The sequence below is a fragment of the Macrosteles quadrilineatus genome, unplaced genomic scaffold (genome assembly GCF_028750875.1).
Source record: "Macrosteles quadrilineatus isolate MER2022 unplaced genomic scaffold, UCM_ALF_1.0 Scaffold_6__1_contigs__length_79288215, whole genome shotgun sequence".
Taxonomy (NCBI): Eukaryota; Metazoa; Arthropoda; class Insecta; order Hemiptera; family Cicadellidae; genus Macrosteles; species Macrosteles quadrilineatus.
The window spans coordinates 65099034-65243212 of NW_026542599.1; the positions used below are offsets into that span (position 1 = coordinate 65099034).

Consider the following 144179-nt stretch of genomic DNA (forward strand, 5'->3'; position numbering starts at 1 on the left):
GGATCATCGTGAGAAAGCATGGTCTCAAGCAGCAAACACGCACACGTCATATGAGTATCTACAGGCTGCTCCTCTGGACTTGGCAGTATTGCTTGACTGCAATCTTCGTTCTTCACTACTAAGACACTGGCATGAGGAACTAGGACTTCCACTGTATCTAACAACCTTAAAAGAAGTCCCTGAAATACGCTATACAAAAGAAACTACAGATGCCTACTCACCTACACACAGAGAGGCACAATCTTCATTGTACGAGTTCGCAAACATTGTATCCAATAAATCATTTAAATACAGACTTACTAATTTACTTAGTGTTAAGTAGTATATTGAAAAAGTAAAATAAGGAAATGACTGTGGTTGGACGCTAGCTGGTCTTGCCATTATAGTCTGTATGATGGAAATTGTCTCTTGGCCGTATATCTGGGGACTTGCCAATGGTTTTAATGCCCGTGCCAGTCCCAGGTAGACGGAAGGTCAAGTGTCAGGCTCCATCATACAGACTGTAATAGGAGGGGTCAAATATTGTGAAGAGGAAGTGTTTGGCAATGTTGTGCGAGTAGGCTGGAAGTGTTGTTAAACAATTATTATTACTTGTGCTGACTACAGAAGGCTCTTGATCACAGGGTCAGTTTTGTTTGAGGTTAGTACGTGGTTCCGGAGGACAATTTTAACGGTTTCCAAATAGGGATTAGGATTAGAGTCTCTTTCCAAATTTTGGTTTCTGTTTCAAACTAAATAATGTAATACTGGTTCAGTCTTTTCTTACTGTTTTTTTATTAATCTTTATTTAGTTTCTATGTTTTGTGGCTAGTAATAAAATTGATTTATGTAAGGGAGTGCTGAGTTTTGTTGAATGAGCCTGACAGAGAAAATTCCCTGCTGTGAAATTCTGTGTTCTCTTTTAACTAAAAAATATTTGATGTGGCAGAAAATATTTGTGTACCCACATTATAACATAGTCATGCCTGTACGATGCCCTAAAATATCAAAATTAATGACGGGTACATTATTTATTTACTTTAAATGTGTAACGTTTGTGATTATTTATAATCCATGGGAATTGATGAAGGAAATAGTTATTTGTGTAACTAGTGAGCAAAGGCAGTTTCCACTCGCGTTACACATTACATTTGTCCTACAGTTGCTATAAATACGGATTAAGTGCTTAATAAAAGCACGCTATTTTGTGTTTGGTTGGAATACTGGTGTGCGGCAAAGTAAAAACTGTGCGCCAAAGTAAAAACTGTGTGCCTAAGTAAGGCTTTCTGTACTATGATCTATGCAAGGAATCCCACTTTGTCGGATGACTGTAGGAAAAATATTATTAACTTCTTTCTGCTACTCAGGAAGGGATGCAATTCTATTAAGATTTCATTTAATCAGTTCTAAATACAGAAAAACAACGTGTGTGTGTGCCTGTTTTCTTATGAGCTATATTGACTAAAAAACGATTGAACTTCGATAAAAACATAATTCATTAGCGTCAAATATTGACAAAAATAGTACATTAGTAATGTAGTTGACTTGAAAGGAATTATTATATTAATGTTGTCTCACACGTTACGATAAATCATAACGACTTGTCCGCACCAAAATCGCTACATTTTGTCGATGTTGGGTCACTCCGTTTAACCCAACGAAATGAAGGTTCATTGAATTGTAAATTAATAGAAATTTATTTTCGTATCCATAGAAACTAACACAAATTTATATTCAGAACTAATATGTTAACAGCGAACAAAGCAAGATTGCAGATGAATTGAAAAATAAATACAAATAGGTGCAAACGACAAAATCAAGAGTGGTTCGGTCAAGATGTTGAAGTAATTGATCATTCCAAACCCCGTGGACTCACTTACTGGAAAACAAATACCCACCCTGCTCGGTAAGTTATATCAATTGCCTGATATGTTGTAATGCTGATAACAATTCGTTTACGCTTTATCGTTCTTGTAGAACCATCGAGGAACAATACCTTTTATACCAGACTTCTCTAGATTTTAGTATCCTAAAAAAGCATCCATGAATCTCAATTGAGTATAGACTACATTATATGGAAATTCAGATATAAAATTATTGTAACAATTCTATATTTTTAGGAGGCTTATTGGATACAACTGAAGAGGACTAGAACGATTCCAAGGATAAAACGAAGAGGACCTCTGGATCTACTCTGAACCCCGTCGTTGGTCTTGAGGATCTCCAAACTCTTCTGGAACTTCACGCCGGGGAGAGCTACAACCAAAAGATAAGTACATTATGTGTTTCTTTATTTATAAATTACTTTAAAATCTCAACATAATTTCACGCAGTCTTCAAAATGGATAACTGACAGAAATGGATATATACCACACACACACACACACACACACACACACAATGGATATGTGGATGGACACACCAATTGGACACTTAAGTACCGGCGTCGTAGAAAAAATGTTAATTCGTCAGTTATCCAGATAGTTATAATATTTTTCGACTCTGGTCGCTGGCAATCTCAACAGCTTCCATCCAAGAGTTTGCTGCTTCAAATCAGGAAGTTGTGCAATTGTCAGTGGCCAGGTATCCAGCATCAAGATAGGGGCCTTGATAGTTTCATTTAGGAACACTACAGTACATAGTAAATATGCAACATGTCTTATGTTGATTGTAAGTGTACACATTACTAATCATTGTATGATTTTTCCAGCCCATGGCGAGGAGATCAACCAATTCCAGCGGATAAAGTCGACCAACTCCCAGGGACTCTGTGAACAAAGACACTGGATCATCTGGAAGATTGTGATGAAAGCTATGGTCTCAAGTAGCAAACACACACATCAGATGAGTATCTACAGGCTGATCATCTGGAAGAATGTGATGAAAGCATGGTCTCAAGTAGCAAACACACACATCAGATGAGTATCTACAGGCTGATCATCTGGAAGAATGTGATGAAAGCATGGTCTCAAGCAGCAAGCACGCACACGTCAGATGAGTGCCTACAGGCTGATCATCTGGAAGAATGTGATGAAAGCATGGTCTCAAGCAGCAAGCACGCACACGTCAGATGAGTGCCTACAGGCTGATCATCTGGAAGAATGTGATGAAAGCATGGTCTCAAGCAGCAAACACACATATCATATGAGTATCTGCAGGCTGCTCCTCTGGACTTGGCAGTATTGCTTGGCTACGATCTTCGATCTTTACTACTTGAGGATGGCACTTGACTTCTATTGTCACTTACAACCTGTAAAGAAGTCTCTGAAAAACGCTACAAGAGAAAAGCTAAAGATGCCTACTCACCTACAATCTTCATTCTGCGATTTTCTATACATTGTATCCAATAAACAATGTACAACACAACTTGGAGTTACAACTCATTAGCTAGAATACTTATGTACTGAATCTGTACCATGTTTACCTGATATAAGTAATTAATTAGTAGTACCTTGAAAATTTAAAAGGATGAAATGGCTTATTAGGTTACAAATACGGTACATTGGTTGGGCGCTGGCCGTTCCATCGATATATAAACTACAGTAGTTATTTATGGATTCGCGAGCTTGCAAATATAGTCTGTATGATGGAACCTGCCTGTTGACCATCTACTTGGGACTAGAACCATTGGCCAGTTCCCAGGTCGACCGAGGGCCAAGAGACAAGTTCGATCATACCCCAATAACCTCAATGACATAACAGGTTACTCTATGTAAAGCATTTTCACTCATTGCAAAATTCAAGCAACTTCAAAGACATGATGTTTTCTTCCGTGCACATGTTGGCATTTAAATTCTGCTTACGAATTACTAGTGAAATCCACCGTCTTGATCTCATTTGTTGAACGTCGTAACGGTTTTTGTAAAAACCCACAACATTTGTCACTCGGGTAAGAAGGACAACGAATGATTCAGCCACTTACTTTTCAACATAAGCATTATCGCGGCAAAAAGCGGGGTCGGCAAAAACCCCGCGAATTGTTAGGCAGGCGTAAAAACTGGTTATGAAAGGAGGGGACAGAACTAGCGCAGTGTATGATCTAATATACTCGAGAGTCTCAATCATAGCTGTCCTACTAGTCTGGGATTTAGGGAGAGGATGAGAATGTTCTTGGGTGCTAGTGGCAATCACAAAACACGTACCACATCTATATAGTTAAAAATACCCCAGCCGCAACCAACCTGCAGACTATAAGCGAATTTCCATTGACTGGTATTACAAAGGTATTACTTTTACTTTTTCCCTATTAAAAATATCGTATCTAACTAGAACGTCGCTTCTACTAGCTTCTTATGAAATGAAAAATTTTTCAAATTTTATCATCAATGGCATAAACAAGCAAACTATAACAGTTTTCTTTTCCCCCATTCTCAGAATAACAAGGGATTTTAAATGTATGTTTTTTGTAAATTTCTTTTCGTGTTAATATACATTTTCAAAGTATTTTTGCAGAGCGACTTTCAGTTCTCTTTCCTCATGAGACCCGCCTGTTTATGTTATAGGTCCACCTACTACATCTTAAAACGGGTTCCGATCCAAGGGCTGCATTATTGCATATCCAAAAGCTGGTTTTAATTAGCAGGATTTGAACCCGGATCCCAAGGCCCTTCGTTCTCTAACCACTAAACCAGCTCCAAGTAGGCTTATAACAGTGTAAGACCCTGGTTTAAACTGAATTGTCACCCGTGAACACATGATATGTATAATGCTTGTTTATGCAGTCGGTCGTATCCAATTGTTTTATTTGTTTCTGTTGTAGTTTACAGACGAACGTGTGTTGTGGTCTCTGGTAAAATCCCAACTCTGCTACAAAGAGAAAACAGAATGATCTCGCACAAGAAGTTTAGCGGTCGCAGTAAAAAATGAACTTGAAATATTTTCGATTTGTTGAAACAGTTGAAACACTTCTAAAAATGTATACTTTACTTGTTTTCTGCTTTGTGGAGGTATTGTATTCTAATTATGATTTCACAATGAGTGTAGAATGGAGTGAGATGTTCTGGGTAGCTTTAGAATTAGTATCAGAGTATTTGCTGGTTCTTTGGTTGTTCGGACCATTCATTTAAAACGTGAATTATCATAGACATCTGGTTACAGTTTCAAAACATCAAAAGGATGCTGAATTATTACAGGATCGAACTGGTGTCCTTCCAATGTGGTCAGATTGTTTCTCTATGGACTAGAAAAGAATATATCCAGCATAATATGAAGAATATTACGTACAGTATACATTCATCTTGGTAAAAACATAAGCACAATTAGTTCAATGTCATATTTTAGTATGCTTTGAAACCGTACTTAAAAGTACGAGTGGGCATAGTGATCACGTGCTAAATTTTCAACCTCAAAAAAAGGTTTGTATAACACGTTTACATATATTAAACAGATTGAAACGAATGCCTCCGTATCTAAGGTTATGTCAAAACATTTTTGGATCACAGTTATCACGAAGGATTCCCAAAAAATCACCACCCCATTTCAACTAAGGACAAGTTACACCACAAGTCTTTTCCACTAAATTACCCATTTTCTTCATGCAAATTTGCTTGGAATCGTCAAATTCCCACGAGTTGTTCCGAAAAGAAATTATGTTCTTCGGCGAAGAGTCCTTGACACAAAGTGGTCCTTGGTGGACCGCAACATGAAAGAGAAGGAAGTCCGGTGAACTGACGGCGCCACCAGGGGGTCGTCAACACCGGGGAGGGCCAGATATCGATAAATCGCAACGACATATCGATATTTTGCATATATAATGTCGATGAAACTTATCGGATACCATTGCGACAGTGAATTTCGCAAGGTTGAGTATTAAATAATGTTTTGGATTTTAAAAATAGGTGAGAAAAAACTGAGGGCAACGAACGAGTCGATAAAATTTATCTGATGACTTTGCAATAATAACGATGAACATCGTAAAGCAGTTGATTCGAATGAACAGGGAGAACTAAAAGGACAAATACCTCTGTGTTTTCAAAGGGCAACTTAAGATATCTATGTCGCATCAAAAAAAATTAAATATCGAGTGATATTGGTTTTTAATACCGCATTCACATTTCAAACAGAAGTCACTGAAAACAATGTATCTATGGGTCACCCATTCAGAAAACGTTGATTGGGAGCTGATAACTTTTAATATTGGTAGCTGAAAATATCAAAATTTGTGTTTAGAAACATAATTTTATAGTTAAAATCTATCCGATTGTTTTTCGAGAGTTCCTGACATACATCTCCACCATCTCCACAGACCTTCCTCGATGTATCGAAAGGAAATATCGATATTTCCTTATCGATTGTTACCATCCCTGAGTCGGCTGCGGCTCTCGGCATAGCAAAGGCTCTAGGTGTAAGCCGATTAGACCCTAATGAGTTGTAGTGGACCACCTGAGCAGTTCGTTGTTTCTTTTGTAAACTATACACTAAAGACATCCTTAGATGGGATAAGGAACTGTTTGTTTTGTTGTGTTCATTCACCATCAAAGGAGTTAATTGTTTTGTCTAACATGTTGAAATGTCTTCACATGATTTCCTTTTTGTGCAAAAGCTTCACTATTGTTCCATTTTCTCCTTAATTTCACCATTATCAATAATGTGCTGTATAAAAATTATTATTTCACATAAGCGCTGTTGAATGTTTCGACTAATGTACAAAAATCTATCATGAGCAGCTGATAGCCTGGTAGGGAAATATCTAAATGGAACATTGGTCGTATGAATAAAATAATACCAGATATTGTTTCCTATACCGGTATGACAATAATAAAGAGTTACAAGTGTAAAATTTACGTAAGCACAAAAAAGCTTCGCCACGTGAAGAAAATTGCTGAATTAGCACTTAAACATCTTAAATCACAATTCTCTACATATGGGTGATACTTCAAACTTTTTGGCAACCCAAAATCATGTAAAAGCAAGTATAATTTTGTTATTTTGAAACCAGACCACTTAAAATTTCATCGTTGCAACCAAAATCAAATTGGTATATGTTAGAACTAAACTCAATGCATTTTCATGTATACCGTTAAAGCTGTCATGGCCACATTACAATTCCAGGTAGATGAATCTACTGGGAATATTCTAAGCCAAAGAAAAACTGGGTATGAGTGTAGAATTAAGTTAGACGCTTTGTGCAGATTTGTTAATGATAAGCCGTAAGCCAATATAGCGATAATAGTGCTTTTCGTCATGACCCCGTCTGCAATGCCGTGGCGGGAGAAAAGTGGCAACGCCGCACCACCGGCCTATCAAAACAGCTGTTGCACTTCATGGATCATCGGCGCGTTTACTGTTACTACTATGGCATCAGGCCGGAGCGACGTTGCCACACCGCCTTATATCGTATGTAAGCATTCGTTGTTGCAAATCTTTTAGGACCACCTGTGAGTGCGGTCCACAAATGTTGTTCCTTTTGAAATGTATAGTCAACCTCTAATCCTGTCCCTTAAACGATGAATGGGAGGCTAATTTACTCCAGTGGATTAGGCAGACAAAGGGATCTAACGTCGCCGACGTTTCGTCTTCATCGCCGAGCATCTCCATATTGTGTAAGAACTGTGGTTATTTCATGACAGTATAACATTATTCCAAATTGAGAGACTTTAATTTTTCAGGTCTAATAAAAACTAATCGATAATTAGGTTTTTGTGTAACTATGATATTTGAAAATAATTAATTATCAAGGACAATTTAAAAGTTAACGAGTAAGGTTATCTAATAAGAGTACAAATTTCTAAACATCGAGTACAGCAATTTACCTTTAAATTAAACCGTAAGTAGGGTACAATTTGTAGATTGTAAAAATAACTGCGTTTTTGTTTAAATACATAGCAACGACCGCAGGAACAGTAACTAAAACTGGAAGAAATTAATTGTAAGAGATTATTTTCATGTTTAATCGTGATTTCCCCACAAAATAATGGAAAATAATATTTTGACAAAACGGATCGAATTATTTTGATTATTTTGTTAAGGTATGAACCTATAAACTCCAAATAAAATGGTACAACCCTCAATGCTGTGAAAATGAAAAATGACGGTTCAAAACGCTTGCAATTTCTTTGATTTTACCCATATTATAGTTACTCCTGTCACTTTTTTGACAAGTTAATGTGAAAATGTTTGTTTGTCAGTTTGCTAATACCTTTCGTTTTTATAACATTGGTACAATCGGTATCATTCCTTTTTTAACATTCTCGAGCTGCTATTCCACCCACAATTGCCAGTTTTTAAACCTCGTATTTTCCATTGCTTCATTTTCAATGTCTTAGGCGTGGGAAGGAAGCTAAATAACAATACTCTGAAAGTCTAAAGTGGCTCCTCTTGAATGCTTGAACCTCCAAGTTTCTTCTACACACTAGAGTGTTAGGGTCGGTGTGATTCCTGTCTATGCCATGTGATAGGCGAGGGGTGCTCTAGTCAGTACACTAGACACAAAAGCTAAAGATCTATGGCCTAAATATCAAGACTCCGAAATAGATTAAATCCGATGCAATCCCATACCAACTAACATGGATTTCCTTGGTCAATCCTTTCACAAAGTTTGTTTAGTCCATTTTTCTTTTACAACTGTTTTTTTTTTGCGTCAACAGAATTGAAAATCGGACGGATAAAAGAGAAAATTATCACTAAAATTAATACATGCCTATAATTTGATCAAACGATCTTGGACAACGCTGTCTAAAACATTCTTTTTGCCCTTATTAAGTGCCTTCACAGTATTATTCCAATAACTCTTAGGCGTGCATTCAATGTGACATATTTGTAACACACGTAATCTATAAAAAAGATTACATTTGTAAACAAATTGAGGTTACTTGAAATCTAAATTATAATGCAAGTGTTGTTCCCAGAACCAAAAACTGTTAGAATTAGTTTCGAGCCCCTTTGGTACCTTCTAGTTAAGTCTTGGCTTATTCTCTGTATACACTAACTTGGCGTCTGGACCCTTGACTACCTGCGACCGGGCCGGGACCGTCCCTTGCTCGCTCACTTCTTGAGCAGCTGTTTTCTTAATTAGTCACCTAGTCGCACCCCCACTGCACTTATTACTTTTTTTTGCGGGGCGGAATTTTACATTTTTATCTGTACGAGCAAAAAGTCCATGAATAAATAAGTAAAATGATACCAAACTTGACCATATTCTTATTATGTTTGTTGAACCTACAGGCACAGACAATGGAATAAACATTAAAGTATTATATTGTCTGTGCTACAGGCTCTATATGTACAGTAGCTACTGAGGAATAGAAAATTTATTAGGGATAGAAATAAAACTGCAGAAATAAAACAATATCGTTATGTATGAATTATTATTAATTGAATCAGACGTGCACCGCGAATCTGCAAACACAAAAAAGGAATAGTAATTTATATATTTAAATTTCCTAATATTGTTAGGGGAATAAAGTTTAACAAGTAAAAACATGTAAAACGTGTTGAGGTTATGTAGTTTGTCACAACCTAATTCATATGTTTCATTGAGTAGATCTAACCAATCACATTTAAGATTATTGTAAACGTGAAACACTTTTAAACCGTACGTTTCCCTCCGTAAGTTAGTATACGTAATGTTATGTGTTAAATGGTAAAAAAAATAATCGTAAATGCGAGCGAAAGTAGCATTTGGCTTGAAGTGTCAAAATTGCGTCATTTTCTACGGGTCAAATGAAACTTAAAATTAATCATTCAATCATTATGTTTCTAAGGATATGTCAATTGTCGATTAAAAATTACAGAATCAAGTGCATGTGTTGAGTAAATGTTTTTAAGCTAATTAAATGTCTGTATAAAGTGTAGGCCTACGATGGGCCTACCGTAGTTTTTCGGCAGATTATACATATTTCATCAATAGCATTTCAATACCCAATACGCGATTAATCTAATGGTGATATCCCACGTCAGAATCGTCGTGGCTCGTCAGAGGTCTTAGGACGTGAATCACTCATTTCCCGGAAGACATGGGGGTTGGTTTAAAGATATAACAATATCAACGGTATTCATAATATGAATAATTTAAAATAATTTAAACTTAAGGTTAACTTAACGGAATATGGTCAAGTTTAGTACCGCTTTTCTTAAAATTTCATGAACTTTTTGATTGTGCAGGAAAAAAATTAAAATTCCGTCCCGCACAAAAAAGTTCATAATTGCAGTGGAGGTGCTACTAGGTGACTAATTATAGAAACAGCTGCTCAACAGTGGACGAGCAAGGGACGGCCCCGGTCCGTCCGCAGGTAGTCAAGGGTTCAGACGCCAAGTTAGTGTATACAGAGAATAGTTAAGTTGATCTTAGCTCTAGATATTTGAGCAATATAAAATATTCATGTAACTGTGATAGTGGTTAAAAGGGTAAGTACCCTCCATTCCCCAACCTTCTAAGGTGTAAAATATACGCAAGATTAGGTCTAGTCTGATGATAGCTCTTTCCTCCCAAAGAGGAAAAAAATATATTAGAAGTGATTATTAAATAAAATATTAAAAATAACACTATTTTAATGGCAAGGTTTGTCCAACCATTTGATTCTTAACCTTGCCCATTTTCAAGTACAAAAAGAAGGATCATTAAACGCATAAATGATTGGATATAAATAGACACAAACATAGATTGCATGTAAATGTACACACCAAGGTGTCGCCGCGTGTAAGCAGAAGAAGAAGCACTACAAAACAATAACGACATCTCCATAACGCCCTCAGAATCCTTTGAAAATATTGAAGCCTTACGAGCGACAAGCAAACAAACCTAGGCCACTGTTGACTTTTATACGTATCTTAGATGCTTCGGGTTAAAATTAGTTCGTCTTGTAGCTTTTGAACCTGTTGTTGGTGCTATGTGAATTCATGGGGTGTAAAGAATTTGATTTTGAAATAACTGGGATATGATAATTGGTTACGTTGGTATTATATACCGAGCACAGCTAATAGTTGCTAACCTAACCCAACCTAAGGGTGGACTATGTTTTAGGTTAGGAAGATTTTGTTATTTAAACTAATTAAAATCTTATTTGGAAGTCGATTTATCGGTGTGGTCAGTATAATACTAAAGTGAATCTATTATCTTTCCCTGTTGATTTATTTTGAACCAAAACTCAAAGTGGATGATGAACTGTCGAAAGCTACTTGACGAGTTTCTCAAACAGTTTTTAGTATTAATGATCTGTGTTCTTCCCTTACAACCGAGACCAACCATGTTAACCAACGAGACATTGACAGATTAGTTGGTGACAGGTCACTTGTCTTGTCACTATAGACACACTCTCATGTCACCTTCTTCTCAACACTCAGAAATAGGTCGAAAGTGGTTTTTACTAGAGATATAAACAAATATTACATAGTTTTAAAAAAAATTATTTTTGAACCGGTACCGGTTGTTAAAAACATATTTAAAATAAAATACAAAAAATATATTTTTATAGCTGTTTCGTGTTATCTACAGAAACTCAATTTCAAGGGAAATCAGAGAAACTGTAGGATTTTATATATTTTTTGATGATTTTTAATAGAATAAGTTTTCGATTATATTTTACAATCTCAGTCTCAACAGTCCACTTGGACATAAATACAGTAGTTATTTGTGTAACTAGTGGTCAATGGCAGTTTGCACTCGAGTTACACCTTTGACTAGTGGTTACACATAATATTTTCCCTGCAGTTACTATAAATCATATAAATAATTAGTCTTTCAAACACTTTACAACACGTTTTTAGGTAAAAATCCAAACATTGAACGAAATGGGAAACGCTGCACCAGCTGATTGTAATCGTAGTTGCCAACTTATTTTCAAGCTTACACGGATTACGTGCATAATAAAAGCACGGTGTTTTGTGTTGTTTGGTTGGAATACTGATGTGCGCCAAAGTAAAAACTGCGTGTGCCAAAAAGTATGGCTTTCTGTACCTACTGTAATCAGTGCAAGGAAGCCCACTTTGTTTGGTGACAGTTGGCTGTAGGAAAAAGGATATACGTTAATTAGATGTGTTCTAGAAAATTACAAATTCATACTTCACTGTGGAATCCCAACGATTCTAGGTATTTGTTGGAAACAAATTCTAAATTTCCAATAGATAAAAAACAATTTTAATGCAGCTATGGTAATTCTCTCCAAACATTAACAAATATTTTCAAAAAAAAAACAACTTATTTTGTCTGTTATTCCCTAACTGTGGGGGTATATGGATGCCACCTGTCAAGAATGCTTCCTTTAGTAGTTTTAACACATTGTTTTTAACACTAACTTCGTCCCACCCTGTACAATTCCACCTCTCCTGCACAGCTGCTTCTCCCTTACATAATCTGTTATCAGAGAGGGGTACTTATGCAGGGGGAGGGGGTCAGCGCGGTTTACAGATCGGCTCAACGTTCATCAACAATCATTTCATTTTGATATCGGGGCTGCGAGTCTACCGCTCCTTTCAACCCGGATCCCTTTTGTTCTTTGATGGAACAGTTTGTAAATATCCTAGTGAGGATTATCCTTTGTTTCACGTCCGGCTGTGATCGCTGATCAGCTCTTTATTGCGGCTCCTTGGTGAAAAATATCTTCTCTCGCCACTCCCAAAGTCGATAAAGTTTATGGATTCTTGTTTTTATATAGAGCCGGGAAACATTATTTTAATTTATTGGTGCGTTTTTGTAGTACTGTTAGTTGATCGTGTTGGATTTTACATTTACAATGTGATAGGCTCAGTCGTCTGATGTGTGTTACTTTTGAGTAGAGATTCTATCTATCACACTTGTATGAAAACCAAGATGGGGCTTAACTATTCAATTACCTAAGTACTTCTTGATGTGAATAGTGGCTAAGAACAAAAACCTTTTATACAACTAAAGACTAACTTACCTGAATTCTGACTCGAAAATTGTGAGATTTGGAAAATTGACTGCCCACACCTATTGTATTTTTTAATTTAAAGAATGAATACTGAATACATTTTGGATTTTCACAAAAGTACATGATAGCAATACATAATTGTTTATTGGTATATTACCATTTCATCCAGGGAAAGTATGAGTTAAAAGTGTGTACATTAATTAGGGCTTCCAAACACTAAACTAAACTCTTAACAAATACCGTAGATATACAACAATTAATTTGTGTTGCAGTTTATAATAGAAACCAAAGCCAGAATCGCTCATCGCAATGATGGTTAATAATTGTCACTATCATTCGTTTTTGTTACACTAAACTAAATGTTCGTATTTAGGGAGTGACTGTGCGTGTCTTATTAAATTTATTATTTATTATCAATTGAGGACCTTCATGAAGCGATAAGACATCTTTGACTGGCCAGAGGATAGCTCCTATGTCAGTTGGAACCGGTTTCCATAGAGCAATGCACTGGATCGACGTATTTAGTATTTAATGCAGGTATTTTACACCAATTTATATCGATTCTTGTAGCAATTTAGCTGGAGACAATAGTTTTAACTAACCAACACAGAACACAATTAGCATTGTACAAATTCCCATTGTTATTGTAAATTTTAAAGCTCGTGTTTCGTGGATGGTTTCGTGTCTAGTTCATGTCCAGTGACACTGATCGCTAGTGTTGACGAAATTTTGTTCTATTATTTTAGTAAATGAGGTTTTAAATTGTTACTGAAATAGCAAGAAACAATTTGTAAACAAAACATGACCTCTACCTAGAGTGCACCAAACATAACAAACAATAAAACTGTCTTCAACTGATCCATAAGGATGAGAAATCTACTAAGGAAGTATGTTTTAACTATGTTAAAAGTGATCACAAGAATATTTGTTAGACATAACATTACATATTTATTTAATAATAGAAGAGTAGCTGACGGTTACATAGCTGATACAATTTAGCCTGCTAAAGTCAGTGCCAAAGGGGGCTTTTTTTGTTGTCCTTTGGTGTTCTTATTCTTTCTTGTGTCGTCGTAACGTAAAGCTAAGCAACAAGCCAGCTCAAGAAGCTGTCAAGTGTCAAACTGTCAAGTTTGTGTTTTGTTTCTGTTTGTGCTGGTTTTAAAAAACTTACTCACTAAATTACTGAAAGTCTAGGTAAGTGATGAAAGTACTCAAGTTGGACAGTATGAATATTATTGATTCTTGTTGAAGACTTGGCCTAGTAGAAATCTAGCCTAAATTAACTGATTAAGTTAGTTACAGGTCATAATCATAAGGCCTGTGTAAGCTTGGCTACCATAGTTTCGTAAGTTAAAATCCCAAAGTCATAAAATTCAAGGAAATCTCAGGCCAATGCCGTGCAAACATTGGGTGTGTTGCTTGTAGCGATGAGCATCGAAAAGTTGGCCATCCCTTGATGTAAGGTTACCTGTGATGATAACATTGATGTCAACCACCATTGTACCAAAAACATCAATGGTTTCCGGGCTATTTTTCAGTTTTTCGTCTGCTCTCTATAACGATACTGCCTCAGCTAAGATTAGCATAGGGTACTCAACTAGCATTGATTAAACACACTCCCATGTATCGGTTAATCTTTGCTGCTAGCTATACATTCTAGATTGGCAGTTTCTCTTTCATATGGGGGTTGTTCCCCTCCAGATGAACCACTTGTGGCAGAACTTCCGCCTCCCGTTGTGCAGTGCAGTCCGCCACAACTAAGACGTTCTGGAAGGACTTTGAGGAAGCCTGCGCGGCTTGATTTGTAGGCCTCAGCAGAAGCAAGGTGCTGAAATTTTTTGGTTTATTTAAAAAAAAATCTATGTGAGGTTTGACTTGCTAATAATTAAGTTAAGCCAAGTTAAGTAGGCTACTGTTGAGTTTTGGCCTGCTAAGTTAATAATTTTAATTTGGTCAAGTGAAGAATCACCAATTTTTAGTTGTGGCGAGTGTGGTATATTTTAAAGTTAGCCTATACACTAGTAGCAGCCATTCGTTTACAGAGGAAATTCAATGGTACTCTTAAGTGGCTGTCTAGCACTAGTCGTTGGTGTCTACGTTAAAGTCCAACACTGCCCGCCTCATGTAAGTTACTACAACACTTACGGTGGAAAGAGATCCTGTGCCCAGTGTGATGGGATTTTTTCACAGTGCTTGCCGCTCCTCAGGCTCTTCCATGCTGGTCACAAGTATATTTCCTGTACAATATTTTCTTGCAGATCTTTTTCGACTTTGGAACAACTGATTCTTGTACTCTTGCGATGTGTCCCTATTACAGACTTTGATCTCCCAGGAGGTTTATTCTTGAGAATAGATCCTCTGGCTTGAAACACTCACCTATAAGATAGTACTCCTACAGGGAACCGCACCACAACGACATAAATTGAAATGATTTCTAAGAAAACCGCTGGCCGATGGGTAACAATTATATAGGTACTGGGTTTTTTTTTTTAATAATAGGCTCCAAAGCAAAAGGCATGGGTCCAACGAACCATGATTAATGAAATGGCATAAAGTTGTTGTTAATTGCAACAATAAAAGCTGTACTATGCATAAAACCAGCTGTATAACAGCTGTTAGAAAACCATTCTAGTTTTTTATTGACCACCATATACATAACATTTTTCATAGGTAAGCGTCCCTTTAAAATATGAGGTTCACAATCCTCCATTAAGCCCTGAATAACAATATTGTAGGACCTACAATAATGCAGTGCTTAGGACCATTCTATTTATCTTAGTAAATAAAAATGTGAGCGTTTTATAACAAAGAGTAAGAATATAGGTTTTAACTTTCATCTATGTTTCCATAAAACCTACAATATTTTTTTATAAGAAATACTCATATATTTCTTAAGCATTGACCAGACTAATTTTACCGTTATTACAACTAAACTAGGCTATACTATTTTGTTGCAGAATATTCTATGGACCTGATCAGTACTCATTGCAACGACTGTTGTAAGAATACACAACAAGGGTTCACTGCGTATTCTGCTACACATTGAAGCAAAGAAGGCAGCTTTAATGTACCTCTATGTCTTGATTGCTTCAGAACAGGTTGGTGAACAGGCATATGCCAATTGTAAATAAAGCTAAGTGTTTGCCTGTGCAAACAATTGTGAGAGATTTCAGTCTGAAAAGTCAAAATTCAGACTGACTGCTCTCACACTCAATGTTGCAAGTAGGCTAAGAAATCAAGCCTGACATTTGACACTTTGACTATGCCTCGTCCGCTGGCTTCCCATCGAAGTTGTAAAACAAGGCAAACCTGACTAAGTTAGCTTTGCTCAACCTCATTTTATGAAAAAAATCGTGATATTGTAGTTATTTTTTATTAAATCTTTCTAACGAGGTGTCATTAGATAGTGCACTTTATAGGCTACTAAATAAAAGTGTTCTTGACATTTTTTCATCAAATCAACCATATCGAGTAATTTAATTTAAAAATGTAAAATGGCTGCCATTTTGACATTCTGAATTGGATCAATAATTTTTTTTTTTCTCACATGGGTCGCTTCTACCATAACATAGCCTAAATACCAATTTTCATAAATATCGATTGGATCAATCCAAAGATAAAAATATGTAAAAAATACAAAATGGTGATATTTGGTTAACCAAGCGATTTTGGAAATAGTTTTATTCTTTATTTTGACCCAAGACTTCGTAAATTATGTCTCTACCTTTTTTGAACACCCTGTATAACAAACATACTGAAGATTACATAGGCTACTAAAGGTTTTTCCAGATCCTTCAGGACCTCTAATAAAGTATGAAGCTTGAATTTTATTTCAAACTGAATGGAGTAGGCCCTACCTCATCTGTAGTGGCTTTCTGCTCCTTAACTAACTTCCGTTAGCTGTTCTTCCGTTGGCCTGTTCTTCTTTGATGTTGTAAAGGTGTTTTGTGATTTGTTTCTGAAAAACAACTGGCTAAAACGGGATGAAAAGCAACTACCAGTTGGAGTTTTTTTTCAGCTTCCTGAAAGGAGTAGCAAAGTGTCCCATCTACCGCCCGAGTGTTCTTTAGGGATTGGGCCTCTAACGTGACAGTACTAATGTAGTACTGGCAGATAATATCGTTTGATATCGGTGTGATTCACGGTGAATTTTTGTCCAATATGTTTATTTTTGCGGACGTCCCATCGACTGTTGGACCACACAAAGTGTTCAGAGACAAAGTAAATTGGTCGTCATAGATAAAGTAAAACTGATTGCAGAAAAAGATTTGGGGAAAGTATTTATAAATCAATGTTTTGGTTAATCTAATTCACCTTATAAATCAGCTGATTGAATAACTTGGTGAGTCATTACATATTTGAGACCATATGTGCTCGATAAATCTTGCACTTCGAACGAGAATATGTAAAGATATACTTTCACTCGTGCTTTAAACATTACTTTTTTACACTACAAAAATAATTATTTTCTGAATTTAAACAGACATTGGATATTTCTTAATTACAGTTAGGAATATTTCAAAACTCATTGTTTAGCTTATGCCTTCAGTTTAAAGTTACGGTATTATTTACATAGATTGTACAGTTTTGGTTGTTGCAAATTGAAACAGTTAACAAAACAATAACAAATCTTTGTTCATTTGCGTCGGCAAAATCCAAAAAAGATAGTAAACATTAATTTTGCATAGTAAACATTCTTTTTCCATTGTAAGCAATGATGAATTTTTGCAAGTGATTAACATGTAACTAAAACAGGTCGTTTCACAGTAACTTAGTGTAGCGAAATATTAATAATTAAATTCTTAAACTCACTAGTGGGGTTTGGCTTCAGAGAATCCTTGATCAACTTCTCGTTATTCAGGGGAGTAGCCATACTAGTGACGAGAGGGAGAGTTTTGCAGGTTTAGACCGAGTCCATCAAATGCTAAGAGCCGAATGATGAAGTACAAAGTCCTGCATGTAAGATGCAAGGTAGGAATAGATGGGAGGGGTAAACCTGGTGGGTGTATCCGTTAAAGTAAAAGGAAAACCATCCGTCCAACCAACTGCTTGCTAATGCTAATTTATTTCAGAGTACTGGTGAAGGCTGTTAACAATGATTTTTATCCAGCTTCTCCAATCCGCTTGGCTTGACATTTGCGATGGATGAGCATTGGTTTATTTAGGATGTTTTATTTTCAACAAAAAAGTGCTTGTTACATATGAACGTGTTATTGTACTTTTATATCAGGTAAAATGAATGATGATTGATTGTTCATTCAGTTATTGTCTGAAACCTTTTTGTTTTAGAAAAAAAAACCAAAAGTACTGCTAAGGGAGTTACTACAAGCCGAAGGGTTTTTGCCTGAAGAGGAGAAGCTCTATGTGACCGAGCAAGAGGTCATTGAAATTTCTTCTTCATCTCCATCGTCTTCGTCAGAGAAATGCAAAAATTAATAATTAATGATAGAAGGATGAATTTATGATCCTGCCCTGATACAGATCAAATTGGTATTTTTTAATGTAGTTTAAGCTTAGTTTTAAAAATTGTCAGAAATATGTAACTATTTTACTTGCATTATTATTACTCTTTGAAAGTTGTAATTAATTGTAATTAGTTTTATAATAATGAATATTGACAAAACTCCTTTCTATGTCTATTGTGCTACAAAAAATATTTTGTTCAAATTTTTAATTTGAAGGATGAAATTCACAACTCACCCTTTCTAAGTATCAAAATGTGTTCAAGAAGGGTGTTGACAAAGGAAAACGAAAAGTAAAGAAACTCCCAAACCAATCGGGGTAAGGAGAATGAAAAAAATGTACAAAGTATTTCTTTGTTAGATGATTATGGTTTAATTACATAATTATAAAATGTAATGATACTGGAGAGCAATATACCATTAGAAGAATAAACTAAGAATTTTCGTTCAGAAACTTTTGTGCCACTGTTACCCCTACTACCATCTCTCCCCACCTATTTGAACGCTTTATAAGCGAGACTCGAGATGGGGGTTTTTCATTTTCTGAAGACAATATGACATTATACTAAAGGAGGAAAGCAGTTCAAATGCATCTAAAAAAAATTAAATTTCTCATCCGTCCACAATCAGACTTTAATTTTAAGCCCAATCCATTATATTCTGACAAATAAATAAAACATTGTATGGATAGTAATTTTTTACAAAAGATGGATTGAAAATGTAGCAAAAGACAATGCAACGGATTTAATCTCATGGCCAATCTTTTGACTGATAAACAGATCATTAATGTTTATTAATCACTATTGTTAAAATGAAGTTAATATTTAGTTTACTTCTTTATAAGTGTTCACTGTTAGTTTACCTGTTGTGTGTTCAGACTGTGGTTACTGGTGCTGCTCAGCCTGCTCAAGTGCATAGAGGAGTATACACCTTCGATGAACTGGTAACAAAAGGGATATTTGTAGACAAAACAATGATGATGAAAGAATTTCTTGAGAGCAAATGCAGAGCGACAATCATAACTAGACCTCGCAAGTGGGGGAAGACCGTCAACATGGATATGATACAAAGGTTTTTTGAAGTAGAAACCAACAATATTGGTGTACAAACAAAAATAATGGATCGGAAATATCATAAGTTATTCCAAGGCGGTGAAGTTACGCTTCCAAAACAGTCTACAAAAGTGCTAACGGAAATTAAAGAGTTGAAACCATTAAAAATCGCTAATGACTCGAAGACAATGAAACGTCTAGGTATGATTCCTGTGTTGAGGTTTAACTTGTCAAGTATTGTTGGGGCAAATTACAAAAAAATTGAAGATAAGTTGAAACAAGAAATGAAAAATCTGTATGCACGACATAGATACTTGAGAGTTTACTTCACCAATGAAAGCCGTATGTTGAATGCTACTGATAAAAAACGCCTTGCGAGGTATTACGAAAACAATCAACTTGATACAACTAGTTTGATCGATGGGTTGTACTTTCTGAGCAGACTTCTGTTTGAGCATTATAGACGGAAAATTATTGTGTTAGTGGAGGAATTTGACACCCCTTTTAACCATGCGGAAGAAAACTTTCCGAAGGAGGAAAAAATCAAAGTAAAATCTTTGCTTGTAGATATGTTTAAGGAGTTGCCTGAGAATTGGTACATGAAAAGGACATTAATTACAGGGACGCTACCTTGGGTAGGAAGTGTTTTGTTTCCCAACAGTAGTATGTGTGTTAGATCAATCCATGATGAGGAATATTCTGATTATTTTGGCTTCACAGATTCAGAAGTTGATGATGTTCTTCACAACTTTGATATTCCAACAGATAAAAATTCAACAGGGAAAATGAGGTATTGGTACCGAGAGTTTACATATGGAGGTAAAAAGTTGTATAACCCGTTGGACATTATGGGCTTTGCATCAAATCAAGGCCGAATGTTGGATTACTGGGTGGACAGCGGAAGAATCAAGTCCTTAGAAAAGTTTTTAGTTAGTGATAGAGCTCAAGATGACCTTTTAAAATTATTAGAAGACCAAGGAATTAATAAAACAACATTTGCGTTCAATAGACATAACGAACACTATGACTCAATATTTTACAATCTTTTATTTCATAATGGATACTTAAACTGCTTCAATAACAATATGAACCATTATGTTTTAAAAATACCAAATCAGGCAATCAGAAACTACTTGGTAGACTTTAAAACACATTGGGTCTGCGAGAAATACGATATTTGGATCAACGACTTATACGATTTTGTCGGCTGTTTGATAACCAGCCAGTTAAAACTTCTTAAAGAAAATCTGGACAGTGTGTTTGACAGTTTCAAGAACTCTACCTTACGGAATGAGGAAGAATATCACACGATAATGGGAAATGTTCTTAGCCGCTTACTAAACCATAATTTCATCTTTTCAAACAAAGATTATAAGTTTAACAATTTGTTCCATTTGATTATTCCGAGAAGTGAGTACCAGGGTCACACTGCGTTTGTGTTGGAGTACGCAGTGCTCGGAGAGCCCAACCCTAAGATGGAAATGTTCCGTCAACTCCTGGGACTAGCGCAGTACACGCTGGAGAGGATAGACAGCAATCTTTACGGACCCGAGATTGTGAAATACAAGTACGTAGACCAGGTTGTGACTATCGCTATTGCATTTTATAAAGCTCAGTTGGAAATATCGTGTAAAGTCTTTAAACAGGAGCCAGAAAACTGATTTTATACGAGCTATGGGAATTTATGTGCATTATTGAATAGCATCCACTGTATATTGTGATTTCAGGCTGTGGTTTCCTAGACGCGTAGTAGATGCGCAGCAGTTTAGATGCGCAGCGTCTTTTATCCAGGTCCAAAAACGCAGCTGCCGTGAGTGGTTTCCTAGACTGCGTACAATACATACGGTTGGTGCGTAATATAAGTTCACGGGAGAGATTACTAGTGGCTACTATGATGTTATACGATGATTTAGATAATGAAATGAATATTTTGGCATTAAAAGCTTTGAAGAAGCGTAAGCAGTGGAAAGTACATGTTAGGAACTATACGTGGCCTTCACGCATCTTTTAACTGTAGTGTTAAAGCAAACATGTCAATTTAAAATGAAAACAATAATTCTTCATTTACCCTGTCAAACTTTGCTTTTACTGTTATTATATTTACCTATTCGGGATTTACCGAATCGATGAAAATACCTTTTACAAGTATAACTGCAATTATCATTTTGTACTTATACGCCAACCCTGTAAGAAGTTTGGGTACTATGCTAGTAATTAATATAGAGTTATTACTAAGATGTTCGGGAGTTCTTAAAATAATTATGGGGACACTTATATTTGGGAGTTGGTTGTGCTGACTTGAAAAGAATATTTAGGTTTATTTATTAATACAGTAACAACAATAAGAAAATATGTGAGGACAAATTAATTGTAGAGAACATGTAACAAGGGGATTAAATATTAAAATCACACATTATGGGAAAATTAACACTACATAACGAATGATATGAAATATAATACTATAAAATTTTAATTGTATGAAAAGTATTTCCATAATATGTCATTAGAAGAGACAAATTCAATCAATTTTTCGTCGCTGTTGGAGAATTTTGCCTTATGTACAACATTTACTTCCAAATCCATTGCACAAGACATGTCTAAAACGCAGCGTAACTCAGATTCGACTGCTCTGAGAGCAGTCGGTCAAATACGCAGCTATTGGTGCGCGCGTATTAGATGCGCGCGCATTAGATACGCAGCCTAGGAAACCGCTTACATGAAACTCCATAAGACAAGTGTGCTGCGTCTTAGATGCGCACACGCAGCGCATCTATTACGCGTCTAGGAAACCACAGCCTTAGGGTAATCTTTGTGATAAACGTTTGTACATATTAATTATATTTATTCGAGTTAAATTAGTCATAGATATTCAGTGGAACTTTCATAACATAAGAGGCCATCCTTAAAACTTGTGTGATTTTTAAAATTTACTAAAATTGATTTTACTTCAATAAAAGTTTCATTTAATAATACCCATGAGAGTTTTAATTATTGTTATTGAGGTTCTAAAATGTATATCATATTTAGTTTATTCATTCTTTGAATTCGATGAATAATACCAAATTCTTCCATATAAAAGGAGCTAAAAACTAATTGATTTATGGTTATTGTCATCACATTTACAGTAACCTTGTTCTTGCCTCAGTCAAATAAGTTAAATAAGTTTGTGTCCCCCTATGCATTTGTCACCATGTGTGGCATCTTCAGAGGTCTTGTGAATCCATCTTCTTACAGCATATGGAAGAAAGACTTCCTAACGTCTGACTGACCCTAAGACGACATGTCTCCAGACTAAAATAGTGGTAGTCACGAGAAGACCCCCTGAAGATGCCAAACAAGGTGGCGAAATGCAGGGTGACACAAAACATCTTACCTACAAGAACCCAGGCAACAACAACAAAGGCAACTAATTACATCTAATATAATTCAAGTTCTGGACACTGAAATAACCAAAAATATTATACTAAGATAACTTTGGAAACAACCCATAAATAGTCAAATTAAATTTGTTTTTGACTTTTATGTTAAACATATTAACAAATAACACAATAATAAAATTGTCTTACTTTCTATTTATTCAAAACTTTTTTGTACTACCCCCATACACAAATCACTGTGAAAAGCAAAGTCATAGCATTGACTATTTTTTGTTAAAAAAGAATGTAGTTGTGTGATCCACAGTCATAGAATGCGCTAGTGACTAAAAAACTCTATTTTAAACCTTAATTAAGTCATTCCATTAGTTTGAATTGGTAAAAAAGATTGTCTATTCAACAGAATTCAGTAATTTAGATCAGCACAATATCTGTGGTGGCTCACATCAACTACGACGATTTTGGTTAAAAAAAACTAGCCTCAAATTGAACAAGCGGATGGAATGTCAAAGGTCATAGTCATTCCTTGTGTTTGTGTAGAGAAGAACTTAATTATCCCACTTTATCACATAATAGGCTAGGCATATTAGGAATATAAGTGGCAGTTAGCGGAAAGTTTAGGTACAGTCCTAATCATCACTTTTCTTTATGTTTTTTGGGTCGCTGAACACGAATATGAGGTTTGCTGACAGATATTTTGCCCGGAACATTGGTTATTTTGTGAAAAACCTTAAAATTTGGGCACTTTTTTTGGTTTTTCGGGCAAATCTCGGTAAGTATGGGTTTTTGAGAAAATCCTGCTTTGTAAAGTTAAAGATGACAAAATTTACTAAAAGTTTCCTATATAATGTTTGTTTCTACGACGAACCGTTTCGCCACTAGAGCACACTAAAAAAGGCCAGAACTACAAAAAATTAAAAACATTGCTAAATGCTGCCGTTTTACATTACGTTTCCATGGAAACAACCCATATTACGATAATTTTAACTATTTATTCTTGATAACAAAATGAAACACACTTAAAAATACCCCCGAAGCAGCAAACCTGCAGACTAAGCGAATTTCCATTTCCCTGATTGGATTTACACTAAAATGTCTCCTTAGAAATATCACATTTATTCACTATTTAAATAAAAGTTTAACGAGATTTGCTGCAACAGGGAGGGTAAAAAGATGTTTTTTTTTTAAAAAGGAAATGATTTAGTATGAAATGAATGCATTTTCCAAATTTACATATGGAGGTAAAAAGATGTATAACCCGTTGGACATTATGGGCTTTGCATCAAATCAAGGCCGAATGTTGGATTACTGGGTGGACAGCGGAAGAATCAAGTCCTTAGAAAAGTTTTTAGTTAGTGATAGAGCTCAAGATGACCTTTTAAAATTATTAGAAGACCAAGGAATTAATAAAACAACACTAGTGTACATGTTGCTCGAAATCGAGCAATTGCAAAGAAGTACAGTAAAAAATAATCAAGTTATTGGTTAAAAAAAACTATGTTTGTGTAAAAACATTATTCGCATGAAGTAGATGATTTGTTTGATTTCTCGATCAGCTGTTTCGTTTCTAATGAATTAATAATGTCAAAGATTTGTGATTTTAAATACATCAATTATTATAGTAAAGTTTTCTAAATATGGTAACTTATTCTCAACTAAATTTTACTATTCCCAGCATGAAAATAAAGTATTGAGATCCATTATGAGTAAAGTTTAAGGCACACAATCCTTGATTGAAATGTAATATACATTAACAGTCATAATACACAGCAATTATTATGTAGTAGACTTTGACTATTTTCAAGTAACAAACATATGTTTCTATAAATAAAAATGATCTCCCTTGTTATCCTTATGGAGAAATACAAAACTTTAAAGGGCCCCAGGGCCTCACTCTCTAACTATTTCCTTAAAAAGAAGGTTTCCTGCACAACTTCACGTTACGCTCTTTCCAATGACACCAAAAACATGTCAATCGGTTCAGTAGTTTCGGAGGAGTAATTGTCACAAAAATCGTGCTTGCGTATTAAATAAGTACAAGAGGTCGTCCAGTGGTCGAAACTCGACCAAAAATACGTAATGTATTCACTTATTTATTTTCACCCCACACTGTAAATAAAACATGTGATTTAAGTTTCTTCCATTTGTTTTGGTTTTCTGTTTATATTTCGTTGTTATTTCGTTACCAGCATGGCAACGCATAAGATCCATGTTAATATTTTCAATTTTTTAACTCATTTTTTGTGCTTATCTTTGAGCCTATTTAAATTTATAAAAGGATTCTGCACACCTACAGGAAAATAGTTTTCTAACGGTATGCGTAGATTTTCCCTACGATGAACACGAGCTGAGAAAAAAGGTTTTAAAGAAACATGCTTGCCTATTAATATATAGATAGAAGATAGATTTGCGTTCAATAGACATAACGAACACAATGACTCAATATTTTACAATCTTTTATTTCATAATGGATACTTAAACTGCTTCTTAGGTTTAACCTCTGTACTTAGGTTTGCTGCAACAGGGAGGGTAAAAAGGTGTTTTTAGTAAAATGTAATAATTTAGTATGAAATGAATGCATTTTCCAAATTTGATCAAAATATGTTCATAAACAAGCAAACTACAACAGTTTATTAGTCTCCATAAGAATAACATGGGCATTTTAAATTTACAGTTTGGAATTTTCTCTGTCAGAAGGACAAGAAGTGTTTTAGTTCTTCATCAGAATTCTTAGCGATGCTGATACGTTGAAACAATGTGTTGGGGTTTACGGGTAAGAATTCTCTACTTTCATCGCGTTATTTACTATGGCAAGTGGCTAGACACGGTCTGCTCGTCTGATTTTGACCTTACCAAAGTTAAAAGTTATCTACAACTCTTTTAATGTATTTCATCCTTTTTTCTCAACCACTATAGCAGTCAACCCTGTGGCCAGACACATCTCTGTGCTGAGAAAATAAATGGGTGTTTTGTGGGAACGGGAAATGTTCCAGCAGTCAGTCATACATCTTGGCATAGATTTATCAAGTGTGTTTCAGTTCATTATCATGAATAAATAGTTCAAATTATCGTAACATGGGTTGTTTCCATGGAAACCCAATGTAAAACCTTTGTAAAACGATTAGGGTTTATTTTCATTTTTGGTTTTGCCCAGCATGATCGGACTATGGAAACAGGGATTTATGGGGGGTTTTATGGGGTAAAAATGGTTTTTCCTATTTTTGACCATATAAACTTAAAATTTAGCGATTTCTTTCCATACCATTTTGTAGAGCTTAAACAAACAAATAGTTTAGTATATTTAAGCGTTGTTATGCGCCTAATGGTTACGGACAAAATTCCAAAAATCTGTAAATTTAAAATGCCCATGTTATTCTTATGGATACTAAGTAAACTTTTGTAGTTTGCTTGTTTATGTTTATGAACATATTTTGATCAAATTTGGAAAATGCATTCATTTCATACTAAATCATTTCCTTTTTTAAAAAAAAACAATCTTTTTACCCTCCCTGTTGCAGCAAATCTCGTTAAACATTTATTTAAATAGGGAATAAATGTGATATTTCTAGGAGACATTTTAGTGTAAATCCAATCAGGGAAATGTAAATTCGCTTAGTCTGCAGGTTTGCTGCTTCGGGGGTATTTTAAGTGTGTTTCAGTTTGTTATCATGCATAAATAGTTAAAATTATCGTAACATGGGTTGTTTCCATGGAAACGTAATGTAAAACGGCAGCATTCCCATGTAGCACAGATGGTTGGGCCAACGTTGGTAAATTGTGGAGCCACACAGTTGGCCAACGGTAGAAATGTCACCTCTTTAAACTGTTTTCCAGCCAACCATTGTCCAACCGTTTTATTTCACACAAAATAATAAAGATTTAGTACGAAAAGCATAATTATTAGTTGAGTAAATTGATTAAATAGTTCATAAAAACAAATTTTGAAAAAAAACTAGAACAAAATTTTTTTGGCCCAGACGGGTCTCGAACCCGGGTCCTTCGACTTATGAGCCTCTTACTTCACCACTGAGCTATCTGTGATTGCTGATATAGAGAGTTTTCAAGTGGTGAAAGAGTAGCCGACAGTTGCAATGGTCGCAATACTTCAAACATTTTTGATACTACACAGTATAATATGATTCTGTTAATCTGTTAAGGCATCATAAGTAGTTTTTTTTTTTTTTGAGATAGAGAGGATACTGGTATTTGAATGATTAATTAATTACCGTTAGATTGTTAATGCTATTATAATTGCCTGTTATATGATTAATTACTCTTTCCCCTTAAATTGTTGCAAATAAGTTAAAGAATATTAATTTAAAAAATATTTGCATTATTAAAATTATTAAAATTCATTGTTGTAGCGCCGGAACTGTAATATATAAAATATCTGGTTTTACAATACCTTTAACAGTTCCAAAAACTTTTGGAAACTTTTGGAACTGATAAAGGTATTGTAAAACCAGATATTTTATTATAATTATGTTGTGAAAGCTAGACCCAGAGAATGAAAGTCGTGTAAACTCAACTATGGACCATTGTTGGTCCAACAAAAGTATCTTTTGTTGGTCCAACGGAGTGAAAAACGGTTGGACAATGGTTGGCTTGATGTATGATACCCAGCAATGCATATTAATGTATTTCATTAACAATGAACCAATGTTGGTCCACAGTTGTAAATATTGGTTGGCCCAACTACGAGATATACAGTTGGACAACGGTTGGTTGGTTGTGGAAGCTCCAACCAACCATCGACCAACTGTCCCACAGTTGGCCAACGTTGGCCCAACCATCTGTGCTACATGGGTTTAGCAATGTTTTTAGTTTTTTGTAGTTCTGGCCTTTTTTAGTGTGCTCTAGTGGCGAAACGGTTCGTCGTAGAAACAAACATTATATAGGAAACTTGTAGTAAATTTTGTCATCTTTAACTTTACAAAGCAGGATTTTCTCAAAAACCCATACTTACCGAGATTTGCCCGAAAAACCAAAAAAAGTGCCCAAATTTTAAGGTTTTTCACAAAATAACCAATGTTCCGGGCAAAATATCTGTCAGCAAACCTCATATTCGTGTTCAGCGACCCAAAAAACATAAAGAAAAGTGATGATTAGGACTATACCTATAAACTTTCTGCTAACTTTCCTAATATGCCTAGACTATAAATAATTGTAACTTATTGTGTAACTAAAGGCAAAACAGCTGAGAAATCTCTAATTCTCTTGAGTGTTACATTTCATTTCCCTTATAGTTGGAGCTCTGTGTAGAAGTGCCCATTTTGAGGCTTATTAGAGCATACGCACATACTCATCAGCATTGGATGGGAAAGGAACTTGACAAATGCTGAAAAAACTTCACAATTAATTTTTATTCAGTGTGTCACAAAACTTAAGAGGTGAAGTTAGGTGTTTACCAGTGAGTAGTGTGGAGATTTGGGCACTGTCAAATGTGCATGGATGAGTTCTTAGTGGGCAATGAAGTCAGATAATGGAGGGTTGAAGTGGGCTGCGTTGGCATATTTTAGGTCCAGATTGAGTAGAAGATGTGAGGCTAGGGGCAAGCAAGACTTTAAAATTCCTCTCAACGATAAGAGGTTGAGCAGTCTTAAAGCCTAACAAGTGAGGAGGTGTGGAAGGCGAGGACCCACCTCATCTCTTTAGTATAATATAATCAAGTTTACTTTGGCACCTCCTATATAGTTATCACTTATATAGCCCAACAACTGATAAATCTGTTTCGAAGAAGTAAAATGGTCTTGAGTATCGAGTTAATAAAAGACCGTACAGAACCTTAGATCTGGGGAGATTAAATAATCTCAGTTTTGTCTTATTACTTGGGAAACTTTGTCCTTCAAAATTTTGTGTCATTCAATGAAGTTCATAAACTATAAAAACAACAGCAGCCTACGTTCATATCCAACAGTGAAATATCCTCATAAAAATTTGCAAAATCTTCATAACAAATTTTAACACACTTTATATAGTAATAATAAAGTGTTTAGATTATTTTAAGTTCCAGTATAGTCTAATCAAAAGGGAGTATGTTTTATCTATGGTCTCTAAACAACTTAAGTTGACTTCACTCTGTTGTTGTAAAATCTGAGGCCTATGTTTTCATGTCTATAGTAGTTCATGTTTTTTTTGACACTGGGCTTATTATATATGTCAATGGCTCCAAGCTCTAGTAGCCTATGGACGATGTTCCCGTTTATATTATTTTAGGGTTGATTTGTTGATTTATCGTTTTTTTATATACACAAAAAAGTATTTAAAATGTTATAATACTATACTTTGTAGTGAACGAGTAATTTTTTATGATTAGATCGTTTCATTTGAATAAACGAGGGTTTGGTTTAAATAACAGAAACTAACACCATCCCAGCGGCACCGGAAGACCTTACAAAATAATTGTCTTGGGCTGGTCCATGGATAACAAATCTGAGTACCATATGTTAATTCAGATTTGTTGGTTGTTGGTTATAAGGGACTTGGTTTTATCTATGGATATAGTCTATGGTTAATCATAGATTTGCGTTGTTAGTCTGTGGTATAATCGATGGTTCCAGACTTGAAGTAGCTTCAATGTTTTATTCAATTTAATCTATTGTACTTCTAAAGCTACTATCGATTTCTTTTTAAAACAAATATTTAAACGTCCAAGTTATTTTCGGTGCTTTGTATAGCTTCCGACATCTAGTTTAATATTGAAATTACAGTAAATGTAAAAAATTAGCTCTCAAATAAAAGTATACTCTATTGTATAATTAAACCAACTGTTGATGATAAAATCAATGATTCATTTCTTGCCTTTTTCTCGCAGCTGCATGGTACATTTATACGAGAGGAAATAATTCACCAGAGGTAAAAAAAAGCAGAAAAACATAAAACACAACAACAACATAACCTCCAAAAATCAAGTCATCTGAAAAAAGGCTAAATTGGCTAAATGCTTGAATGAATAGTTAATGTATCACCGATAAGTTATTATCTATCATCAACTGTCATAATTTTTGCAATACTTCCGCTGGATATTTTAATTTTTAAAATATCAATCTTCACCTCAGGTGGATATGAAGACGTTAATTAGTGATTCCAGGTAAGAACCAGTTTCTCAATCATCAAGGATATTCAAATCAAAAATACCATACAAATACCATTATAGTACACACAAATACCAAGTTCAATAGAAATAGTTCGGCATATTAAGTTAATGCTTCCAAGGCTTACAGTAATAGTAGGCCTATAGTAGCTTTGTAGAGAGCCTACTAGAGAAACTCTTCATTAGCCTATTAAGATACGGTAATGATCAAGAAAAAAAGCTTCACTGCAAGTTTGCTCAGCGAATTTAACAAACTCCAGTTGATTTTACGGAGAAAAATGCTGCTAATTGTTTAGTGTGTCCAACTATTTAACACGCTGAATGCTGAATAATAAGTGTGTGCGGTCTCCTACGACTAAGCCCCTATGGTATCTACCTCCTAAACTAAACCTATAACTTTCAAAACTCATACGACAGTACAAACATGAAAAAGATAAAGGTACTGGTAGCGCTCAACAACTACCCTTGTCAATGGCTTTGAAGCTTACAGTGACCCAGAAAATTTAAGTAAATTTGAATGCGCTTATTGTCTGCACGTGCCACACAGCAGTACTGGCGTTGCTGACTAAAGTTGGCATAAGTGGTGATCGCGTTAAGCTAACTTAAATCAAACTCTTCTAAGTTAGTATTGGATACAATTGTCCTTGTTTAAGATTAGTAGGCTTTTTAACATGGCAATTTATACCTACACCACTGGGGCAGAGCCATTGAACTTAGGTATTTTGACACGTAAAACAAGTACTAGGCCTAACCATCTTTATTTGGGGCCAGTTTTTAACAAAACAATTAATTTCAAAATAGCCTACAGTACCTATCATGTAAAAATAAAACATCGGTACCCTACAGTCAAAACTCTAGCAATCTACTTCTAAATACAACATCTTTATGCCTTATTCTTCAACTTATTCTTCATTCTTGTTTATTTCATTACTCTGCCTCAAAGGCCTTAAAAGACATGAAGTTCAGGATTTTGGAAAAAGTAAGAAAAAGAATGACTTTACAGGCTATAATATTGATATTTTTTATAAAACAACAGCTACTATGCAAAATGTAAGATATTGTTTCAATTTTAATCACAGGTCACTATTTTTTCAGAGTGAGCTCAGTGCTAAATAAGGATGCCAAAATGTATGGGAAAAAGTATTTGTTTGATGGAAATGAGGAAACTTGCTGGAGTTCTGATCAGGTAGGTTCTAGTTTTTTCTCACACACAACACTGTAGTTTAGTTTACCTGATTTGAGACTAATAAGGGACTTTTTTAACACCTTCACTGCGGGCCACTCATCGGGTATGTTCTCTAGTTCGTTTCTGCCACCATCGCCTACATTCCTTTCAATTTATGGGCAGCAGCACTCTGGTAAGAATGGGTATCTTTATGTCTGCATTAAGCTAAGAATGGGTGCTTTATTGAGGTTTGTAGTAAATTTCCCTATAAAATCCCCTTCTGGCAAGCTTAGAAATCAACTTGTTGTCCCGTCTTTCTCCCTTCAATTGGAAATACAATGGGACCGGCTAAGTGTGTGTGAGTGTTTGTCGACTCTCATCGTAACGCAGAACATCACTGCACATCATTTGCTATTCGTCAGACCAAAATATTTGAAAGCCAAACGGGAATGCTTGATGCTGCGTCGCACTAGGGCTACGCCTGCCATTGGTGGGATGCAGCGAACGTATTAACACTTTCAGTGTAGTATACCTTCAAATAGGCACTCGCCAATGGCGGCGAGGCCCAGGCAAAGCCCCGGCGCGCAACCGACTCAGCGAACGCAACTGGCATTAAAATATTTCAGTCAGGCGAATAACAAAAGAGTAGCGGTGATTGTGTTGCATTACCCTGAGAGTGGATGTAGTTCACTGAAACACCCAAAGATAGCAGCACTGCCTGAATCCGTAGCCAGTGTCTTTGTAATGTTTCTTGAAGAGAAAAAATCCCCAAAGCCGCGACAAAATCATTGCCAGACGGGTTTTTTACAGGACATTTTAGTACCAACCTACACCAGAATAATGCTCACATTCTAAGCTACAGGCTGGCAACGATTATAACGTTCCCCGGCAATGGCTGAGCTCATACTGAACTAATGTAGTGGAAGTAGTGCGACTACATCAATTGATGTAGGCCGATAGGAGCGCTCGAGACGCTCTACATCAATTTTTGTAACCCGCACTGAACGTGTCAAGAGGTTAGTGGACTCTATTAACCAGTTGTTAGTTGACTTCAAAGGTCTGTTTAACCTTTGACTATTGATGGAATTAGACATTTCACCTTATGTCAAAACTGTCACCAGTATTAAAGTCAAAATAGACGTAGGTAGAGTGAGCCACCGACACATCGCGCTGATGTAAATTACTGATTTCTGTGGAATATGGGGGCTTTTACTGGTAGTCAATAGCTTATTGTAAGCTATAGCATCCTTAATATCATGTTTAGAATCTCAGTAGGTAACAAAAATGGTTAATTTAACAGTTTTTTGTTAGTTTTTTTTTTTTTTGCAAATGATGCTGCTTAGTATATTTTATTGGTCTTATAAATATGAATTCCAAAAAAGGTGAGGATTTCCAAATTAGAAAAAAGATACTTTACACTTTAATTCCAATTTAAATTTATCATTGATCTAAAAATTTTCTTTTGTAGACCTAACAGAAGTATTCTATCAAGATTTGTTTTTGAGATCCTTCCATACACACTAATTTTGTATGACATGGGTCCCCAACTTGCTCAAGGGCCACATTGACAATTTTTGGAGGAAAGGCGGGCCCGGACCATCAAAATTTCAGTTTAGAAAGGTAGCCCTCTAAGCTAACCCACAAAGAGGTAGTTCAAGAGCTCAGCGATGAAGTTTGAATATTATTATACTTTGCTACTTTAATGTCAGCCAAATCAGGGTTAAAGTTTGTTGTCCTGATCCTTACAATTGTTTTCAATTCAAAGCGATCACACAGCGTGGAAGATCTGTATTATGATAGCTTAATCATTAGGCACATGTTTACAGCTAATTTTCTGTTATTGGAAAAAACTGGAAAGTGTGAGAGAGGTGTACTATACATAACTAAACAGTGTATCTGGGTAACTAGCCAACCTGGGAGAATTGTACTTGAACTCTGTAGGGACCAAGGACTACAATGATCACCAATAGCCAATGAGCTTCAATTCATTGACGGTATTCCATTGGTTATCTTTTCCCATCATAAGTAAATCAGGATCACTGGAGAGCATCATAGACATTTTACTGAAACCGCAAGAGATATGTTCATAGTGCAGTCTCGATCGCAGGAGACGATAGTGGTATTGCCGAGATTGCAAAATATGCTCGGGAGTGTTGCCGCAAATGTGAATAATGATCACGTTATCACCGAGGCCGCAATATTTACTTCGGGGTATTGCCACAACTATGAGTGACAATCATGGTATAGCCGAGACCGCAAAATATGCTCGCGAGTGTTGCCGTGATTGCGTTATCACACAGACCGCAACATTTATACGACGATCATGATATCACCGAGACCGAAAAAATTTCTTACGTGTGCCGCAACTTGACGATCATCGATTTATACCAATTACCTATATAAAAATAATTACTTCCCAGCAGGCCTTTGCGGGCTGGATAAAATCTGGCCCGCGGTTCGTAGATTAGAGACGCCTGCCGTATGATATAAAAGAATGTACAACTGCCACAAAAACACTAGTTATAGAGCCAAAAGATGACAGTTGAAATCCTTTTCCTTGATAGTACATTACTATGTCCTTTCCCTAACAACCTTATCATTCCGTGGCTGAAAATATTTCAGGAATGGTACAAATTCCTATCTAACAATAACCATCTGAAATTTGTCATTATTTTGATTCATTTTGTTTCAGGGATCACCACAATGGATCGCTGTCATGTTTAAAGATGAATTCCTGTTGAACAAGTTAGTTATACAGTTCCAAGGTGGGTTTTGTGGCAAAGATTGTCAAATAGAAATCCAGAAATCTGACGGCGAAGAGTGTGTTGTCAAGTTTTATCCGGAAGATGTAAATACAATTCAAGAGTTCCCTTTAGAACCAGTAACTGCAAAAAGAGTGAGAATAGTATTTACAAGTAGTACAGACTTTTTTGGACGAATTGTTATTTATAGTTTGTTGTTTCTATGAAATATATATACAGAACTTAAATCAAATTTGATAGATTTAATTTGCAACCTTTAGTAGTGTAATTGCCATAAAATATTTGATATTGAATTTTGAAGAGGGAGTGTTAGGGGTTTTAGAGTTTTCAAAGAACGATGCAGTTGAGTTAAGTCCTTAAAAAAATCTCTAGTCGGATTGGTGGAAGAATACGTCTGAATCGTTACTCGTGACTGTTTAAGATGAAACACTGTCACAGCTTCGGTGGAAGTTAGGATTGTTTTAGTTATTTTAAAGTACTAAAAGAAATATTAGTGCATCTTATAGGTTGATATGAATGGCTTGTCTGTCATTATACTACTTTGCCTCTTACGGTACGTCCAGAGTGCACACCGATTTAGATTCAGATTTTCGGCGGCAGGAATGGCACTTGCATTCAAATGGAAGTGGCCGTAGTGGCTGCCGGTTTCCAAGCCCGTGCGCAGGCACCTGCTTACCGGAATTAATTCTTCATTCTGGTTTTAGATTCCGATTCCGATTTTGTTCGTACGCTTACTATTTAATTAAATAAATTAGTTTTTATCGTAAAATATTTAATTTTTTATCCTTACTTTTAGGGCATTTTTTAGGGTTACCACTAAACGCTCTTCATGAAAATTGGTTTGTTAGTGTAGGTTTCACAAGTTTCTTACAATTACAATAATAAGTTTTGGTGGTTTCGGACTCCTCCATTGGACGCAATGTAGCAATAAGCTCTATCATTTCTAGCTATGGGAAAAGAGATATGTAATATCATGATTTCATTTTCCACTGGTTGTAACTTCACTACAGTTTCAGACATTATCATTTTACACGTTAATTCTTCATCCGACAATTCCATAACAACGACTGACTTTCTTCTTTGCTAACCGAGTCAGTACCGATGGCATATTTCCTGTTTCCACTGTGACCACCAACAAAATATCTGACTCAGATTAACCACACGCCGAAAAGCTGAATCTGAATCGGCGTGCACTCTGGACGTACCGTTATTCTGTCTGTGCCGGAAGAACCAGGTACTTGAGTTATCGGTCCACCAGCATGTGGGACAAAAGTTTAGTTTCTACAATTTAAAGGAAGGAGGAATTTTGACGATTTTTAAAATGGAATTTGTATCTAGGATGATTGCTTGTCACCGTACCTGACATTATAAAAATGGTGCTTAAGACAGAATCAAGAATTTATTTGACCATTCAACAAATACATGCTATCAGTCTCGTCATAAAAGAATTACAAAATGTTGTAAAAATACATATATTTTGTTTTTGAAAACATTGTCAAAGACACGTCTTCTCCCGTGAACAAACACTACAACATTGAAACGCTGTTAATAAAGTAACCCTATGACTCCTAAAATAAACCTGGAATGTAGCTCCGTAAAATGTTATGAACTAGAAGTGGTGAACTTGTGAAATGTAGTTTTACGACATGGTCCATGCATTGTCTAGTAGACGTATCATTAAATTTATATTTCTACTGCGGATATACATGTTTTAGCTCAGTTTAAAATCCACCACATGTAAGGTTATGCAAAAACTATGGTTTTGGTGTATTTATTACACTTATTTGTCTTTTATCATAGTTTCTGTGGGTCATAAACAATTATAGTTTATCGTCATACTTATTGTCAAATTTTATGTTGTTTGCTTTGGTTATGACTTAGAGTGAAGTACATTACAGTTTTTGGGCTTGTAATGGCACACACAAACGCATTATTTAAATTTCAAAATAGCCTATAGATAGGATTTTTGGAGCTTAAATAAAGTTATGTCTCAAAACTCAATTATACTGAATTTCAGAAAAAATATTAATTGCGTTAAAATATCTATTAACAAAATAACTAACTACCAACCGCAGGTAACGCTTATGATAGGTATGATAGGTAACGCTTTAATGACAGTAAAAAAAAGATTATTCAGCTAATATCAGTTTTTCAAACAAGAGTAAATTAAAATGTATTTGCCTTAGGCCTATAAAGATATGCATATTCATGAGATTTTGACAACAAAATCATAAATATGCAAGGGAATTGTCAGACTTTGTAGTTTGTTTATAAAACAGAAACAGAAATTACAAACACAATTTTGTTCCCTTCATTTGACTTAGGCAACACAAAAACTTTTTTAATTTGTTTTCCACAATGTATTCAGTCTACTTCAGTAATTACTACTCGTAAATTAGTTAGCTGTTGTTGATAACGATTTTCATTTAAGTATGTTACAATATTTTGATAAATACCATTGTTAATGATGGTAGGATTGGTATGGAGTATTGAAAAATACATAGGCCTACATTACAAGACAACTTATTTCAACTCCCCCGTCAGAGCAAACCTGCAGACAAAGCGAATTTCCTTTCCTAGTTTGTTAGATTTTATTTTAATATTTGCTTAAAATTATCAAATATATTTTCTATTTAAATAACATTCGAAGTTTTATGCCTTATTAGGTTTGCTGCTAAAGGGAAGGTAATAAAGTGTTTTTTTATTGAAAAGTTAGTAGCGTAGTATTCAATAAACAAACTTGCCAAATTTGATCAAAATATATCCCTAAACCAGCAAAAAAGTTTTTTATTTTTGATAAGAATAACATTTACCACTCGTAGAGGTTCTCTTCTTTTATCTACACCAATTCACCGGTCAACAGTTTAAAATAAATCTTTCTTAGTATCTGCAATTTGAATGTGGAATTTTCTTCCTGACCATATAAAATCCATAGAGAACCGTGCAAGGTTTGGGGCAGAGATAAAATCTATGATTTTGAGCAGCAGGCATGAAAGAGTCTCTGGCGCTGGTGTGGCGGGTTGTTGGCGGCTTGTGTGAATGGACTTTTTGGGTTTAAATTTAATTTCAACATGTTTATAATATGGTACCTTAGATTATTTAATTTTATTTATAAAGTGGATAGTTTATTTATGTTTTATAGAGTTTAAGTGTAGAGAGGACTTGCTAGTCCTAACTTCGCCTCTTAAATATAGACATTTTTCATTTAATTTCATTTACATTTTTCCCATAACCATTCGATCTACTACGTCGTTTGAGTATAATAATTGTTGTTTTAGCTCTTCAAAGGGGTCTAGTGGTTACCCTGAGAATTACGGTAATAGCTTATTATTTAAATTATTTAATTTGGGAAACTCGCTGAAAATGAAATTCCACAGTTGGCTGATTTACCCTTTAGTTTCACTAGTTAATATTCATGATATAATTTCCCTCTTGATTTTGGAAGTAACAGAGAACAAGAAAATAACTGGAATCTTAATTGTTGCCTGAATATGGATGAGAACCAACCACTTTGAATTTCAAATACATAAACTTCTGTGATTGGTTGTAGAAACACTGGAAATAAAAAGTCATTTTTCTATGTTTGATTAAAAATATATATAAACTATGAAAAACTATCAGAAATATGCAATCACGTAAATCTTAATCTTAGCCTAATGTTTTCCCCAAAATATCCATCAATTCACAAATGCTTTACTTCAGAACCACAATCAATAATTTTTATTTGGTCTGTATGTACATAAATGAATAGAGTCAAGTTGATACAGCAACGGTTATAACATCTTACACTTATTAAATTAATTAATGTCCACAGTCTTAGAATAAATACACCAGCCGGATCGTTGTGCAAAATGCTATATTTAATTTGTTTCAGCTGTGTGGGATTGTGAAATAAAATGAAATAACAAATAAATGTAAACATTGTGAGTTCGTTCATTTCAGCCAAGACCAATCAATATTTACTTTTTGAAAAACTCACCTCAGAACTTTGAAAGCCAATGGGGCCGAGAGCATTGTTTGTATTGAAGCAGGTATAGTCCTAAACTGTTCTTTAGTTAACTATTATTTTGTACAATTTAAGCCCAGTTGGTCAAGTAGTTTTTTGTTATTAACACACACATTGACACAGGCACAAACAAACTGACACCATCATTTTTAGCTAATTTCCCATGTAGGGAATAAGTTGTTGCTGTAGGTCTCATGGTAAGACCTGGACCCGGGACTGATTTCCTTTTTTGTTTTGAGGTCCCCAGAGGCCAAAAACACCATCCATTAAAATTCATATATATGTGTCCGTTTGCACGATAACACAATCAAAAATGATCCGATTTTGATGAAATTTTGTATAAGCAAATGTGTAAACCTACATTTATTCGAACAACTTCGCGAACCAGCATGATCGGACCATGGGAACTGGGATTTATGGGGTAAATATGAGTTTTTTCCATTTTTGACATTAAAAACAAAAAAAATAGGAATTTCTATATCAACCATTTTGTAGAGCTTAAAAATAGAAATAATTTAGTATATTGAAGCAGTGTTGTATGCCTATTGGTTACAGAGAAAATTCCAAAAAGTGTAAATTTAAAATTTCCACGTTATTCTTATGGAGTAAATGAAAACTGTTGTAGTTTACTTGTTTATGGATATGTGTTGATAAAATTTGGCAAATTTATTTATTTCATCCAATACTATTGACGTTTGGTCAACACTATTTATCTTCTATACCTTCTCTGTAGCAGCAAATCACTCGTTAAATCTATGTTATTTAAATTGGGAATAAAAATGTCTTATTTATGGAAATATTTTAGTACAAATGTAATCAAACAAGTTGAAATTTGCTTAGTCTGCATTTTTCCTGCGGCAGGGGTATTATGTAATAGTATAGAAGGAAAATTACACAGAAGATATTACCTGTCCTAAGTCCCCGAGAGAATTTGATCATCAAAATCTAAAGTCGATATCACATGTAAAAATAGAGATAGACAAGCATTATAAACTCAAACTGACATAAACCGTAAACAGCGGACTTGCAAAATTTCAACTGCAAATAAACCCAGTTTTGCGAGAAGTTATTGCAAGACTTTACGTGCTTTTGAATTGCTTAGTTTTACGATTTAGATCTACCTAAAGCCCGCTACGCTTTGCCCGTAACGAGTATATTTTTTCAAACAATTTCATATAAATAAATTTTTTCCTTAGTAAATTTTATAATAAAAAAAACTGAAATCTTAATTTTTGTACAGATCAATTTGCTAAGTCGCAAGAAAGAAATTTACAGGGTGTCTCGTAATTAAACAGCGAAACACGGGTAAATGGATCTATGTGTCAAAATAAAGAGAAAAAATTTGTTTCCAAAATAGCTTTCTTAATAACTTTATTTCCTCCATTTTGTATTTTTTCATTAACCTTTTATCATCGTATTGTACCAATACCCAATCTTTGTGTATTGTACCCTAGCAATCTTAATGAAATGTATAATAAATTATAATAACGATATAAGAATTACAACACTTATTTAAATTTATAATAAATTATGTCTGTATGATTTGTAATAGATTGACCGTACAACATTATAAATAAATTGTTGATGACCCAGAAACTTAATTACTCCAACAACACCAACATAGCTTAAAATGTTTGTAATTAAAAATTTTTTTTTTTTAAATCGACAAGCAAGAGAAACAAAACAAAATGCACTCGCAGTAAAGACAGTTAAAAGGCTTTATAGACCGAACGCTTTAAATCCAGTATTAAACTGATTGTGCGGAAAATAGCATTCAGTGCAGCGGAAACATCCAACTTAATTGTATGGAGCCTAATAAAGCCAGGCTGCTTCTATTGGCTTAACGTAAGCCGTTGCATCGTTGCGAAGATTTGATGCTGTCACATTTCAGTGCTAATGTTGCGAGTGGGATGAAATTATCATATCGGGACGATCCTGAATTGATATTGGATCTAGTCTGCATTCTCTAATGCAGTTAATTTTCAACACCAATGATGGGAAATGAGTATTTACGTAACCAAACGTTAATAAGGTCATGTCAACTTGCTTGATCGTAATGGCACTTTGTGTAATGAGATTTGGTCACTGGAATATATATAGGTAGTAATAAGGGCGTGACACATACTTTCTCCCATTAACTTGTCAACAACCCTTATTATGGGTAAGTGGTGGGCGTAACTATGAATTTTATGGGGAAATTCACATTTTGTCGTGTTATATAACTTTACATTTGGTTTTGAGTTAAAATGGTCATAATATACTAAATTTTAATCAAAACCCAAAACATCTATATAATTATTACGCTACACGAAAGTTTGTCGGTTGAACTCCTCCGCCATTTCTTAACCAATTTTATCCATTGACGTCTCATTGGAAAGAGCGTGTCGCGTAGATTTGCAAACTGACCTTACATTTTTGAAAAAGTCCCTTGGGCTCTGCCCCAGTGGCTTTGAAAGTTCCCATGTTATCCTTATGAAGAACATAATTGTTTACATTTTGATCAGCTGTATAATTTTATTGCTGTTGTTTACTTTTCAAATCAATGAAACACATTGAGTACATTTATTTACTATTTGAGTTTGTGTAAACATAACCCCCAAGACGGATCGTGTTAGTATGGTTGTATCTTAAATTTGTGTATTTATCGTTGTTTTTTGTCGCTATGATGGATTGTGTTAGCATGATTGTAACTTAAATTTGTGCATTTATCGTTGTTTTGTGTAGCTATAATTTGTTTATTATTTGTTGTTTATTTCTTTTAAATGTCTCCGACGCAACGACAACGAAACATAGACAGGAGGCGCAATCGTGATAACGACCGCAGCTACAGAACAGTGGCGCGTAATAGGCTTAACTCATCACAGTCTGAACCTGAACCTGGACAACTTCAACTATTTGGTTACAAATGCGCCCTAACACTACCCCAAAACGACTTTTCGTTCCCAATTGGCCCTCTATTAATGACCTGTGTTGCCTGTACAGCGAGGCTTATTGAGAAGGAGAGAACCGTCCGGAATGCTTTAGGTTTATCAATAACGAAGATAAACAGGGTCTGAGTTACACAACGGTAATATTTGAGTTGACTCTATTAAACTCACTGTAAATATGACTGTTATTCAATCTGAAATAACTCCTGTAATACTTTGTAATTGCTCGAATTCGAGCAACTTGTACACTAGTAAGATATTTAAAACCAAAACTCAAATAAAACATTTTGACAAAGCATTTAACAATAATTTGCAATTTTTATTGCTAAAATAAGTAATTGTAACATTTAATTGTCTGGGTATCCAAACAGTAAATTTTTTGTGCTTGCCTTCAAATATGAGGGTGGCTGGTCGATTCTGGACTCAATTCCATTTGTCACTGGGCTTTCAAATAATATTGCTGTTAGATAGTAACAATACCAGGGTTTGGTGCAACCCATTGTAAAAGTAAAAAATTCCAATGACGTAGGTATGTACACACTCCAAAGAAAAACTATTCCAAAACCTGAAATATTATCAACCATTACTGTTCAAGGGCATCAGTTTTACTGCATAACAAATTACAAATAAAAATTGTTGTTAATCTATTTTTACTTGAGCACCAAACTAATTTCAATTATCACAATTAATTGCAATCCTCTTGATTTAACTTAGATATTCGCTGTCTTTTGATCAAGTTCCAAATTGTAAACAAACCTGTTATATTGACCTTGACCTCCGAATGACATTTTTGGCCGAGGATATTTGGCACCAATCAAATGTCTTCAAGTGGATTGGACTTGTGACTGTTTGTGTTCGTGAAACTAAATCTGATTGCTTTACCATCACCATTCAGTAGAAATGGTGTGTTTTAAACCTAAATTTTCTAAATCTCTAAATCTGTGAATTTGCATAAGTTTTTTTTTACATTGAGTGGTTTAGTTTCAGTGATTGTGAGTAGTTTTACGTGTTGTGGGTTAACTTTTACAGTTAGATGCATCACAATCCTCATCAACATAAACACTGCAGTGGAGGAAGCAAAGACCATGTCTTGGTAAGGGATTTGTATAATTTATAATTTAAACAGTTTTTTCTACCTATGTCCTATAGAGTATTTGATAGAGTAGCCTATATTTGATATTTGATAGCGTATATTTCCTATATAGAATTTGTATAGAAATTAGGGTATCAAAACTATAACTTACTTTGTAAGACACAGTTTTTATATTTTTAAGTTTTAGTATGTTAACACAGTTGGACGTTTTGCACTTTTGTAAGGGAACGTTACAAAGCCTGGTTTATTACCATCTAATACCGACATCACTTACCTTTTGCTATATACCGACACTAATTCACAGCCCAATGAAAAAATTAATGTTATCTCCAGAATGAAACTCGCTTGGAATGAAATTAAAAACCTCCAAATTTGAAGGCAAACCTTGTGACCACTCAGCTACCAAGTCTATTGATAACATGCAATGATGTTATTATGAATTTGTATCTTGTAAATGCTAATTAGATGCTATAGTAGTTAGTAATTTGGTGCTATTTGGTAGTTGTTGTAGGGCATTGTTTTAAACCATTGTCTATACACATTCTACCTGTGTTTGGTGTTGGTAGCGGAGACTAACTTGCCTTATAAAACCAATATTTTAACAGATATTGGAAATAAAAACTACATTTTTAATAGTATAGAAATCGGACAGAGTGTAACAATACTCAATACAGTTGATTGATTTTCCAGTTTTTAGTCGTCAAGCATGTGCCCCCCATCATGAGAAAAGCGGTAATTTTTGTAGTCCACTGACAATAAAAATCCGATTAAAAATATATTTATTCTACTTTCTAAAGTGATTACCCAACTCAGAGGCTATTTATACCAAGTGTGTTTTATACCCCACCGAGTAGGATGGTACAGTATATACCGCCTCAAAATTATGGGTCACGTGATGCCTCTGATCAGAGGGCTTTAATTAGACGACTAACAAATATTTTGTATTACCAACACAAAAATAAAATTGTGGTTTCCTCTGGTAAAACAACCGTAAGCTAATCACAGGCACATGTCAGTCACTAGAACAAAAAAATCTCATCAAATCTTCGTTTGTATTGCTGCTAAACAATAAACTTAGCCAACTTGACAAAATTAGCTAGACTTTCTCTTGTGAGCATCTACAATGCTGATCATAGCAGTGAAGGCTTCTTCCCACTGATCTCCCACCTCAGGTTGGAACTTGACTCCCAGCTGTTGCTCTATGCTGCTGAAGATGTCCTTTTTCATGTAGCTCAACTGATCCTGACTGAAGGACTTGTCAAGGTCCACGGCAGGCGTGTTCACGTTCACCACAACCACTTTCTCTCCTTCGTGTTTTATCCCGTTCACCAATTGCTCCACCATCTCAACAACTTGTTCCCTCTGCTTGTGAAGTTCCGGCGAGTCTTTACCTTCCTGCTTCTTCTTCTTCAGTTCCAAAGCAGCAATCGGAATTGAATTCTTCGTACCTAACTCAATAGGTTTGAATTCAATCACCTCGTCTTTCAGCTCACTCTTGTACTTGGATAGGTGTTTGAGAACTATGTTTTTTACATTCGTGAAGTTACTTTTCCGCTCGACTTTGGTTTCGCTTTTGGTTTTTGACTCTTTTTGATCGGAGTTTGTTGAAGACTTCGTACTGTCACGGGGCATATTTGAATATATGTATATTATTAATATTTAATCTACTAGAATTTTAATATTAGAGCCAATGAGCTGTAGAAACCATAGTAACTAGAAACTTCATTTCGTAATAATTATTAATACATTTTTGAAATGTACTTGATTTTGAAGATATTGCTTTAAACAAATGTGTTCACAATTACAAAATTAAACATGTTCCATATGACTCATGAAGGATTCAATACACGTTCCCAATCAAATCTCTAAATATATAAAGCTTGTAATCACAGTTTAAAATTTGGGTTTAATCTTAAACACAACCAATTAATCTAAAAATATATGATCAATATTCATGGCTCATGGCTCTTACCTGGAAAAGTTCATAAGTTATAACCGTGTTGATTGATTACCAAGGGTTGATTGACTAATTGAATGGATCAGTTCAGCAGTGATCAATGCGTTGATTAAATACCAGGGTGTTGATTGGCTGATTGAATGGACCAGATCATCAGTGATTAATGTGTTGATTTAATACTAGGGTGTTGATTGGCTCATTGAATGGATCAGTTCATCAGTGAAAAACGTGTTGATTGAATACCAGGGTGTTGATTGACTGATTGAAAGGATCAGGTCATCAGTCAATGTGTTGATTGACTGATTGAATGGATCAGGTCATCAGTCAATGTGTTGATTGACTGATTGAATGGATCAATCAGTTCATCAGTGAAAAACGTGTTGATTGAATACCAGGGTGTTGATTGACTGATTGAATGGATCAGATCATCAGGGGTCAATGTGTTGATTGACTGATTGTATGGATCAATCAGTTCATCAGTGAAAAACGTGTTGATTGAATACCAGGGTGTTGGTTTACTGATTAAATGGAGCAGTTCATCCGTAATCAATTTGTTGATCGAGGGTATTGATTAATTACTGATGTGTTGATTGACTGATTGACTAGAACATTTTTTCAATTCTTAATGTGTTGCCATCACAAGTTGATTGACACCCACTGTGTTACTGTGTTGATGGACTACTAGGATGTTCAATTTAAATTTAAGGCAAAGAGAAAATAAATTGGAATCACCCCATACATCTCATTTAGTCAATCAATTCCTTGTCAATTTCCTTTAACAGCAAAATTAATTAAAAATTGATGACCTCAACTTTATTACACTTAAAACAGCTCACTAAACATTCCTACGGTTTGATTCATATCATGAAATTCCAATGAGGCTGATAACTCAAAACTAATCCTAAGTAAAGAGAAATATATCACCTGTCAATGAATGCACCAGCAGACACTACTGTTATCTCCTACAGTCCCCACACTAACTACGGCCTGTCATCACTAGTAATCTTGACTAGGGATAATTACGAGTATTTTGTGCCTCGTAAAGTGGCCCGGCAATCATGGTGTTCAGTTGGAATGACGGTAAAAAACTCCGCATAGGTTTGAGTGAGATCAAGGAGAGAAAAGTAAGTTAGTAGTTGTTATGAATAAGTAAGTATTAGAAATTAATCTTGCATAATTTCTACTCAGAAATAAAAACAGTAATTTTTACAAGTAAACTCTGGTGTTTCTGGTAGGGGACAGGTATTTCAGTTGAATAGTAGGTGATTTGTTGAGTTTTTAAAGCAATTGAAGTATAATCAACAAATTAACTTAATTGGTGAGCTGGCTTAGTTGGAAGTGCAATGGACATTCAAGGCAACAATGTTTGGGTTCTTGTCCTAGTGCTCACCTTTTGATTTTATCAGTATAGTTTATTCTTGTACAGAACCGACAACTCCTTGTTTTGCTCGATACGCTCTAAACGTAGCCGAGGCCTATGTGAATAGACAATAAGGTTAAAAGAGACCACCAACCTCTCTAATTTGAGGAAAAATCTAAAAAAAACTTCAAATAATATTTTTTTTTCTTAATTCTCAAATAAAATTATAAATTTGTACTCAATGGTCAGATACATTAAAATTTATAAAAAAAAAAAAACTGAAAGATTGTCAGATAGGTAACGTAGAACCTCGATAATTTTGCTCTCCAGAAATCTCTTGGGCCCAAAGCTCATCACATTCAAACCGTGGGTCTGTACAAATGAGCTATAGTATTTTAGCCATCACAATACAAAAAATTATTTTCAATTTCATGGTGGTTTATTATTTTAGTTAATTATTTTTCAGTTTTGGTAATTTTTTTCAATTTTTCATGAAGTATTGGAAACAATAGCTAGGTAATTGTAGGATCTAGTAACCAGAAGGTCTCGGATTTAGTCTTGGGAATGTCAATATTTTCCTGATGATGGTTAACAACTTAAAGATCAATATATCATTCTGTCCTTAAAAATGAATGCCTGAAACAAACAGCTGATATTACGTCATGTTGTGTTTATTCTGAATTTTGTTGACAAATATTGTAAAAAGATCAAAATACCTGTTTCTGCCTAGTGATTCCTTCAAGTTGTGACCTGATGATGTATCCACATTGAAACGAGTAGTCCAATATAGGAACAAGGAATCCTACACAAAAATGCGGTCTCAGTCTCAATGACGGGACCAAGTTAATTTAAGAAAGTATTAATAACATGTAAAGTAGGAGCATTTATGTCTTTAATAAACCATACACGAAAAGAAATTCTATTACAAAATGTTTTGATAAGGTTCGGATTTGAACCCATGCATCTAAAAACAATAATACGTATGAAGTACGAACAAAAACAAATTTTGGGCGTTAAACCTTCATATAATGATTAATTTCTCAATAATTACATTTTCCTACAGTCACCCGACAAAGTTGGCTTCCTTGTACTGTTTATAGTACAGAAAGCTGCTAATTGCTGTATATTTATACTTTGCCGTACGGTTTATACTTTGTCGTACGGTTTATACTTTGCCGCACAACAGGATTCCAACAAAACAACACAAAACAGCGTGGTTCTATTATGCACGTAATCCGTGTACGCTTGGAAATAGGTTGGCAACACTTAAAGATAATAATACTATGAGCAGCTGATTGACTATTATAACTACGATTTAACCTGTCATTTCGTGTTTATAGTTTCGGTATTTCTGAACTTTCTGGACTTTTCTTTTAAACGTTTTTAAAACATTTCTACGTACTTAATAAACAAAAAAATACCTTTAAAGAATTTTTTTAGGCGCGGAAACCACTTCAAATTGCAAAAACATACGGAACTATATTCTCAAAACGCGGAGCACATTTCTTGCCAAGGAAAATTAGCGGAGTGATACGGACCGCGGGTACTACTTTCTCTAGGGCACCATTTGTGTTGCTGCTGAACCTAAAACGTGTTGTATAGTGTTTATTTATATGCTTTATAGTGACTGTAGGAAAAATATAATGTGTAACACGAGTGAAAAAGGCCTTTGCTGCACTCGAGATCATTCCTCGTAAACATTGCTCTCGTGTGCAGCAAAGTGCCACTTTCACCACTAGTTACACAAATAACTATTCTTGTCCAAGAAGTGTACTATTATTGAAAACACAATGAGTTAATAAGAACCAGTACTTTATTATTCTTTCGCAAGATTTTATCATATTATACACTTTTTGTAGTCTAAACGAAAACATGATGTATGAAATAACAAATTATTATGTCAATCTTGATACATATGCAGTGCAATTTTTTTATTTTTTTTTATCAGAATTTATTTTACAATCTGTTCAAATATGAGAACAATAAGTAAAACATATATAAAAACAACAAAACAGATGTAGATTTATTTATTTAACATCATCATATTACATAAATTCTCTTGACAGGTGATTTGTCATTAAGTCTAATAAAATTATACATTTAAAAATCTACATTATAAAATACAAAACAAATTTTTTTAAGTACTGTACTATGATATTAAATACCCTGTACCATAATCCCTCACTTATTAAACATAGTTAGTAGTGGCTCAAACTATAATGTCAAGGTCAAGCTGACATTGTTAAAGTTTGAAAACAGTAAGAGAATGAGGAAAAAACCTAAACGTAGAAAATGTGTAAATAATTGTTTAAGTTGAAAATTTAAAATAATCTATAGGTAGCTGTTTGACATGTAATATTTCAATATTTGTTGCATAATTTAGACTTTATCATAACCTACACGTTTCAAGTCTAATTACAGAATTAGGTCATTATTCTAGTAAAAAGTAATTTAAAAGTTCATTCATCAATCTTGAAATGTAATCCAGTTATCAGTTAATTAATGTCAATAGTCACTTATTGTTATAACATACCTTACTCAAGTGTAAGTGTATCAGATAAAACCGCTTAAAAATGATCAGCTATAATAAGCTTCGAGTGATTGAACCAGATTTTTCTAATAAGTTATAATTAAATTCATAGGTAGTCAAAGATACATCATCACAATCTCATAATGTTAGATTGGAACTAAGACCTAAGATCTAAATAATATCTTTGTTCTCAATAAATAGGTACGCTAACAAAAGTTTTTATTGAAACACTTCCAAAAAAATACTTGTATGAGTTTTGTGGTGAACACCATTATCATTCAAGTTATCATTATTGCATTCTAAAGACTGCTGTGACTGGAAACCATGTGCATTGTAAAAAATATTTACAAAAGTACTTTCCATAAGTCATAACTTGGTGGTTAACATTGTCATCACTCAAGTTACAGTATCATATGCTCTGAGACAATCACCGAAAGCCATGTACAATTTCAGAGAAGAAATAAAAATTTCTTCTGTACCTCATGAACAATATAACAAACATACTTATATTACTGAAGTAAAAAAAATACTTATCTTCGGGCAACAATAAAGAAACATAACAGTACGACACTTATTAAAACCCTCCTTAAACCTGCGTAAAAGATCATAGCGTAGACATTGTTGATACAAACAAAAGTTGAGCCATTGAGAAGTCCAGGTATAAAAAATACACAGCTAGTGGCAAGCCTGGAATATTTTAAACACACAGTGATAATTGGTAAAGCAATGAACGTAGTTTCCACACCAGCTGGGATGGTTTGATTGTGATTTACCTTAGCTATCAACGGAGATTGTGTTTGCACCATGGATTATTATGAATTAACTGAGGTAATGATGTTTCAGTATTAGTGTTAACTATTTCCAGGGCCAAGGTCAAAGATATTCTTGTATGAGGCTTTGTATTGTGTTTGTTTTACTCTACCAACACTTTGAAAAAAGCTTTGTTGTGATTTACTCCGAATAATTTGTGATTTTCTAAATTTCAAACTAAAAATCTTCACCTTAATTGTTCAGTAATTTATGAACTAAGCGATAATGATGAATACCCTGGACAGCAAGATTTACATTTGTTGTTGCCTGTGTACTTGTAGTTAATACCGCAGGCAAAAACAACAAAGATCTAATATAAATCAAGTTCTTGAAATTGGAATGGCAAAAAAAAAAAAATACCATCAACAGTTTTTTTTTCATTTATTTACCAACAATTATTCAACGTTATAGTTGTTCTGAAGTTCAATTCATTTAAAATTGTCCCAGTTGTTGATGCGAATGTATTTTTAATACCAGTACCTGATTATAATTTACTGAAAATGTAACATAATAGCAGTAACATATTGTATAAATTGAAACTCATTGCTAATGAATAGACTTAGGGCACATTTGGTCAGACAAAATCAATGCTATAAGTACGAAGAAACATTTTAAAACCTCTGGTTCAAATTAAGCTAAACAAATTATTTTCCACTTCATTTTTTCAAGAAAGCTCAGTATTTTAAACTGAAACTATGTCGCAAAATGTCAACCACCTCAAGACAACCATTGCTGTAGCTTATTCATATTCCAAAGACCTGCAGAATGACAGAACCTTGTTGCCACACACCCATTCCACAGACAAAAGGTACAATTAACTTTCATTTCAGCTGTTTCTGAGCAGGAAGTGTGTGGTTTTGTGAGTTAGAGCCAATGTTCACTGTTTCCCTACAAGACGCAAAATTTTCTTCTCACGTTCACAATTGTTGATTTTTATGTTTGAATCGCGGACGTCTTATGTACCACCGGCCAAATGAGAGGATGCGAAAACATCTGCGGATTGTTATTGATAAGGTAGTTTATTTGTCACAAACTTTTTATAGTTGTAATTTATTTTTACAACATTGTTAAAATTGAGTTGCTTAGGTTTGGTTTGCGATAACAAATTATTATCATGCATAGGACGAATGTTCTTTGTAAAAATACTTTTTACATTTTTACATATTTATAAATATTATTTTATGAATCATTTTTTTAGAAAAAATGTGTAATAGTTATAAATTCTAGTCATCCATAAGAAATATGCCTTTAGTCTAGTTGTGTTTAAAAAAATTTACGGGGTATATAGTTTGCTTCAACATATAACATATAACATATAAGTTGGAAAACTTGTAAACCACGGTATTTGTTTAAACTTTAATTTTATAAAAAAGAACATATACATTTTTGTTTACAAAACACAATCTACTTAAATCTTATTACCATCAGCCAAAAATCAATATATAAAACAATAGTGTCAACAATACCTTTTTAGTTATGACTGTATCAAAATTTGTCTGTATACATAGATGCATGTTGCATACAAATAAATCAAAGTAATAAACTGAGGCGTCAGAATTAGTAAAAGTCCTAAAGTTAGAAACATTTTTTAAATCGTCCTACTTTGTCTACTAAATTTAATGCCAAAAAGATGGAAATGTGTTAACATTTTGGTAGTTCAGATTGTATTAGTTGAAATTGTGCTCAGGGCACTTGTAATCTGTTCGGACTGAAAAAATTATATTAAGAAACACTAAATCTGGTTTCACATTTATTTAACGTACATATACCAAATACATCTTACATGACATGAGCTGGTTTAGTGGTAGAGTGTGGGGTTTCGGATTACGGGGTTTCGGGTTCAAATCCTGCCAATCACCAATGTATTTTATCTATTTATAACCCCCAGTAAACCCCCGTTCCCATAGTCCGATCATGCTGGTTCGCAAACTTGTTCAAGTTTATCCCGCCTTACACCTTCATACAAAATTTTATCAAAATCGGACAAAAATTACTCAAGTTATCGTGCGGATGGACACACATATATATATATATATATATATATATAATATCTCTATATATAGATATATATACATATATAAAAATTTGAACGAATGGTGTTTTTGGCCTCTGGGGACATCAAAATGGAGAAGTAAATCGGTCCCGGGCCTAGGTCTTACAATGAGACCTACGGTAATAGCTACTTCCCTATAGGGAAATTCGCTAAAACATTTTATATACACAACCAATTTTTAACAAACAACATGAAAGCTCATATTTCACAATATCACACCATTTAGGGTACAAAAGTATGAAAATGACCATGGTTTAGTCACGAACGTCTACGTAAACAATTGAAGGCAATTTTGCACTATTGTGGTTTGAGTGATTCCAAACAAAATCTTAACAAACTGCCTAATTGCTCCACTGTCCTTCGCTGTTTGATAGCCCATATCAGCTGTGGTTGTGACAGTCACCTGTCTAGTGTAGGATATGGGACTGCATAACGTGAGTATGAGTAAAATGTTCAAAACTATCAAAATCTTATTGTAAAACCAATGTAAGGTGTTATTACTGTTATCGCTTGTACACAATTTTTATAAGTTATTAACACAAATATTAAGGAAGAGCGTGTATCACTAATTGACATTAACTTGGATATAATCAATGAACAAAGGGTTTCAACATGAAAACTAAAGTACTACTTGAGTCTGCATCTAAAACCTGGTTTTATTATTGCAAGATAGCACTACACTAGATACTTGATATTAACTGTTCAAATCATTTTTATGAGTGTCTATTTTTGACACTTATTTTGATAAATTTAATTTGTTTTTTCTCAAAATAATTTTTTACATAAAAAAGTGTCACGGTTTCTTGGTATTGAGCACAAAAAGGTTTTGCTATTGTATAAGTGATTTTACATTGAAATATTTTGAGTAATAAGCAATTTAATAGTGTAACTTTGACTATGGTTTATACAGAGATGTTGTGAGGTAAAAGTACAGAAGAAAAACGTTTAAAACCTTTTGTATTCCTAAAGAAAAAGATTTTTTGTAAGAAAGACTATTTATTGCAAAGGATCGTTATTTGAGAATGTCTCTTAACTGTATTTAGATAATGATCGTAATCTAACCTTGAGTTTTGTGGGAAAGACCCAATAGCATTGGTGTGCTGTGGGTGTAGTGGTGAATCAAACTTTGGTACAAGAGTGACAAGTTCAATCCCCTATACATAAAAACTTTGGGTAGTTTAAACTGTTTCCCATAAAAGCGTTTAGGTTTCCCCATATACAATCCTTGTGGAACTTTATTTTATACATACAATCTAATATGACAGACTAATACATTATGACAGTTTTAATAATACAACAGCTTTACTAATATTAGCATTTAAATTGTAGTCAATGATGAACTGTTCGGACACAATTTTAATTGTTCACATACTTATTTGCAATAGATGTTTTATTAGTTCAGCACAGAACCATAAAGCACTTCAAGACTTCTGTTTTTGTTTCCCAACAGAAATCTCAGCACTCACAAAAACAGAAGAAGAGAGAAAAGACAAACAAGAACCCCCGTGATGGTTCCAACTTGCTCTCTGTATTTTGTTACTGGTAAGTTTTACGTTGTAAGTTGTAAGTTTGCCACTTCGTTGATTTGCATTTCTATGTTTGTACACCTGATCTTAACGAAGCATCATTCAACTTTAAATGCTTTGTTTTCTCTCTTAACTTAATATAGAAATTAAACCACGTGTATAATTTTGCACTTAATTAGTTTTTATAAAAGCCTACCAGTCATGACATGGAAAAATCGTTTGAAATGCTAGAAGAAGTATGTATTAGTATATTTAATTGATCAAGCTTAAATGACTGTTTTCAGCCCAAGCTCAAGTTTAACGGAAAATGAGCAAGGATTTTAAAAACACTTTTTGCCTGTTTGACGAAGTATTTTTTATAATATTGCACTATATTATTAGCAAACTAAGTTACAGAACAAAAATACTTTTCATGTAAAGATAACCTCTCAAAACGACTTCCAACTTGTTTTCAATTTTGCTAATGCAAACAAGCAGCTGATTTAACTAGGTATTTCGTCTCATTACCATTGTGTTAGTGTACATTATACTATCGATATGTCGAACTTGTTGATAGAATGCATTAATATGCTATAGCCGATGAAATCATTGGATACCTACATAATTTTGATAGATGCAATTTAGAATCAAAGTTTACTGACTTCTAATCCCCAGAGACTAAAAAAAGTTTTTACACCCTAGGGAATAAAAGGCTATTTCCCTTAGGGACTAAAAAGACTTTTCCTTAGGTACTGAAAAGGCTTTCTACACCATAGGGAGTAAAAGAGCTACTTTAGACCCGCAACGCTTGTATTTTGTTGTTGTTTTTAACAGCTGTTTTTGCTTTCAGTGTGACAACAAATATTTTATCGGAATGCCATGTAGCTAGTGTATTTTTTTCGGAATGGTATGGAGTTCAGTTAGCTCATTTGAGAAAATTACACCAGCTGTGGCTAGTTTTTATCTAAATATATTTTTTTTTCTTAACAATACTTAATCTCCAAAATTTATGTGCTCAAAACATCTGATAAGTACCGCCAGCTAACATCTTGCTTGTACTGATGTAGGTGGCTGGTGTCGTTGTTTTGGAGAGGAAAGAAGAAAGAGCTTGAACCAGAGGACATCTACGATGTGTTGGACGGACTCGAGAGCGAACAACTCGGAGAAAGATTGGAAAGGTTAGATTTTAAATGTTGACTTACTTCTGTAACATTAGTAGACCTAAGTTAAACAGTATGGATGGTGATGGTCTGTCTCATTAAATATGGGACAAGATGTAAAAAAGTTAAAATACTTCTAACCATTTTATTTTAAACTAGCCCTAGCTGTTCTCTTATTACGTTATCTCACTCAAACGACATTCATCGTTCACTTTACAATACAGTGAAACAGAGATTTTGATTGCAAACATCTAGAGACTTGATTGGGTTTCAAATTCTACTAATCACTATATAGAAATGTACTACATAATACCATAGATAAAAGGAGTGTCTATACTCCTTTTATCTATGATAATACTGATGTACCGGTATTTCAGTAATTTAGAGCTCACTTCTGTACATCTACCTATAATGTAAAAAAGGTACTTATAGATGAAGAGGATAGGTCTATCATTAAAAATCTTGCTCAAAAAAGAACTTTTAAAATTAATCACTTCAAATACCTTCCGATCAATTTATTTTGAGTAAAGTTTTCTTTACTCTTTCCTAAAATTGTTTACAGACCTTGTTTGCAATATTCAAAAAGATTCTACAAATATTTTTCATCTTCAATCAAATGTTAGAAAATATAACAATAGGTAACAATAAATAGTTTGATAAATGATCAACCACAAAAAAAGTCATTTTTGAAGCATTTACATCAATACATTTTAAAAAGTGATTTAGTTTACATGTGAAATTTTTGTTGATTTTTCAACAGTAAAATAAAACAACAGTGAATATAAAACTCACTTCATAACATCGGCTGAGTTTTAATCAAAGTGTATGTTACTATAACTCAAGAGTACAACTTCTATTGTACAATACATTGTTCAGTATGTGTAAAGCCCTGACACAGTTTTGGTTTTCGCAGGGGTTGGACCAATGAGCTGCTGTTTGCTATGGACACCTCACGAGAGCCTAGATTCACCAAAGCGATCTGGTTCGCTTTCGGAGCTTCATTCGTTATTCTCACAGCAAGTTTGCTCTTTGTCGAGGCACTTTAGTGAGTAAAACTCAAGCTGAATAGAAAATTATCAGAGTGACTGTGGTTTTCTTTATGTTGTGTGATAAGTACCATACAAACTTTAAATAATTTTCAGTTATACAAATTTATTTGCATTATTTTGTCCCCATATTATGAAGGATAAATTATTGTAATTTTTTTTTTTTTTTTTGTATTTAACAAATTTAGATGGTACGCAATTGCTAATTTTTTTAATGGGTCCCAATCGCTGGTCTTTTTACTATCTAACTTCAACGTTATGTTGAAAAGCACCTGATTGATAGTTAATAATACCCCCGCCGCAGCAAACCTGCAGACTAAGCGAATTTCCATTTGACTGATTGGATTTACACTGAAATGTCTACTTAAAAATATAACATTTATTCTTGATAATAGATTTAGTTTAACAAGTACTTAGGTTTGCTGCATCAGGGAGGGTAAAACTGTTTTTTTTTAAATGTAAATAGTTTCGTAAGAAATAAAAACATTTTCCAAATTTGATCAAAATATGTTCACAAACAAGCAAATACAACAGTTTACTTATTCTCCATAAGAATAACATGGGAATTTTAAATTTAAAATTTTTTGGAATTTTCTCCGTAACAATTAGGCGCATAATAACGATTCAATATACTAAGTTATTTGTTTTTTAAGCTCTACAAAATGGTTTGGAAAGAAATTGCTAAATTTAATGTTTTTTGGGTCAAAAATGGGAAAAACCTATTTTTACCCCATAAAACCCCCCGTAAACCCCCGTTCCCATGGTCCGATCATGCTGGATCGCGAACTCGTTCGAATAAACGTACGTTTACACGTTTGTACCAAATTTCATCAAAATCGGATCATTTTTGCTCGAGTTATCGTGCTGACGGACACATATATATATCGATGGTTATATGCACAAACATTGTATGTCCAATTTTTTTCACTTTTGACATTTTTATATATTTGGAAAGCTGTAGTCTTCATCTTTCAGATCACACATATTGTATGTCCATATTACAATAGGAAAAATTAATATAAATTCTCAAAATAAAAGTGTTCACTTTGGTATGATGTAATTTTATCCTGCACACTTGTAGCATGTCCAATGATTGCAGTACCAGCTGAACAGAGAAAAACTCCTTTAGAGCACAGATATAGTATCTTTGGACTTGCAATGATTGTGCATGAAAATACAAGGCCTACTATCTCTGGTATTTGTTTTTCATCTTGTAGTATGTCCAAAAATCTGATGATCTCAAGTGCACTCTTATAGTATGTCCACATTTTATTTTACAATTAGATTAGGTTTAGGACATACAGCATCTGTGCACAACAGAACATAACGCCAAAAAAGAATCCGCGAATTTGCTAAAGGTAAAGTGGTTTGGGTTTTAAAAAGCAACGCCCTTTGAAATTCTATACAAGTACGAACTTAACAAGGAAATAGAGTTTTTGACTCTTGATGTACGAATGGATTCCGATTCCGAGACGCCATTTGTTTGGGAACACCAACTTCTCAGTCCAAAGTACACTGAGCCTATTCCGGTTTCCAGCGCCAAGAAAAAGGATTTGATATACCTACTTAAAGCGGGTGTAATCCCAGAAGCATTCACGCATTTTGTCACTGAAATCCCTAGTTCCGCATCGGCAAGAGATATTGTACTTTACGTCATAGAGGAAGAAGAAGGAAACAAGTCTTTCACTGAAGTTACCAAAAAGAAAGAAGGAAGACGCAGTAGAAGAGATGTTATAGGGCAAGAAACCAGAAAAAGAAGTAATGTAAAGAGAGTTTAAGAAAACCAAGGAGGCTAAAAAAAACCAGATAAAATAAAGAAAATTAAAACTTCATAAGAAAATAAAGTAATGTGTCTAAAGGACAGCACTGTTGAATAACCCCATAAAGACTGACTCAACAAAATACAGTTTGTACTGTATAGGTACCATTTTACAAAAGGCAATACCTTATTTATTTCGTGCTTTGTTTAATGTTTCGTTTAGGCCTACTTGAGTTTAAGTTTCTAATAGCTGGTAGGCCAAGTAATTTTTATTTTTAAAATGTTAAAAATAAAAGTATTCTACAATGTAAGACAATAACAGTCATGGGCGTCCGCAGAATTTGGAACAGGGGGCAACCCCAATATATAGGTCTAACGAACCTCCAGGGGTTCGGGGCCTTCCCCGGGAAAAAATCTTAAAATATAGTGTTTTAAAACATATTTTTACGCTATTTTGTAATACATAAAACCAACCAAAACAAAATAGTACATTGTGCATCAAGGACGGTCACCTGAGGGAGTCGTAGTTTTTTATGCCAACATTAACAATTAACCAAACAATTATAAAGAAAAAAAATTATAGTTGAATAAAGCCTAGATAACAGCCAAGAAAGTTTATGTTTTGCTTTCTGAATAGTTTTGTTAAAGTATGAAAGTATACAAAGTATAAAAGATTTTTACATCTGTGAGTCGACTACTTATTTGATTTAAACATCAATTTAAAACATTTTTAGACAGGACCATTTTGAACATGCTTTTATAAATTCCTTAAAACCCAAGTGATCACAGAACATTATGTGTAGGCTATTACATTTTTTTCTTATTTTTTTAGCCAGGGGGCGCCCATGATAACAGTTGTTTAAAGTTTTCATTCCTTACTAAAACCATCTAGGGGCAGTTTTTGTATTGCACACTCGTAGCATGTCCATAAATCTGCGCGTTCAGAAGTGCACACATATAGTATGTCCAACATGGTTTGATTTACAAATTATTTGTAAAAATGTGGCTTGAATAAAATAAAACTAATTATGTAGATGCATTTTTAATAAATGGGGCCAATAAAATTTATTTATTTTAAACATTTAACAGTTTTAGTTTAAGTTTCCCCCATAATACAAACTTTGTTTTTGCGGTTTCCGAAAGTTTACCAAAATGGACATACAACTATTGTGCTTATAACCATCGATATATATATATATATAAATATATAAATATATATATATATATGAATTTGAACGGATGGTGTTTTTGGCCTCTAGGGACCTCAAAACGAAAAAAAAAATCGGTCCCGCGTCCAAGTCTTACCATGAGTACTACGGTAATAGCTTATTCCCTATATGGGAAATTCGCTAATATTCCCTATATGGGAAATTCGCTAAAAATGACATGTGGGTCTACAATTGAGTCCGCTTAGGATCGAACCTTCAACCTTTAGACATGAGGACAGGTCATCACTAATTAACTACCTCGACAATTACACAGACAACCGGTTTTCTTACTAATTGTTTCACAAAAGTCATTAGTGGCATACCTTACTTCTTTTCAAGAATACAACAATGTAAAATGTAAAATAATGAAAAAATAATTGCAAGTTTTAAAGTAGGCTAAACATTCAACAGAAGAAGGATATTTATTGGTGCAAAATTAAAGTAAGTTTGGGTTTAAGAAAGGAGGACTTTTAACAAAATATGTAAGTTTGGTGCATTCCAACAGGATTGAAAAGCAAATAACCCTAAATATAAAAATAAAGGACAGACTTGAATAGAGTGTTGAAACTAGATGAGTAATGTGCTTAGGCTGGATTTATTTGTGGATATAGACCAACCTGAAAATAAAGACGTCTTTTTAAGAAAATTATACCAATAACTGTACAGCCCTATCAAACAGTATTACATTTTTTTAAATCAGGTTAGAGTTTACTTTTAATACATAATAATTGATTTAAAGTCAAAGATATTGTTATTAATTCATTGTTGGTATTTTCAATCACAATTGTGTATATTATATAATATTCATGATAAACAGTCATAGTTAGTCAGACATTCACAGGTCATGACGTAGTATAATGTAGTCTCAAATATGTAGATAATAGCCTACAGAAGTCTGCTTTTGCCTGAATTGGAAGGAAAGGTAGCAGCTATGTGTTTTAAATGAAATGGTAAAAAAAACTGTTTCTAAGTAATAAATAAATAAAACGTGATATCTTGCGTTCAATTAACTTGCGTTTCATCAAGAACTTATACCTTAACGTTATAAAAAGACTCACAAAATTTAAAAAGTTGAATTGAACGTTTCCTGTGGGAGTGTGAGTCTAAAGCGAAATTGATTAGAAAAGTTTGTTGGCAAGTTGAAGGAAATGTGTCATTATTGATAGAACTCGAGGTCACTTCCTGTCAAGTTTCCATTTTACTTCACAACATTTTCTCCTGAAGACTTTTTTCTTTTGAAATAAAAACACCAACTTGGAAATTACCCACTATTCAATGCAGTGTAATTAGTTTGTGCAAAAAACTTAGTTGAACTTGGTTGAAACAATTATGAAGGAAACTTAATTTTGAAATGGTATTTTAGGGAATATCGTAAATATTTCCATCACAATTAGTGAATAAAAAACTATTTTCTTGTAGTCGTTACCTTTTTTTGAAGTAACAAGTTTCTTGACCTTAATTCTCTCAGATGATTATTTATCCTTCTCAAAAGGTGAATGAATAACAAGTTTTCATGACATTTCACAATCTGGAATTTGATCCTGTCTTCACATGAGAAATTATATACAACATAACAAGATATGTACCGTAGCTCAAACCAAACCAGAGCTAGAAAATGACCAAAGAAAACCCACACAGAGATATGTACAGGAGCTCTGACCATGGAGGAATGGCAGAATGAAGAAATTAACAAACAAAGCCAACGGACCAATGGGTGAATGAATGATGATTAAAGAAAATATATCATTAAAGTTGTTGTATGTTTGTTGCAGTATCTGCCAAGGCGTGGTGTTGTACTGGTATGTGTTGTCGTCCGTGTCTCAGGAGTATCTCCTCTCTCTGTCGGTGTCGTCTGCGCTCTCCATCATGTTGCACCACGGATGGAACGCCGTTGCAATGACAGTCGGAACACAGCTGCGCATCTCCTGCCACAGCCTCCTGTGTAAAAAAGTATACCAGTTTAGTTTTGGGTACAACATTTCGGAATATTATTTCAAAATTTTTTGAGGAGCTAGTTTTCCGTTTGCCTATTTCTAAAAGTAATTTGAGTATGAGTTTCGGTGAGATAGAAATTACAAATTCAGTGGAACAAATGACCAAAGCTGTAGCAATTATGTCCAAGTAGCAGAGCTGAATAAACAGGATAAATTATCATACCGCTTGAAAAATAAACAACACGGTAGACCTATTTTTTTCCTTTTTTGTGGCTATAAATTGCAGCTCAAATAACAGAACAGATGGGTCTGGATACAAACTACCGCAAATATATTTACTTTTCCCAGGACTCAGGACCAAACTGGCAACTTTCTAGTCGTTTGGCAAGCTCTATTCAGCTATCCAACAAATATTACAGTATGCTAACACAGTTACAATTTAAAATGAACAAATTTGTTAGATTTTCTACGGGTATGATTCTCTTCCCCATTACATTTTAGAGTTACTGTACTGTATATATATATATTTTCATGCTTTTTACTGTGGATAGTAGTGAACTTTGACAGGTTTAGAATAACACCCAATGTGAGTGGGTAGTTCATTAGGATACACAGTGGACTATAAAATCAAGGCAGCAATGCAAAGTGTTTGCGACCTGACATAGACATAGACATCACTTTATTTGCACAAAACATTCCATACATGTCATAACATTTAGAATAGGTGCATTGTCAAAATTATATCCATACATAAAATATTTAACATTTAAACTTAACTTAAAATCAAACACTTAAAATTGAAAAATAAAAAAAATGTTTTAAATTGAATCTGCTGCAGACACTTAACATTGATTAGTGAAGTTCAGTTCATTCTTGTGCTGATTTGGCTTACTCTTAGCTTAGCTTGATATATTGCAAACACAGGCCTCACATAAGCAGGTTAATTCAATATTCAGGCAACTAACCTTCTTTTAAAAAGATTCTGTCTCACTAGAAACAATAATTCTAATTTTCATCCATTAAACATTGACTGTAAAATCCCTAGGCCTATAGTTCAGCAAATCTAATTTCTCTTTAACTCTTTCACAGGTACTGAAGCTGGACGTCAATATAAACCGGGTTAAAGATATCAATGAGAAAATGGGTCAGGTGACGGAGGGGCTCGTGTTGGCAGAACTGGCGATGGTCAAGGCTCCGTACATCCTGATTGGTCCTTTTTACGCTCTCTTTGTCCTGACAGTTCTGTGGGTCTACTTTGACAGGACGGCAATCGTCGGCATCGTCATTCTACTGACAGTCCTCATACCACTACTGGGTCAGTTATTGACTTTTGGATAGTGAAGCAAACATCCCTTTGGATTTGATGTAAATTTTAGTATAAAAGAACATAGTTGATTGAGCCACCCACATGGGAAGACAGTTATTAACGATGTACTGAAAGTATTAGAAAGGTTTCTAAAAATGTCTGTACTCAAGATTAAGCTAATCCTCCTAGTGTAAGCAATGGGAAATTCTTGGCAGCAAGATCACTCTTCATAAGCCGTCATAGCGGGATGCCTCGGCTATTTTGAGGCTGGGATTGGGGAAGAATTTAACAGTAGAATTGATTACCGGACATGGTCGGTTCATAAAACACTTGTAACGTATGGTTTTGTATAATGGCGAACCAGTAGGAATTGCGATAGCTCCGAGGAAACAGCTTATTGAGAAGAGCTCTCTGAGGTTAGAAGGAAAGCTCTTAGTAATTTGGCGTTACCTTCCCTTGAATTGGTTAGACTACAGGCATTTATCAGATGCTTGAATCTTTAAGGTCTGTCAATGAAACAACTCATTTGGGGTGCGCAAAAATTCGACTAACTCGGAAGAAGTACTTTGTGGCTTTGGCTTGCCCTTGCTAGATAGAAAAGGGTGATTGTTCACAATATGACTCATTATCTGAGTTTCAGCCTTCAGTTACATGCCATCACTTGAATTTCAAGGAGTTGAAAATATGGCCAAGTTAATGTAATTCCTACTTTAACGTTTATTTATTTGTAACAAATTATCCGTGTTTCAGTGATGAGTAGACAAGTAGCCACTAGAATTCTCAACCAATGTCTGCCTACCAAGAGAGAGCGACTGTTCCTATTGGAGGAGGCAGCCACAGGAATGTTTCAGATTAAACAGAGATCTCTCACAGAAGTGGTTCACAGTAAGATAGCCAGCGTTCGCAGGTAGAAAATTCAATAAAGTTATACTGTATTAGATTCTCTTGTTCATAGATTTACCTCTGTTGTTGTTGCTGGCAACAACCCATTGGGCCCAAAAGGCCAAAATCGATCCGAATTGTCATCCTGCAACCTACAAAAAAAACAACCTAATTAAAAGACAAACACTAACGATGAAATAATATACAATTGACGCACACAACTCCAAAGTGAGGATAAAGAGTAAGTTGTTCATAATGTTGTAAACATTCATATCCGCAGGAAGGAGAGTACTGCTATGGGGTACAACGCTATACTACACACAATGGTGGCCTCAATACAGGCACACGGCTCCAACCTCATGATCTTACTGTCTGTTACTGTCTACACTCTGGCGCAACAGGCGTTCAGCGAACAAGATGTGAGTACAATAATGTAGCATTGGTTTTATTTTAATGATTGCAATTGTTGCATAGATTTTTACGATAGTTTTTGGTTGTAGCGTTGTAGCGCAATTGGTTTTAATGTTTTTTGAACCCAGTGACAAGACCTGTATTATACAGTAATTATTTACCTATTTTGCCTGAAGGTCTTGTAGTTAACACTCGATTAACACTCGATGCGCATTTCGCCGCTCAGTGCGGCATCTTCATAGAGTATCTTCTTAAACACTATTGTTACTATGTACATATTTACAATATATTTTCCAGTCACTAACCGGTCACATTCGCGGTCGCGGTTGCCCGGCGGCGACACGAGCGGCGGGGTACATTTCGTTCCGCACTGTTGACGTGATGGACTTGTACTGGATCTGAGTGGTTGACAGTGACAGTGTTATGATCAGGGGGTGTAGTCATTGTTTGTAAGGGATGGTCGCTTTCACTTTTGCGCTGTTGCCATTTTAGTGCGGTGTTGCCAGATCGTTGGGTTTCCTCTATGTTTTGGATGAGGTTAAACAAAATGGAATTATGGTAGTCCTCTTTCTTATTTAGGAGGGTGTCAGGGTTAGTGTTAATTTGCTTATAAATTTCGTAACTTTCTTTGACTATTGCAGTAGACTTGGAGTTGGTTTTGTGGAGGACCTGTAATGACTCAGGATAAATAATTTTGTGGCCATGATTTTCTTTCAGGTGTTTGGCTACTATTGAGCTGGGGTTGGTATGATAGTAGCCAGCTCAATAGTAGCCAAACACCTGAAAGAAAATCATGGCCACAAAATTATTTATCCTGAGTCATTACAGGTCCTCCACAAAACCAACTCCAAGTCTACTGCAATAGTCAAAGAAAGTTACGAAATTTATAAGCAAATTAACACTAACCCTGACACCCTCCTAAATAAGAAAGAGGACTACCATAATTCCATTTTGTTTAACCTCATCCAAAACATAGAGGAAACCCAACGATCTGGCAACACCGCACTAAAATGGCAACAGCGCAAAAGTGAAAGCGACCATCCCTTACAAACAATGACTACACCCCCTGATCATAACACTGTCACTGTCAACCACTCAGATCCAGTACAAGTCCATCACGTCAACAGTGCGGAACGAAATGTACCCCGCCGCTCGTGTCGCCGCCGGGCAACCGCGACCGCGAATGTGACCGGTTAGTGACTGGAAAATATATTGTAAATATGTACATAGTAACAATAGTGTTTAAGAAGATACTCTATGAAGATGCCGCACTGAGCGGCGAAATGCGCATCGAGTGTTAATCGAGTGTTAACTACAAGACCTTCAGGCAAAATAGGTAAATAATTACTGGTTTTAATGGTTGCAATATGATTTCATTTTTGGGAAAGGGTGCAATAAACTGCAATATATGTAGTTGATGGAATATGTGGTTGCACTGGTTGGAATATGCGAATTAAGTGATTGCAATACATGAATGCAACCAGCTGAAACATTGTTGTAATGGATTCAATTTATCACACTTATTGCAATAATATTGCAATAATATAGTGTTGCAGTGATGAATGAATAATATGTGTTGAAGTTACTGATTCGATATGCTGATTCATTCAATAATCTTTTTAAGCCCAATGATCAAGGACAACTGTGGTCAGTTTCAAAACATCAAACTTCAAAATGAATTGAAAGACACTGACTTCCTAGTATTAAGTTTTTGATTTAGTAGCCAATTTTTTCAGTTATTAGACTGCTACAACTTTCAACAGCAACACGATTGTTAAAAAAATATAAACCGTGACCTTATGAATTAAAATACATTTTAAAAAGGCATGATATTTTTTGGCATTTTGGATAACTTTCTAAATTAGCCTAGGAGTTTTTTCAACTAAGAATACATAAATTATTTTCTTATTTTGTGAGTAAATTCAAAACAAATGTTGATAAACCAATACTATGATAATATGAAACCAATTCAAAACTTGATTGAAATGTAAACCACATGGGTGACTATGTCACTAATTTATGCATTACCTGAATCAATTATGACCGATACTCAACTCATTGGTCAACCTCTGGATATGGTCAAATAATTGACTTCTGGTATGTAGATTGATCTCTGTTTTGGTCAAATAACTGGTCCTAGGGAATCCATTTAGTTATTCAGAAAATTATTAGCCTAACGGATTGCTTGAATACGTAGTATTCTAATGTGGTCGAATGACTATTTTTCAGGCTTTCCTGATTTTGTGTTTGGTCCAGACGTTGACAAACCCTCTCTGCATAAACCTGCCAATGGGGTTCAGTCTTCTGACCAAACTGACTACCACGATACAAGTCCTTCAGGTATTTAATATGGATTTTGTTTATCTTTACACTAATATATTTAACTTGAAGTTGTGTTGGAACAGAAAAATGCCAATTAAGTTATTTCTTGGGTAGTAACTTATTTTGCATGTGAAACCTGTTAGTTAGTGCTAAGGAAAGGTTTTATTCAATTTATGTAAAAAAAATGAAATCTTCCGTTATAGAAACAAGTAGCTAATTTTTCAATGAAAAATCTTCATAGGACAGTGTACAGTGTCAGTTTAGTAAATTTTTCTCTCTTAGCTAACTTCATTTGCTACAATTTAGATGACTTGTTAACAGAAAAGAAAGTGACTAAATTAGGTACAAATCACAATAGATATTTTATGAACACAAATGCACGTGTGAAAAGGTTATTTCAATGTCATTGGTTAAATTCTTAAATGGATACTGAGATTATTTCACTTTATCCTGGGTGAACATTTTTCCTTAAACAAAAATAAAAAATACTCATAAAAAGACTAAAACACTCAAAGTTATAAAAGTTCATCTCAATTCACTTTTACCGAGTTTTGTTTCACCCTTGTGCGAGATAAAGCTCGGAATGAATTAATTGTCGAGTAATAAAAGCTGCCACTTTACAACATGATGTAAAAAGAACATCACTTCAAATAGCATTCCTAGTGAGCGCTGTAAAGTTTGTGCCTTCCTACAGCGTATAACTCGAGTCATGTTTGCCGGATGGCATTTTATACTTTCAGCAGGATATCAAGATAAAGTCTTTATATGAATCATATTCTTTTTGTAAACCTACATGCTTTACTCCGTAAAAAAATTATAGCTGCATTTCTTTTCCTAACTTTTCCTCTTTAAAAAATTACATGATAAAAAATATTGTGTGTAATTTTTTTGTTGACGATGAACACAAGCAATACTAATTACAGTAAACCACCGCTATTTTCACGAATAAATTATAATTCTCATTTGGTACAAATGACTTTTAAGTTTAATTTCAATTAATTTAATTTGGTGAGTAAAAAAAAAAAAAATAACAACCAATTAAATCAAGATACTATTTTTGGTTTACAATAAAATATTTTTATGCCAAACTACACTGACACTGTTTTAACAGACTTCCCACGCAATGATAAACATAGACTAAGCAGCTGTTACATTGGTTGTGCCAGGAGCTGCTAGTGATGGTGGACTGTCCAGAGCAAGGTAGACATGAGGCAGAGTTACCAGCAGAACAGAGGATCTGTGTGTCTGATGCGACAGCTCAGTGCTGCTCTGTTGGACCAGTGCTGCTCAGCAAGATCAGCTTCTGTGTCAGAGAGGGTCAGATACTGGCAGTGGTGGGACCTTGGAGGGCTGGCAAGGTAAATACTGCAACTGTAATGCCAAATGTTCATAATCAATGAACAGCATTTGATCGGTCTGTGTAAATAGACATAATTAGTATGAAATTGTCTGTCTGGGTGTGTATTGGAGTGATTCACCGTATTCACATCCTTTCCTTTCATAACTTGGCTTCAATCTGAACGTCATAATCAGAGCTTGCTGGTTCAATTCCAAGCGAGTTTTATTCTTAACTCAGATGTCATTTGTATTTAGGATACAATTGATGGCATTCTAAGGAAATGTTTATGCTAGATAGTAACAAGGGATTTGGATCATTCCCTAACAAACAATGTAAAAAGAATGCTAATTATCTAGAAAATCACAAAAATGAAGGTTTTTTTAAGCAGGTTTTTATGAATAATTGAGAAAAGTTCATTCTTGTAAGTAACATGACCACACACAATATACCGAATAATGAGTATATTTCACTGCCACTGTCAGTAAGTTACTTCCAGCCAAGAAAAGTTTGAGTTAGTAACGATAAGTTAAGTACTCAATTTTTTCTAACCTAAATTGTCTGACTGCGGAATTGATGGAGAAAATATTTGTTTGCTTTGAAACCTTCAAAGGATGGTAGGGGACATGTTTAATACACTCTGTTTATCACCTAGTTTTTGTCTAAACCACTTTATCCCTTCTACCGATATTTTGTTGGTCAGACCCCGCTGCTGTATCTACTGCAAGGCGAGGTGGACACGTGTTCGGGCAGTGTGGCCATCAAAGGTCGCACAGTCTATTGCCCTCACACACCCTGGCTGCTGCCGGCCGCCTCCGTCAGGGACAATATCGTCTGCGGCAAACACATCAACGAACAGAGGTAACGGCACATACATGTCCCTGTACCTACATTGAGATTGAGACTTTACCAAAAGTAATCGAAAATGCTTTAAGATAGTTTGTCAATGTAGGCTTTAATCTTCATGTTGGTTATGTTGGTTCATGTGTATACCATGCCTACTGATATCCCTCAAATCTGGACATGAATTTGGATACTTAAGTAGACATACAATATACAGAGAAGTTTTAATAAATATTTTTATTCAAACAGCACATTTCAATTAGCCACCCCCAGTGTACTGCAGTTAAATTTTGTTTTCTCTTTTAGCTTTTGTTAGCGTGATAGTTTATGTGACATAACAGATGCTGTACCGATAGTTAACAATTTCTCCCTAAAGTTTGGCTTTGTCTAAAGTTGGGAAATTCGGAAGAAATCTGTAAACTTCATTAGTCTTAAAAACTGAGGCAGAAACAATTTCTGAATCTGCATCCAACCCCTAGGAAGGCAAATCCTTTGTAAGTGGGATTTTTATCAAACCAGTTTTGCAACAATAAGAGTTAGAAGCTCTTAGTAACTCAAGCAAGGTCAGGTCTCGGATAATTCAGGTGGCTGTAGAGATAGGAAACAGACAATTAGTCCTAGAGTGAGTGATTTCCTTTGGTACTACGCTAAATAAGTCTCATTAAGGGTATACACAACTTCAATGTGACATACAGTTCCACTGATTTTGTAAATATTCTTAGACTGAAGCTGGTGTTGGAGGTTTGTGGTCTCATCAGAGACGTCCAAGATTTGCCTAAGAAAGAGATGACAATCATCGGAACTGAGGATGGAGTGGCTCTCACACTTCAGCAAATTTCCAAGATCAACTTGGCCAGGTATGTTATTTATCAAAGAGTTGAAATGTGTTGTATAGACACAGATGGGCAATTGTTTAAATACATCAATATAACAGCCCTCAGAACATTACAATATGATATTTTTGTAGCCTGAGTCCATCTATTTATCTCTGTTGTGACTTATCTCCAAAGGACGACTGTTTTTTCATCATTAGCCTTTTTATGTAAGTTCCAAGTAAAACAGTGTTAGATTTATTTTGTAAACAATTTTAAACCTTAAACAGCTGGTTAGCTGAGCAAATAAAGTGCTTGCCTGGTGACCAGAAGGTTGCAAGTTTAATCCCGAGAAAAGTCACAATGTTTTTGATAGTTCAAAATTGCAAAGCCTATTCATTCAATAAACACTCCTCCTCCACTCATCTTCTTCAAAACGCACCCTTCCACCACGGTTTGTCAGCTTCGTAAAAAATCGAATGAAAACCTACGACAGTTTTGCAGCTCATCATTGTACATTGCAGGACGCTCTACCACGACTGTGACATCTACCTGCTGGATGATCCGTTCAGATGGCTCGGCAGACAAGTGTCCGACAGGATCTTCACTCGATGCGTCCTGAGATTGCTGAAGGACAAAACTGTGGTTTTGGTCACTGACAAACATCGACACCTCGTGAAGGCCGACCAAATCATTGCTCTGCGGAACGTAAGTAGTAAACACATCATAATAATTATACCTATCAAATATAAAACATTGTAGTATATAACACAGATAAAATAGTGGCATGATAAAGAAAGATATTCTTAAGGTTCCTTTGGGACAACGATTTTTATTAGTCAGCTTCCTAATGAAGTTAATATAAATGTTATAATTCATTCATTCACATTTTATACAAACCTCGATAAATAGTCAACCTTGATAACAAGTCTTATGTTTAATAATCCCTATAATAAATTTTTTATCGAGGCTCTGCTATAAATAGCGTTGTTTTTCTTGGCAATTTTAAATATTGTACACAAAGTACAGAGCCTACAGAAAATTTATATAATATAGCTGTGATAAATGCTTGTTCTTTAAAATGTGACTTTAAAAATTGAATGAAATGGGACATTTTATCAAAATTATATTTTCCCTCAAAAGCAATTCCACTAAAATGCATTAAACAAAAATTAATTTCTTCATCACACACGGCACAAGTTAGCAACAAGGGAAATCAAAAGAGTAAATTTCAAAGCTAATTGTAATAAAAACTCTGGGATTTTAAACAACGTTGAAAGATAAAGTTTCTGGTTAAACTTGACTTGTCATCATCCTTTACAACATCGTTAACTTTTACGTCCTAATATAAGTTGAAAAGAAACCGTGATGTTCCTTTATTACCTTTCTTGTACTGCCTCTCTAGAGCCTAGTTGGATTGAACTTTATTGTTGATGTAACTAATTTTTATTCCCAGAAGAGTCTACATTCTACAGTTTTGACACATCAAACACAGCCTTGTTCAATTATATTGTTTTAGTACATATTAAAAAAAGGGTTTTCAGTATAAAATATCTAACATTAGTCCTTGCTTTTTATGGGAATTTGTAATCATTTTTATCATTAGGTATTTTTTAAACGACAATACTACTCTGTACAATGATAAGAGGTTGTAATATTACAGTTCATACTACTGAAACCACTGTTTTCCTAATTATCTGCTATCTCAATTCAACATTATTTTGACAGTAGATCATCTTCGGTTTTGATTTTTGGATTACAGTCAAACCTCGTTCGAGGTAAATACGTAAAATTGGTAATTGTAAAAATTCGTAAAATTTTTACCTGTGAGGAAATGAAAAATATTCCCTGTACGGGAAATTTGCTAATAATATGCAATATGAAATTGAATAGTCCAGACTGCAATAATAAACAACAAAATAAAAATATTCTAGGATCATCACTGGATTATGACGATACATATTTTCTGTTTAACCTCGTTGGAACTTATGTTCTAAAAGAAATACACATCACATACCTCCCTTAAAATTCTATATTTAAACAATTGGCCGGTTTTATGTGGTACAGTGTTATATGGCCAAATCTGTTGAATACATTTGCTAGTTTTAGACCAGACTCTATAGTCAATGTATCAGGGCTAAACTTTCACAACAGAGTTATCCTTCTAAGCCCTTGATGCGATTGTGTAGTTTAACTACATCAGGTTTAGTCACTGTTCAACGAGAATGATTAAAAGAAACTAAACAACAATCATAAAAGTGTTTAGGTAAACAAGAAATTAATTATGTTTAATCAATAATTAAATTAATGTTTGGTTGTCTTGCTTTATGTATGTAATTAAAGATGATTTTTCTGTTGTGAATAAGGTATATAATGTTTGATGTGAGTTATTAGTGTTGTCAGAGAGATTGACCAGTATTATACTCTTATTAAATTTTGTACGTATTTAATGTATGTAAAATAAAACATAAGAATTGAAAAATATGTACCGTAGATGCTTTATCAGTCTTGATAGAAAGCACCGGCAAATCTCTGAACACAAAAGATGTTAACCTAGCATAAATATTATCTGATCTTCAATTTAAAAACAACATACTGTATTTTGAAAAACTTTCAGAAGATTATTGTTTTAGCTCAGAATATAATTTTATCTTTTCAGAATATTATTTTTTTTAATTAAATGTCAGGGTTTTATGGAGATATTCATTTATATGTTTGTTGTTTCTTATGGAAGTTTTGTTAAAAAAAAAACAATAAAGTGCAATGGTTAAATTGGAATAAGTTAAAACAACTAAAACTATTTTGTGTCTAAATCATAAATAATAAATCTATAAACTTGCTAATCTATAAAACTTGTACAATCTAGAGAAACCCTGTTTACAAAGACATGACCATCATGAGGTTGAAGAATTTCTAAAACTAAATGTCATCTAATAAATTGGACTCACAGACTTACGCTCATCCCCAATTAACCAACAAACAATTTTTTAACTGGACTAAAAGTTGTTTTAAGTGTTGAAGATAATAACGATGTAAATGGTGATGAGTTGGCCCTTTGCCGTTTCCTACAGTAAAAAACTTCTTAATTCGACTTCTGGAAAACTTCTTCTTTCTTTTTCAACAGAAACTTCTAGGTACCTTATGAATTATTTCTTCCTGCACTCCAAAGGACGGAGATAAAAGTTGGATACAAACAGTTCAAGAATTGAGACAAAAATAAAGTTATTATTGTAATATAGCTTAGTATTAGGTATTTTATGAGGTTAAAAATGTTAAAAGTTTTTTTACTGTTAATGATTGGGTTGGTAAAAAATATTTTTTAGTTATAACTTAGTGTTTTTCACCTTTATCAGAAATGAGATGCAGTGACAAAATAAAACAGTACTTTAAAGCAACTTAAGAAAAATATTGTTCTACAGTATCATTGATTAACCATGAAAAAAATCGGTAGTATCATTGACATAGTCAAAGGTAGTATCTACTGTATAATCACTTGTCAATAAAAAAAAAATAACTTTACCTAAATCACATTGAGTTTATAGGAGCTGTTTATAGGAACTTATTCCTATAAACAGCTGATTGTTACTTGATAGATAACTCATGTATTATTTTTTTAATACTGATTTAGGTGGGGATGCCACCTTGGTGGGTATTTTAACCCAAATTGTATGAATGAGGATGAGTGTAGAAGGAAGTGTGGGGTGTAGCTTTATTACTGACTAAAATCAGCTGATTCTTTAGTTTGCAGTAAATTTTTACTGTTCCTAATTCTTTTAGAAATCGGTCATACCAATTTTGAAATTGCCGACTTCATAAAAAAATAGTAACTACAGTAAAAATTGTTTGATCGTACTGAGCAGCATATATTGCCATCTTGGGCGTCGCCCTATACTCACACAGACAGTTATAAATTGACATACAAATGTTTTCGGTATTTAGACTATGAAAAGTAAAAACAACCGAAGACTTCATGATTCTTTTAATTGTCAATGTTCCGACAAAACGGGATAATTTATTTATCAAATATCTATTTCACCAGCCACCTCCATAAGATTGGAAAAAAAGAAAATATCTAAACTTAATGCTGATAAGTGTAACTGCTCGAAATCAATACAGTAACCCATAAAATATTTCTTACACATGTTCATAATCTTGCAAACTATTACAGTATAAATTTTACTATTTCTAATATTGTTAAAATACGTTTGCTATTTCATTCATTATTATGTATTAATTTAAAAGATTCAAACTAAAAATAATTCAAATGTGCAACATTTTGTATTCTAATACCACAGTCAGGATAAATATGAAACATGATTTGCCACAGTGGCATTAGCTAAGTGAGGGTTTTGTCACTCAAGTTTGTTAAACATCATTCAAACTTGCAACACAGGAAACCTCTTCAACATCTCAACACACGACACATGAGAGCTATGATGACATTGTGTATGGCTGCCTCTATAACATCAGAGTAGTAAAGTTTCATCACATTTATCAAACGTTTTTAACTCAATTTTCTAAAAAATTCGTAATTTTAGTACAAAATGAATAAAACTGTGTAAGATAAAATTGTAATGTATTTTCATATAAAATAGTTGGATTTGACTAAAAAAATCAGACGATAATAGTTTTTATAAATGTAATATTCTGTGGGTTAGAACATTTTAATAAATAACTTCTTGATCAGCATCGTACGTGTTATTAAATTTACGAAAAGTAAATAAAGAAACGTCTTATAACACTTAAAACATATATTTACGCTTATACTGTTACTCAAAAGACGGTAAATATACAAAAAAGGGTGGTAAATGGTGATCGACTACGATTGGACACTCCAATAATCATCAGATTCAATAGGCGAATGGCATATCATAAACAGTAACAATGTTTTACCAATGTTAAACCATGTTAACAATGTTAAAAAATGTTAAAAATGTTTTAACAATGTTAAACAATGTTTAAAATGTTTTACCAATGTTAAACATTGTTGACAATGTTTAACGTACATTATATACCACCCGTTACACTCATCTGTATTATCTAGAGTCACCTGGTAGTGAATGCTTTAATCGGCCGTTCGGTCTCATAAACATTAAAATACTTTACAATCGCGATGATGGAATTGCCAACAGCTGGTAGAAATTTCGTCCAGGGGGTATCCTGAATTGAAAGTTATCTCACTCCTTTAAATTTCAGCAATAATTATTTATTAGTAGTAAACAATAGTTTCGTACCGTACATGGGGGTAAATAAGTCCGTATGTTATTTTATGTTGTATGCAGGTAAATAATGTATAGGCATATAATATTATGGCAATATATAGGCCTAGGTAAATTATATGTAAGTAATAATAATTTTATATATAAAAAGTATTGTTTTTTTTTTACTATTCTGTATAGAAAACAAGTTATACAAATTTAAGGAGTTTTAACACATCCCATTTTCTACCCTTTCATACAACCAACTGTTTCATCATATTTGTACACAATCTCATGACATCTTCCTCTTCAATATCTTCTTAGAGTTGTAAAAAGAATACATACAAATTTAGAGAAATGAGAATAGAAAGCAAAATAAAAATGCAATTGAAATCACTTAAGATAAGTGCTATTCTGTAAAGTTGACATAAAGTCTAGTTACAATAAGCTTGAAGTACAAATCGCATGGCGAAGTATTCTTGATCTCAAACTTTACACTCACACTTTATCTTTTGTAACAATGGAATTGAAACAAAATTTGTGTTCGAGGCCACTCAGTTTCAAAAATGTTTACAAAGTTTCTCGTTGTCTCTTTCAAATTAAACATTTAATATTTTATGTATCGATTGCAGCATGATTGTATTTAGAAACATTTATTATTTATCACTAAAAGTGTATTGAAAATTGACTTTTAAGCCTGTAGCCAATTTATTGTTAAACTAGAACACATTTAAACTTCAAAATTTAAGCTTTACTCTGAGATTCTTTGATACGATTCTTTGAAACTATTTTATTCTTTAAAATATTCTATGGATTAAAATAGTTGATTTTTAAGTCTGGCTTGTTCAAAAAATAAGTTTTTTTTAAATCATTAATTTACATTAGAACACTCTGTCGTTGGCTCGACAGACCAATTTCCAATTTCCAAGCATAAACGAAATACATGCCTAATAAAAGTACGCTGTTTTTTTCGTTTCGTAGGAATTCTAGAGTGCGGCAAAAGTAAGTAAATGCAGCAATTAGCAAATTTCTGTACTTATTTCAGTGCATGGTAGCCCACTTTGTCGGGTGACTGTAAGAAAATATAGTTTTATCCACAGTCGAATATTACACTTTCAATCTTATTTTGTAGAAAGTTAAAATGGTATTGCTCAGGAACAATAAAATACAATGTAGAAATACTTCTATGTAAACACAATAAATGGATGGAGACTTAATTGACAATAGAGCGTTGAGTGCAGTTTTTATACTCAATGATAGTACCTCTTGTGGAAAATCTATGTCCCAGTCTCCTGTACAGAACTAAATTTCACACTCTCTACATCTAGGAAAAAACCTAGTTGATTGAATTGAATTTAGCAAAGCAAACCAACAAAAAACATCAAAGAAATAATAGTTGATGTTTTGAGATTCCATTACATTCAATAATTTAAAACATTATCCCGAAGCACACACGAAACATATTGACGTAGGTGTAAACATAACACAAAGGTTTATTTCAAATGATATTTCCACAATATAGATAAACCTGGTAACCAACTGAAGGCTTTGATTATGTAAACACCACTGGCCTCGCTAGATAACTGGATAAACTCACATGACAAACAGACAAAACTGATTAAGTTTTGGTCGGGCTGTGAATGCGTTGGAATATATAAGAGCTTACTCAGCTCTCTGTGAAACCTGGAATATATTTGTAGCTCTGTGTACTTTGTCACATCTGCTGTATTGAAATTTAGTTTTGTTGGATTTTGTATTAAATAATCAATTGTTGAATCAATAGTTTAGAACGATGATGTGTTGGTTGTTTTACAATTAACAATAATAATACAGTAGGTTGTGTTTATTAATTTAAAATTTGTTTGTGATCAATATTATATATAAACAATAAATTGTGTGTATGTAATGAATTTCCGATTAGCTTATGACTGAAAAGTACACGGTAAAACAATATCATTAATGTATTTAATTTAATGACCAATATCAGCAAATTGACACATACTTTCTCTTGAAGTGCATCTGTTACGCTCAATGCTCAAACTCCGAATTCGGACAGTGTACGAAATTTTTACCCACTTTGCGGTGATAGAAATACCCACAACCCGACGTGGACAATTACTTTTAAATCCACACTGCGTTGTGGGTATTTTGGAATTGCTCAATCGCCGAAGAACGTTTGAACTTCAGCATTTGAGTAAACCAGTTTACCCACAACATGGTCTGGGCATTTCGCTTCAGCCAATGTCCGAATAAAATGCTCACTCCCCGACGTGGGTATTACACGCCGTCCACATCGCAAAGTGGGTAACAATTTAGGACAGTGTCCGAATTCGGAGTTTGAGTGTAATATATCAACAACAATATTATCATGGATGGGAGGTGGGAGTAACTATGCAATTTTATGGGAATAATAAAAAAAAACAAATTTATGCAAAAATGCACAGTAAATTTTTACAGAATTGGGGCTTGTACAATTTGTAAGGTTAAAAGAGCAATAACATCAATTATCAATTATCAATTATTTAAGATGGGGACGCCACTATGTGCGTATTTTAACCCAAATATGAGTGAAGGATGAGTGTAGGATGAGTGGCGCGATCTTGTAGTCTTGTTAGTGACTAAGGCCGACATGTTCCTTAGACACAGCTGTTAATTAATAGCCCATACAGCTAATGGCAACTAAGGGACCTACAGTTTATAGTGGAATCCGAACCACATTTTTCCTTGTAATTTACGAATTGGTCTAATTATCAGGATAGTACTGCGGATAGTCGTAGTACTCACTAGTGCGGACGTTAATCCACACCAGTGAGCATCGCATCCACAGTGCATCCCTATAAATATCCACAATTCGTGACCTCCTAGTAGCTAACATACACAATTTAAATGAAAATAGTAGTACGAGCCATTTTAATGAAAATTAATTTAACGTTATTCTATGGGGTTTATGGGAAAATCACCATTAAACATCAAAATAAAAAAAACCTTGGAGATACAATTCAATGATACAATACAATACAATGATTATTGAAAAAAACTAGTTTTCTTCCAGTATACGTACAAATCATTTACAAGATAATAAACAAAATCCTTAAAATATAAAATTTCGTTAGAAAATGCAATGTACACGATTTTTAACAAATCTCCCAGTTGAACCACGTGATGTAGTTAAACTGACAAACGTATCGAGGGCTTAGTCAGCCGCTGTTGTGGGAGTTAAACTCTTGTTACAGCGACTGTGACTATCTCTGTGTTCTCTTTCTACACTGCAGGGCATCAGCTGACAAACACAGCTGATTACACATAAGCTCATTGCAGAATGTGATCCACGCTTTGTTGCTTGGTGCAATACTCGACGTTTGAACATGTAAAATTACATTATATTTGAATTAATGGTTTTACACAAAAATGGTTAATGTTAAAATAACATTTGATTGTTGGTTATCTCGTTAGTGCGTCACTACTTCAATCCTCAATAAGGGATAAAAAAAAGCCCTTAACACATACAAAAAAAAAAAAACAAATGTTCGAGTATGAGTTACTAGTGAAATATCTAACCTATACTTATTCATCCTTGCACAAATTAATAATTTTTGTCATTTTGAGGCCTTTAAAGAAACCTGCAATCCAATAAAAACTGACAATTACATTATATAATGTGGTATCAGAGCTGCTTACTTATACTAATATTGCTGGTCCAATACTGAAAAAAGCCAGTCACGTTTTTACAGTTCGAAACAGAATCCAGCCATCTGCAAACATTGGGAAAATCTTCGAACTTTATCAATAACATAAAATCACCTCATCCACAAGTAAATTTCCCACTCCCAAATAACTATTATATGTTAAGAATCTAATATCATCTAAATCTAATCCAATAAATGTTTTCCAGGGCAAAATGGAAGGGTACGGCACATTTGATCAGCTGGTACCCACCATCGCCAGCCTGGAACAATCAACGGATCTGACCTCTGATGACCTTGACACTGATAGTGAGGACTCAGACATGGACGAGCCTTCCACCACCAGCTCCAACCACAATCTCAACATCGTGGAATGTTCCTACAAGTACTGCCGCAGATACTCCTACTACCCTCAGCCAGTCAGTATTAACTTGATCAAAAGCAGAAAATTTGGGATTTTTTGGGATCAAGATTTGTTCATCATTGGGATCTATTATGTCAAGTTTTTTTCGGAACAGAATTTTTAGGGAAGTCTGCCTTTCTGCCGATCGCACTCGACGTCTGCCAATTGCACTCGACGTCTGCCAATTGCTCTTTGAAATGAAATATTATTTATTTATACAGGCAAAAGTTAGGGCCGCATGGCCCTTTCTTAAACTTAACCTGTATCTTTACGTCTGCCGATCGCTCCCGACTCTCACCGATCGCACTCAACGTCTGCGGCTCGCTCCTTACTCTGCAGAAAATACCTTAAAACATATTCAATAACATTTTTAGACCAATGTTGGATTATTAATCATTATGGACAATTGGATAACGGAAAAGTGGGCTTTCTCTTATATTGATTTTGTCCATCTTTTTTTGAATCCTTTGAAATAAATTACTGGGTTTTATTGGATTATGTAACAACGTGTAATCTTTTCTGCAGTCTACTGCTGTTTATGACCATGCAGTAGTTCTTGCAGAAGATATACATCTTGATTTCAGGGTTGAAAATACTATGCTTGTATTACATTTACTATAGTGTTTCATCAAACAGATTATGCACTATTACCCAAATAAAAATTGAGACGAAAAAATCCCGTCCTGTTCCGAAACGCAAATTAAGTCCCGAGCATACCTAGTATTGAATTCATCCCTACAACATGAACAAAGTACCTACGTAATAAACATTCAACCAAATATAAGACATAATCTTAAAAAACCTGTTTTGATTGCAGCAAAGCCCTGTTTTGAAAGCTGCTACTGCAACAAAGTCTGGAGGTATGAGGCAGGATGATCCGCAGTCTGTGTTGCTGCAGAGGCCAGCCTGGTCCCAGGTATTATATTCCGAAAAATCATGCATTTAAAACTTACTATATATTTATTTTTACATTCGTTAGAGTTGTCAAAAGGGGTTTACACAAAATTGTACATATGTATCGCAATTTCTTTTAGAAAAAGGATTATGTACAATATCTAGTATTTTGTGCTTATTTTATCACCTTTTTAGAAATAATAATATGCTGCTTGAGATTAAATGATATATTGGTGCCAGGTTTTAAAGATGGTTGGAGGAGCCCGTAGCAAGGTGGGACTAACCCTGACGTTGCTGGGACTGTTGGCAGCACAAGGATTGCTGGCTACATGGGACTACTGCTTTATCGTTGGGTAAATTAGTCTGTAAATTATAATAATTAATAATAATAAATCTTTATTTCTCCACAATACAAGTTTTAATTTACAATATAAGTACCAAGATCCAACAAATTGTTTGTGCAAATTGTATTGTGTTGTGTGTTGTTGGAAGGTTGTGGTACAAATTGTACAAATTGTTTCCAACTCAAAAATGTACATAAACAATTATTTTACTGTTTAACGAAAACAATTTGCTTTTAACTTATAAAATAATATACACACCCAAAAGAAGAACAAAACTTCTCTGTGTGGGCGGGAGTCTCAACTAAAACTTATAACAACAAAAATTCCTCTGAAAAGGATAGCAAATGAATTATAAATCAAAGCTTTAGCTCAATAATTGTTGTGGAAAAAAACAAAGAACAACAAAATTTACCAATATCTAGGAAGTAAAAAGAAATATATGTACTATAATGAGGACATTTTTAAAAAGTGGAAGGAAACCACTTTGAGATAGACATGACTTATTAATATTAAGAATATTAGGTACTGTTAGATTTCATCATGAGATTCGGTAAAGAGCAACTTATTTGAAAGATTTCTTAAAAACCCTAATTGACCTACTATATTTTACTAAAACAGGAATGACATAAATAATTTAAGTGGTAAATAAAACTTGCATATAAATAAATACACCCAAGAATACCCAAGAATATACTCAAGAAAAAGTCAAAACAATTAATTCAGTGTCAATTATCAAATAAATGATAATTTTTACTGTTAACAATATGCAATGAGAATGAATATAAGCTTTGGAAATCGACCTTTGGGGTAGAACCAGGAAATTTGTTCATAACAATACCTTTTGGAAAATCTATACACTCTGAGCTTCATTTTGATGTGCCATTATGTCATACGGTATTTTTTTAAATTTGAAAATTATTAGGTCAATGACCTACTAATTAAATTGTGCGATAAACACAAATTTGACTGTATCACTAAAATAGTATAATAGATCACTATAACAATTTTAAACATCATTATTAAAATATATTCGTTCCAGCTTTTCTTACTGCCGTAATATACGCCTTATCTTTTATATTCATAACACTCAGATGTTAGATGTACCCATTTGAGATCCTATATATTTACAACGAGACATCTTTCATTTCCAATCCGTCATACATGTCATGCGTTTGGTTGTTCGGTTTTCCATTTCCCTTCTACATATTGACTGTGCTAACAATATCCGGTTTGTGTATTTTTGTTGTCGCTTGAAAAAATGGAATTGATCACCAGATGAGATAGTTCTCTTAACGCTTCGATAAAATATGAAATAATATAAAAATATTCTTTGATTTATAACACCTTTTAATATCATCCCATAATTATTCGATAATAATAATCATTCGACATTTCAAATTGTAAAATTTTAGCTAAAATAATACTGTCCACATACAACTATAGGGTGATAAAGTTAAGAACTTATTTAAGAACTAAGCTCAAATTTTTTTAGTAAATATTTAATTGCAAGAAACCTCTGGAATAAGTATCTTATTACGATTCCACACCCATTGAAGTACGCTAAAATAAAAGTTGGAATAATGTATAAGTTGAAGACAACTTCTTTAGTTTAAGTGGAAGAAGTTTTACCAAGGTAAAAAACCAGGAAATCCTCTTAATGTATAAGGCATTAAAACTTTATGAACTACTTGAATTTCAAGCATTCGCTTCTTCAGTAAGGAACTCCAATGTTTCCAAGAAGTTTTTGGTTGGCCAAATATTATCCTTGGTTTTCAACTTTTACAACAATCACTTCTGTAACACGAGAAAACGGTTCTTCAGCACTTAATAATTTATATACTTAAGTTTTGGTTCAGTCACTGGTTCTTCGTAAAAAAAATTATTAGAGGTTATATCCTGCAACAAAATTAATACTATCCTTCTTAATTAATGGTTGACTTACCTGGATTACAGCCAATAGCTCCTGGCTATATTTGGTGACTACTGGTTTAATGCATAAAAATTAGGTCATACTAGGTTATTGAACTCTTCTCATCATTTGAAGAGTCGTCATAGTCATGGACACAAACATATTATGCTCGTGTCTTCCTAGATATGCGGAAGATTCAGTATATTTTAAAATTCCGTTGAAACTGAAGCTTGATCGTCCAAATGAATCCAACTCCTCCAGTTATTTCAACCTTTTAGTACAAAAGTGATCAGAAGACGAACAAACTATATCATCAATCTGACACATACTTTTCGTTTTGGCTTGTCAACAAGCTTTATCATGGTTTTTGTGGTCGGAGTAAATATGGTACTTTATGGATAAAATAACCAAAGTTGGAGTAAATGTCAAACTGTAATTTTTATAGCATTGGGGAAACCATTTTGTTTAGATTTAAAATGACCATAACATACTAAAGTTTTATTAAAATAATTTTTTATATCATTATTAAAAGAATTCTTGCTGTTTTTGTAAAGATCCGATTATTCCGAGGCTTTTATAGGATAGCACAGACAAACCCAGAAATCATTTCGAAAAAACCTTGTTGGTTCAGGGGAACACAAAACGCCATTTCCATCTATCTATCCATCGAAAACTCAAACTGAAAATGTTGGCAAAAACACAACTTTCTCTATATACTATGTACAGCGGAGAAGTAAACATGATATCCTACTTAGAAATTTCAATGGTTTGTTATCATTAGTTCTGTTAAAGAATTAAATTTTATATCATTGAAAAAATTAAATGTTTTTGAAATTGTCCTCTTTACGGATGTTGGTTGACGTCAGTTGATGTACTGTTGCAGTCTGGGTACTAACAGCACACTGTTGTGGGATGATTGGCTGAAGACTCCATTGAACGAGGAGGACACGCCACTACCAGCACTGTGGTACCTTTCCACCGGCGCCGTGCTGGCGGGTGAGCAACAGAATCAGAATATTTGTTTGTGGAATCGGAAAGGGACTCGAAATTAGAGTAATAAATGTAATCGGAATTTTAGTCAGGGGTGGAATTTGCATGGGAGTAAGTAGTAGGAGTTAGCATCCAAATAAAAATCGGGGTTGGAATTTTCACCTAAGTAAGATCAAGAATCAAGAATCAAGAATCAAGAATTTATTCACCATTAAATATGCAGTATACAATAGGTGTCGTCAAAGTATTAACACAAATCAATAGATAATGTCTTGAGGGTCACAGCTCAGGTACTCTTCAGTGGTATGAAATGCCTTAACTTTAAGCCACTTGCTAATAACATGTATACATTTTTCCAGGGTGTAAGATTTAGAGGTTCAATCGGAATTCTAATAATGATTGTATTTGTGGTTTCATTATGGAGTAATCGGAATCAGAATTGAGATTGAGAATAAATTTTTAACAAGATTTTAAATAAAGTTATAATCAGGATTCTTTCAGTTTCTAATAAAAATTAGGTTAAGAAATTTCATTGAAATGAAATAAATCAAGAATCAGAATTTCAACTAGAATTGGAATAAGAAAAAGATTGCTTTGCAGCAACCTTATTTCAGAATATATGTGTTGCATAATGTACATAATGTATGTGTAATAATGTACGCCTAACTAACTTTTCAAGAAAATAATTAACACATTTTTATTGATTAATATTAATAGCATAGCATATCAATCGGAATTCGAATTTTAATCAGAATCGGTACAAACATTTTAAAGAATAACGATAATTACTATCTACATTCTCAGAGGCGGGTTAACAGAATTAAAATTTAGACAAAAGTAATTACTAAGCTACTTAAAGTTCTTCACAAGTACAAAAAATGTTAGCAACAGAAACATTAGCGATGTTGATACAATTAATTGCCAGGTTAAACTATTGTTGTGATTACAATAATTGTTTACGTTGTGGATAAACAATGTAAACAAACGTACTATTCCACACATGTTGATTATCTCATCTTGTTCCGGGTGTAATTCTAAAGTTTATTTCCACTTGGGTTGTCATCGCAAGTAGTGTGAAGTGTGAAGTGGCGTGTTGACATGTATTACAGCAACTCGTGAAATATTCCGTTTGTTTTTTACCTTTGAATTTTAACTTCAGTACATTCTCGTAACTAGTTTATATGATTATTTGAGCTGATATGAAAAGGGCATTAATTTTACTGTTAATCATAATTTTAGATTAAAATTTCATTGTAACATACACTTAATAAAAAAAGAAGTGTTACTATCCATGCAAGAAAATGCTACAATATTTACTTTTCTTACGATATTAATCCAAGTGCTCTGTGCTGTGTTATTTAAACATTGCTGGATATATTAGTTTACTAAATGTATGTTTAATGTTCAAACGTATGTACTACTGTAATGTTTGTATGATAAAATTAGTTTCTTATGAGAAGTTTGCGAAAGTGAAAAATATTTACCATTAAGTTTGAGAAGAGACGTATCAAAAGTGTCTAAAAAACAACGATTGTTCTGCAAATAATAGTTAACACCTTATTTTGATTTTGTAGACTGTAAAATAAAATGAAACTTCTATATAAGGAAAATTTTGTTGGTAACATTCATAGCAAAAAATTTAATATTTCAACAGGTGTAAAATGCTTTTAACTTGAGTCATTTGGCTTATTAAAACACAATCAAGTAAGTAAACAAAGTTAAACACTAACTTAACCGACTGCTAACCTGCCGACAAGTAAAGTTTTAAGGAGCTTTAGAACAATACATTATTCTCAACTTTTGCTCTCGCTTTTAAACTTTTAACTGTTGGATTTATTTTGAATCTGAGATATTTGAAACTTGTTTACACCCTTTCTTAATAATATCTTTAATTGTTGATATACATTGTATTTTTAGTTTAAAATGACGTATATTCCTTTACAGCATACAGCCTGTATGCAGTAAAAATTTGAATATCCTGTCAGTGGTCAACGATTGTTACAGCTGTTGTTTTTCCTATTTTCCTGGGAAACAATGTTATTTCAATGTAATTACTACACCGTTCTGTGAAAACTTGTAGATGAACATGTTTTACAGTTACAGTTAAACTTGAACATGTTTACAGTTGTAGTTGAACATTTTTACAGTTATCGTTGAACATGTTTACAGTTATAATTGAACATGTTTACAGGCATTGCTGTCAACTATAACATATCAGTGATGCTGAACAGAGCTGTCAACTTTATACATGACTCTCTAGTCAAGGCTTTCCTCCATACTCCTATAACATTGTTGGATCAACAGATTCTTAGTAAGTGAAATGTTATGTAAAGTAAAGGTACATCATGTTAAATTTTTACTTGTAGCCATGCCACGTTCCACATATATATTAAAAATAGAATTGACTCAATTTTTGTTAAAATTTTTACCAAAAGTTAAAAATAAGATTCAATATTTTTAAATTTCACAAAAATTTTAAAATAAAATACTTTTATTCCAAACGCTAAAAAAACATCAAAGATGGTAGATTTTGTTCATTAAACATTGAACAGTTAGTTTGAAAACAGTTAAAACACTCATTTACGTTTTAATGAGATACGTTTACAACTGGAAAGCTCTACACCATTAGAACGCTTGTTGCCAGAAAGTTTAGTACAAGAAAATTTACCATAAAGGTATTTAACAATCTACACTGTTAAAAAATTGGTCGCTAGAGTTAAGTTAACAAAAATCCTTAGCAAGCTAACGAGAAAGCTTATGGAATTAATATTTAATCTACATTATTATCTGACTCGTTATCATACAGATCAAATTTTAGTTTATTTGCAAAAAAATAAAGTGATTCAGTTTAAACGATCCATGAATAACTTTGAAACACATATTAGCACAGAAAAAAAGTGTTATGTGATATTAGCTATACAGGGTGGCTGAAAAGTAACCTGCACCATACTTTTAACTTCTCAACCATTTGAGATATTTTAAATCTGTTTGCGACAACCTTATTAGATATGAAGTGCTACAATAACTATGGTTAGTATTTAAAGTTTTCCTTAAAGGGTAGTGGGGTTAGGGGGTAGCTCAAAACTTTCATATGCTAAGTATAGTTGACTTTGGTATCATTTTAAAGATCTTCACAAAACTAAGCAATTGGCCTAAAGAAAATAAAAATTGGACCACTAATAACAAAATGGCAGCTAAACATGTTTAAGATGCTGGTTATTAAAAGTAGTTTTTTACAAAACCAATTGGATTTGAATCGTTTTAGGATGCAATTTTTTTATTAGTTGTATGATTTTTGTTTTCTTTATGTCAATCGTTTAGTTTTGTCAAGACCCTTGAAGCCAAAGTCGACTATACTTCCTACTTTAAATTTTTTAACTCCCCCGTACGACTACCGCTGAGGACGAAATCTTCAAAATTGATCATCATTATTGTAGCCCCTCATATCTAAGGAGGTTGCCGCAAACCGATTTTAAATATCTCACATGGTTAAAAGTTAAGGTGCAAGTTACTTCTCAGCCACCCTATATGGTGCATCGTGAAAATTGAAAAAAAAAAAACAACAAAAACATTTGAAAACTTCAGCAAGAATCTTTAACACATGCATTTTTAACACATCTCTTGTCTCTACTTTGTAATTTCCAGTGAACGCATGTTTGAGTTAGAGTGTATAAATAACATTTATGAGGCTGCAGTCTCGCGGGGGCTGGGAGCAGAGATTGTTTTTGTAAGTGAAACAAGTCCCGAGCGTTTTGCAAATTAAGTCTTTGTACAGCCTTGTAACTTAAGTTACCAGGTTTACGTTTACAGAGATATCTGAATGTGGCGTGTTTAGGAAATTCACACAACGATAAAAGAGATTAATTTAACTGATGGGATTTTACAAAATATTATTAACGAATAGTTGAAATAAAATCTATGGATTTTAATACAAGACAGATATTTTTGTAAGTTAAAAAAAAATTCAAGGAAATAATGAAAGCTAATACAATAATTTTATTCAATTGAGTTTATTTTATTATAGAATAAATATTAGCTAAATAAAAATGTACGTTAAAGAGGGAAAAGATTATGGAAGATTTGAGGATCATTGAAAATATTTGTTGTAAAAATCAAACCTATTAATTATTGAAACTAATGATAGCTTAGCAATGTTTTTAAATGAGTTTAATTTATCCATCCAATCATATATTATCACAATAATGAGTTGTATTGTAGGAATAATTACTAAAATGTTACATTCGTTTTAATAATAAATTTAATCTTTATCCTCTGGATAGAGAGTTACAAAATTACAAATAACGCAACTGGATTTTTGAGTAATGAAATAGTGTACTTGAGTTATTTTTAGAGTAATAAACATCAGATGTCACAGATAAATTAAATTATTGTACTACAAAAAGACCTTCGTGCTAGTCTCGTTTATATGATACTTCAAATATGTTTAAAAGAACTAATTTGAATTTTCAAACTTTTGTAATTTTTTTAATAAGTCACAGCATATGATATTTTGTAATTTGTGTGTTTTCACAGACAAGATATTCAGCTGTCTATCGCAAGATGTTCGTGTGTTGGATGAGTTTTTGGTTCCTGCCTTTCTTAATTTAATTCAGGTAAAAATCAGTTCTGAATTCCTACTACGTAAAGGGTTTTTATAAATTTACACAAGTGACCATAACTACTACACAAACTTACTAGAAGTTCTTGTTTAGATAATGCTTATCTGTTTACTTGTATTTTGAAGGCAAAATACACCTTTAAAATACTCGTCAGAAGATTACCTTTTTAAATTATGATATTAAGAATTTGATAAACTGTATTAATTTAATAATTTGTCTACCAGTGCATCTCGATTTTAGTTAAATCTGTAAATGTTTCAATCTCAAGAAATCATCACTAAGTACTCATAGAGTTCTCCTTGCATACATTAAGGCACCGATAAGGATTATTTTTATAATGAGTCAAAAACATGCCTATTTGTGTACGTATGATCTCTCTGCATTGGGATAACTGGGAACATATAAATACTTTGAACGAGAGAAATGTGTTTTATCTATTCAAACTTTCTGAAAATGCTACTGGCTGAAGAACTACACTTGTATCTGATCATGATGTCTCCTCATTGAAACATGTAACGATTGGTCTAAAATGACGCTTTAATAAAAATGTAACTAAACAATTTTCAAATAATACAAAATTGCATTTATGGAAAGATTACGTTTATAATATAGTATGACATGATTCTTAACAGCTCGTGCTAAAGTACAGATGTAAATTGTGAATTTCATAGCTAAATTTATTTTTATTGACACCATTCTATTTTTCTTAATGAAACTACAAAATAAAGAATGATTTGATTTGAAATCTGCTTTTAACCTTATGACCGTATCAATGGTTCAGTTTAGTGGTTAGGTTATGCTAGGTTAGGTTATGTTTGGTTAGGTTGCGCATTGTTAGTGTGCTGGTAGGCCGTTTTGTGGAAGAATTTAACAACTACATGTCATATAAATAACCGTTACAATAGGTATAAGGCTAGGATAGGTTATATTAGGTTATGTTAGCCTATTTTAGGTTGGTTTTGGTAGGTTGGTTAGGTAAGGTTGTTTACTGCGGTCAAGTGGTTGATAACGGCATGTTTGGCAGCATAGCTTGTTGCTGGTTGGTTGTCTGGGGCTGGTGGTTGTCGCTTACTACTGGTTCATCATCCCTACACTGGTCTTGGCAGTGTTCACCGTCTACCTCTTCACATTGTGCCTTCCAACAACCAAGGCGCTGGAGACCATAGAGACTAAACGTAAGCCTTTTATTTGCCGATTTAAGGTTAAGAGAGGAGAAATGTTAAGAGATCTAATAAATAACTTCTTGATCAGCATTGTACGTGTTATTAAATTTACGGAAAGTAAATAAAAGAAACGTCTTATAACACTTAAAAGATATATTTACGCTTATACTGCTACTCACAAGACAGTAAATATACAAAACAAATGGTAAGTGGTGATCGATTTCGATTGGACACTCCAATCATCATCAGACCCAATAGGCGAATGACAAGAATCTTAATGGCGTCCCTACTTATACCCTATTGGCTACCGGAAGCACCGGCCAATACATTTTTATAAGTACAACTGGAATCAAAATGTATTTGTTCATTAATCAACTTTAAGTGTTATAAGACGTTTCTTTTATTTACTTTCCGGAGCTAATTATACGGGAAAAAATATCCACCAAAAATGGGATTTTGGAGTTTAAAGCATCTTCATTTGAATACTATAATGTGAGACTTTTTGTCCAAACTTTGAATAGGCATCTTGTGCCGATTTTTAAATCAAAAGATTTAAAATCCGCGACAGGCAATGGACAAGTCAGTCCAACACGACGTAACGCGGAAGGATACGAACTGGAAGACCGTTGGGAGCCGTGCCGTGTGCAAACGTCTCGTCGTCACTCGTGGCTCAGTAATCGCGCAGTCAACATGTAAAGTCGCGTTTTGTCGCTGGTGTAGGACGAATTTATTAATATCTTCATTCGTAGCTCGGAAATTCGCGTTCGGGCGGAAATTGTACGTGCATCAAATGATCGCAATTGTCAAAATTTCGCCGAATTGCATTTGGGGGTGTGTTTTATTAGTATTAAGTTGAGACAGTTGAAATGCCGGATTGATTGTTCGCGTTCGTGATGAAAATTCGTACATGCATCATATCGATAGCAAATGTCAATTTCTAGTGAATCGCGGGTCGTCGTGACGGTATTTTCAATTGAATTATTAAACGCCAGCTCGAAAAAACAAGAATTAATAAGTCCTACACCAGAAAAAACCGTGTCGTGATATTCCGCTCGGTCAGACAGAAAGTCAAAATTACCATGAGTCAGTTTTTAAATGTTCGGTACGCGTGAATCTTCGTCGGAATGAATGTGAATGTGTCGACATGTGTACGTAAGTAAATGTATTGTAATATTTGTGTTTTAGTATTAACGTAGTCCTGCCAATCTGCTATTTTTTCACATGTTCCACTAGTTTTACAAGTTATAATCGTGTCCTGGTTGGTTTGAATATTTCATGTTTCATTTGGTACACCTTGAGCACATGGTCACAATTCAGGATGAAAAATATTTAATTGAATTTTATCATGTCATGCAAAGAATTTAAGTTACATTAGTAATTATAGTCAATTGAAAATTATTTATTAAATTAAATTGAAATGGTCTATTAGTTTTAAGAACAATGATTATCTGTGATATTATTATTTTGTGTTCTATGCTAAGGTCAAATTCTATCATCATCAGTATTATTATTTATAACGTTTTGTATTTCATGTAAGGTAATAATTTTGAACAGAGTGTTACATTTTTTAATAGTGAGAGTTTGATTGTATAACGTAAATGGGGGTACAGAGTGCTCGGTCGAAGGCTAGGGTTGATGAAGGGTCATGAGGATAGACTCCCATTAAATTCATAAACATTAAATACTAAGTAAAAGTTATCAATTAATCGACTCAGTAGTCGATTGGCCCCGTTGCATTGATCAGCAAGGAGTGATGTAGGTCACAAACTACATAATAGTCCCTGTTTGATTAAATTGTAAACTGGCCAGTTTGATAAACACGGACATCTTTGGGGAGTCTGGTGATCTAAAATAAATATATAAGGTTGTCAAGGCTAGGTTTCCCGAGACTTTGTATTTTAAAGATGAGAAACTGCCAATAGAACAAACAATCAACTCTCTCACTCTCTCTTTCTCAAAATATTAAACGTTGTGTACAATAGGCAATAGTAGTATTAGTTATGTTCAATTCATGTCACAGCTCAATTTCAAATTCATTATACAGAATTTTTAAAAAAATCCATCTTTTCATTCACCTGTGTTTCAGCTAGTATTATTAGTATCAATCTGGTATAAATTAAAGAGGTAAATGGCTTAACTGAAAGAAGTATACAAAGTATACACAATGAGTGTTGATGATCACATTTTATAAATATATTTTGACAGTGCATTTTTTATAAGTTTAGTTCATAATATTCAATATCAAGTTGTGATTTCATGAGTAATCGGCTTAACCGAATCCATATATATGAACATCTTGAAGTCATACTTTTGATAAATATTTCCTGAACAAACAGTTTCATAAATATTTTCATTCAATACTTCAATATTATTATTTACAATTTTATAGTTTTACAGAGTGTCAATTCACGTCACAATCTTTCATCAGAGTAGCACATTTCAATTCATGGAGTGTTCAAATAAACACATCTATTAGTTTTTAAGAAGTGTTAGAATTAAGCTGAAGAAGTTGTGAAGGAGGACAACATATCAGACCTCTCACGGTCCATAAATCGGACTTCTGGGATATTTAATTACAGGGCCCACTTAACATCTTTAATTCCACTGCGCACTGCTCTGTGATTGGTCCTCAGTTGTCTGATTTAACAATTAAATTTCATTTTCAAACCCCACCAGGGGACAACTTTTTATAACACTCACACCTGTATGGAATACCTAAATTGTATTACATAAAGGTGTGAGATGATTTTATTTGATGGAATGATCAATTAAGTAAGGAAATAAAGTAGTTACATTTCAGTACAAAATAGATAAGTCAAAAAGCTTTTTTATTTTTCTTTACAATCTTCAGTGCCTAGACTGAGACAGAGTGAATCATTCAATTTCATCTTTATTCACATGTACTTTTAGTTCAAATAAACTTAACCTATTCAACCTAGCTACTGAGGATGCATATTCAAAGTATGGACGAAACTGAAACGTTTACGAGTGAAAATTTAAAAACGTACGTTTCCAGGAAAAGCACTTTGCAAATTCTTTTCCCCTTTTTTCAAAACTTTTATTATTATTTTTATTTCATTAACATTTGAAGTTTCATAAAATGTCCATGGTAACGCAATATCTTTGGTAGTTTCTTTTTAAAAGAGCATCTTTAGTGGGAAAACACAAAATCCTGTCACGACCATAACGGACGTTTAAATGAATATTAAAAATAGTTAATATTATTTTTATAACTATGTTTTGCTATAAACTTATTTACTTTTATGACCATTATACAATAAAAAGGTCACTGAGCTTTTGGTATATTTGGTCTTTCTAGAAAAAAATAAAAAAAACTCAAGAAATTTAAAAAAAGCCAATAACATCTTTTTAAGTTTGTATAACTCCGAAAAAACTTACCTGAGACCCGAAAAATCGTTATGTTTATATAGAGGTGTGCTTCTTTTGTGTATAAAACATTGAAATATGACGATATATTAATTTTTGAAATTTTTATGATAGAAATCATAAACGTGATGGTCAGGGACAAGCTATACGGTCGTGAATTGTCTGGAATAATCTAAATCTATCTAAACAATCCTTCAATTATCCTGTTAGTTATAATAAAAATATGTGTTTCAATTGAACTAAACTGTTCAATTTACAATTATATTAAATTTATTGTCACGACCAAACACACTATAATCCATAAGGCTGGATTGGTCGTGAAAAAACCTGCGATGGTCGTGAAACTTTGGTCGTGAAATTCCGTGTTATTTGGCTCTGTTCTGGCGGTAGCCCTGCACCTCATGTTCGAGGATACAAAGTGGACTTCTAGGTTAATCTAGCAATTGAAATATCTTATAAACAAAAATTAACACCATGTCTACTTCATCGAATGACTACGTACGGTCATGGACACACCAAAATTACAAAAAACACAATCTTTTCTTTATTAATCTTGTAATATTCCTCCTTTCAACTCGAAACGACCGGCACTACAACCCTGACATACACCCCGAACTAGTCTCTAAAACCAACTGACTCCATCGATGCCAGGCTTGCCACTGTCGTGCTCCAAAGTTGAAAATTTTTCCCAAATGGTCGTGACGCCAAATCGAGGGACAGACTTATTTTGTCATGGTAGTCAGTTTGTAATGACAATAAAATTATAATATGCTCCTTTTTTGTAAGTTTAATAACCATTGATGACATAAAAATATGGCTTTATATATTTCGGCATGAATAATTAGTTTAAAAACAGCGTGAAAGTTGGAAAATGTACCCTAGGGACACGTCATGGTCGTGAATTTCGAGACTTGAAAAATACGAAAAAAATACCTAGAACCTATTTAAAAAAAAATAAATGTGTGTAACATGTTGCCCCCGTCCCAAAAAATATTAAAACACATAATAATAAACTACAAATCCAGTATCTACGAAGTAAAAGGCCAGGGACATGAAAACGTACGTTTTTAAATTTTCACTCTTACATTAGTCTCCTACTGACGAGGTGATTCAAAACCATTATGGATTCTAACCACGGTGGATACTAAAACCCATGTATTAAAATGAAAATTTAGCCATGCCCTGAAAAGTTGTAATACTATGTTAAGTTGACAAATTTCATTTCAATTAAAACTGATATTTTTCTAAAACAGTACACCAAATAAGTGTATGGTGCTAATTAAAACAATAAAAATTTATATATGTTGGCGTACAAGTTTATAGTAAGTAGATAGACCAAAAAGAAAACAGACTTTTATATAAAAATACTCCTAATCGTGTGATGGTTTCATTCTAAGTGTCAAATATAGAAAGTTCCTCCAGGGTGGTTATAAATATTCCCTATATTACACTTCACCACTCTGTTTAACATGATGCTCATTTGGATGGTACATTAACAATTCATACAGTGGAGAGTGGACATATCCATTATGCATACAAGTGACAATGAATTGTGTATAGGCATACGTCAACGTATGCCACATTGCTGTTGCACACTCTGTAATATATTTTGTAGTATGTAGACGGATGTATCTCGCAGCATACATTTTGATTATATATGTATTGATTCTGTGCATAGTGGCTTCCTAATTTTTCTCTTTGGTTCATAGTTTTTATTTATTTTCTGATTTGCTCTGATTAGATTGTACTATTTTTTATGATTCTGTGTTTTCTGTTCCTATACAAAATCTTATTCTGTGTTACCCAACTCTATGTAATCTTATTCTGAGTTTTATGATTTAGTTCTTTGTTTGAGACTGTATTGGCTTTCATGTTTATAATTTTGTATAGGTAACTAATTTATATAATGGTTTATATTTAGAATCATTTACATAACGGGATCAATATTTTTCTGATTCTGATTTCGCAGTGTGGCGGCCAGTTGAAGCTTACTTCCAGATGAGTGAAGACGAGATTGTAACAATTCGTTCACTAAAAGCTGCAGAGTTCTACAGACGCCAGTTTGCCGATCATCAGGTACAAATCAATCTTAATCTTAATATCAATCCTAAATGTAGTTAAATAAAATACGATACAATATCTATTGATTATTTCGTAATTAAAACTATGAAAATGCAATGAATATTAAAAAGTAATATGTTAATCCATCTAATTTTAGAATTTAATTACCAACGGATATTACATGTTTGCACGATATAAGTTATTAAGCTTGTTAATTTATCTGTTAATATTTTAAACGAAGCAATCAACTGATAGTTAAATATTCTTCAATAAAGGGTTGTTACGGAATTGGTTGTTTAAAAACGTCATCATAATTGCATTCCTGGATATTGCAATCAGTTCGCGATTATAACTACATTTTACAAACATTTGTTGATGGAAATTGAGTTTGCTGTGTTTATCGGGTGATTTCAGCAAATTTAAGGGTTGATTTAAATACAAATCGTTTCAATTAAAAACTAATCTTGATTTATTCAGCTATGTTTAGTTTATTGTTTGATAATTTGAATAAATTGAAGGGACATATTTGTTGATGTTATCCTTTAAAAAAGTGTAACATAATTATTGATGAGAGTGTTACACATATTTTTTCAAGAGTTAGAGCTAGGTATCATGTTTTACGCAGCAAGATAAAGCTATTCTTGTTTTAGATGGTGATTGGGATCCTGTCTGGAAGTACAGTATTAGTATATTTTTCAGTTGGAAGCACAGCAATTTTTTCAACTGTTGTAATAAAACATATATGTTTTAGTTTACAATTTCTGATTAGCATGGAAGAATATCCTACACACCTCACAGCCCTTTGGATAACTTAATACATTTAAGAGTCCTTGGAGGCTAGCGGCCATCTTGGATAGTTTCAAATAGCTACTGAAAAGTTAATTATCACCCAAAAATAGTTTTTCAAACACAGAAGTGATTATAATGTAAATATCTAGTACACTGTGAGATTAGAAGTCTTGTTTGTTGTTTTGAATTAGATTAGTTCCAAGGGAGTGTATGGAAGCCAACGGTCATTTTGGATTTACCCGCCATAGAGTTAATGTTAATTTTGTTATTTTCAAACAGCCGCTGAAGAGTTATATACCACCTAACAAATCTTTTCAAATACCAAAGTGATTGTAATTTAAATATCTAGTATAATGTGAGATTAGAAATTTGCATTGTAGTTTTTTAATTGTTTTATGAGTTTAGAACGTCTACTTATATAATTTATATATTGTTTCTATGCAGGACAGACACTCTTCTGCTCTGTTTCTTCTACAGTCCGTCACAGAAGCTCTCAGTTTGTGGCTAAGTCTAGCTTGTGTCGCCTTCACTTCTTGTATCACCCTAGTGTTCTACTTTATTGGTAAGTAGATTTCATACTTATTTACTTTTTGGCAAGCAAAGCCACGTATTGGTAGAGCAAAATGTGATTGCAAGATGCAGAAACTTTTAAGAGAACAGATAAATATAAAGTTATACTCAAGGCATATTTTGGATTCAATCTTCAAACATGTAAATGGGGAAAGTCTCTCATGGGGTTTTGAAACTAGAATTATTTTTTTGACGAGGTAAAATGTGCCTGACTAATCCTCCCTTATTTTCCTACTATATATAACAAAAACTTGAACTAGACACACTAGTGACGAAACTCACTACTCACGTTGCTGTATTTCTACACAGAAGTAGAGAGGTCAGTGGTAGCGCTGGGCACCTACTCCTGTCTGGTGGTCACCAACCTCGTACCATTCCTTGTGTCTGACTCCACTCTGACCTCTCGTTTGGTGGAAACTATCAGACACATGGTCCAGGCCTGCCAACTGCCCAGGGAAACAGCTGACGTGTCTGCTACTCAGGCCTACCAACCCAACACTGATGTTGTCAACGGCACTGTCAACCCCGCATGTAAGTAGGAAGAATGTTTCATATTTTTTAAGTTTAAGATTTTTAATACGCTCGAGGCTGCAATGTTACCGACCTTGATCTTTTTTAGTGTAGAAGAAAATGATTAAAAGAAAAAAAAATACTGATTCGTCTAAACATATATGAGATTAAACATGTTTGCAGCATGTTTGTATAGACCCACTCGTATTAATTGTACAAGTTTATAGATCTATAATTTAATTTTTGTTAACTAGGCCCTACCTACTTCTCTTAATCTTTTTCTTCCTCTTTTCTTTCTTTCTTTATTCTTTCTTCTCTATTGGTTTCTTTTTTTCTCTTCTTTTTTTGTTTGTTGTCTTCCTTTTTCCTCCTTTTCTTCTTTTCTTTTCCTCTTTTTCTTTTTGGTGTTTATGGAGTGTAAAACGTTAAGAAATTCTTTTCACCTGTAGGTCTACCTCAAGCAGGTTATATTTGGACGAAATAACAATCCAATTTTGTTCAAAGCTTGAAATGTAACAATTTTTTTTTCGTTTGGGAACAGTGGGATGTTGAAAATTTAGTGATTGTGTACATTTTTCATTGATCGTTCTTCTGAAGCTCTCAAAATAAAAATCCTACCTACTTACTCAGTTTCTCCTTCGCTGGAAAAATTCTCGTTTCCAGTTACAAAATCAGTTTCTCTTTTCCAGTGCTGTGTACTTGCCATGAACTTTCCTTGCATTGAATGAAAAACAGACTTGGTGGTATATTAATAAATCAAATCCTTCATTCACAGTTGCTGGAGACTCAGACTTCCCTGTGGTGTCCCAAAGATGGCCTTACTCTGGGGAGATCCAAGCAACAAATCTAACCCTGACCAACAAGCTGGGGACCCACGCAACCCTGGAAAACCTCAACTTCACCATCAAACCCAGGGAAACTGTAAGCTGCAGAATTTTAATTTTTGAGAATTAATTTTGTCTTGCAACAATTTTTGTTCAGCACTTTATGTCTGGTTTTGGTAAAAGTATTGGCCGTGGCAGGCAGTTGAATAGATTTGCCAATAAAATATCGAATCAGTCAATTTCTGATTCCTGTTGTAAATCCTAATTTTGTAACCAATTTAAACTGAAAGAACAATTTTATATAAGTTGTAAAAAATAATATCTTCTACGCCACACCATTCATACAAAATTGTTAACACTGAGAGAGGAAAAAGAGTGTTGAAGGTACCACACTTGCGAGTGGGTTCATTTAACTAATGTTCTATTTCAATATCCCATAAAATATTGCTTGACAAAAAAAACTTGAACAAATTTTTGTTTGTATTTAATTACTGTTGTTGGAATTCAACTATTCCTAATTAATATTATTTCATTGTTTTTTTCTTTTTTCCCTTCATTTTAAGAAATTTACTAAGCTCTTAAATGTTTTTATGTTTTATTAATAGATAGCGTAAAAGAGAAAAAGTTAAGTTAATTTATCATTTTAATTTTTACATCCTCTAGATAACTTACTTAATCCTATACTATATTGTATTGTAGATGTGTAGTATGTATGTATATGACGTAGGCCTATACATAGGCTGATGTGTTGACTTTATCAATGATTTGTGAAAATCCAAAAGACAAATAAATGATATGATTTGATTTTGATTCAATAAGAATTTTTAATAGCTGGCACATACATGGCACATACATCTGGGAAGTCTGGAGTAGTAAGCACGGAAATCGATAACCATCTTTCTTCATGTACCAAAGAAACTTTGGATATTTGGGTATTTGAAGCTTTATTAAATCCCCATAATATTTTCAAACAGTCAAAATGTGAAAAAAACTAAGAAACGTTGGATTTTTTTTGTCATCAGGTTGGTATTGTGGGGAGTGGCAAGTCCTCACTGTTGGCAGCACTGCTGAGGCTTGAGGAGCCCACTGGAGGAGGATGTGTTCTCATTGACAAACTAGACACAAGAAACGTGTCAATCAAACTCCTTCGGTCGAGAATATCTGTGATTCCTCGACATCCGATCTTCTTCGCGGGAATATTGAGGACAAACCTCGACCCTCACGATCAGCTGACTGACTCCCAGCTGTGGGAAGCCATTGATAAAGTGAGTTTAAAATCTACTCCTTTTTTGAAAGAAACTGAATGCCAGGAAATTGTCAATTTACTAATTACTTTTACATCGTTTGGTTAAGAGTTCCTCATTTGTCTAACTAAAAATTTTAAATAATAAAAATTTTTGTGATGTGACACGATCATAAAGTTTTAGTGAAATATGAGCCCCTATTAATAAACTTCAGTTGGTCTCTTCAGCCTGTATTTTTTTGTACTTTGTCCGGACTATTATTATTTTAACTGTTCCCAGTAATTAGTAATTACCATTTTGTATTTCATCTATGATTCACTATGTTTTTTCCCCTTTGTTGTGTAACCAATGCTTTGGTTGTGTATATATGGTGTATGTAGTATCATTATGATGTAGAATTTCATCGCGATTGCAACAATGGTGGTGCATTTAACTTTGTATTTTTAACTGTAGTAATTTTCTACGTCGTTCGCGATTTATCTTCAGGATTTAATTAAGTTCTTAGTTTTGTTAGATTTTAGCCTCTGAACGTAAATGGGAGTCTGATTGTGTCTTGAAGCTCATTGTGTTTTAATTTCCAACACTGGTGTTTTCATACAGGTAAGGCTCCTTGATGCAGTGACCGAGCTGCCGTTTGGTCTTCTGACAGAATCTCGTCACTGGGACAAGACGTTCACAGTGGCTCAGCGACAGTTGTTGCACCTGGCACTCGCTGTCATTGCTGCCAACCGTATACTCGTCATTGACTTGGCCTCTCGCAACACATCACCTCAGTGAGTGACCCTTGTAATAGTTTCGAAGATTAAGTTTGCGTTTTGTAAACAATTGTGAAACTACAAAAGAGTTAGTTAAAGGTGAGCCTTTTCTGAAGTAACTGATATAGCGATAGCAGTTATCATGACCCTTACAATGCACAAAATACTTTTGGAGACCTAAATGCTATAACAAAAAAAATACCAAGGTTATGTCGATAGTCGGATTGTTGAATTTCGGATACAGAATCATACAATAAAATGGACCAGCTGTAGCTAATTTCAAGTTGAAAAAGTGTGTTGTAGGAGCCACTCGTGAGTATGCTACTGTTTCACATTATTCTTTCATGCAAATTTTTATTCTCAAATGGGCAACAACATAAGATAGTACCTGAATATAAGGTATATTTCTATCTTTAGTCTAAGATAGTAGCTGTATGAGACACTGTAAAAATGTTGTTAAACTAATTCTGTGTTAACTACAGGGTGTCTCTTAAAGTAAACAGCCAAATACCGGGGTCCATGGCTTTATGGTCTAAATTGAACAGACAATTAGGAATTTTCTTTAATCGTTTTTTAACGTGATCTGTGTTTTAATATGATGGTGTTAAGGATCTGATATTTTCCTTGTATTTTTACATAGTCACTTTTATCTTTGAACTGTTCAAACCAATGTTTATGAAACATGGTATGTCTTTCAAGGTAGAAGAGACCTATTTTAGAAACAAATTACTTTGTTCAACCCTAAATTTCAAAATAACGTCCATTGTAATTTTAAATACAACAAATCTTTTAAAATGCCAAATACAAGTTTCCTTCACATTTCTTTAATAAAATCAGCCATTATTAGTAAAATATAAAAATTATAATGGTCACCATTTTTTAATTTTGAATTGGACCAAGTAATTTTTTTCTAACAAAGGTACTCCCTTAACATACTAAATTATGTAAAAATAGAAAATAGTGAAGAGGTCAACAAAGTAATTTTGAAAACAATCCATTCTTTATTTTGACTAAGAGAACCATTTTCCTGAGTTTGGCTGATTACCTACGGGACACCCTGTGTATTCATTGAGTGGTGTTGCAGGAGTGACCATGCCCTGGTAACTCTAGTCAGGCAACTGTTGCCATCTTCTACAGTGATCATCATGACTGAGAGACTAAGACTAGTCATGGCAACAGACCGCGTGTTGGTGTTGGACAATGGGAAGATGGCGGTGAGTTGCTGATAATTGAAAAAAAAGAAAAAAGAAAAAAAAGAAAAAAAGAAAAAAAAGAAAAAAAAGAAAAAAAAAAAAAGAAAAAAAAAGATTGCTCTTTATTATTTTGTTTTCCTTTTTTGTATTTATCTTTTAATCAAACTGCGAGTGAGATTAGTGTTTAGCCAAGAGTTTCCTTAATCAGTGCAACTAAATAAATTCACAAAAGTAACACTTACACGTTTTTATAGGTAGGACCAAGTTTTTGTAACTAGATTTTGTACTAAAAAAGAATTGGTGGTTTTTTCGTCTTCATGTGTTAGTAAATGGTGATTACATTAGTTTTGTGTTGAAGTTTGCTATATTTTGTTTCAATACTTCAACTAAAATTTACTCTTACTTGTAACAGTTGATTTTAAAAGAAATACAGTACATTCGTTCCTTAAGTGTCATACAAAACTGATATTTTTACAAATCCTTGTAGTATTACTACGCTTAATAAGGTTGGATTTGTTTTTCAGGAATATGGTCACCCTTATTTACTACTGCAGAACAAATACAGCCATTTGAACAAGATGATACAAGAAGCAGGTCCGTCGGAGCTTCACGCAGAACTTGTCAGGATTGCCAGACAAGTAAGTAAACTATTTGACTGTTTTTAAATCTAGTCTTTTTGATTTAATTGAAGAGATACTTCTAGTGAATAACAATAAACAAGTATTTTTGTTTGTTTTTATTTAAATGTTGTAAATAAACAGTTTTAACACATACAGTATTGCTAGATAAAGTAATATTTCTCTATTAAAGTACCTAAAACAGCACTTACAGTGAGAATGGTGCTAAAAGTAACCCCTGAAAAAAAAAAAAAAAAAAAAAAAACACAGAAAGGATGAAATACCAAATCATTCCGCAAAGTAGTGAAGTTTTCGGTATCATGTAAAAACATATTTAATGAAAAACACTTTCTACTGTAAGACGTAAAATACGATAGAGGTAGCTCAAGCTCTCAACATATTTAGGTGAATAATATAAAAAATGTTAATGCATCTGAAATAATGATCTTCAGTAAACTAATTAGGTAGTAATATTTCAAGCAATTGATACTACTTAGAACATTAATTGATCTAAAACATCACGGTCAGTCAACCACTTCAATATAGAGACAGAATGAATGAATGATTTATTCCATTACGTTTGCTACAGAGTACAAATCTTTAACATTTTAAATATAAATATTAATTTTTACAACGTAAAATGATCAAGAAAACAGAAAAAAATTAACACTGTTGTGAACATAATGAATGATATTGAAAACTAACTATACCTTACTATATTATTAACAAAATAAACGAAGCAAGTTTCATAATATTTTACAAAAAAATGTTAGTTGCAATATTTAAAATATTTAAAAGTGCAAACATCTAAAATTCAACCAAGTACAGTTATAAGATCTAAACAAACTTAGATCATCCAACAAATGTTAGCACAAAGAAATGATAATTTGGAATGTGACGTAAAACTAATATAAAGACTTGACGGATTAAAAAATCAAATAATCCGACTTAGTCCTCCAGCAAAATATGGTAAAATATATATTGTGTTAAGTGATAAATGTTTGATAACTTATATCAAACTGTAACCCTTTGCATTTCAAGCGTGAATATGATGTGTTTCAGGCCTACATGGCAGACAACAAAACTAATGTGATTATAAGGGAAGAGAGTGTGGATTCAACAAATTCTACTAATTATATTTAAAACTAGGTTTAAAATAGTTATTTGTGTAACTAATGGACTCGTGTGTAAACATTTCTCTCGTGTGCAGCAAAGGCAGTTTGCACTCGCGTTACACATTTTATTTTTCCTACAGTTACTATAAATTATATAAATAATAAGTCTTTCAAACACTGAACAACACGTTTTTGGTTACCGGTAGGTTACATCAAAACATTGAATGAAATGGGAAACGTTGCAGCAGCTGATCTTTAAGTGTTGCCAACTTATTTTCAAGCGTATACGGATTACGTGCATAATAAAAGGTGTGCACCAAAGTAAACACTGTTCCCCAAATTAAGGCTTTCTGTACCTACTATAATCTGGGCAAGGGAGCCTACTTTGTCAGGTGACTGTAGGAAAAAAGAATTTAATGAGGATAGACAAAGAAGCAACATTGCTAAAATATACAATGTTTTTTTTTCAAACCCAACCTTTTGCCATTCTTGAATTAGAAAAAAAATTGTCTTTTCTTCATTACATTTGTTCTAAATAACAAGTTAAAGTTAAGTTTAAGTTTGTTGGAATTTGAATTAAACTTACATACCTATAACATCAAAACTGTAAGCATACTCCCATGTAATTGAAAATAGCAACATATTTTTGTTTTTAAGATGGTAAACCCACGGTTTACAATATAATGAACTAGTTAAAATTATTTCAAAGGGATTTTGCAGAGCTTTACGCAAATAATCAATTTTTTTAACATCTCTTTTTTTGTTTGAACTGTAGCTGTATACAATTTGTGATGAATTTCATAATTGAAAACCTCTATAAAAATTGTATAAGATATTTAGAGCTGAAGTAAAATAAATTTGCCTGTTATTAATTTGTTACAACTATCAGTTACAAGACATATAAACAAATTTTGTTATAAATACTATATTATTAATGTGATATGTAATTTTTTTAAGAGTTAAAACAAAGTAAGTGCAGTGTAGTTTCAGATTTTAAAAACATGTTGCATGTTAAGATTTACATAGTATTTTTATACAATTCATATAAAGTATAATAAAAATGTGACTTTTTTGTACATGCCTTCATTTTCTTATACCTGAAATCATATGTTTCATATGTATCATATGTTGAATAGGAGTTTTAATTTTAATTTACCTTGTACTTAAAAATCATTGTGCATTTACTAACTTTTTATAACATTGACTTTTTTTGTACATGCCTTCATTTTCTTATACCTGAAATCATATGTTTCATATGTATCATATGTTGAATAGGAGTTTTAATTTTAATTTACCTTGTACTTAAAAATCATTGTGCATTTACTAACTTTTTATAACAAGGATTGGCCTTCCCAACATGTTTGTAAAATTCCATTAGCCTAATTATATCATTTTATTGAATAGTGATAAACTTTATCGATATACCTGAAATAGAAGGCAATTTCGAAAGTGTTGAATATAAACATCAGTTCCGGGTAACATTTTAGTTTAGATTGAGAAAGTTTTCCATTGTTTGACGCTGTGAACTCCTTAATATTATTGTGTTACTGACATTACTAAAGTATGAAAAACAAAACAGTCTTTAAATATCCATATTTCAATAAGGAAAAGAGTACATTTCTTGAATAGACAATTAACTTGATTTGAACACCAATATTTTCCAATAATTATTGTTAATAATTAAAAACTAATAAACCATTATTTCAGTTGAAATTTATTAAGAAAAAAAAAATAAAAATAAAAAGAAACTTATAAAATTTTACTCCTTTATGCAATATTTATAATTTACTAGTGTGTACACGAATGTAAAAAACACAATAATGAACTTTTAAATAATATTTTTTAATATTTTATAGTTTATGACATATTTTAGTCAGATAAATGAATACAACAATTGGATGGAATTGATAGTAAAATACATGCTCTAATACAAAGATAAAAGCCATATAATGATGTTTGATATTACAAATAACCTCTGAAATGACACAGATAACAAACAAGACAATATTACTGAACAAACATGATTATTCACTTACAGCTTTTGTTTACAGTTTTGTTTTGTACGATAATGTAAAATAAATACAGTTATCAAAATCCTTTTCTCTACAATATTGTTAATGGTGTGATTATTTATATTTAAGTGTAAATTAAGTTATAAGAAGGAATAATGAGGGAAATTCCAAACATCTTAAATAGTAAATGATTTGAGTTTTGTGTGTGGATATTTTCCTTTAAAAAAAGTCATACTTCCACATCATTGTTTTAATTTTTGTAAATCAAAATGTTTCCGTATGTATGTATGTATTATTGACAACGTCAAGTTCAGAAAGATATGTTTGACGATTTGACTACTGAAGATTTAAAAATGGGTTTTTAACCCCAAAACTATAGTCATCACGACAATATAGGATTGATTATTGATTGACCACAGGTTAGTAACCTCATTTTATGCCAATTAATTAATCCTGGAGGCAAATATGTATAAATTAATTATGATCTCAGTAAAAAGGTAATCGGATAGATAATTTTAATTTATACTTTTAGGGCCATCTGCAATTAATTTAGAGTCATTAAAGACACACATTGGAATTCTATCAAATGAAAATGTAAAGTTACATTTTAATATTGATTTTAAAGTCAAGCCTAATTCTTATCTGTAAGAAACGTGTTAAAATGTTTGAATAAAATACTAGTTTAACACTGATCTAAAAGTAAATAGACAATTTATATTTGAATTCTTTGGAAAAATAAAGGTTTCAATTTATTTTATAATACAGAATCTTTGTTAATTTTTATGGTTGGGTTTAAAGAAAAAAAACTGAACCTGCTAATAAGCTTTGCAACTTGTTTTATAACATTTTTCAACATTGTCAACACTTAAAGTAAAAGTTTTAAACCTTCCGGACATTAAACTCTAACAAGAATAAGCAGCTTACTTAGGTGGGACGAGTCGTCGTTTAAAGTTTTTCTTCGGGAATCACAAAAAATTTTCCTTTTTAGAGGCCAAAAAGTCAAGACACAGAAATAAATTAGCATTATATCTGAAAAATTAAATTATTCCAATCAGACGATTCAGTAGATATAAGCTATTTCAGTGATCTAAAAGGTTATACATTTTTTAAGATTAAAAAGCACACAAACATTAGTTTGGTAATTCAAATTTTTGGGAGTTATTACAAAGAAAAAATTGCAATAGGCATATAAAAATATGAAAACAGCAGCTCTATAATATGTATAAAAATTACTATCTCTTTCCGGTTTGACGCACAAATTTGCTTGTTTTGGATTAACATTACTTGGTCGAAGTCAGGACTAACTATACAACAAAGTTGTGCTATTCAATATTGTTACGTTCAGATGATATGAAGTTTAACATGAACTTGCAATAAGTAAGTTCCGTGAATTGGGCGAACATTAGTATAATTACTACATCCACTGGTAACTACTTGAAGTCAAACTTTGTTGTAAGTAGGTGTGTAATTCTTAAGTCAGACATATTGTAGATGAATAGTATATGAATCTAGTCTGTATATAATACATATTTACACACACAAATAAGATATGTATGTAATGTGAAATAAGCATAAATGCAATATAATTTGTGTGGTAAAATAAAAGGTTTTTGTTAAAAATTTATATAAACTTTCTGATAGAAACAAATTTTTTTATAAGGTTATAGGATAGTATAGAATGCATTTTGTATATACGGACATATATAAAATTAACGTCGGTTATCTAGTATGTGGTTTGGCTTGGATAAGTGTAGTGTTTAAGACTATGACTAATAAACAAAATTTCCCATTTTTTTTAAATAGAGTCATTATTGTAGGATAATATTTACTATGAAATTGGTAGCGTTTTAAGAGACAGAGCAGTAACTTAATTGATGATTTAAAAAATCGCTCATAAGTTAAACTCTTTGTATTTTTGTTGTTAATAATAAATATTAACAGATTGAACGGCTACAAAATATTTAATCAACACCCTAATTTTTGGAAGAAAACTGTTAAAAGAAAAGTGATGCTAATATCAAACTTAACCATGGTAAATGTGATGTAAATATTTAAAACATATTATTTTTGACCATTGACCAAAATCACCATTTCAATATTTAAAACATTTATGATATTGTAAAAAAAAAAAAAAAAACTAGAGGTTGTAAAATGAACTATTGAATTTGTTCTCTTATATTTTATTCACGACTAAAGCAAGTTTCATGAGAAAGGATAATGGGTGATAATCTACAAACTGTGAGAAGCCATTAACAATGGTATCGATTGTAAAGTTTTCTCATTAAATTGTCGAATGGGTTTCGTTTAACTTTTGATACTCAGGGCGAGAGAATATCAATCTTGTCCACAAAAGCGACCACAGCTTTCCTAATTTTTCATAGAAAATGTATCCATTAATTAAAGAGTAATTTGTTTTTTTAGTTAATTTATCAATTCTCTTAAGCAAATTTGTATTAAATATTCGTTAGAGATTATAATTAGCCTTTGATTCTAATAAATCAGTCTGTTCAACAATTAAGCTGAAGTTTACGGGCTCATAAAAAGAATAACGTTTACAAAGAGTAAATTTACAAAAACTATCCAACCCTCTAAAATTTACTGTAAAACAATACCTATGGCGGTCTATGCTCATCTCCTAACATTTTTATGTTCATTGAACTGTCAAATAATAAAGGGAATCTTCAATTTCACCTTTATTTTATCGTAGTTTTAAATTATTAATTTATTTTTAAAACATTTTTATTCAGAGTTTTTAAGGCTCGTACTCACACATCTCAAGGTTTTAAATGATTTGGTACAGATCGTTTTTATAAGAGAAAACTACAAATAGTGAACATGTCCAAACAACTAACGTAGCTTTTTAAAAACATTGTCAGCAGTGAGTTTCAGCCTAATTAAACAATGTTTTTTATTACAGTTTAAGGATAGGTTGAAAAAGAATACATAATCATTGAAAGAAGAAATTATGATACAACATTTGTGGTAAATTGCTATGATCCCCCTTGTAACTGTCAACTGTATCTCTATAATAATTATTGTGGAGGAAAAGAGTTTTGGGTTGAATTATTTTTTTCTTTTTTTGAACCAGTTATTTTTTTTTTTTGTATGGTAATGTATTTAGTATAGTACAATTCAATTGCATCACTATTTTACCAAAAAACTCTGGATAGTAATGTTGTGTAAACTATTTACATATTTACCAGCTGTTTCATAACAAATTTAACATTTACCATAATTCAATCATGAAATGATAATTTACAACTTAATTGTGTTTGAATTAAGAATTTCAAGGGATTTCAAATATGATAAAGGTTTACAATATCTTATTAGCATTCCCTTTCCGTCATAATGTGCTGGAAAGTGTCCAACATAACAAGATGGTGTTTGGCTCTTGTCCATCTCTACATTCCGAGTCTGGGAACATTGTTAGGAACATATCAGCTGTTTGATTAAATTCTATCAGCGTTCTATACTTTGGGAAACAACCCGCTTCCGTATAAATGCAAGGAAAGGCATTATTAAAACATATCATTTTTTATAATATGTACACAATGGTAATACAAGTAAGCAACGGTATTAAAATATTCACTATTGATGAACCTATGTGTATTTCGGCCTTTATTTGTGTGTTTGAATTCCAACATATCTGACCTAGGTTTACTTTTAATATTAACATGGCATTTAACAGAAAACAAAATTTCCAACGATACAATCGTCCAAAGAAATATAGTTTTTATCGCAATAATGTAACTTCCAAATGTAAGTTGAAGGTAACAAACCCACATCACGTAACTCATAACCTGTATTACACCTGCAACTTTATCAAAGGAAATATTTTTGGTGGTGGCAACGGTAGTTTTGCTTTTATTGTTGAAAAATTGTGTGTAAGAAAAGTTAAATCAAATACCCACATTTTTGAGTGTCTTGATAAAACCACATTTTGGTCGTGAGAATAATGTTTAGATTAATACGATTGACTAAAATCTCTTCTTTTTCATCATTGAATGGGTAGTCATTATACGATAATTAATTAATTAGTTTATACTATATTACAAAATATAAAAAAATACTGCATTTTGAATCTAATTGAAATAAATATTAATAAAAAAAATGATTACCTTTGCCAACCACAGTTGTTGGTATGACGACTGATTTCGTTCCTTGGGACTTTGTCAGGTCACTTATTATGCAACCACATAATTAATAAATTTTAATACATTGTGGTATGTCAATAGATTCTTTAAAAGGTTGACACAGTCACAATAACTAAAACTTGTTATGTTAATTAAATAATAAAAATAAAATAAAAATTGATAAAACTGATTAAAACTGTACAGTCTGGTCCAGCACTGTCTTATCACTGCCACTGACTAAATAAACACTCATTCTGTAAACAACACACTAAAAAAGTTTTTTCACGCCAATCCTTTCAACATAAACTACTATGAAAAATCAGGTAACTATAGATTTAACTGTTACAACTGTCCAAATAACTACTTTGGCCAAACTGGAAGATATTTGAAACAAAGATTTTAAGAACCTATACCTAGCAATCCAGTTATGCCGAACATTTAATATCATAAACACACAAATACACAAATAGACCTAGTATTGATATGCAAATTGAAATTGTTAAGGTATTAGCAAAAACGTTTTTAAGCTTGATGTAAAAAATAATTCACCATCTACAAAGCTAAAAAAAAACTCGACCCATGTAACATTTTAAATGATCAGACTTATTTACAGTCAAATATTATATTCGATATATATATATTTTGACAAGTTACAATTCAAAGAAGTATAAAATAAGAACAAAACAAACTGAAATACAGGTGGCACTGGAGAGAAGAAGAAACATTATGATTCAGTAAGTTTTATTTAGTCAGTGGCAGTGGTAAGACAGTGCTGGCCAGACTGTAGGCCTACAGTTTTTATCAGTTCCATAAACTTTTTACAAATTTTAATTATTATATCAACATGACAAGTTTTAATTAATGTGATTGTGACAGTCTTTTAAAGAATCTATTGACATACCACAATGTAATTCATTAATGATGTGGTTTCATACTAAATGACCTGACAAAGTTCTAAGGAACTATAGGAAGGAAAGTAGTCGTCATACCAACAACTGTTGATGGATAAGGTAATTATTTTATTTTATAAAAAATATATATTCCAACCAAGGGTCACAATGAGTAATAATGAAATAAATATGTTCTGTTCTTCTGTTCCTAACGAAAACAAAGCAAAAATCATATTTATTATTCATTCATTACCTATTTTATTAACCGACTAGCTGTGTACCCGTTCTACGCACGGGGATCTTATAATATTCAGTTGAAACCTTCTTATATAACGAACAGCAGTTGGTTTGCATATTTTAAGATATGCTGGCCAAACTATTATACATAGCTTCATTTTTTTTTTTTTTTTGTTGTTCCGGATCGGTATGACAATCAATAAAAGGTTAAATTACCTCTGTGTCTGCCGGTCGATCCTATAACGGTAGGCTTACTTTTATTTTTACTACCTGATCTCGTTTGCATGGCTCAATCACGTCCTGGTTGAAGTTCGTTCGCTACGCTCACTCACCTGTATGTTGGAGCTCGTTCGCTGCGCTCACTTTCCTTCAGGTTAGCTCGTTCGCTACGCTCACTTGCCTTCAGGTTAGCTCGTTCGCTACGCTCACTCGCCTCCAGGTTGCAAATTAGCTGTTGTCATAAATGTAAAAGAAATAATAGTGCTAGTGCTGCACCCTGTTGGTAATCCTTGTAACTTTAATGCTATTGAACATCACAGAACAGAACCAACTTGTTTAATTGAAACAGCTGTTAAGATTCAATAATTTCATTTCTCATAAGGTTAACATGGGCTTCCAGAAATTCCACGTCAAAAATCGACAAAAACTTGATTTTCAAGGGTTTACTGTTAAATATCTAACTGTCTCATATTCGATGAAATACGTCTAAAACCATCTCATATATGTATAGTATTTGGAAAATAAGTTTCAGGCGGGACAGTGCTATAGTTATTGAGGAGTAGTTGTAATAAAGTGCGTATTTTAGCGTTACCAAGAGAATGACAGATAGACAGACAGACAGACAGACAGACAGACAGACAGAAATTGAGATAAGGTTTGATTCGGTTTCTCTGACCTATGAAATGTAAAAATAACCAAAAAGTTCATTATTCTAAGCAATGTACAGACAAAACTCTAATTTTATTTATATAGATTTATTCTGAAGTAAACATAAAATACAAGAAAATATTTCCTTTAATATATAAACAAAACAGTTCAGTATGTTTTTTATATATTTATGTTATCCAGCTACAATTTATTGATTTTCAAAATACACACACAATATTTAATTTCAATCATATTTGCAGTTTGAGCCGCGCCTACTTGAAATACGTGAGCTTGCCTAATACAAAAGTTTACTTTATTGAAATTATTTCATTCTTTTTAGAGCATTTTGAAGTTGGTCGTATTTTTTTACAAAAATAAATTATTTTGTTATGCTCGTATTATACAAAATATGTATGTTTCAATTAAAGTATGATTTTTATCCTACTACGTTTGGGTAGTTACTAATTCAGTTTTTAGTGAATTTCCAATATAGGGAATAAGCTATTACCGTTGGTCTACCGTTAGCTGAAAGAAAAATAATTTTACCTACGACCGTTTTTTAAAGTAGCCATTTCAGTCCAGTTCTTAGAATTGAAAAGTTTCACTTTACAGCTGTTTACTTTCATATCCGCATAGTTTCATTTCATATCCGCATAGTTTCTCATATCCACACAGGTAACGGACCAATGAGTTTCAAGTAGGCCCTATTGAGAGAAAAGAATTAAAATTGTAATGCTTCGAACGTCAATTAATCAGCTGATCAGCTGATCAGTTGACCAATTTAATTGTTGATCCGACTTGTTCATGTTGATACTCGCGTATGCTTAATTAAGTTGGTGGAAGTCCAAAAATAAATGAAATATTTGCCGAATTGTACCTGATACAATATTATTTATGGTAAGAATGCTGCTAGCAATGTAATATTTAACGAAGTTTAACAAACACGTAATTACAGGAAATCAGCTGATTATACAACAAGTCGTTGCATCACTTTCAGTGGCAATGACAATACACGAAATCATAACCTCTCTAAAAAGTTATCAGTAGTGATTGTTAGTAATTAAATCCAGATTGATAGTAATTAAAAAACGGTCGTAGGTAAAGTAGTGTACGCAACTCGCGTTAATAGTCTTTACGACACTCGTAGAAGTTTTTAAGGCACGAGCCTTGGCGATTTTCTACTCGTGTCGTAAAGACTCACTTAACGCAATCGTTGCGTAAACTACTGTAGTATATTACCAAAAAACACACTTTATTACCCTCCCTGTAGGCAGCAAACCTTGGTACTCGTTAAACCTAATGGTATTTGAATAGATTTAATTGAAAATCAAATCAGGCATATGGAAATGTGCTTAGTCTGTAGGTTTGCTGCGGCGGGGGCATTTAATATCTTCTTGTAATTTTCATTCAATCATTGTTATAAAAGAACACCTAATGATACTGCATATCCTGATGTTGGATAGTTATACAGTTGTACAATCCAATAATAAGTTAATTGTGAATTCACTAGTCCGGCAAATACATTCCATTCGTTATACATTTTAGTATCTTACTAGCTGTGTACCCGTTCTACGCACGGGGATCTTATAATATTCAGTTGAAACCTTCTTATATAACGAACAGCAGTTGGTTTGCATATTTTAAGATATGCTGGCCAAACTATTATACATAGCTTCATTTTATGTTGTTTTTTGTTGTTCCGGATCGGTATGACAATCAATAAAAGGTTAAATTACCTCTGTGTCTGCCGGTCGATCCTATAACGGTAGGCTTACTTTTATTTTTACTATCTGATCTCGTTTGCATGGCTCAATCACGTCCTGGTTGAAGTTCGTTCGCTACGCTCACTCACCTGTATGTTGGAGCTCGTTCGCTGCGCTCACTTTCCTTCAGGTTAGCTCGTTCGCTACGCTCACTTGCCTTCAGGTTAGCTCGTTCGCTACGCTCACTCGCCTCCAGGTTGCAAATTAGCTGTTGTCATAAATGTAAAAGAAATAATAGTGCTAGTGCTGCACCCTGTTGGTAATCCTTGTAACTTTAATGCTATTGAACATCACAGAACAGAACCAACTTGTTTAATTGAAACAGCTGTTAAGATTCAATAATTTCATTTCTCATAAGGTTAACATGGGCTTCCAGAAATTCCACGTCAAAAATCGACAAAAACTTGATTTTCAAGGGTTTACTGTTAAATATCTAACTGTCTCATATTCGATGAAATACGTCTAAAACCATCTCATATATGTATAGTATTTGGAAAATAAGTTTCAGGCGGGACAGTGCTATAGTTATTGAGGAGTAGTTGTAATAAAGTGCGTATTTTAGCGTTACCAAGAGAATGACAGATAGACAGACAGACAGACAGACAGACAGACAGACAGAAATTGAGATAAGGTTTGATTCGGTTTCTCTGACCTATGAAATGTAAAAATAACCAAAAAGTTCATTATTCTAAGCAATGTACAGACAAAACTCTAATTTTATTTATATAGATTTTTGGTATTGATATTCTGCACTTTCAATTGTCGTAAACAGAGCTCTTACTAAGTGCATTAACACGTAAAGGAAGGTCTAAAAGAAAAGAAAAACAAGAAAAGATCGCTTATAAGTTTTAGTAGAGAACTAGCTGTGTACCCGTTCTACGCACGGGGATCTTATAATATTCAGTTGAAACCTTCTTATATAACGAACAGCAGTTGGTTTGCATATTTTAAGATATGCTGGCCAAACTATTATACATAGCTTCATTTTATGTTGTTTTTTGTTGTTCCGGATCGGTATGACAATCAATAAAAGGTTAAATTACCTCTGTGTCTGCCGGTCGATCCTATAACGGTAGGCTTACTTTTATTTTTACTATCTGATCTCGTTTGCATGGCTCAATCACGTCCTGGTTGAAGTTCGTTCGCTACGCTCACTCACCTGTATGTTGGAGCTCGTTCGCTGCGCTCACTTTCCTTCAGGTTAGCTCGTTCGCTACGCTCACTTGCCTTCAGGTTAGCTCGTTCGCTACGCTCACTCGCCTCCAGGTTGCAAATTAGCTGTTGTCATAAATGTAAAAGAAATAATAGTGCTAGTGCTGCACCCTGTTGGTAATCCTTGTAACTTTAATGCTATTGAACATCACAGAACAGAACCAACTTGTTTAATTGAAACAGCTGTTAAGATTCAATAATTTCATTTCTCATAAGGTTAACATGGGCTTCCAGAAATTCCACGTCAAAAATCGACAAAAACTTGATTTTCAAGGGTTTACTGTTAAATATCTAACTGTCTCATATTCGATGAAATACGTCTAAAACCATCTCATATATGTATAGTATTTGGAAAATAAGTTTCAGGCGGGACAGTGCTATAGTTATTGAGGAGTAGTTGTAATAAAGTGCGTATTTTAGCGTTACCAAGAGAATGACAGATAGACAGACAGACAGACAGACAGACAGACAGACAGAAATTGAGATAAGGTTTGATTCGGTTTCTCTGACCTATGAAATGTAAAAATAACCAAAAAGTTCATTATTCTAAGCAATGTACAGACAAAACTCTAATTTTATTTATATAGATAATAATTTTAGATCTTCAATAACCACACTCCGTTTGTAAAGATCAATGACTTGGTTTCAGATGCTCGGTTTTCAACTTTGTGATTGTTGATTGTTGTAATTGTAAAGTGCAAAGCCAAGTTGGGTCAGTTGTCTGTTGTACAAGAGGATGGTTTGGTCTGCTGCGTTTTATGCTCTGCAGTGCACAGCAACAACTTCGTCTTCAAACTCTATTCCTTTCTTAGATATCATTGGTAAAATCATTTTTCCCTGTGATATCATAGTATAGTGCAAAATAAAATGTATATACCTATAGAAAATCCACTTTTCATCCCGAATTGTTTAGTGCAAGGTTTGTGATGAGAATTACTTTCAAACCCAATAATTACTACAGAGATCGGTGTGCTGTTATGTAATTTGGGATATTTATGTTTTTTTATGAGATATCTAGGTTATGAGCTATTGGTATGTTACTTGGACTATGTGTATTTAAAATACAAAGACTTTGAAACTTGTACAGAAACGGTTCTTGATCAATATATTTGATATTTAAACTAAGGTAACATATGAAGGACGAATATTTAAGAACTGTACAAGAAATTAGTTTTTTCATGTTCAAGAAATTAAATAATGGCATCTTTACTACAATCACTTTAAAGTGTAATAAATATAGCTTCAGGTACGACTTATACTATGTTAATATAAAATGTGTGTATAGTATGTTAATTATAAAACAATATAGACTTTTTCAGCTGAAAGTATTTCTCTACATAATCCTTCCAGCAGATAAAATTATCTGTAAACTCAATTTATTGCACAATGTATCATCATATATAACACAGTGCTGGAGTGACCAGTGTTAATTTCCTCGATGTTCACCATCAGAAGATAAATCAACTTGATAAAGTGTTACCCGTTGATGTTTCGCATTTGAAACACTGCAAGGCGCTGGAAAAATCAAATGTCATGCCTTTGGTGATACAATTGGAAAATACATGATCAATCAATATACTTAAGGAGAAGACAGTGAAATCTTTATTAAAAAGTATTTTTAGTTTTTTGGGGGTAGTAACTATCGATTGAATAAAATTCATAGGATACCTTATAAATTATTAATATTACAAATACAGTAATTCGAAATGTACAGTAGCCTGCAGAAAAGGACAATATTACAAAAGCAGAAGTCCCGTCATGGGAAAGTCAATCCCAGATAACAAAATAACATTTGTTATTGACATACACTCGGAGGATTTACATGTCAGATGGTGATTGTTTTATTCTGTTACAAAACAGAATTACAAATTTATTTGGCTTTGAACGAAATGTCTATCGTACCGCACATTTATATCAAGAAACTTCAAAATAGCAAATATATTCCAAACAATAATATGTGCAAATATTTTGCAACGCTTAGGTACACAGTTAAAGAATTACCAAATAGCCACACTTTACTTTCAGGACTATATTCAATATTTGCCATAAATAGAATAAAAAAAAAACACTGACACACCTTTCTATAGAATGTTGGATCTGAAACATTTCATCTAGTAGTTTTAGATTTTTCAGGATGGAAATGTTCTTAATTAAACTCGAATACCTTCAAAGCACATAAATACTTTTTAATTCTTCATTCACTTGGCTTCATCTTTATAATTCCTTCATATTCGTTTGGCGAATAGTTATAGAAAATATATACGTTACATAGTTATGATTCTGTGAAAAACGTACCGGGTGGTGCAAAAAAAGGAGACCCAAAAATAAATGATTAATAGTTGACTAAAACAAAGCTTACAATTACTTAAATAAAACAAAAACATGTTCTACGTGTCGTTTTTCGTTAGTAACAACATATTTCACTCGGTGCATGATCTTTCTGTTCATCTCAAAGCACTGCTGAGAGTGGTACAATTTAATTAAGTTATCGTAAGATCTGTTTTAGTAATCTATTAATCATTTTTTTGCCCCACCCCGTATTTTAAATACATTGTGGCAATCAGAAATACTTTGGTACTTTTTTGTCATAGGACGCTTGGCATAAGCCTGGGATTATTTTCCACACCACTTCAGGCTAGACCTAGGGGTTGCGGCATTATCACTTAGATAAAATCCATTGGTGATTTGCCGGGATTTGAACCCGGGACCTCTTGGACCGAGGTCCCGCGCTCTAACCACTAGTCCAGAACTAGCCTTTTAGTACTAAACGTACCGAGTGTTATAATGTTTGCTCGGTTGAATGTAAAACGACATGCAGCAAAGTCCTTTAGTGTTTGTTGGTTTCTTCAGAGTTGATGATTAACGGAATCATTGTCCACAGCTGACTCAATAATAGGCAACTCTACAGCTGAGAACACAAAACATCACTACAGCTGTTCCATGCATAACATGTGTTTATAGCTGTTCAAACACATATCACCACGACTGTTTTGTACACAAATACCCACAACGATACAAACTTGCATACTAAGAGTATAAGTTTGAGTAAATTTGTTTAGTATTATTAGACGTATTTTTAGCTACTCTCCGTAATTTTAACCACACACAACTGTTAAATAAATAAAAAATATTGGATAAATAATCGACAAGCAAAGAGAATCCATTAAAAGTGGTATCGATTGAAAAGTTTTCTCATTAAATTCTCGAATGGCTTTCGTTCAACTTTTGATACTGCGGACGAGATAGAATATCGATCTTATTTCCTACGATACTATTCAGCAATCTTAATATTGTTTGCGTATCAAAAACAGGTATTTTGATTGGAGGTCCCTCAATCTATATCCAATTTTGGAATTAATGCAACCAAATAAAGTTAGATTTTTATTACAATATACCGAATCGCTTTTTTGTATCACTGTAAAAATTTAATGACTAACAATTAATTTTTACAAGAAACTATGAAAGATTTTAGTAAAAAAAATATTTTATGTTTTTGTATATTTAAAAATATGTGGTCGAAATGGCGACTTCATTTAACACTTCAAATATGAATGTGGCGCAGGCAAATCACGTTTTTGAACTTGCAATAGAGATCATACACTATGGATGTATTCTCTCACATCGAGGTTTCTGCTCTGATTGGTTAGTCAGTATGATTACCCAGTGTTCAATGACGTGATAGTTATTAATACGTGTCAAATCTGATCAAATCATAAGCTTTGACAACATTGTGGTATTTGAATCAAACCATCATTGCTTTCAACAGAAAATTTAATTTTCGATCAGCAAACAATAATTAATTAATGTTTTGAGATTTTTCTTTTTCCTAATATTTTTTATGTTGGGACATCTTTTCCCTTGCGTTTGCCCGTCCACATGGGCCACCGGCATGTGTGGAACGTATCCAGCAAAGCAAGGGGTGAGCCGGTACAGTATTGTGATGTGTACTGATAAAATATAATGGAAAGTACCAGGATTCGAACCCACAACATCACTGTCTTGGCTCCAAAATCCGTTGTACTACCAACTTAGCCATCGACTTGCATGAAAAACGCATAAGAAAGACACTAATAAAAACACATTGCTTTAACAGAAATATATATTTACACTTTAATTTATTCAGGGTGTATTCAGGGCCTATATACACTAGAGATACTGCAACCTATGCGAAATATAAGCAACCATTTTGTTTTAAATAAACTAATCCATGTTTCGACACGTAGAATATTTCAAATTATTGATTATTATTCAAATTATTGAAATATCTTAACAACATTTTATTCTGAAGATTACCATAAAACATTTTTACCACAAATAATCTTACGTTGAGTTCTGTCGTATGATGTCGTAAGGCTAAGATATTACGATTAAGCTGGTGTTAAGAATGTCTAACCTCCAAGAGCCTCAGATAAGACAAGTCTTGTAGTTATCAACAAACTTCCACACCATTGATCTGGCCCCCTTTACTGCAGGTTATCTCTATAGGTTTATATCTTGTGTTTAAGATGACTTTATCGATACTTTATAGACTAAAATTGAATAGAGATCAAACACCGAAGTTAAAAATTGAAACCAATGGAGTTAGTTTAGTAAAATAAAATATTTTTGTTACTAACCATGTTTTACATTTAGATGGTCAAAAAGTAAGTGTTTGTAATCATAGGATAACGACATGTTGTTAAAAAAAGTGGACCGGGATTGCGCCAGTTCTGTGAGGGTTATGGGTCAGCCTGACATGCACCGGGATTGCGCCAACTCTACTCCAGGTAGTCTGGTAATCGTGCGGAAGATGGAATGTAACCTAACCTAACCCGGAGAGATAAACTAAAGTTAAATGTGGTTTGAATCGTGAATGAGAAGCGGGCACCATTTTTTGCACACTGCTGGGGTAGTTTCTCAGAAAAATCTGACACAAGAAATGCCACATTGGCGCAATGACAGTGGATTTTGGGCGGGTAGATTTGACAGTGGCGCTTTACCGGTGTCTACATGTCCTTAGAGGCGCAATCCCGGTGGATCGTTAAAAACACCATCAATTAATAGCAACTGATTGTAGAATTTGTAGTTTGTTCAGATCAATCAAGACTGGTAACTTTCGTATCTAAAGGTGACCTTTTGGATTAAAACTATCTCACCTGAACAATTTCACGAGAATTTATTCATCCGTTGTATGTAAGAAAAATCACAAAACTCAAAAATAAGTCCATGCTCCATTGTTCATCAGAGATCATGAAAACAAATTTCATCAGTTTTAATTAACACAACTTTGAAAGAGACATACGTAGCTTAAATAAGTTTGATGTATAGAAAGACTGACCAACAAATTCCCATCAATGTTTAGCGATCCAAATAATTGACACATGATTGGATAATTATATTGACACAGCTTAACGCTTCGTTTGTTGCAAATTACGAAATTATATTTTGTGTGGATAAGCTTATAAGCCAAGTGCGGTTGTACAGTTTAAAACGTGTTTAGCGTTATAAATATCTGTAAATTCGTGTACATAGTTTTAAAACGCATTGCTGATACTTCAAATGACTTACTAGGTTAAACACAATTTTTTTTAAAGTCCTTGAGTTAATTTGAATGAATTTTTGGCGTTATAAAATCGCATGTCATGCTGAAGGTTTTGCACAAAATAATAACTACCGATTTGTATTGTATTTACAAATATAAATGCAGTTTATTTTGCTTAAAATTATTTTTTGGTAACCGAATCGAAGAGTTAAAATACCGGAATATATATTGTGAACGCACATTGAATATTTGGTGCAGGATGATATAATACTTTTGACTTGCATTCTAAATTACGTTTAATTTATTAATTTTAAGTAAAATTTTTGTAAATGTCAAGAAACAAAATTCCCTCCATATATAAAAATGTCGTGTTAAAACTTGTGAAATCTTATATAATTAAGCTTCAAACAAATAACTAGAGTGTTTAAATTTTTAGAATTAAATTTAGAACATTATAAGGAAAACTGGAATACGGTACTAGTTAAGTTAGGGTCGGTTTATTTCAGCTATACAGAAGTCATCGTTATCCAATATAATTGACTATTGCAATCGCTGCAGTCAGTTTCGGTATTTCATGAGTTTCACAATAGCTCCAACTCGTTTGCTACAAGTATTTATGGTGATTGCTTGTCGTTGTCATGGATTGGCATGACAAAATCTATGTGAAACGGGAACATAGTGTCTATTTCAAACTGCTGTTGTTTAATTCATAGTTGAAACCCAAAGTCAATCAATGAACTGAATTTATAGGGAGCTCTCTATTTATATATAGAACACAGAGCTCGTGTATATAAACATTTTAAATTTTACAATTAGTATGAAGACAAGTTGTATATGCATTGTTTCATCACACGTTAATAAGACTAGATGTTACCCATAGGCTTCACCCCGTTTGACTTCATAAGTATTAATTGATTAGGTTGGTTTAAGTTGAGTTGTTAACTATTGATTGGTTAAGTTAAGCTGAAATCAACAAACAGAATACAGTGATACAAACAAATAATCACACCTGATTTTTATAAGGCAGTAAATTGAAAGAAGAACATACAAATAAGTACAGTTGAGGTATTTTTAACATTAGGTATGTATGGAAACTTCCCTTTGGAAAGTAATTACGACCTTAAAGGGCAATTTATGAAATGATGGATAGTTTTGCGCAAGGTTTCTCGTCATGACGAACATTTTAACTATATGGTTTATGGGGGTGTGAATTGTAGTTTTCTCAAAAGTTCATGAGTACTTTGGGATTTATATATGGATTATCGACTCAATAGTTGTATTTAAACATTAATTGTATATATTACGATATTTTAATTGGCGTATACAATTTGATTACCACGTGATTACAATTTTTTTATTTTTATTTTTTATTTTACTATTGGGAAAATATTTTTTGGGCAAAACTTCGTTAAAAAATATAATTTACGAGTCCGAATCTCAAAAGGCTGCCCTGAAGTCGTCACATCCTTCCCCTGACACCACGATATTGGAAAACGATTTGGCTTTTACTTATAATCTCTTCTTAACTTTGACTCTTAAAGGGAGGTTGTGAAAATGGACTTCTGGTATTTACGCGTTGGTTTCCTACGTTTTTTTAAATTGCAAATACTGAATTTTCTTCTTTGCTTTTTATGGGATAGAATTCGTATATGCGGTTTTGTGTGCGTTTCGAAACTAGGTTATTACCATGACCTTTACCTAAGAACGAAGTATGGTAAAATAAGTTGAGTGAACTGATATATAACATCCCGTGACATTTTCAGATATAGACCTAGGCCGTACTGTAATTGTTCGTAATTAGGCAAAGCAATTTCAACAGTTTACAATACCTACTTACTTATTTATTTTATTACATTTGTTTATGTAATATTTAGAATGTAAGCAGTCTCCTTATTAGCTTAAACATGTTTTTATTAATGATTTAATCGTTTTTACCATGGTAATCAGTTTATTAACTAAAATATTAGTCCTCAATAGATGGGGTTTTCAAAATAGTTGAAGGTAACACCATAGCATTGTCTACTAGGCCCTACAAGGCCGCGGGTTGATCTGAGGAGCGAGCTGGTCTAGTGGCTAGAGCGTGGAGCTCCAGTCCCTGAGGTCCTGGGTTCAAATCCCACCAAATCACCAATGGATTCTACCTACATGATAATACCCTAACCTTTAGGTGTAGCCTGAAGTAATGTGAAAAACAATTCCGGACTCATGCTTAGCGTAAAAAAAAAAACTACAAGGCCGTGGCGTTGATGTGGCAACGTCGCACCGTCCGGCCTATTTCAATGGTAATGACAGTAATAACAAACGTGTAAACATAAGCATTTGCGGCCCCATTAAGAACTATTGCAACAACTGTTTCGGTAGGCCTGGGCTGCGACGTTGCCACTTTTGTCACGTGCTGCCTTGTATTAGTGAAGGCCATATTAACACTCATTACCTAAAACACTACACAATTCAAAATCAATTGGTATTATGCTCTAAAACTTACTTAACCTAAAACTGAATTCATGTTGAAGCAGGACTGATGACAGAGCTGTGCTTTATCACGTCGCTCCATTAACTTTATTTTATTTTATTATCTTGTCTCTACAACATTACTCTTGCTGCTCTAGTTACGACCGACCTGTATAAGTTCTGTAAATCCCTGAAAATTATTTCATCCCATACAAGTAACGAGGCAAATAATTTTAGAGCCATAAATGTAAAAAAATCTAAATAAATATTTACGTGAACGGAAATTCCAAAGGAAAAAAATAATGAAAATGTCATTCAAAACTGTCAAGTAATTTTGATAATTGTTTTAGTTATCAAAGCAAGTTGTTTATAACTCGGACATTTGGTTGAAAACTAAAATAGCTTTACTCCTTTTCCGTTGTACTGAATGAATGAATGAATGAATGAATGAATGAATGATTTATTCCGTCAAATTTGCTACAAAGTACAATATTACCTTTTTACTATAATATTAAGTTTACAACATGAAACCATCAAAAACAAAACAAGAAATAACAAAGTTGTGAACTTAATGTTGAATTATACTAAAACTAGCAAAACGAACATAATAAACTTATAATTTTGTAGCTAGTTATAATTGAATGGTCTTGTGGAATCAGCAGACATAGGCGAACTCTGCCTGTGCGTCTGCTGGGTTGCATATAATCTTTAATGACCTAAACTTGTTTGATTGAAGATTCAAACGGAGATTGAATAAAAAACGGAAAAAAAAGATTTTTTGAATTTTTCTTGAGGATGAATGATATGTAATTGACATGAAATGGGTGATAGATAATTACAGTGGGAGCAAATTCAGCTGTGTTGTGTCCATACAGTTGTGACGGCCAGGAGCTGTGCGCACGGCTGTCGGCTGGGGGGTTGGTGGGGGAGGGACAGCACAGCACAAGGGTCAGGTCAAACACGCCGGTAATCAGCTGAGATGATAACTTCGGCCTCGTCCGTTCCTAGATTTAGAAGGAATTCTTTAACCCTGATTTTAAACAAGTTGAGAGAAGGTGAATCAAAGATGCCTAAGTTATTGAAATAAGAGCCGATGTTACGAAACAGAATATGAGAAATGTAAAAGGAGTTAGTTGAAGAAAAGGAATAATGTTTTTGTAATGTAGTGATACCAACTCTTGAAGAATACCTTGTGTTGTGTGAATGTGCAATTTCATGGAAAATGTTATTGTAATTTTTGAAAATATGAATTAATATATTTTTAATGTAAAGTTGGCGAATAGAAAAAAGGGACGTTTCCTCAAATAAAGCGACTGACGGGTATCGTCTGCATTTTCCAAATCCTATTTTTATTATGGTTTTTTGGGTAACATTTAAAGGTTCTATAATACTTTTATAGCAGCCACCCCATGCTATGATACCGAAAGACAACAATGATTGAACATAGGCGTGGTATGTCATTCTCATTTCTTTGAATGTTAGAACGTCCCTCATTTGTCTAAAAGCAAAAATGAATTTCCTTATTTTGTTTTTTAAATAAATAATGTGAACGTCCCATTTTAAACGCTCGTCAAAAAATACACCCAAGTATTTGTACGAATTTACTTTTTCTATGCACGCACAATCACATGCAATGTTATATTGATCACCACACTCGTGAATAATAAGGTCATTTAGATTGTAATCTGTAATCTTATTAATAGAAATTGGCATGTATTTTGTTTTATTGACATTTAATGAAAGTAAGTTTTGATTTAACCATTTCTTTACAATCATGAGATCATGCAAAGCCTTATCTCGAACCTCGGGCCAAGTTTTTCCCTGCAGGAAAATAAGACTATCGTCTGCAAATAAGAACACTTTTCCGAAAATATTTAACTTAGAGATGTTATTAATGTATAATAAGAACAAAATAGGCCCAAGGGTGCTGCCTTGGACCACTCCGTAGTCTACAGGCATTCTATCACTAGATACACCACAAATTGAAACAAACTGGGATCTATTAGAGAGAAAGCTTTTGAACCAATTAAGTGCTATGCCGCGAATTCCTAATATTTCCATTTTTTTCAGTAATTTTGATCGATCCACCGAATCAAATGCTTTTTTAAGATCAAGAAAAATTAACATTGGGTGATTTTTATCAGAGATCGCGCTGTTCAATTCTTTGTTAATGTCAAATAAAGCATCTGATATGTTTTTGTCCTTACGAAACCCGTACTGTCGCTCACTGAGGATGCCGTTCATTTGGAGATAAGAAACTACCTGATCTTTAACTATTTTCTCAATGACTTTAGTAAAGACACTAAGCAAGGATATTGGTCTAAAATTGTTTTTGTTTGAAAATTCATTAGATTTATAAAGGGGAAAAACTTTGGCTAATTTTAAGCAGTTTGGGAAGACTCCTGATGTAATGCTGTGATTAACAATGTGTAGCAATGGGTCACACAAAATATTGAAGTTCATTTGAAGGACGTCAGCCGATATACCATCCCAGCCCGGCGCAGACCCTCCCCTTAAACTATAAACGTAATGGTGTAAGTCAAGTCTCGTAATTGGTTGTAGCTGTAAGTTGGAGTTGACTCGAAAGTCGTTGTCATCCAAAACTGGGACCCCACTTTGATCAATCACATCAGCTAGGTCCTTACCTACATTGGCAAAAAATCTATTAAAATCTCCAGCCACGTCCTTACACAATGAAGTAGTAACACATGGGGCACCAGGAACAAATTTCTCAATAGGGAATGCATCTTTTTTGTTTACTCTACCTGCTAACTCGTTAATAATTTTCCAAAACTTTTTCGGGTCGTTTGAACATTCATTTATTTGTGATCTATAAAAAATACGTTTTCTGTGCTTCAGGTTGTTACTAAGGGTTTGTTTAAATTCACGGTAGTAATTCAGAAGATCGTTGTTAAATGGTTGTTTTTTTACTCTTTTATTTAGTCTATCCCTAAATCTAATTTGCCTAATCAAATCTACTGTAATCCAAGGTTTGAGTTTTTTTAATCTATTTGACTTATTTTTTGAAACCTTTTTTGCGGACTCCACGCAGTTGGCAGAGATTGTGATAAAGTGACTGGAGCAAAAGTCTACGTCTTTATCACAAGTTAGAATAGGATCCCAGTTTGAGTTAGTCAGGAGGTGTGTAAGTAGCTGTTGGTCCAGGTAAGTATGTGTGGTAGTGTTGGCCTCAGTGCCCTGTGCCGTGGGAGGGGGAGTGCGGGGGGTGATAGTGAGTCCAGTGCTGTAGTGGTCTGTCACGGCTGTCTGGATCACAGCTGATTGTACTTCACTAATGTTGTTGTATTTTATAAAAATGTGATCCAAACAGCTTGCTGAAACATTTGTCACTCTTGTCGGTTTGTCAATACATTGTGTGAAGCCATTTCCTATCAAACAGTTTAAGTACAAATCAATCGAATTGTCCCTCTTAAGTAAGTCAAGATTTATGCCTCCTACAAGAATACACATTTTGTTTTTATTAATGGCGGTCACATATCGTAAAAGCTCTACAGTAAAGTTGTCTGGATTGCTGTCAAAAGTTCTGTAAATGGCAAGAACATGGAAATGTTTGTCAGTTAAAGAAAAATTCAGTCCCAGTCCATGAACGTCGCCTAGTGTGATTTGTGTGGCTGTGGCTGAAAGTCGTTTGTTTGTATAAACAATGACTCCGTCGTTTTGATTTCGTTGTGTCTCAGTCTGAAACATGTCAAACCCCTCCAACTCAGCCCCCCTCCCACCCTCCGCCAACCAACATTCTGTCAAAACAATCACATCTAAATATTTTATTAATGCATTTAAGTATAAAAGTAGCTCATCAAAGTTTTTACTAACACTGCGAATATTTGTATGAAATAGAGACAGCTTGCTCCCACCAAAATTATCACTGAAAAAGTTAACATATTGATCAAATTTATCTAATTCCAAACAATTAATATTTTCAAGCATTAAACCAGCATCGTCGTCTTGACCACACCGCATGAGTCAGTGTCTCGCCTTCTGTCTGCCTAGACCTTAATTGAAAAAATGAAACTTGCCGTTTAAAAATAATAAAAATATAAACATTTAAAAAAAGGACATTACTAGTACAACGATTTTTACGTTTTTAAAAGATATGAAAGGTTTATTACTGTATAAGGAAATAATAGAACTCAAAGTAAATACAACATGATGTTTACAACTTAAACCTAGCTTGAATAATGTAATAGCCATAAAAAGTTTGTATTGGCCTAACTATTGGCCTAATTAAGATTTTCTGTTGCTCAAGATTGTGTAGGTAGAAAAGACAATTTAGATAAGTTTCGTTGTAGAAATAGTAAGTAAATAGTTATCCAAACTATTCCAAACTTAATGTAAAATCCCCATTTCAGTGGACAGAGCTCATTAATGGATGTGGACTTTTTCAGAAAAAAATATTTTAGTATGTTTTATTAGATAATCTATTCAGTAATTGCATTAAATTTAACATAACATTAATGAACACAATTCAGTCAAAATTATCAGCACGTCAGTTAATAAGATGTCCTCCATTTCATATCTTTTAAGTTAAGTGTGTGCTTTATACTTGATTAGAAGGAAATAAGTAAATAAATTTGACAAATTGTAAGTAAAAAATACTGAGATTGTTAAACGATATACACGCTCAATACCTTTACCTTTGTTTGTTTATGTTTACCTTTAACATATAGGATCTGTACGAATAACCTCTGGTTATACGATATTTTTGATAAAAAAAAAAAACATATATACATTTAAACATATAAGGGGTCTAGCATTCAACAAATTGGTTCAGTTATTAGTAAAAAAAACAACTCATAACTTTCTAAGGAAAAACGTCCATATCACAAAGTTTAAAATTTACTTACAAATATCACTATGAAATATAATTAGTGTCCGTATTGTGAGGTTACAGCAGGTTTGTTCAGCAATATAAAACAAATTACTGGTGTAGGCCTACAGATAAAGTATTTGTAATTTTGTTACAATAAGATTACCAGCCTCTGCGGATTTAACATTCATGTGCATAAATCTATCTCCAAATCCCCTCTTGACAATCTCTACGATCTCAGTTTCGTCAGGCTTAAATTGTTAACAACTGAGTTTCACAGGCAAATTCACAGCACAGAATTCAGTCAGTTGTTCGTACCAATATAATTGCTAACAAAATTAATGTATTTATGATGATGTATTTTTCTGTTGCTAATTCTATATACTGTTATTGAGTTCCATCGTTTAAACTTTGAAAACATACTTTAATGGGAGATTTACTTTCATTCCTTTGATTATTATTCAACCGCGATAATATATTTTTAAAAGTTTACCAAATAAAAATTCATATTCCGACTGCTTGTTAGAATAAGCTATCTGACTCAGATTAGTTATTTGTAATTGTGAACTTAAGCTTTATGTACATTAACTTGCGTATATTTTATGCTGAACTATAGAATCACCATTTCGTTTTAAATCCAACACTTCTTTCAAAGCTATTGGAACAAAACAAATTTAAATGGGACGATTTAAACACAATTGCTTTTTAAATAGAAAGAACTGAGACCTTTAATGAAGGCAATTACAAGAGTTTCCAGCAATTTCCATTACTGTTTCGACGGCTTTCTAGAAAAGCTTCATTTACATTAACTTACCTGACTTCATCACCATGCAGTCAAAATACTTTCAACTGCATTTGAAACAAAGCAAGGTATTGTTCTATTCGCCATAATTTTCTAGATTAAAAAAGGACCCTTTTTGTAACACGTAATATTTCGTAAAAAAATAGTTTCAAATAATATTTGATAACTTTTGCACGTTTGAGATAATGTGTGTATTTGGAATAGTATGATTAAGTTAATGTACAAACAAAATAAGTACTGCAAGACAATAACTTAAGTCAGTAAAAATATAGAAATTTACTTATACCCTTGGTAGTGGGCGAGTTCCTGGGCCACAGAAACTGTAAGTGAAAACTACCTGGAAGGGAGAATAGTACTGTACTACCCAAAATGTTGGATAAGTGTTATCTGACAAGTGTTATTGTAGTGTTGCATTACAACACAGTCATGGGATATTACAAGAATATAAGTAACGTAGCCAACATGCGTAATTTAACGTAATACGTGGGGAATTTTATGATTGTCAAAGGTATTGATTGGGGATCGGTCCGCGATTGAGAAACCCCTCTCACTGGGGTTATTTATGTGTATTATATAGTGTAAGGTGTTAACTTTAAAACATTTTATAAGATGTTTTTCATTTTATTAAAAGCATAATCAGTTTAGCTAGGATATGACGTTAAGAAGTTTTTGAGATTTTTTAATCTGCCATTGAGTGTGAGACTATATTAGTGACTAAAATCCGTATCTTGTAAATTATTGCTCTGAACCAAAAATTTAGATATTTTAATGATACTGATTGTGTCTTTACATATTAATATGTATAATTGTTCAGCTGATCTTTTAAGGCTGGTTTATAGCTATAAAATACAGCCAACTCACATTGACTGGAAACTCATAAAATTATTTGTTCATTTTGGTGTCCAAAGGTTGCATAATAATCAACATCAAAATAAACATTTTGTGGTAGATAGCCCACATGATATGAACATTATACTAGCATTAACCTGTGCTGCTTTACCAATAAAACATTTTAACACACTTGTTATAGAATGATTTGTTTCCATTCAATCTTTACTCAAGCATGTATAGCTGCAGACAAAACTATAATTAACGGCAAAGGACTTTGTTTCTCAAGCGGTATTGTCATTTTTATTAATAAACATGGTCCGCCTTGTAGTAAAAGAATTTGTAGTCTATTATTTAAAAACTCATCTGATATTAGTATAACGTTTTCGTGCTGGGAACTCCTAAATATGAATTTTTAGTACTATGTTTATAATACTGTATAACGTAGCCGACATATTTATACACACTACTCATTTTCCTTTTGTATGATTAATATAAAGGGTTAGAGAGTTGGAAGCACTATTTCCAAAAAGTATTTCTCTCTCAAAAATGAAAGTTCTGTACTTGATCTTTTATGTAAGTAAATAAATATATAAACGTATTTAAATTAGTATCCAAAGACCAATTAATGTAATTTAAATCATATTAAAGGATCGTTTTCATATTTTATTTTCCCTAAGAAAAATAATGTGCATTTAAGGGCGATAAGCAATGTGAACCTTAAAGTTTCCTATCTCAGTGGCCTGAAGCTCCCAACGCTATGAAGTTTCAAAGAAAAGCTGCGATATGGAACTCTTCTCGGGGCATTTAAAGTTATGGCACATGAAAGACATGCTACTTGAAGAAAGACGTCTAGAATTGGTGAGTTAAATTTAATTTAACCCAAGCAAATAAGACATGAATAAAGTAGCATTTTCATAGCATGCTACTTTGAAAATGCACTTTTTACTCAGCTAAAAATCATCAATTAATAATTGTGATAAAATATATTTTTTCATTTTGTACATAGTAGATTGATTCATGTATCCTATCATATCCGTTCATTGTATCCTATTTATCCTATCCATTCCTGCATACACAAAAGCTTACGGTAAGCAGATCTGGTGTATTATCCTATAATTTCTTAGGCACATGCTTAAACGAATGCATAGCGGTGAAAACCTTTTGTATCTGTAGGCCTACCACACCCTCTTAATAAATGCTTTTATAGGTATAGTAAATTAATATGTTTTAAAATTAATCAATTTATGTATTTTAATTTGTATTTACTAATAATATAGTAAAAATAAAATCATTATTTATACCCCATGCTAACTACCTTAAATTAATGAATATACGATTTATTTAAACTGAGATCATTTCGGTTACTTTTTATTTTTACTTTCTATTTATTTTTGTCCAGTTTTTATTTTACCTAAAAAATAGGTAAGCCCGGGGACTAAATCTTGTACGTTCAGCGTTAATTGAGAAATCGGTGAAATATTTCATTTCAAACATGTTTCACAATTAAAACCATTTATGAAAAGAAACTCAATCAATTTGTGAACAGATAAACTCAATTAAAAAATTACTTTTGTACCAAAAAAATCATCAGGAGAAGTATAAACAAAAACGATGGATTTGTGATAATGTAGAATGTATATATATAATGAGAATATATACATAATGTGAATGTATAAGAGATTGAAAATTAAAATCGAACCATAATCTATCAAGTATTGTTAAAAGTACATCAGGATTTACCTAAAATGATAAGTTTAAGACTAGTGTACTTTGTATATTGAAAACACACTTTAGTTCATAAGTCACCAATTGCCACTGTGGAATAATCGAAACGTGAATGATTTTCCTTGAACGTTTGACAAATTGAGTAACTTATAATTGGACAATGATTATTGTTGATCAAAGTACAAGTTCCTCCGATTCTGATTGCCCTTTACTTGGATTGTTTGGAAGTGGACAATGACTAAATTTAACTTAATTATATTTTACAAATATACCTATTCTTTTATAAACAATATCTTTTACTCTATTTAACATGATAAATAATTTTTCAATTAAAGGAATAATTAATTTATTTCAATAAAAATCCCTAATCACCATTACCGCATATTTATGTTAACAAACTGTTCAAAGACTAATCTGAAGGTCTAGTAGCTCCTATTGCTATAGTTCCGTTACACATTTAATTATTTCATAGCTCATAGAATCCGGATCGCTATTGGCCCAGTAAGGCTACGTACACATGGAAGCGTTGTAACGCGCGTTTGAGCAATAATTAGTCTCATGGCACGTCCCGACATAGCCATAAAAGTCGAAAAGGTAGGTTTTGTTATCATTTGTTGTGTTTTTGGCTCTAGCACACAAAAACAAAGTACCTTATGTTTTCACAATTTTCAAACTAAATATCCCTGAATCACTCTAGATCGTATTTCAAAACCGATCACCGCTAAAGCTTGTGTCAACATGACGTGATGGGTATAATCTCACTAGATATTGGAAAACAGTTAACTTTATAGCTTTTGGCAATATCTCAGGCACAAAAAACCTTTAAATACGGTAACTTGCATCAAAAACTGTTCTTCAATGAGTTAACCTTATTATGATGTAATTCTTGTTAAAAGTTATCCAGCACATATTTATTTTGGGTTTATCTATAAGTATAAAAGAGGATGTTTGTATATATATATATATTTGGCAGTGATAAACTCAGACACCGCTGAACCGATTGCCACGAAACTTGGTACATACGTGTAGAATTTCATGGAATAGGTTTATACACCATCAATTTCGTGATCCGTCCAATCGGCTCCGCCCCAGTGGCTCTGGAGTTTCCCATGTTTACCTTATGAGAAATGGAATTAATGAATCTTAACAGCTGTTTCAATTAAACAAGTTGGTTCTGTTCTACGATGTTCAATAGCATTAAAGTTACAAGGATTACCAACATGGTGCAGCACTATTATTTCTTTTGCATTTGTGACAACAGCTAATTTGCAACCAAAAGGTGAGTGAGCATAGCTAACGAACTTCAACCTGGAGGCGAGTTAGCGTAGTGAACGAGCTAACCTGAAGGCAAGTGAGCGTAGCGAACGAGCTAACCTGAAGGCAAGTGAGCGCAGCGAACGAGCTCCAACTTAAAGGTGAGTGAGCGTAGCGAACGAACTTCAACCAGGACGTGATTGAGCCGAATAGAAAGACCTAAAATATTGTCTACCCATTAGCATAAATATAAGAGCAATAATAAAGAATCGGTTTTCCTTTGTACTATATGTGTTTCATTAGTTGTCGTACGTATTTTAATTTAGTTATAAGCACTTCATATACAATAAGACAATTAAACGTTACGGTACTTAAATTATAAATAGTCAAAGGCAAGGTAACGTCTGCCGGGTTCAGCTAGTATGGTATAAAACAGTATTTATGTTGATAAAACCATATAAAACACAGCCTTTTATCTTTAACATTTTTTTGATAGTTCTGAGGCTAAAGCTATTAGTTGCTAGATTAATAACATTAATTAATAACCCAACCGTAAAGAAAGTATCTTACTAATATTATAAATTTGAAAGTTTGTGAGTTTGTGCGTGTGTTTGTGTGTGTGTGTGTGTGTGTTGCTCAATCACGCATAAACTACTGGACGAATTGGGCTGAAATTTGGCATGATGATAGCTCACAATCCCGATTAACATTAAAGCATATTCTTATCTCATTAATAACCCAACCGTAAGGAAGGTATTTTACCATACGATTATTGTAAAAGGTTTGGAATATTACCTTTTACTTTAAATTAATATCCAAAATATAGCTGAATTATTTTTACAGTAAACCTATTAAATTCCAAACACTTGTGATTCAGTACTAACCTGTACTTTCTAATTTTAACTCATTCTAATTACTAGGTATTAAAATAGTCAAAGATACTATTTATTTAGTAGTAGTGACCTCACACGATATTGTGTATTCTTTTTCTAATTAATCTATAAGGCCTACTACTGATAATGTTATTTATAAATTAATTTAAAAATTTATATTTGGGCCAAATAATGATTAAGATTTGCACAATTGTTTTAATCGACATAATTATATTTACGTTCAAATTCGTAACATGCGGTTGTCATTCTGGTGTTCAGTTTATATTTCCACAACAATTATTTTCGCAATAAATAGAGGTTACAAATCAGTTGTCATGAGAAATAACTTTTTATATTATATAATCTGAAAAAAATTAAAAGTATGCCTTAACGAAGAGGTAAGAGTATACTTTTGTTTCATGGCCCAAAACGGATATTTTCACCACTACTTAAACTTAAAAATGTTGACTAAAACAATACTATTATACAACGTATAGGGCAACGAAGTAAAAAAACAACTCTGGTAATAAGCCTATGTATTGAGCTTAGTTATTTTATTCCAGGACGTCAAAAAATATACAAAACATCCTTTAAACATACTATTATTTAACATAAAGCTATAAATTATACAGTGAAGCTACACAGACTTTCATGTAAAATGTTGAGCTTAAAACCCCTCAGGTCTGAAGATTCAGGTACTTTGCATACATTACACGGCATTATCTCTTGAAAATGCTTGCATCCTTGCATAACCATGCTTGTACTTGAAACAGGTAACACTTAACATGCTACATAACCTTATATGAACGACCTAAGGCAGTATACCTACAGCGTGGAAATCAACAATCATTGTAAAAACGTTAGGTTTTCCATTCGTCACAATATAAAACACATGGGGAAAAGTATCGTTTCCGTAAACATTTTTTAATTTGAGTTTGAGGTTTAAAGCTAATTAGGATGCATAATCAGGTAATATTATGGTAATGCTTACTATAGCTATAAAGGAATAAGAAATGTAAAATATATTTATAGCCTGGAAGGGGGGTATATAAAACAAGTACAAAATTGAAATTTTAACGATGACATTTGTGTTTTAAATGTCACGCCTGTTATTGAAGGCTCCGTTATTTTATTGAGCTTTATTCCTAAATTTGAACAACTCTAATAATTTGCAATTTCAGTTTAAATTTTCTATATTTTAAAACATCTGTTTCACAAACAAATGTTTACGAATAAACATACAAGCGTAAAAAATAAACAATGGTTTACATAATAATCGACATTGATACGAAGTTAAGTTGTTATGCTAATGCTGTTGGCTCAGCTCTAGTTTGATTACATGGTGTAATTACTTGCTACTTTTTATTTGATTACCAAGGGTCAAGGAAGCATAACTACACTAACTCCTACTTCCGTGACGTCAGACATTGTGTAATAAAACCAACCCGTCAAACATTTACTGTCATACCTGCTCTTGTAATAAACCTAGACTGTCTCAGTTCAAATTTTATTATTTAAACAATTTTACTGTAAAACCTAGTATTAAACTTTTATGGTAAATATCTGAAATCCTCCATTAAAGAATATTGATTAATAGCGTTTGTAATAATAATGCTATGACTTAAAAAAACAAAGGTAATATAGAAAATTATTAATGTTTTTTTGTTGGTGTTGTAGTTAAAAAGTGTTTTAATATTATTGTTTGTTTCTAGCTTCAAATATTATTTTTAAATATATATAAACAAATTTAAGCAATAAAAAGATAAAAAGTAGTGCTTTATGATCACTAAACATGAGCAGCTGGTCGATTATTAAGGTTTTTAGATTTAAAGTCGATCTTTTATTTTCATACAAATTTTTCATCACCAGTCTGTGTAATATAAGGGACGAAAAAACCTTTACTCCTGAACATATTCAATTATGTCAATTTTATAAGAAAAACATTGATTAATTTCATACAATACAAGATGTTCGGTTTTAACACAAAATCAGAGATTGCAGTACAATTCTTTCTTAATTGTTACTCCCAGCCCAATTATTGTTTGTCTCTAATTGTTCACAAGACAATGGCACACAGTTAATTATAAACGTTCGATGAATATTCAGACAAACAATTAGTCAACTCTGATGTATATAACGATCTCTCTGTGTTGAAATTCTGTCTCATCTCATCTGTGACATTACATGCTGCTTTATGATGTAGGTAGTCAATATACTGGTGTATACGATGCAGTTATTTCCACTAGCTCATCATATGTTTTTTAAATACCAATAGTTATAATATACCATAAAATTTACAACGTGAACCAAGCAATATGTATCACCTAACCATAAAATATTTGAGCACCATTAGTTTTAGCACTGCAAGTTAACCAAGTAACCGTTCACCCTGTAAAATTTAAAGCCGGGTATATGGTTATGTACAGTCAAACTTATGGTCGCTGACACCGACTATAGTTTACCTCCTATGAGGCAATGTGTATACCGCTTTACTATTTTGTCGTGGAACAAGAAATACTTCAATATTAAGTAAATTTTTTAGTCAAAGAAGTTTTCCAGTTGGAAAGTAACAAGAAATGCTTTTTAATGATATTTATACATCATAACATTGTATATAGTTCAATTTATCCTCAATTTGTATGATAAATATTTACAGTACAGGGTTATTACAAATGATGTTCCTGATTTTGATTATAAATATTACTGGGTTAATTTGTTTCAAGAATATTTTAGTTGGTACCATTGGAAATAAAAACTCATAAAGTTTCATTTACATTCGTTTGGGTGCATATCAGCTGTTTGTCAAGTCAATTGTTGTAAGTGCTGTGTAATGGCTGAATTTGAAGGCAGGAAAGCTGTTTTCCAGTTGGAATATTACATTAACCAATCTGTATTAGTGTGCAACGACACTTTAAAACTAGGTTTAACGATGATCCTCCTAGTAACCACTATATTCGCAAGTGACACTTGAAATTTAAGAGAAATGGCTGCATTTGAATGTTACTTGAAGTAGGGCTGAACTTAACAATGTACTGCCTGAGATATGGAACGAGCTCGGTGGTCTGAATAATGACACACCTCTGAACTGGCCTAAAAGATCTCCGGACATCACCCCCTGTATTTTTTTCTTGTGGGGATACATCAAAGATAATGCGTACACACCACCATTATCAGATAGCATACCTGAGATCCAGCAACGGATTACGAATGCTATCGAAACAATAGATCAAGACAAACTTTTCAAAGTCTAGCAAGAGCTTGACTACATTATTGACATCTGTCGTACCACAAGGGGTTCCCGTATCGAGCATTTACAATTCTGTGTATCTATGTCGAAACTTTTTGAGTTTTTCAAAAGTTGTAACCATTTTATTTCTTTGTATAACAAATAAAACTATATTTTATGTATTTTTGAAATCATGAACATCATTTGTAATAACCCTGTATTGTTTATGCAGAAATCTTCAATAAATTATTAATTTATGGTTCATAATTTTTCTTGGAGGCATAAAAAGTAGTGCAATACATTTCAAAGCTGGCTTTATAGTTTAAAAAATATTAAAAAAGCATGAAATGAGAATATAATCTGAATGTTAGAGGCAAATAGGCCTATTATATAAATGCCACTTCTAATTTACTATTTTTAATATATTAGACTTTAAGTAATAACTTTAATTGATTTGAAATGCATTACCACACACTTAGAAAAAAAAAGATATGTCGTACTATCTTTTTAGAGCTAAAGTGGTAATCTCTTTTATTGAATGACTCCTATAAAATCAGCTGAAAGCCCCTCTAGTTGAATCTAAATCCAGCAGGAGTCATTCCCTTTAACTAGAAACCTACCTAGAGAATATAAATTACATCTATTTTCTGGCATTCGTACCTTTACAATGAGTTAATGTAGGTTAGAGTAGTGTACCAATATTTATTCAGGGTGCTCCAAATTACGTATAAAGTACATATCTCAAAGTTTATTTTCTTCTTTTGTCCAATCGTAATACTTTTAGTCCATGAATGTATATGTTTTTTTACTACTATAAATTTTAGTAAGCCATCAAAAGAATTATTTTATAACCCACTCATAGACTTACCATATTTTTTTATTGACTATTTAAATGCTAGTGTGGTTGCTATAGTATAAATTATGACTAAAAGGATTAGAAAGTGAGTTAAAATGGTAAAAAAAAATAATAGCAAACGTTCAACACCTTTTAGTCTTTACATCATGCCAATTTTACTCACCAACTTCTAAGAATTCTATTTTACTTGCACAAAGAAACAATTCAACATGACGAGAAGTTTGGCATAAGCCTTAGCAAGCAGTGATGATTTCTGGATCTATGCCAGGCATTCCATTTCCAATGTTTTATTTTATCACTCCCTTCACATAAAACTGGCAATAAATCGTATTCCTTGCTCCAATTCATTTAAATCCGGGTGACCGGTACATTGTGCCATACTTCGTAACATCTTTGACCTACTGACACTTCGGAATCGTTATATTTATGCAAGTACTAACTATAAAATATAAAGTTGATTTGTAGTACAGAAGTTTGACTTTATAGAGTGACGGAGTTAAAACGGAGAGCTGAGTAAGAAAATGTATTAAAATTAGGTAATCTTTTTTAATACTATATTAGCTATATTGTAAATCCAAAATTAATAGCATATTTGACCTGTGTTGTATCCTATAATAGATAAATTATCACAGTAAATAATGAATCTATGTTAAAATAGCTATTTGGAATTTGTATATTGCTTCAATATAATTTTTTTAAGGATTGCGGGAAAACACTTATACTGTTAACAGATAATGGCAAGATTATTATAAAGACCTGATTTTGTAGCTCAAATTAAGAGGTATTTTTGACATTCAGGTTTCTCTTTAAGAACATTTTATATCACAATGGTAAAATATAGTACACAATGTTTCAGGATCTGAAATCTGATCCTGTCCTCAGTTGGGAAAAAAACTTAACTAAGATATTCCAATTTACAATACGCGAAACCACACCTAAGCTTGAATAAACACTACACAGAGTTGCTGTCAAGTTATGATACAAATCCAAAAAATAAAAAATTGCAAAACAGAAAAAAAATATATGTTAGAAAAGATCAAATCAATATGTTAGGTCTCTTTGGTGGCATCATTTCAAGTAGTAACCATATCTTATTTTTATTTTCAAACATATAGATATTTGTGCGTTTTTTATTGGTTATGCTTTGCATTTTGTATAATGACTTGACTGTCATACACTGCATAAACTTGACTGCTACTCTCCGTAGTGTATTCAAACTTAGGTTGGGTTTTTGTGTATTGTTAGCTGTAATGTGTTAGTTATCACCTGAGGATGGAATCATACTTCAAATCCTTAAACAATGTGTCTTGTTTTTACCATTGTGATGGAAAATGTCTCCAATAAACCTTTAAACAACATTAACTCACCATCACCAACAATGACCTTGAACAATGAACATGAATATGTTTTAAATAAACTGTGCTCTTGAAGATGCCACACATAGTGGCAAAATATGCATCGAGCCGAACATTCAATAGCTTTAAGAACCTCGCAACACAACCAAAAGGTAAACTTACATTATTAATTGTTCTTGAAACTGGAAATACTTCAAAATCTTGTAAACATTGTTTTAACTGTACCGTAAACATCTTGTGGTCGTCTTTTGGCAATTTGCAAACGATGATATTATTCCAGAAAATAGTATTACATTTGTAACCATCTGAGTAAATATAATGAGTATGGTTGAAAAACATACCATTTAATTACTTGAACTAATATGTGTTTGCCTGAAGTATTACCACATCTTTAAAAATTTGTTTTGTACAAAGTAAAATTTCTCTTATAAACTTCAGTGAAATTTTTTTTGTATCAAAGAGAGGCTGATACGCTAATGTTTGTCTTCACAAAGATAACACAACTTGATGTCTTACCTCGAGGCAATTCCATGTATCTGGGTCTGGCTTATCACGAAAACATTTACAGAAAATTCAATTTAATATATTTTCCACTTTAAATATAGTTAAAAAAATACACTCACCGCTGCAAAACTGGACACTTAGTGGATTATTTATTTTCCTGATCTTTTCATTATTTAAATATCTGTTTATCTTTAAATTAATGAAATAATGTAAATTTTGAAAGCACGTAAGGTGGAACAATTAGGAAGATCATTAACGGATCATTATCTAGTCATGCACTCCAAGAACTAGACCAGAAATACTCCATCGATTTGAGCATTGATCACACTTTCGATAAAGTGGGAAGTCTCTTATAACTTGGTATAGAAAGAAAATACGTCGTGTTTTAAATTGAATTGGCATTCAAACCCTTAAAACCTGTTTATTTATAGTTGTTATTTCGTTTCCAGCATGGCAATCCATAAGTCCCATGAAAATCTGTTTGAGTTTTAATTTAATTTTTTCTTATTTTTTTAGCCTATTTTAATTTATATAGGGATTTTGCTAATCTACAGGTAAATATCTTTCTAACAGTACGCGTAGATTTTCCCTGCAATGCACACGAGCTGAGAAAAAAAAGTTTTCAAGAATTATGCTTGCCTATCACTATATAGGTTTGTCTGATTCAAATGGAGTGTAATTCCGGCGACCCTAATAGATATTTGACACAATGTATGGGCTATTGTTGTAAGTCATAATCACAATGCAGTTTTGTACAATAAGTGTTTGGGGGGCAACAGTAGATACAACGGCGCTGTCTAGCAATATAGAACCGCGCTTGTACTGCGGGTATTGCGTCGGGAGAATGTCAAGGCGCTGTTCACTATCGTGGTATCTTCTACTAACATCATCTGCATAGTGCGGCACTGCTTCGAAAAGACATAATTCCTAGAGACTTTGTTTCGTAAATAAGTTTCGGTGCAGTGCATGTAGGAGTTATCCCTTTCGAAGCAGTGCCTGAATCTCATTGGCTGTAGTTACGGGGTTTGAAATCTCTGTTCCAGTACTTCACAGCTATACTTCTCTAAAAACCCACCTATTTCTGACAAACACACGATTTGAAAATCAAATAGTTACCATGAGGATTCATTTCAGATTATAAGAATTTGTTTAAGTGATTTTATATAAATTTATTGTAAAAAAAATCAATTCAAAGCTACATTGAACCTCCAGTAGTAATCCACACTGCGTTGTTTGCCTGGCATCTCTATTTTATACTTTAAAACGGAAATTGAAGGGTTGATTAATATTAAGTCAATATTTTCTAGGATTTGCTTTCAAGGAATTGGAAGCTGATTTTAATTTTGTGATAATTAATCCTAGCGATTGATAAATATATTGAATCAAAGAAATGTATGTACTAACAGTACGATTTTTTTGATTTTGTATATTTTTAAAATGATTATAATTAATTTGTATGGCCATAAAGTGTTTAAGAATACTGGAAATCTTCTAAGAGCAATATATAATCGAATCGTATAATTAAATTACGGTATTAATCCCTCTTAATTAATAGGATTGATCAGCATTTAGTAATTGGTTGTTCATCAATGGAAAAACCACGAAACTGTGAGTGACATTTTATAATGAGATTAAATTAAAAGGCCTTGATTTAACGAACTAATTAGGTTTGATTTAAGTTGTGTCACATTTTGATTTTAATTAAATTAGATAGAGCATTTAAACTGAAACTAGGCTATTAATTTATTGCTTATGTAATATTTAATTGATAAACTTGAAATACAATCAATCTTCAGTTGTTTTAATAACATTTAAATTGAACTATTAATATTAAAATTGTTTTAAAATAAAACCATTACATAAATAACTGAAAATAGTCTTAATTATTTAACACACGTTTTTCCAAAAGATCCAAAATTAAAAATTGTAAAGAAAAAAAGAAATTCTTCACTTATATTCAAAATATACTCTTTACTTAATTGATCATTCCATCAAGCAAAATCACCTCACACCTTTATGTAATACAATTTAGGTATTTCATACAGGTGTGAGTATAACAAAAAGTTGCCCCCTGGTGGGGTTTTAATGAATTTAATTTAATTTTAATTGAACTACTGAGGACATTACAATCACAGAGCTGCGCAGTGGAGTTAAAGATGTTAAGTGTGGGCCCTGTAATTAAACATCCCAGAAGTCCGATTTATGGACCGTGAGAGGTCTGATATGTTGTCCTCCTTCACACCTTCTTCAGCTTAATTCTAACACTTCTTAAAACTAATGGATGTGTTTATTTGAACACTCTATGAATTGAAATGTCAGTTCAGATGAAAGATTGTGATGTGAATTGTTTTCTTTGTAAAACTGTAATACTGCAAATAATAACATATTAAAATATTGATTGAAAATATTTATGAAACTGTTTGTTCAGAAACTATTTATCAAAGTATGACTTCAAGATGTTTGTATACACTGGATTTCGGTTAAGCCGATTATTCATGAATTCACCAACTTGATATTAAAAAATGTGATCATCAACACTCATTATGTATACTTTGTATACTTCTTCAGTTAAACCAATACTCTTAAATTTACCAGTATAATATTAATAATATAATATAAAACACAGGATAATGATAAGATGATGATTTGTAAAAATACTGTATAATGAATCAGAATTACGAGCTGTGATACAAATATTGAATACAAACAATGTAATAAACTTTATGCACAATTTATTAATATTTGAAAGAGAGAGTGAGATAATTGATTGTAGTTGTTTGGTGGTTTGCCACATTTTAACACTAGCCTTGACGATTTTATTTATTTAGTTTAGGCCACCAGACTCCCCAAGGATGTTCGTATATATCAAACTGGCCAGTTTACAATTTAATCAAACAGGGACTATTATGTAGTTTGTGATCTACATCACTCCTTGCTGATCAATGCAACGGGGCCAACCGACTACTGAGTCGATTAATTGATAATTTTTATTAAGTATTTAATGTTTATGAATTTAATGGGAGTCTATCCTCATGACCTTTTGTCAACCCTAGCCTTCGACCGAGCACTCTGTTACCCCCATTTACGTTACACAATCAAACTCTCACTATTTAAAAATGTAACACTCTATTCAAAATTATTACCTTATATGAGATACAAAACGTTATAAATAATAATAGGCTACTGATGATGATAGAATTCGACCTTTGCATAGAACACAAAATAACAATATCACAGACAATCATTGTTCTTAAAAATAATAGACCATTTCAATTTAATTTAATAAATAATTTTCAATTGACTATAATTACTAATGTAACTTAAATTCTTTGCATAACGTGATAAAATTCAATTAAACATTTTTCATCCTGAATTGCGACCATGTGCTCAAGGTATACCAAATGAAACATGAAATTTTCAGACCAGCTATGACATGATTTCTGACTTGTAAAGCTAGTGGAACATGTGAAAAATGGCAGATTGGCAATACTATTTTAATACTAAAACACAAATAACACAAACATTTACTTACGTACACATGTCGACACATACACATTCACTCCGACGAAGATTCACGCGTACCGAACATTTAAAAACTGACTCGTGGTAATTTGTGACTTTTTGTCTGACCGAGCGGAACATCACGACACGGTTTTTTTCTGGTGTAGGACTTATTAATTCTTGTTTTTTCGAGCTGGCGTTTAATGATTCAATTGAAAATACCTTCACGACGACCCGCGATTCGCTAGAAACTGACATTTGCTATCGATATGGTGCATGTACGAATTTTCATCACGAACGCGAACAATCAATCCGGCATCTCAACTGTCTCGACTTAATACTAATAAAACACACCCCCAAATGCAATTCGGCGAAATTTTGACAATTGCGATCGTTTGATGCACGTACAATTTCCGCCCGAACGCTAATTTCCGAGCTACGAATTAAGATATTAATAAATTCGTCCTACACCAGCGACAAAACGCGACTTCACATGTTGACTACGCGATTACTGAGCCACGAGTGACGACGAGACGTTTGCACGCGACACGGTTCGAGTGTAGTATTCCTCCGCGTTACGTCATGTTGGACTGACTTGTCCATTGCCTGGCGCGGATTTTAAATCTTTGAATTTAAAATCGGCACAAAATACACTATTATTTTGCATGATTCAAAATCATTCATGTGTTGAGAAATACCCTATTAAATTAGTACCTATGGTAACTATTTATATCAATGTTTTATGAAAAGAACATTAGAAGAATATGAAGGCAAACTACCCATCAAAGATAAAAGCAACACTATATTGTTTACCTTTTGGGACCGTTATAGGCCACTTCCGTCAACAACCCTTTTAAGAGACTCTAACTGGGTTGTTTTGCATACACACACACACACACACCTACTAAGTATTAACTTACTATGCATGGCTAGCAGTTTCTATGTCATACCAGTAATGTGTGACACTATTTTGTTGATATCAACAATTTCTGATATATTAATCCGTCGCTTGGTAACTCTAGCATCTAAGCCATAAATTTGAGTGGTGAATAATATTTATGATTTTTGTTTATGTTTAAAAAAATTGTTGATTAAGGAAAAAAAAAACTCGTTTACTGGAAACAATGAAATAAGCTATGATTTTATGATCTTACATGTTTTAGCTTTGTGGAAACATGTATAGTTAAGCTTACACATTTTCACACCAAATACGTATAATATAGTACCCTATTTAAGCTTGGTAATATTATCTTAGCTCGTATTTGTTGTACTTAAGTGGTCACAAATATTTCATCCTAACGAGACAGTAAAATAAAATAGAACATGATTTTAATCCAGAGCTACATTGGTATAAAGTAATTGAATTTTGTAGAGCATGAACTAATACACGGCTTCACCATCCTAGTTTTCTTTACTTATGTGTAGAGTTTTCTTTTTACACAGGGAATTAAAGTTAACCAAGCAACGTGAAATTTTTCTCATTATTGGGTTTATTGCTGCACGATGCACTTAAACTAAAGTAAAGTTCAATTATACATAATAGAGCATAGTTTTGTGTGAAACCAACTTCTTTTTTTGACCACCATTATTGTTTGGGGAACATGGACTTTTCAAAGTACAGGTGATTGCATTTGTACATATGGATTTAATTTTACTTCAATATTTATATATAAAGATAGATAACACATCATTGTACTTATGATTCAGTTTTATTTTGTAAAGAATCTTTGATTCTGAGTTTAGGGTTTTTTGGTAGTAGTAGCCATCGTACCTAAGTATTTACTATGTATTGATTGGGAAAACCACCTTAAATTATTTTAGTTCAAGTACCTGCCCACCGATAGAGGCACTTTTTCTTTCGGGTTGAACTTTATTATATTAACAATTAAGCGGTCCCAGGTTCAAATCCCAACATATCACCAATGGATTTTATCCGAGTGATAATGCTGCAACCCCTAGGTCTAGCTTAAAGTAAAGTGAAAAACAATTCCAGGCTCGTGCCTAGCGTCCCAGGAAAAAAAGGCATACGTTATAAATTTTCTTTAACTTATTTTTTAAATTACTATTTTGGCTGTGAAATTATTTAAAGATAACTTCAGACAAAAAATATTAAAACTCAGTTACAAAATTAGTATCTCCTCTAGCAAGATACGTATCACTGATTACGTTTTGTTTCATGGTTACAAAAAGGAGATGAAAGCATCTTATTCTGTGTCTTAACTGTAACCAGAATTTATATTTCCATGAGACAGCCTGTTAAGAAGGTTGACACTTCAATTTCGTACACACCTATATTTATTTTTTCAACTTTATATACCATACAAAATAATAATACTCCTGTAGGTAATGTATGCACTGTATATAATTGTAAATACTGTGGCATTGCATTTATGTTTGTGCCTTCAGTACAAAAATTACACACAGTGGTGTAAATTGTATCCATTTTGCTAGTTTATAAATAAATTATGAAACTTAACTCTATTCTTAGAATTTCTAGAATTAATAAAAAAATTAACTTTTGTGTTTCTTGTGGTAGAAACCAATTAAGCTTTTGGTTGAATGTAAAACTATTATTATCTAACATAGTTTATTACGTAAATGAGACAAGGTTTTATAAAATATCTTGTTAAAAAAATCGTAAGCTTTTATGTTAACGTTGTACTATAAAATTTAAAACATGCTGCGTAGATAAAATCCTCTTGGGGCCAATTAAAATGTTACTTTCAGGGGAAAACGAGCGAGTAAAGTTGGGAAATAAACCACTCGAAAAAATATTTAAATATAAACATTTGAAATTGACTGAAAACGTTTCCAATTAGGCTTGTCTTTCAGTTTTACTGTTTGTACATCTACAGTATTAGTCGTTAAATAAACTGGTCTGCAAAAGTATATATTTTTTAACCGATCTTTTTGCATTCGGTAGGTTTAGTCTAAAATCGTAAAGGTCAATTTCACTTTGTAATGTTCCATTTTTAGTTATTGCGACATAAAGTAAAATAAATGGTCTGATGCAAAGTCATAATAAAACGGACCTAAAAATGAAAAAGTACATTTGATAAGTAGAAAATAATTTCAAACACACTTTTATGTAAGACTATAGCCCCTGGTTGAATCTGATCACTAATTTCAGTTTCCCTAACAAAATAGGCATTCGATGTCTGGTTTTAACAGCGTTTAAACCATCAAAACCTTTAGAAGCGTTAAACGAACACTCTTTGAGGATCAGGATGTAACTGCTTCAATTAAAGTAATTTATTTTTACTGTGGAAATTCAATTGTGCTTAAACTAAACAGCTTGGTTTAGCTTAACTGTTCAGCATCTTAACAGGGAAAACATACTATTGTACTTTTGGTTATAACTATCAAGACATACTATAGTATTTATTCAAACTTCAACTTAACTTCTGATTGTACTGATATTTAAGTTACTTGTATTTTATTTTAAATTATTAAAATCTTGTTTAATATGATAGATTTTTTACAATAAATTTCCCATCAGTTCACAACTATATAAATTTTTATATTTTGATACATATTGTATTGTAACTTATAACTGTGAAGCACACATTATAAATAATATTGTATACAATATTTGGATTTGAAATTATCACAATTTCGTAAACCGTGTCCAATTTTTCTATTTCTCTATTGTTTGTTTTAGAAAAAAAAAAGTTTCCCTAATTTTTAAAGGGGTGTACGTATGGTTTTGGACACCCGGTATACATTTAATACATGTTTGTGTATAGAAACAAATAAAATATTCCCTTTAATGTGGATGATTAAAGACAAAAGAAATTTTATCAAACTTTGTCTCCTCTTCTAGTCCCTTTGATATTAAGAGTGGCTGTGAGCAGAAGCTTCATTGCTCGTATTATTGTAGCCAACAATGGCTTTGTTTTATTGGATAGAGAAAATTGGATTATTTCGTTACATCTAAAAGAATAAATGTCCTTAGAAATGTTATCCGTAAATCAACAATAATATTTATACTTTGTAACAGTTAATTTATGTCTTAACATAATTTGAGAGGTGTTTTGTGGATAAAATTTGTGTTAACATTATTATAGCTAAACAATCTTTCAATTTTTTTGGCATGTCAACCTAATCATACATTTCTCTTGGCTTGCTTACTTCCTTTAAAATTCCCTACCGCAATATTTTTCTGAAAAATAAAAAAAATATATACGTCTAATAACACTTGCAATAATATATTTACACTTATACTGTTGACTTACAAGACGGTAAATACATGTAAAAGTTGGTAAGTGGTGATCGATTTCGATTGGAATCATGAGATCCAATAGGCGAATCGACAGGAATATGCGAATCAGACCCATTCGCCCATTGGTTCTGATGATGATTGGAGTGTCCAATCGAAATCGATCACCACTTACCAACTTTTACATGTATTTACCGTCTTGTAAGTCAACAGTATAAGTGTAAATATATTATTGCAAGTTATTAGACTTATATACTTTTGTATTTTTCAGGTAATTTTAATAACACGTACGAGGCTGATCAAGAAGTTAATATTTTTCTGTATAACGGGTAGGTTTAAATTATTTTGCAAGCCACATTCATGTTAGAAAACTGCTTATTGTTTTATATGTTAGTTTAATCAATGTTAAAATGGTTTTGAAATCACAAACATACATTACCAGATTTTGGTTTAGTCTGGGAAATAAATTTTAACTTAGTAACGAAAAGTAATGTACTAAAAAATTATTTAAAATGTCGTACTTTATAAAAAATACATTACACGAAACTTACCCCGTTGCTATACCTCTGATTAAAGCTAAATTATTTAAAACAACTATAGCTTATTGGTGCAAAACAGGTCTATATTACTATAATATATTATTGAACTTATAAACACATCTTCTCCCACAAGTTATACAGTTAATAACCGTAACAAGGAACAGAACTCATTGAATATGCAAGCCTCGTTCTGACAAGGCGAACATTTGAATACCAGATTTGATAACGGTCTATATCTTGGGGGATTATCACTGGTTATTATTTCCTTTTTGTCAATCTTTCTAAAAGGAAAATATGTCTTTCTCTTTACAATACACTTCTAAAAAAAAACTAAGTGGTTTGTGCGTATGGAACTTTAACCTAAACGTTTTAGTCTGGTCATACATGTTTCTGAGGTATTAGTTAAATGATCTTTTAACATAGAAAAGTGACGATGGATGTTTTGGTAACAGTTTTATCTTAGGTGTTTTACTTATTTTATTTATAATGGTTTGTTGCCTAAATGTTGCATTTAAATTCCTTCAAGCTAAATATTTGAGATTAAACGTCAGTAATTAATATATTTATTTTATTTAAATTCATATATGTTAACTAAAATAACCCAATTCTCTGTATAGCTAATCCTTATTTTAATGCATATTTTAACGCTTATCTTATGATTTATAGTAATACATTATTTCCATAGCCTACATCCTAATTTATTAATTATATTTTGATATTATAAACAATACCAGTATACATTTTTAGTTATTGTTTAATTTAATATACCTCAAGATAGTTAAATATTGAAGGAATGCCGAATACTGCTATACACCACTGTAATACACTCTGTCATTATATAAGTGGAATATAAAAACTGAAATATATAATTGTCTCATTTTTTATTTCCCATTCATAAATTTTTTTATTTTCTTTCTAAAATGTTTTGTAGAACTCAAACCAAACGATATTTTTAGTACACTGAAGCGTTTTTAATGCCTAATAGTTGCGGAGAAAATTTATAAAAATATATACACTTGGAATTTCAATGAATAATAAACAAACTGTTGTAGTTTCCTTGTTTAGAGTTGTATTTTAATCAGATTTGGCAAATTTATGTATTTCATGGTAGCCTATTATTTTACTAACATATTTTATAACAACCCCTGTGGCAGCAATCCTATGTACTCATCAAACATAGTGTTTTAAATAGGGAATAAATCTGATAGTCAAAATCCAATCAGACAAAATGGAAATTCACTTATTTTTTAGGTTTGCTTGCGGTGGTATTTATTCCATTTTCCGTAATTTCCCTATCATTAAGTCATCAACACATTAACAAAATAATATATCACTACCA

At 33.1% G+C, this 144179-nt stretch overlaps 3 protein-coding genes and 1 long non-coding RNA gene across 4 annotated transcripts; all 4 read left to right on the forward strand.

Moving 5' to 3' along the window:
• Positions 1-13907: 13907 nt before the first annotated feature.
• Positions 13908-18254, forward strand: LOC128996194 (uncharacterized). Its single transcript, XR_008491027.1, has 3 exons — positions 13908-14000; positions 15764-15904; positions 18096-18254. It is a non-coding gene; the product is annotated as an uncharacterized LOC128996194 (long non-coding RNA).
• Positions 18255-18959: 705 nt separating this feature from the next.
• On the forward strand, positions 18960-21023 carry LOC128997585 (uncharacterized). The gene has a single exon (XM_054423223.1). It carries the CDS (start codon positions 19080-19082, stop codon positions 20979-20981), a length of 1902 nt encoding a protein of 633 aa, XP_054279198.1. The 5' UTR covers positions 18960-19079; the 3' UTR covers positions 20982-21023.
• An 8590-nt stretch (positions 21024-29613) lies between these two features.
• Positions 29614-33935, forward strand: LOC128997242 (nuclear receptor 2C2-associated protein-like). The gene is made up of 3 exons (XM_054422854.1): positions 29614-29784; positions 30883-30973; positions 33645-33935. The coding sequence occupies exons 1-3, from the start codon at positions 29759-29761 to the stop codon at positions 33918-33920; spliced, it is 393 nt and encodes a 130-aa protein (XP_054278829.1). The 5' UTR covers positions 29614-29758; the 3' UTR covers positions 33921-33935.
• Positions 33936-41520: 7585 nt separating this feature from the next.
• On the forward strand, positions 41521-99671 carry LOC128997315 (ATP-binding cassette sub-family C member 4-like). Its single transcript, XM_054422948.1, has 29 exons — positions 41521-41740; positions 51901-51992; positions 53023-53133; positions 54029-54160; positions 58901-59078; positions 60152-60377; positions 61119-61275; positions 61531-61669; positions 63891-64001; positions 65150-65341; positions 66023-66180; positions 66885-67019; positions 67499-67682; positions 76065-76274; positions 77076-77174; positions 77393-77505; positions 80289-80401; positions 82587-82706; positions 84929-85008; positions 86039-86189; positions 91534-91640; positions 92859-92976; positions 93294-93515; positions 94270-94415; positions 95341-95583; positions 96163-96335; positions 97402-97531; positions 98035-98148; positions 99190-99671. The coding sequence occupies exons 1-29, from the start codon at positions 41681-41683 to the stop codon at positions 99268-99270; spliced, it is 4095 nt and encodes a 1364-aa protein (XP_054278923.1). The 5' UTR covers positions 41521-41680; the 3' UTR covers positions 99271-99671.
• The last annotated feature ends 44508 nt before the right edge of the window (positions 99672-144179 follow it).

Excerpts from the sequence above, each read along its gene's own strand:
- LOC128997315 (XM_054422948.1), top strand. The coding sequence starts at position 41,681 with ATGCATCACAATCCTCATCAACATAAACACTGCAGTGGAGGAAGCAAA. Across the intron at positions 80,402-82,586 it reads CACCGGCGCCGTGCTGGCGG|GCATTGCTGTCAACTATAAC; the intron begins GTGAGCAACAGA and ends ACATGTTTACAG. Across the intron at positions 98,149-99,189 it reads TTGTCAGGATTGCCAGACAA|GCCTACATGGCAGACAACAA; the intron begins GTAAGTAAACTA and ends GATGTGTTTCAG.
- LOC128997242 (XM_054422854.1), top strand. The coding sequence starts at position 29,759 with ATGAAGACGTTAATTAGTGATTCCAG. Across the intron at positions 29,785-30,882 it reads ACGTTAATTAGTGATTCCAG|AGTGAGCTCAGTGCTAAATA; the intron begins GTAAGAACCAGT and ends CTATTTTTTCAG. Across the intron at positions 30,974-33,644 it reads CTTGCTGGAGTTCTGATCAG|GGATCACCACAATGGATCGC; the intron begins GTAGGTTCTAGT and ends ATTTTGTTTCAG.
- LOC128997585 (XM_054423223.1), top strand. The coding sequence starts at position 19,080 with ATGAAGTTAATATTTAGTTTACTTCTTTATAAGTGTTCACTGTTAGTT.